The sequence below is a fragment of the Xiphophorus hellerii genome, chromosome 19 (assembly GCF_003331165.1).
Source record: "Xiphophorus hellerii strain 12219 chromosome 19, Xiphophorus_hellerii-4.1, whole genome shotgun sequence".
NCBI lineage: Eukaryota > Metazoa > Chordata > Actinopteri > Cyprinodontiformes > Poeciliidae > Xiphophorus > Xiphophorus hellerii.
Window position 1 is genome coordinate 10,390,417 of NC_045690.1, and position 112,540 is coordinate 10,502,956.

A 112,540-nucleotide genomic window follows, 5' to 3' on the forward strand; every position below is an offset into this window, starting at 1 on the left:
CACAACTTGGCTTTTGATTGTAGTGTGTGCCATCCAGTGACATTAGTAGCCCCCATTTGGTCACCCCTCACAAAACTTCCTGGAGACGCCCCTGTGCGCAATGGCAATAAATCATGAAGACAGAGTAAATCCGCCCCTCCAACTGCAACCAAAGATAAAGAACCGAGGTCTGTTTGCCTTAAAGTGATAGGGGCGCGGTTTTTAAAAGGAAGCATGACCCGTTCAGAGCAAGCAGAAGGCGCTTTTTGTCAAAGAAAGAGAGAGAGAAAAACAAGTCTTATTTGAGGTTGATCTGGACAACCACTTTGCCTCGGTGCCGCCTTGCTTTTTCCAAATAACCCATTGTTGGTGGGCACAATATAAGCCAGAGACAGGGCAGGGTGGGGCTGTCCTTACCGGAGGAATCAGAGCGAGACTCTGAGCCAGACGACGCCGGCTTTCTGCAGCTGCTGGCGGGGAAGGTAAGAACGGCGGCGGGGTCCACGCAGTCTATAGCCGCTGAGATGAGACCACCCGTTGAGGCGCACTGAGTCTTCGTGGCCCGGACTGAGATCTGTTGGGGAGCCGGGGTCTGTGCCGCAGCCGCCGACACTTTCTCAGAACTACTCCACATGCAGTCCTGGATGATGTGCGCGCTAAGGTTATCAAAAAGCTCCGTGGGGTCGGGCGTGAACGCACCCTCACACACCTCATCCGTCCCCAGCACCTTGGTCAGCCAGTTTAACTTGTCCCCCGGAGAGAAGTGCAAGGCAGAGTCACACAGAGTCCTGTGGGGGGACATGGGAGGGGTGGGCAGCAGCTCGAACTTTTTCCAGATATCCTCACTGGGCGCAGTGGACTTATAAAAATCCTCCTCGGTGTCGAAATCGTGGAAAAAATAAGACTGGAAACAATCAAACTCCATGTTTAGGCTGATAAAATCCACGTTAATCCCAGAAATGAGGGAGATCCTGTGAAGTCCAGAGAAAGATATCATTAATCACGTTACATCTAAAAGTTTCTCCCGTCAGACTGATCAAATAACCATCTAATGGGACATCATTCCGGGAACAACTGACTTCCAACAAATGGGACCACATTAATTATTAATCCCATCTTGCGGATGCGCTCTTTGCAGTGATGGATACAGGCTTTTACTGAATAAGGTTACTGCATATAATAACACACACACATTGTATCTCACGTTATCTTATGTTTAAATTCAAGTCACGGTTAATTTAGTGAATAAAGAATAGCTTTGAGAAATCTCAAAGCCAAAGTGAAGCATTTCCTGAAATGCAGTTAGAGGTTTGTTCGGTACTAAAGCACTAAAGGAAAGAAAAGTGAGCAGAGACCGGGTTAAAACACATCAAAGGAGCTTCATTTCCTCACCAGAAACTCAGCGTGTAAGAATTAAAAGTACTCACCGGATCTCTGCAGGTTCCAAAAGCGCAATTCAGCACATTAAAATCCGCCTGTTTCAGCGGATGAAGTCACAAGAAGCTGACACCATCGATTGTAAAGCGGCGGAGAAAAGGGACGCTGTCTGGAAATCTGTTTCAGTTTACTATTAAAGAAATACGACTTTAAATTAAAAGCAGAGAAAACACCACCGGGGCTCAGACAACAAACGCAAGACCCGCCCGCCTCACAATAGAGAGCCCCACAGTGCGTTTTTCGCGCCAGTGAGATATCCTGTTATATGGCGATAAAAGCGCAGGGAGGAGCCGCAGCCGCAGCAATGTCTGCTGCGGTAGATCCGGGTAAAGCCCCTTTATTTGCATCAGAGACGTGGGGGAGGCGCGCAGAACCCCGCCCCGGTATGCAGCACCAGTCATGGCCACAATAACAGATTTACTATAACTGTTTCACTCCTATTAAGGGTGATAATGACAATGTCAGGGTAGAATTGTAAATTAAATATAAGGTAAATTTATTCTCGTCGCAAAAATGTGTGTTTGTAAAAACGTAATATACCTTTACAATTCAGTAAAGTGGAACATGATTCAGGAACGTAATTTTTTAAAAAATCAGTTCAGTTGAAAAATTAGAGGTTCATGACGCACAGTGTGGTAACATCGAGGATTTTTTTTTCTTTTAATTATGGCTTACAGTTGTAAAAACCTACAACTTAATTTACCAAATAATCCAAATACAACATGAGACTAGCAGCAGCAACAACAAAAAAACTTTAATCCATAAAAGTTGAGTCATAGCTTATATGAGCTTAGGGAAGACAGTAGTCTACCAGACAGTCCTTTACAGCTAGGATAAGTGACAAAAGGTCTTGGCTAAACAGTCTGGTTCCATAGAGTGCTGCTGCCAAGCTTTTGATTGGAAAATTAGGTGGAGGGAAAAAGTGTGCTTATGCAATCGCATCATTGAGAGGATTGCGAAGTTAAACCCATTATAGAGTCTGTGGGGAATTCACAAGGTGTGAACCGTGGCTGGCCTCAGTGCTTCAGTGGATCAGGCACAGCTCTCCACTGGTTTTGGCCCGCTGTGTTTCATCAAGGTTTCCTGGAGCTGCTCTTGCCACCTGACAAGGTTGTGGGCATTTTTTGTTTTACCATTTGCAACATTTATTGCAAACATTTTCTTTCACATTTATATCATTGTTATTTATTTACATTTTTCAGGAGGATCTCCAAATTCCCCAACTTTGGAAAATGCAATCTTGCTTCGTATGTAGTTCATGGGGTTCATGTCACTTTTTTTAAAACTGTGTGCACACTGTTGGCCAAACCTCATGTCTTGTATTATTAGTTTATTTCTGTTGTTGATCCTCCATGCGTATCTTACAAAAGAGAAACCAACAGTTCTTATAAATATAGATAACTGATTTCAGGTTATTTTTGGCCAAAGTTACTTAGTATCACTCTAGAATTACTTCATATCAGCAGGAATGATACATGGTTATTTAAGCATAATTTTGTACAATAAAAAAAAACATTACTGAAACATATAACTTCACACCTCTTGGCTTTACACAAAGTAACTCTTTTTATTTATCTGCATTATACATTTTGATAACTTTTGCAGTCAGTAAAGCCATTAAGGCTAGCAGTTTGCTACATCCTGTTCAGGTTGACCTCAGTGTTGCATGTCTTTGAACAGGGGAAGGAAATAAGAGCTAAGAAAAGCAATCGCTGTGCAGAAAATGTAGACAGAAAGGTCACTTTACCACTTTACCAGGCTTGGCAATTAGACTTATCCCTATATGTTTTCTGATAATTATATAGAAAAGCTTAAACTATTTTTGAACTGTTTGAACCAAAATTGAGAGCAATGTTACAAATTTCACTAGAAATGCTTTTTCTAGTTCATTTTATTTTTTACATCTCTAGATATTTGACTCTCCGCTACTTGAATGAGGTTTTGTTACATGCTGCCCTACCCTAATTATCTATCTATTATCTAATTACCAGCACTGAAATGAAAGATTACTTACTAACATATCACAGTGCATGCAAGATGATGGGGTCAGCATTTATGACAGGGGTCACACCCAGGCTAGTTTGATGTCTTCCTTTTTTCTGACTGCAATTCTCAGACGTAAAGGCGACATGTGTCGACCTCGACGCCAAAGATTACTTGAAAGATTAACCTACTTTCCCCTAATCTCGTTAAAATTAGCAGAATTAAGAAATAATCTGCAACTTGGGTTACGTAAGGGCTTCTTTTCATTAATGTCAGTGAGATCAGACCAGTTTTAAACTAACTAGAACTTTTTTTTGACGCTCCATCGGTGTGAAAATGTTTGAATTTGGAGATGTGGTTTGTAAATTGTGCTACAAAGAATCTGAATCAAATTAAAATTGGTTTCACACCCAGATAGAGACAAGACAACTAGGCTCGCTAATAGATGTTTATATTCCAAACTGTGAAGCCATTCTCACATTGTTGGGTGGAGTGCACAACTTTAAATGGTTTGCATTTCGACACAAAGGAGCACAATGAATGCCGTGTCGGGACTCGGCTGCTGAAGACTTCAGTAAGTGCCTGTAAAGAGAGTAATCTTCTTTAAGGAGCAAGCTTCAACAGCTGCAAACAAGTTCATGTCCTAAAACAAACATAACTTTATTTGCTCTTAAAATCTCTTTTTACATGGCAAAGGAAGACCACGCCTGAAAAACAGATGCTCTTGTCAGCGACCTGAAGCATTGGATTAATGGTGTTGAATCAAGCGGTGATTAAACAGGGAGCTGATTTGTCCATTTAATGTCTGGTGTAATTAAACGCTCTGTGCTGACGAGCGAGCAGGAGGTTAGAGTTTACCAACGTCCGGTGATCGGAGAGCAGCAGGTCAGGATCATCCACCACCCCGTGTCTTTTGCCCCCTGCTAATATATTGATCCACTTTGCCTTTGCCTTGGCGTGGGTTTCTTTGTACTTAATTAATTGTGCATACACTCAAAACAAAACCTTTAACATCGAGGCACTGATTCGTGATGGGCATCTGTCGTCATTGAGTGTCTTAGCATATCTCTTAGCTGTTTTTTAAAGCTACAAACCAAACTTACTTTAAATATATTTTTGTTGTCTTGACAGAAACATGTCATTGTCATATGTTCAGGGAGCTTTTCCTGTTTTGTTTTTACACCTTATTTAACTGAGCTAAAAAAACAAGCATCCAGACAGATACATCTGGTGACATAACTGACCAGAGGACTTTTTCTTCTTTTGTCATCTGTTTTTAATCAAATTACAGCAGAAATCCAAGCTCTCTTATACTGTCAGTGTACATTTGGTTGTAAAATATACATTAATGGACAATAAAATAAGAAAATTCAAATGTGCAAGATATCAGTTCTTTCTTGACAACACGTATGGCCAGTTAGGACTAACTGCTTCCTGCAGCAGACAAGTAAAATGTGTTGTTTTGAATTTCACAGTTTGACCAGTTTTTTTGTCCCCTGATCTGAAACATTTAGTTGTATCTTAATATTTTCATCTTACGCATTATTTCAGCATTTGTTTGTGAGTTCATGTGATCACACCAAAGACGCATTGCTTTGAAACTAAGAGTTTGATCTTCAGAGGAGTGGACAGCATTCACTAAAAAAGGGTTTTAGAGGTTTAATATCTAGTTTTGGATCAAATCAGACATTTTTGTTTTTCTGAATCCAAAATGAAACTTTGAATTGTTTTTTTCGCATCACTTCAGAAGCTGAAGTGAAATTTGTCTTCATGGCAGAATCATATATAGATGTTTTTTCAAAATCCAAAGTTAAATGTAACATTTCTATTTTGCTGAATCTAAAATTAAAGTTTTGCTTCTTTGCATCCAGACACTAGAACTTGTACTCTTATTTTCGCATGTCTAAAAGATTACCTAAATGCATTGGTGAACATATTTGTTCTGTCTGCCATTTTACATGTTCACTATTTTTCTCTAACATTGGTGTAGTAGTTAACATGGCAACAAACCCAAATTCTTCTCTCAAACGATATTTTGGATAACTTTCCTTTAGAGTTCATTTAAAGACAGTTAAGGAATGATTTTCAAATGCACTTTTAGTGGGACAAACAGATCAAGACTATTTTAAGTTCTTGCATTTGTTGCAATAAATCTGCAATGTTATTTTGGTAAAAATCTTCTGAGACAATGAATGGTCTCACACTGGAAAATCCACATTATGTCAGTCTAAAGACCATAAAAGTTTTCTTTGAAGCATAAATACATAGTTTTTATTCATTTAAAAGTGTTTCTACATTATTCTTGAGTTTTTCACAGATTAGAGATCTCAGTGCTTATATCCCTTCAAATTTCCACAGTTGCACTAACACTTAGTTTTCTATGCTTAGGATATTCCATTTACCCCAAACAGAAATATTCAAGACTATAATCTGCTTCTCTCAACTCCTTTTTCTTTTCCGTCCCTTTAAAGTTTGCGATATTCTCCTCTGTAGGGGAAACCCTGCTTAATACCAACAAAAGCATTCCCCTCAAGTCATTTCACAGCTTAACTTCAAGTAGCCTCTATTGTTCTTTCTAGTTAAAGCAGCATATGTGTGGGGATGCTAAAAAAAAAAAAAAAGGTTTAAGGGTTTGGGATCCACTCGGCTGAGTAACAGTGTGGTCTGTAACTCCCAGTCAGCCTCCTGGAGAACATTAAGCCCACCGCAGTCCAGGAATTTGGAGGGTTTTTCAGAGATTCTTTAAAGCATTGCCCACATGTGCAAGAGGGTGTACCCGCTTTCCCCACGACCTCCATGACATCCCTGGCCCTGACCTGTGACCCTTCCCTCCCAGCTGAGAAAATACGATTTGTAGTTGGTTCCAAAATGGGACAAGTCATTCAAAAAAAAGGAAAAAAAAGAAAAGAAAAGACATGCAGGAAAGAAAACAAAATAAGTCACACAAATGTTATTGCACCCCTGGGACGTTAAAAAAAAAAAAAAACACACATTCTGGTGCTCTTCCATCCGCAGCATGTTGCAAAACAGAGTTTAACTGGGTTCCAGTTTTACCTGCTTGCAGCTTTCACATACCGCAGATCTCTATCTGTCAACATTGTGCAGCATTACATCAGGCTTTTACTATGGGCTGTAATTTCCTCAGTATAGTACTGCAGCAGTAAAAGGTGGTAAGATTGCAGTGAACTGAACAAAGCAACACATTATAAATAGTCACCAATAAAAGACAGAATCCTGCCTGTGATTAGAATGAGGACAATTCGAAGTTTATTCTTACCGTGTGAAATGTGCTTCACAAACAAAGTTTTTAAAATCATAACTGTGTGAGTTAAAGGAAATATCCAAGAGTAGCTATGATGAATAAACGTTTGCTTTGATTGATTTCAACTGCTGCCTCGTTGCTGCAAATTTTGACTGACTTATGCTGCCACCTGGTGTTTGAAAGGTGTAAATGATCAAAAACTACTGCGTTCCGCCTCTTAAATATAGTGAGGAATCCCCTAACACAGACTAAATAAAGGTAAAAGAATATGTTTATTTCAATAAAAATATATACAGCATAAATGTAGCTAAATGTTTTATGATTAAAAAACAGTTCTAAAATTTGACTGGCTAAATAAATATTGGAGAACAAGCAGCACCATGAAGACCAAGGAAACAATATTTGTAGTCTCTATATGCAAAAGTGGTAGGAAGCATTGGTAATTCAATATAATTGAATATAAATGCATGTCACAATTTTAGACCGTTTTTAAAAAATCCTAAAATACACGAGAACCTGTGAAAGATTTCAAGATGCATTCATATGTTTGCAAGGGACTAGCAGTAACAGTTGATGATCAAATGAATAAATAATGAAACTAATAGATATTCACAAAAAATATTTGACATTTATTATATTGTGTTTTAAGTTTCATGACAAAAATTATGGCATTGACATCTATGACCAAAAGATGACGACATCACTAAAGTTATGAACACATTGCTGAGGATTCACTCTGCAGAGGTGTATTACACACATTTTCTCCCATTCTGTTATTAAATTTGAACTTAAACCATTTTAAGTTTATGGGATGCCTTATTACATATTAATATCTTATTTCTTCTATTAAAGCAGTAAGATTTCCTTGATCACTTTTTTGGCACACTGACAGTAAACAAAATATGCCACAGAATTAAATATATGCTAAAGCAATGGTCCCCAACCCCCGGGCCGCGGACCGGTACCGGGGCGTGGACCAATTGGTACCGGGCCGCGCAAGACATAATTAAATATTTTCGTTTTATGTATTATTTGAGTCTGGAGGGTCTTTTTAAAAAAAAATCTTTTAACCGGACTCTCTCAGTTACGTCTTGCGCGCCAACATTGAGCCCACAAGCAACAAAATGAGTAAGAAACAGATCAGATGTCTTTGGAAAGTTTCTTTGCGAAGGGGAAAAGGCCCAGAGAAGAGACAGGAGAATGGATTTATCCCGTTAGGTGATTCCCACATTCCAAGCCCGCTCTGTGACAAGCTCCTTAAGGAGGCAATGAAGTTTCAAACTGCTTCGTTACATAGAGACCAAGCACCCTGTGCATAAGCAACACTTCGGGTGTCATTGTCTCTCATCACTCCCAGATGGGACCGTCTCGTTGCAGAGAAATAAGCTCAGGGCTCCCATTAGTCGTTATCGTGAGTTAAAATTTTCACGAAAGTAAAATGTTCGTTTTTGTGGCGCATCTGTATCTTATTTTGAAGGAATATGTAAACATTACCATAGCGACCAGAGTCAGAGAGCGTTAGGGCAGTGGTCCAGACGAGATGAGAGGAGTAGAGCTTGTGGTTCACACGGCGATTTTCCAGACCTCTGTGACCACACACCACACGAGCCAATAAAAGTACAACAGGTTCGATCGGTTCGTGTGTCCAGCCACATTGCAGAAGCAACACACCACAGACGAACCAATTCCACTCACGAACATCCCGATTCCAGAAGAAAATCCAGTAAAACCCCCCAACATACCATACGTGAATTTAGAATAATCAAACACGGATGACGCTGTAGAAGCAGACAAGAAAGCATTAAGCCTATTTACATGAATTTAGCAGCACATGAAGGATTTTTCCTGACGCTGCGCAGCTCATGGGGCGGCAGACTAATTTTCTGACTTTTCAGCTCTGCCCTTTTTTCAGGGGAGGATTTGAAAGGAAATATTGAAGCAACATAATGTAGTTTGGTCTAGGTCAGGGGTGCTCAAAGTTGGTCCTAGAGGGCCGGCATCCTGCACGTTTTAGTTCTCTCCCTGGTGGTAGTAACAACCGTTTCAGCATGTCAATGTTCTTCTTAGGCCTTCTAATGAGCCATCATTGAATCCAGGTGCATTAAACCAGGGAGAGAACTAAAACGTGCAAGTTGCCGGCCCTCAAGGACCGACTTTGGGCACCCCTGGTCTAGGTTGTACTAACCAGTCATCAAGCACCACAGAGGGTTAAAATGGCTTATAGATGTCACAGAGCAAGTTCAGGTTCTGGGGCAAAAACTCAGACGGTTAACATAAAGGTCTAACTGTGATCAGGCCTCACTCTCCAAAACAAATGCAAATTGCAAAACGATTTCCAAAGGTTTGCTTGAGCTTTTGCAACTGAACCTGCCTGGGATGTTCTTACTTTACCTCTGCTTTACAGCTATTGCAGTAGTAACATTATCTTTTATGACCCACTTAATGGGAGCTTAATGTTAATGGCAGCGACTGTGTCACAAAGGGATGATCATAAAACACCTTGAAAAAAATTGAATAGTCCACCAAAAGAGATAGATTTAAACTAACGTACCATGGATTTCCTAGAAGGCCTGCAACTTCATTGTGAGAAATATTGAACATTGGCAGGTAAGTTGTGAAGGTTGAGTTATAAGTTGAAGGAAAATAGTCTCAGAACTCATTTTTAGTTCCACTTTTCACTCCTCAGAAATAGCATTTCACCCACATGTCCTTTAAAAGTACATAAAATAAAATGGAGCTCTGGAAGGTTGTATTTTTCCCATCAGTAAGTAAAGTCATCTTTTTAAACACTTTCTTGTCTTTTGGATTTGCTCATATTGTCTAATATTAAAAATGGATTATCTATGTGACAAAAAAATCAAAAAAGGGTGGAAAGCCTTCTCCGTGTGGGGGATGAGGCTCTGCCCCAAGTGGAGGAACCATAGAAACCCGAAAGAGGGAACAACTACAGCACTGCATATTCTAGTGGCAATGTAATATTAAAGGATGATAACATTCAGATTAGAAATTGCTGTGAAATGTTTTTACTAAAAGGTTAAAAGAAATTAATAGTACTTTATATTGGGAATGGTGGACAAACTTCTACTGCAAAAAAGCTATTGCAAAAAGAAAGAAAGAAATTGTGAATGCAATTTTATATGTTCCAAAGCTAAGTTCTCAAACTCATGATAAAAAAGTGACACGAGAAGCAACAATCCCTGATTTACATAAACAGAATAGCTTATTCTTATAGATTTTTGCTTCCCTGCAAAAATCTCAGTAGGATTTAAATGTTTATCTAACATCTAAATTCCTGTGGCCAGCTGCTTACACCTAACACGTTTTCTTAGTTTCGCTTTAGGTCAGCATTTCGTGAGAAAAAAAAAACTTGAGCATGATATATGAGAAACCACAACCGTTTTACAAACGTACTGCAAATAGAGGTTACAAGTTCAGAGCTGAATTTTCAATTCAAGATCCAAAAATATATTTGATTATGAACTCTTACTATCATTTAAGGCTTCTGTTGGTAATATCAGCCATTTCATCTGAGTATGTTTTGTCAATTAAAATTTTATATATTTTTAAAAAATAGTTGTCTTATATTTTATTGTATGTTTAGCATGATCATGATAATTCAGTCTCTATAGAACAGCAGTAATTTGTCACAGATTACATTAGCTTTGCAATTAAGTAGGCATTGGGAAAATGGACTGTAAAACATTCTGTGAGCAGTAGCAGCTTAGGCACCATCAGATGTGTCAGGCAGGGGGCATGCACTGCAGCAAGACTACATGCAAAGTACTGAATACTCACAAGCCATGCAAAGTGCTTTCTCAGAAAATATGGAAATAAAAAATATACCATTCCAAACAGTCCAATGAAAATCTTTTCTTGAATGTCTGTTTTGTTTTGTAATGCATTGTTGGCTCTTACGAAGAACTTAGGGCCATATAAATAAAGTTTTTACTTATATCAACTTACTGCATATTATTTAAAGTGGGTAGAGGTCATTTTGCCCTTTTGCCGATTTGTACCTGACTTTGTAAGAAATATACATATGGAATTCCCTAGTTACTTCAAAATGCTGAACTGACTGTAAAGGAAAATCTGTTTCAAGTTTTGGACGGTAGTAAGCACAGAGGAAAAGAAAGACTGAAACAAAACACAGCCTACAGTAAGATAATGGTGGAGGGCAGGCTCAGTAATGCTCCGGGGATACATCATTTCTTTTGGTACTGGAAGTCCACAGTTAGTGGAGATAGATATGTTGATGTTAGAGGAATTCCCGGGAAAGGAAACTGAGTGTTGGGTGGATGTTTAAACTGAACAGTTATCCTGATATCTCAAAGACCGACTGCGCAGTGGTGCAGTTGGCAGCGCTGTTCTCTTGCAGAAACAAGGTACTGGGTTTAAATCCTGGCTCTCTAAGAGCTTCCTCCAGCAGTCCAAAAACATGTCTCTTAAGTTATGTTTCTCTTTAAGTTGTCATTAGGGCTGAGTTTATGCCTGCATTGTCTTCTGTCTACACTCTATTTTCGCCTCTCGCCCAGTGACCTTTTGAGGTAGGCACCAGCTCCCATGCAAGGTTAAGTGAGCATAGACAATGGTTGGATGGGCGAATATCGCCAAGACTAACAAGGATTGGTTTCTGAAGCTGCCAGATGCAAACTCTATTGAAACTCTTAAGATTAATTGGAAAAAAGTGGTTGCAGAATATAAGCATCAAATGTTAATGAATTGGAATCCTTTTTTCATGTCAGCAAAAGGTCATGAAGAGGTTGAAATGTTTTAGGTACAGCTGTTAAAGAAATGGTATATTAACAAACATGCCTTCTACATTTTAGGTGCTTAACATTTTGTAGCCCTCATTTCTCACATCTTTAATACGTTTCGTGTTTTTCATAAACTCGCAAATTGTGGACAAAAATTGCGTATTTGACCTTCACATGTTATCTCTAGTGTAAGGCATGTGAAACTTACATTTAGTGACCTGCATTTGCAGAGAAACAGAGCTGATACCATAACGATTCTCTCTTAACTGTAGAAATTAACTGTAATTTCTACGGCTTGGCAGCTCTGACCTTTAAGAAGTAAAAAATATATATATGTGCATATCAGGAAGTTACACTATTCAGTTATTCACCTGTAGTCGAAATGTTTGTGTGTGTGTAGGGGTGGGGGTGTGGGTGTGTGTGTGTGTGGAATGATTATGTGGTATAAGGTGTTGCCATACCATGAACATTCGATCCCTCTGACGTCTTGACGTGGCGTAGTAGAATGAATGAGCTGGCCAGATACAGCACGAGAGTTGAGTCATACAAATTTTGAAGAAGAGAAGAGTTCAACATACTGCTGCTGTGAGGAGCTGTAATTTTAAATATAACACTACATATTCATATCACACTGGACCAAAATTAACCAGTTTATCGAAACAAGATGGCCCGAGGAGAAGGCGCCGAGCAGTACACCGCAACTTTACTCGCAGCGACAGTCAAACCTATGAAGACAGAAATCAAGGCGGTCAAGGTAGGATGGATTTTCCTGTCTAAATTTAGTTTTTATATTTAAAATAAACGCGGACAATTTCTCACAACTTTCATCCAGGTTCGGGAAAAGGCGCCTAGTTTTGAAGTAGCGTTTTAAACGCTGTGGGCGTTTATTTTCTGTCGCTTTCACGCAGCTCGGCGTATCGTGTCCTTCTCTGCCCTCGGGATTTGAATTTCACCCGGTGTTTTACCTTCCACCTGTTCCCCCGCTTATAAGCTTATTTGCGGAATGAGTTTTAAATGAACGTCTATTCAAACAAATTTCCAAACAGTTTTTTTTTTTTTTTTTTTTTTTTTTTTTTTTTGTCGGTCCTGTGCAGAGGACGTAGGACACAGTACTTCTCATTCCCACAGCTCGGTCAGACACGATCTGCAAGCTATTTTATTTGAATGGGCGGAAATAAGGAAAAATGAACTTTAATTGTTGCAAATTTCCTTTGAAGTGATAATAAGGACTCTATTTGATGTTATGTGCGTAAAACTTGCCACAATATTCGTCATATTATTATATTAACGATACTTTCTAGTCTTGTAAACTTTTCATTAGCAAGCATACTCTGGTATTAAACCACAGCTGGGTAATAAAGTATGGATGTTCACTGCAAGATTATACATAATACAAAGCTTTTAAGTAACTGGGCTAAATAAATAACCCCACGGATTCTTGGTCAGATGACTTCACAGGAGGTAAAAAAAAAAACTGAATGCAGCATTTTTTGTTTATTTGTTTTGACAGTCAAATGATTGCTACAGACTTATAGAAGACAAGTAAACATTTCTGATTATAAGCACGTAAATAAAGAGGGAAGGAGTGGGGGAGAAAAATTACAAAAAGAATTCCTCTGTCTTATGCGATGTCACCAAAGGCTTTTGCATGCTGAATCTTGTATTTGGGATTTGGCTTTTAAGGTATGTTTTACATTAAAATAACAAAACTTACGTAAACAAAATGACGCCTATTTATCTAGTTGTCAAATTAGATTTTTAGCAATTTTGGTTGCGTTATATACAAAACTGTGTTAGGTTTAAAAAGTAATACCTTGCTCAAATATACTTCATTTTTTTCAGCTTTAGCATGTTTTGTTAAATTTGATATAGTGTAGCATGGAAGTTTGTTTAAACATAATTTATGGTTATTGCATTGTAAAAGGCTGCCAATCCAATTCTGATTAAAAAAAAATTAATAAAAATAAACTGCCTGTTAGCATTTATTTATAATTTGATATGGTTTCTTTTCATCTGGAGAGATGATATGAATTTTGATAATATAGATTTACAGCGGTTGTGGCTTTCCCCTCTTTTACATACTCTTGAAGGTGATTGGCTGAAACCAAAAGGTATGTAATGTGCAGGCCTTGTAGAAAAATGTCATACAACCTACAACATCCCATCTCAGGAGCCAATGGCTGAGCTCGGCTGATGCGATGATGCCGCCTGAGCACATGTGCACTAAGGTAACCTCAGCCTCTGATTCAGACAGGATCTAACCGATCAGCTAGAGAGCGTGATGACTGAGACTGTGTGAAGCAGAGAACCAGAGGGTTAAAAAAAGAGCCATTCATGAGTCCCCAGGGAGTTTTTACAGTCAGAAGCATGAACTGTTTTAACGTCACGTCGATTCCATTATGCATCTCTCTCTCCCTGATGTTTCTCTTCCAGCCAAAAGAACAGAGGAGGGACACACAGAAACTATCTGTGTGGAGTAAACTGTGCTATGCCTTCGGAGGAGCTCCCTACCAGATAACAGGCAGCGCTCTGGGCTTCTTTCTCCAGATCTACCTGCTCGATGTGGCTCAGGTGATTAAGATATGCTTCCTTAAAAAGGGGAAGTTGAACAAAATCAACAACAAGGCTGCAGAATATTGCTCCTGTATTTGCTGGCAGATTTACAAGCAGTTATCTATGTTTCTTTTCAGTAGCAGCTTACACTGATTAGCTTGGAGAGCAAGGTTTGTGTTGGCTCAGTTTAACAGTATCCGTTGTGCTTTATTCAGTCAGCCGAATGAACTTGGGCTCCTGCTGTCGGCTTTGTTGCCGAATTAATCTTTTCCACTGTTCACAGTGGGAACTTAAGTTAGGGCCGTGCAGCTCAAAGCATGACCTCATTGCATTCCATTCTGTTTGCAGCTGGATCCTTTCTACGCCTCCATCATCCTGTTTGTTGGTCGGGCCTGGGATGCCATCACAGACCCAACTGTGGGGTTCTTGGTGAGCCGGAGTAAATGGACTGGCATCGGCCGCATGATGCCCTGGTAGGTATAAGTTTGGTAAATGTAAATGTAAACGTGTAATTAATTTATTTTAGGCAACTACTTGAAAATCTTTATTATCAGAAATTTTTCACAGTAAGCGATGCAATAAATTCCTGCTCATTTGATTCCATCCATTCTTGCACATTCCATCCATTCACTGTCCATGCATCTATATGTCCATTCATCCTTCTTTTTAAGTCCCTTAACTAAAGTCTGGTCAGCGTAAAAAGAGTTGCTATAAAAAAAATGTGCAACTGAAAGGTCTCTATAAAATTGTTAAATGAGGACAGAAATCTCCAGAAGCTGGAATCTGAAAAAATTGAGAATTTGTACATAAAGAATGTGAAGAAACACTGTGATACGAAGATGAGGAGGTGAGCTGCAAGGGATTTAGAGAGAAGGGAGAAACTTGAGGCTGACAGAAAAGCGCCTGGTATCAGTAACCATGGCAGCAAGGTTGAAGAGGCTGAAAGAAAAGAGAAAATAGCTAGACTGAAAGATTGCACTGGGAGTATGAATATGTAAGAGAAAATGGGAGGAAACTTAAACTTTGTATATGTTCTTTACCCTTAAAACTGTTACATAAGAACATTTATTCCCCTCCATGTCTTCATATCTTATTTCTAATCAGTGTGTTTTACCTTGTCGAAGTATGGAGGAATTTTGCAGGGTTTTCTCAGAACGTCTGCTACATTCTCCCTACTTTTTAGTCCTTACATTCCCATCTGCTTAAAGAACCACTCCAAAGAAATGAGGGCTGACTTTAAACTTGCTCATAGCTGGATGTTACAGTAAATGTCAGCCGCACATGTGTCAGACTTGTGGATCTAGAACTGCCTCCTGTGTGCAGGTCTGTTCTTTATTACAACCAGCATATAAAGCTTAACAGAACAAAGAAAGGGCAGCAGAAATACAGGCTGTAAAATTTACATATTGTACTTTATAGCATCAAATGACCCCCAGCAGCCAAATATATATGGCTGAGCTCAATGAGGAAGTTGGGTTGTAAAAATAGGCAACGTTCATGTTTAATTTTTAGTGTGAGGCACATGAAGTTCTCTTGAGGTTACAAGAATATCTCTTGATCTCGCCTGTGATCTGAATGTGCAGATGAGCAGAGTAGTTGCTATAAATGATTCTTTCTCACTATAATTCATCAGTCTTGGCAGCTGTCAGGCCTTTTAAAAAGCCAGAAGTAAAACAAGCTGCCGGCTGTGCACAAGTTGCATGTTGTAGGAGGAGGGAAGAGGAAGTTTGTGGCTTCAGTTGTGATTGGTCCCACCCACAACACACCATCCGATCCAACCAATTAGAAAAGGAGAAACAATGAGCGCAAGGTGTAGGTTTGATTTTTTTTTTTATAATGGAGGGAAGCTTAGAGAAGCATACATTGTGTTTAAAGCCATATGTGTCCAAACAATAGTAATAAAAAAAACAAGTTTATTGTACAAACAAAAAAAAAAGGTAACAAATGCATGAAATATTAATTCTGTTTAGATTTAAAACTAAGTGTTAGAGGTTTGAGCAAGTTTAGGTTATTTCCCTTAACACTTACCTCCGCATGGGGTTAGGCCAGACGTGTTATTGTGAGAGACTGTTGGGTCTCGCTAACCTCTTTTACTGAAACCGAAGAGCAAATCAAGAATGTCTCAGCCATTGTTACAGGGCTGGGGGTGCAATTTCATATGAAAGTACAAGTTCACAAGCTTCTCTTCCAATAAAGAAACATCCTGGTGTGATTAGCGATACATCCCAGAGGGAGAGGCAGATTTTATTTCCTTTGCATGGCAGCTTGTAGACAAAGGTAAAAGCTGCAGTTAATATTTGTGATAATAGCTTTATTGTTGGTTGCTTGACAATATAATTTACCTCCAAACAGTTTATCAGGTTTTCATCCATCCCAGACAAAAAGAATTTTTACAATAATCGCGACAACGCCTTAAAAGTACTTTGATCTTTTTTCATATTTTCCTACATAAAAAGAAGCTCATATGTGTTTTTTAGCCTATTGTGCTATGAAAAGCTGAAATAAAATCCAGTGTGACCAACTGTCATCAGATTGTTGAAATAATGTAATACAATCTCAATCTAAACCCAGCTTTTCTATGGAGATCTCAAAAGTTTGTTAGAGAACATTAGTAAACAAACAGCATAATGAAAACCAAGGAACCCAGCAAGTTAGTAAACATGAGAGAAAACTGGGGGAGCTACAGAGATCCACTGCTCAGTTGTTATCCACATTTAAATCTGATCTCCTACAAAGGAGTGAACTGAAAAAATATTTCTTGAAAGAAAGTGAAAGTTTAGTTTCACACAAGTCATATCATATAGATGAAATCACAGTGGCAGAAAATAAAACTGCACTTCACCCTCAACATGCTCTCCCCAGAGTGAAACAAGGCGGTAGCAGCATCAAATAATCTGACTGAGATTAAGCCATTTGGCCAAGAAAAGCTTTTAGGAGTTTTATAGAAATGTTTGTAAGGTGGCATAATCTTGGCTCAGTTGTGAATTTTAAAAGCGGACTGCTGAGGTAAGAACAACCGACTCAGACTGGGAGCTGGAATCAGCTGGAGGTCTCACAGAGCTGAGGGAAGCAGTGGTACAGACTGAAGTGGGGTGGATCAGGGCCCCCTCATCACCTCATGCTGCCCTGCCTGAACCCTCTCTGCACGCTCCAGCTCTAACAAGGCAGGATTAGGAGGATTATTCACAAAGCAAAAAGAGAAGAAAAGCAGCGACTGTAAGGCAGACTCAAATAAGAAACTAAGCGGATATGTTACAGTAGCAGGAAGGATAATTCATTAAGCACATTCATTATGGTTTATTAACACTTTAAAGTTACTGCAAGTAATAATAAAGCTGAAACTTTAGTTGACATGTTCTGAACACTTCCCACTCATTTCTTTGCAGGGTCCTTTGCTCAACTCCGTTTGCAGTGCTGACTTACCTCCTGATCTGGTATGTGCCTCCATTTGAGGAAGGAAAAGTCATCTGGTACCTGGTGTTTTACTGCCTCTTTCAGTCAATGCAGACGGTTAGTTTGTACCTCATGGACGACTTCTCTTTTCCCCTCTCCATCACACCGCTCACTATATCTAATTGTTTGTTTCTGATTGCAGTGCTTCCATGTTCCATATTCAGCCCTCACCATGTTTATCAGCAGCGACCAGAAAGAGCGGGACTCTGCCACCGCCTATCGTACGTTAGGCGTTCTGCATAATGATTGTAAAGCATTGGTGTTTTATCAACCTTTAAACCTTCAATCCTTGGGGTCAATCAGGTATGACCGTGGAGGTGCTGGGAACTGTGCTGGGCACAGCGATTCAGGGACAGATAGTAGGTGGAGTCTCCAGTTGTCCCACTGAGCCTGAAAACTCCAACAGCACAAACATCACTATAAACACGACCATAGTTTCACTGGAAGATACAGTAAGTGTCCCTTCTTAGGTGAGATAAAAATTTGATATTTTATTTTGATCCAAACTGTTGAACGTATTTTACTTGGTTGTTTTAATCAAAATAAGTTTGTTTTATCATAACTGAAATCATCAGTTTGTTTTATTTTGTGTGTTTATCCGACGGAAAGTAACAGAATTGTAACGTTTAAGGAAAATGCTTCAATGGCCTTGCAATTGCCTAATCATTTAATTTGAGCGTGTGACAGAACGAAAATACCTAAAGTATGCAGAATAGTTGAGTTAAATGACAAAGGAAGATCTAAGTCATGACATCCATGTATATAAATTACTTCCTAAACCATTGAATGTCAACACAATCAAACTGATTTCTTTCCTTGTTTCCATTCCTTCAGAAACGAGCCTACCTGCTTGCTTCCGGGGTCATCTGCATCATCTACATCATTTGTGCTGCAGTTTTGTTTTTTGGTGTGAAGGAGCAAAAAGGTACAGAACCATTACATCTTTCTATGTGTCCTTTGCTTTGAGACTTTTAAACCTCAGTGTTGAATTTCAACATTTAGTTTCCTGACTCTCAATCATACATTTAAATAGAGAGATCTGTTCTGTACAGTACGAGTGACATGTAGTTCTGCAAGTGCAGTATACTGACACTGTTTAACTATAAGCTTTGTAAATTTGTAATTACTTTTGCAGCTTCAGTAAACAGTAACCTTGTTTTAAAAAGGCACATAAAGGTCACGCGCCATTTTAAATGGCACATTTTAAATGGCGCGTGACCATGTGTCATTTTAAAATACTTCGTTGGAAACAAACGTGTCAGTATTCTAAATTTTTGTTTTCACATTGTTCACAGATTAAAAGTTTCTATTAAAAAATGTGGCGGGCAAATATTTAGAGAGTTGGAGCTGTATTTATTTTTCCCTGTTGTCTTCCAGAGAGCGGTCGTAAAACCTCAACTCCGCCGCTCACCTTCCGTCAAGGCCTGTGGGTGATCATGAGTCACGGACCCTACGTCAAACTGGTCATCGGCTTCCTCTTCACATCGCTAGGCTTCATGGTAAAAGTTATTAATGCTTTCTTTATTTAGGAGTTTTAGGATTTCCGGTCAGCTTAATTTTCTGCTAAAGGAATCTGGTACTTGGTTTATAGTCTACATATGTAACCCTGTTTTATGATGTAATTTCACTTTTTTACAGTTGCTGGAAGGAAACTTTGCCCTTTTCATCACCCACGCTCTGGGCCACAGGAACGACTTCCAGAATATCTTGCTGGTCATTATGGTGAGTGTTTCTAATTTTTCCACTCAAGGACCCTTCCTGGAACGGCCTTCATCAGGGTTGAGCGTTTAGAGGACATAATTCCTGTCTGAAACCTTAATCTGGACCAATTCTGAGACATTTTTCGCACTAAGACGCTGTGCACTAAAAGACGACAGTTTTATGGGCGTTTAGGCTCATGGGGGGCCAGTCACCCACGTGCTTACTGTGCGTTTGCAAGAGTTAAAAGAAGAGATGACTTACAGTAGAGCTTCTGTTGCTAGGCAACCCTTCACAGTGCAGCTCTTGGCTGTCCACTCCTCTCCATCTTTTACGCATAGTTTTCTCCAACCTGCTATTCCTCATGATAAGAAGTTGAAGCTTTTTCCATGTTGTATGTTTGAGGAAAAGGTTTGAAAGTGGAAGGTTCTCCTACAAATTACTTTGCTTTTGAAAGTTCAAAAGTTGTTTCTTGCTAAAATCTTCCTAAGAGTGTTTTTTTCTAGTAGGGGAATGATTTTTCTCCAACTTGAAGGAGTTGGATAAACAAGAATTGGGTGCACAAGCTTTAGTTCGTTGTGGATTTTCTCTTATGCCCACAGCGTCAACATTGTGATTAATTACTGATAATATTTCATTGAATGTTCAATGTTAAGCTGCACCTTGACCACTGACTTTCTGTATTCACCAACAAGCTTTTCTCAGAATTATTAGTTGATTTGAATTGAATTGATTAGCTTCTATCCATTTAGTCCTTAATCTCTATTATTTCATTCACTTTGTGTGAGGTACTGGTACCACCAAGAGTATTGTCATCTGCTCCCAATTTTTGGTTAACTATTAATCATCGAAAGCCATAAAAGAAGACAATTTTACTGCCAATGATAAGTACTTGCCAACATCTGACTGCAGCTGCATTTTGAAAATAGGTTTTAACTCACCAGTGATGCTGAATAAAAACTGATTTTAGTCTTTAGTTTTTATCTTCGATGAAACAATTTTCAAAAACCTCAAAATGTCTAAAACTAGAGGACACTGTCTCGATGTTCTGATCGTCGCTTGTTCATATCACTGTGAGAAATGCAACATAATTATTCTTGACTTCAGATATGAAGATTTTCTCCCACATAGTTATGCAACTTCAGTATTTAGTTGGCAATAGATGGCCATCCTAAGAAAACAGTTTTTTTCTTAGAGATGCTTTTGACCAATTCACTACAAAAAATTTATTTTTAACCTCCAGGCTGTTTTTGTACATCTAACAATTAAATATATTTTTATTCCTGTATTCATAAGTCATGTGTTAGATTAGGTACACCTTTTTCTGATTATGTCTTTCGAAGGAACAGATTCTAAAAAGTATGATTTCACAAATTTTCACATTTCAACTTATGCAAAACCAACCAATTAGTTTTCCCTTGTCTGTTGTACTGTGCAAAAGTCTTGAGTCATCCCATTTACTTCATATCTGGCAGCCATACCATCTTAATCATAATTTTCATAATCAGTCATAATCTTAATCATCATAATTTTCAAGTTCTCCATGCTTTTTAATCTTGGCCCCTTTTCCTCTCATTTCCATTCCACTAACTAAAAATCTGGATACTTTAAAAGTTTCAAACAGAATTATACACTTTTAGTTTTTCTCCTCTGTAGTTTGATTTCTTTAGTTTACTACAACTTCAATTTTTGCCCTTTGTCCTCAGATTCAAAAGTGAATGTAACATTCTTGAAGTCAGTGGAAAGGAACAACAACATCTTAAATGAGGAATGTCTTGATCCAAACTCAGATGCTACTGCAAATTTAACATCATACATGACAGCAACTTGATTTTAAATAGCTCTAAAGTTTGTTGGGAGTGTAAATTACATCTCTGCAGTGTCAATTCTATAAAAATAACATTCTTAAACAATCTTGATTACATTGGTGCTTCTGCATCTCAGTGATTGGATCTTTGCACATCTATTTTTCTATCCTTTATTGATAAACTTGCTGTCATGATTCCACATTGGTTCTCAACCCAAACCGAGCACCAAACATTCCTCCTTTTTTTCCCCCAGCTATCTGGAACTTTAACCATCCCGTGGTGGCAGTGGTTCCTGACTAGGTTTGGGAAGAAGACGGCGACGTACTGCGGCATCTTGGTCTGTATTTTTACAGATTGGAAAAACTTCAGATTATGGTGCTAAATAAGGATAATAATCTGACTTCTTTCTGTCTCTTCCTGCAGTGGGCAGTACCCTTCATGATCCTGATCGTCTCCATCCAGAGCCACCTAGTCATTTCCTACTTGGTCTCCGTGGCAGCAGGTGTGAGTGTGGCAGCAGCGTTCCTCCTACCTTGGTGAGGACCCAGGTTTATCCACAGAATCTTTTCCTTCTGTTGGTTTTTATCATGAGCTAAATGCTGCTTGTCCCCTCAGGTCAATGCTTCCAGATGTTGTGGATGACTTCAAAGTTCAGAATCCCGATGTCCACGGTCATGAAGCCCTCTTCTATTCTTTTTATGTGTTCTTTATCAAGTTTGCATCTGGCTTGTCTCTCGGCATTTCCACTCTCAGTTTAAAGTAAGTCTGTTGTTATCTCCTGCATTATCCTTAGATAGATGATTATTTTCACCCTTGAAACTATTGCACTTTGCATGCACAAACATTCATACCCTTGGACCTTTTAAACTTGAACACATTTTGTGACGTTGCTACAAGAAACTTTAATGAGATTTTCACGTGGCTGATCAACGCAAAGTAGTACGTAGTTGTGAAGTTGGAAGAAAATAAGACGTAGCCTGAGTTAAAATACTGAAATCTAAAAAGTGTGATGTGTGTTTGTACTCAGCCCCACTCGCTCAATACTTTTTTGCACCATCTTTTTGCATCAAGTCTTTTTGGGTATGTCTCAACCAACTTGGTTGATCTACAAACTGTTTTGTTTTGTTTTGTCCATTCTTCAACATCAGTCAGACTGGGTAGAGAGTGTGTGATCAGGAGTTTTCAAGTTTTGAAGCATATTTTCAATTAAACTAAAGTGCAGGCCAGCGATCCTCAAATCCAGGTCTTAAGATCATTCCCATAGCATAATGCTGACATGACCGTCTCAGCGATGTTGATCTGTTAAGTGTTGTTTACCATAAAGATGGTAATTTACATGTAGGACAAAAAGTTGAATTTTGTTCTCATCTGACCAGAGCATCTTCCTCCACTTGCTGTATCTCTAACATGTTATGAGGCAACTTTAAACTGGACTTCTTATGGCTTCCTCTGTACAGTTGCTTTCTTCTTAACTACTTTTTTTTGAAAGTGTGTCTTAGACTGTTTTATAACCTAACCCTGCTTTAAACATGTACATAACTTTCTCCCTGACCTGTCTGCCGTGTTCCTTGATCTTCATGACACTCTTTGTTCACTAATGTTCTCCAACAAATCCCTAAGGCCTTCACATATCACACTGAGATGATATTACTCACAAATGGAATTTTATAGCAAATTTACTGAGTCCTGAACCCTGCTATTTACACTGGATTTTATTTTCGGGAAATTAAAAGGAGACAAATATTCATTTGAAAACCATGGATCAGTTTTCTTCTATTTCAAAGTTATCACATGCACTACTTTTGTCACATAAACCCCTTAAAATAGAAGATTTTAACTAACATAAGTTGAAATGTGAAAAAATGTGCAAAAAGTATGAATACTTTTGCAAAGAGCGCTGCAAACTCCAGCTCTGCTTCAGTCATGTGCTTGTCCAATCCTTCATGTATGCAAACTGTACACACATCAGCTCAAGTTTTCCACTGTCTTGCTGCATATTTTTGGCAGATTTGCTGGGTATGTGACTGGTGAGTGCTCCCAGCCTGAGGCGGTCAGCTTAACCCTCAAGGTCCTGGTCTCTCCTGTTCCCATCGTCCTCATCGTCATCGGAATTCTGGTGATTATGACCTACCCCATCAATGAGGAGAGGAGAAAAGGCAACCGCAAACTACTGGAGGATTTGTTGTAAGTGACATGCAGTACAATCTTTGTGCCTGCCTCATGTATTTGCATGTCTTTTTACGTTGTTTGCACATGTTTGTATTTTTGATTTGTTGTTGTTTTTCATCCTCCTAACAGGGACTCCGAATCGGAAACGTCAGAACTGGGAAGCAGTGTGTAGCAGCTGCATTGGACTCTTGTCAGGAGGGGTAGCATACAGCAGACCAACACAGCTGCCTTATCACCATCATCAACCTACTTTATACTATAAATCATGTGGGTTCATGGCGCCCTCTAGTGGCCAAAGTATTTTGTTTGTTGCCTTTTCAACCAGTTGGGACTGAATTCAACTGAAAGCAGCTTTAGTTTCATCACCATGAAGCCAAACTGACAACAAAGCCTTTATTTATTATCATCTATTGCTAAATAGGACACTATGATCTGCTCATATGTCAACCTCATGTTTTCCCTGAAATGTATTGTGTATTGAGATGATCCACTGTTTTTTTAGTTCTGTGTAAAGCCAAAATCCACCAGCTTTTCTAGTAACACTCCACATCCTCCTTCGTCTGCTATACCTCACCAAATCTTAGTTACAGACGTGATTTTTGTTTTTGTACCTTATGATATATTTATTTATTGGTTTGTAAGATCTGACTCTCTTGCTTGCAGAGGAGTGTGATGTTACTGTTGCTTTCGGCTATTTATTAGAATTTCTCAGTTCAGGGGTTTGTAAGCACTAAGTGAGCGTTGTTTACTTTCTTGGTTTTCTGAAGAACATTTCATGTTTGGTTTACTTGAAATTTCTGAAGGTGAAAATGTATTTTTGTACCAAATGAAGTAAAATCCATAGTTTAGCTCATTCACAGGCAGTTGCTTTTCTATTTATGCTTGAAGTTTTCATTTATCTGGTGAAGACTTTCTGATGATGCAAAGTAGCCTTTCAATTCCTTTGACTCTTTTCTCAATAAAGTGAGAATCAGTGAGTAAAAGAGGTAATGTTCTCACATAACAAAAGGGGAGGAAGGCTTTATTTAAATATTTAAGCAAGTTGTCTAAGGGAATATTATTCCCTCATGCAATCACAATGTTGTAATTTATTAACAGCAGAGCAAAAAAAAAAAAAAAAACTCAAATTCTTTAAAGTTAAACAAGCTGCTTTTATAATAATCTGATCATCCAATAAGATTGCTGGAAGGATTTGGGACTGTGTAGTATTTTCTTTAGGATTTTTGAAATGGCTCTAATTGGAGTGCATTGTGCCTCACAATGTTGATGTGGAATATACAAGCTGAACATCTATGAAGATTTTCTAGCATGTTGTACATTTATATATGTAAATTGTAAATATGACAACAATGAGCAATACTTGAATCATTAAAAATATGTTTTATGTAAAATTGTAAATCAATAAATAAAAATGGTTGAAACAGAGTGCTAGAGTATTTTTTGTTTAATTTGAAATGCCCCCAAAACACATCCAGACTGCAGAGCCTTGGAAATGTATCACCACCACAAACCCCATGTCTTTTAAATCCGTTATGTAATAGAGCAACACAAAATAAAGTGTAATTTTAAATTTGCAGTACAATTACTTGTCACATGTCGGTGTCAGACACTTAACCCCAAATTGCCTACTTGTCAGCATATCGGTGTATAAATGTAAATGCGAATGGGTGTGTGACTAGTGTAAAGCGCTTTGAGTGGTCAAAATGATTGGAAAATCGCTATATAAGTTATATTTACCATTTTTTGAAGTTATCAGAAATAATTTTCACCAATTTAGCCACATATTGAAGGTCCACGCTTACTACAAATCACTGAAACCTGTTCAAAATAGAGCCGAACGGAGAACTTCGTCTACGATGCTTTTCACAATGTGGACCTGTATGTTGAGAAACAATCTTTCTATTGTGATCTAATGCTGGAGATAAATTAAAATAGTTCATCTGGGTCTATATATTAAGATGATGCTGAAAATGGATAAATAAGACGAGAAATCAGACTCACATTTTTCTTTTTAAGCAACAGGAAGTTTAATCGCTGATAATTACTAGCAGCCGCGACTGAAGCGTTTTAACGCGCGGCTCGAAGGTGAAAGGCAGAAACAAGCGGTCTGTTGCGATGAAAACGAAGTGGCATCTTTTTATTATTTTGTTTATTTGTGTGTTATCACTTGGCTCTATCTGCTGTGCAGCGGATTCATATAAATCTTTATTTACCACACGGAGAAAAGAGTTTAAAGCCATTAAACCGTCTACCACAGAGGACAGAGGGGCCATCCAGAGGATTTCCAGACGTACGCCTCCTCTGTCTCAGCTCAGGTCGGTTCATTCCTACACGCTGGTGACCCCCTCTCTGCTTCCTGGGGAGCCAGAGGCTTGGATAAAGGCGGACTTGGCGTACGCACCGGACGTTTCTGTCACCTGCTCCCCTTCGGACTTTGTGGTGCGGGTCAAGCCAACTTTCTATGGTCTGGGCGCAGAGGCGCAGGAGCTGACGCTGGGCAGCGACTGTAGAAGCAACGGCATCTCCAGGCCGCACGGTGACCTACTCTTCACATATCCACTGACTGCGTGCGATGGAGTGCGGGAGGTAAGCATGTAGCCATGTGCGGCATTTTTTTTTTAGGTTAAAGAGCCATTTTTAACTGTCTTACGCACAGCTGCAGCACGATTATCTGGTCTACAAATACGTGCTACACTATGAACCGTCTCCCAAACGGTTTCCGAGCAGAGCGCACCAAATCGATGTCAACATTAAATGTCATTATCAAAGGTTAGATTTGCTTCTCTTCATTTTAATGCATACAGTAGTGAGTGTGAAAGTGCAAACGAGTTCCATATTCCTTGTCTTTCAGACACCATGCCGTCTACCAATTGGCGGTGCAGCCCACATGGCAAACTGTTGTTCTGCGCAAAAAACTGAAGGGAAGTCCTATGGAGTTCCAGATCAATTTAATGGATGGTAAAATTATTATTTTGAACAGTTTTCCTATTAAGCCCCACATTCATAGTGGACGGCTCAATCAATTTAAATGTTGAAAAAAATTTTTTTTTACAAACTCTGGAGCTTATTCTTTTCACAAAGTGCGATATTTCACTTGACGTGGTTCAACAAATCTTCAACGTGGAAAACTTGCACTGAACCTCAAGCAATTTGGACCTGGTCTTCCCACTTAGCCTCCAGACTCTGGGCCTTTAGGACTTCTTCTAAATAGTGTAGTTAAGATTGTCTTGATGATTTCTCTGGTTAAGAAGTGGCTTAACATAATGACTGGGACAGTTTTAGTCCCTGTCCTGAAGTCCGTTTGACTTATGAATCTAACCCAAATTCATGGGTTAACTTTGCTTCACAATTATCCCTGTTGCTTTAGAAAATTTTTTGTTCTTACAAATTTTCAATTCACATGCTTGGATAAAGGCACTGTAGGAACAACCGGCTGTGGGCTTTTGTGACTTATCCACATTTTGAAGGGTGTTGGTGATTGTTTGCTGGACAAATGCCAAGCAACCGGAAATGTAAAGTCAACAACACGCCCATAACAAAAGGGTTAAAAATAAATAAATAAATAAAAACTTGAGTGTGCATATATAAAATATTTTTTGAAATACATACAGCATCAACCCCAAGAAGTAGAAATCTTGCTAGGTCACAGTTCCTGCATTAAAGGCCTAAGTGAATTGTTTTTAATAAATTCTGAATACTACTTTTATAACTGACTTTTTAAATGGCTCAGATTCGTGGAGAACACCAGCGAAGTCTCAGGTGTACCTGCTGGGACAAACTGTTAATATCCAAGTCTCTGCACCTCATCTTCCTCCTGGATTAAAGTTGTACACTAACAGCTGCTATGCAGCACCTTCTACTGGCTCCAAATCCTCCCTTAAATACACCTTAATAGACAACTTTGGGTATGTATTCAGGAAAATGGTAATTTAGGTGTTTTATGTGCATGTATGTAAATGGTTTTTTTCTGTTTTTCTTTTGAATCCACAGGTGTATGCTGGACAGCAAGCATGAACCTGGATCCTCGCAGTTTGTTTCTCGGACTGACAAGACCCTGAGGTTCTCCCTGAGGACATTCCAGTTTACAGTCGACCCTGACACTAAGGTGAGGATGGCAAATAATTGTGTTAAAGATTTTTTATTTTAAATATGCAAGTGATGAGAGTAATTTATCGTCCTCTTTAGGTCAGCATCTTTTGCAAGTTATTGGTTACATCAGGGGAACCTGGGCCTGCTCAAAAATCCTGCACCTACCAAGATCACAGGTAAGCAATGATTTCTTAGAGGCGTATCTATTTATCTGTTTACTGTTTCTTGATAAACTGTCAATTTTCTTTCACAGATGGCGAGCACTCACTGGTGAGGATTCAATATGCGAGTGCTGTGATTCAACATGTGTGACCTCTAAACCACGGAGGGCATTGGAAGGTTTGTCAGTCCTTAAGTCCATTTCTGCTCAGCTTTATAGGGCACTTGTACTCTTCAATGAAAATATTCTTGCACTCATTCCTCTTTATTACACATAACACATGCTTTAAAATGTAATGAATATTGACCAAAATATGTAGAAATGTCAAATGTAACTTTTGACATTTTTAACTGGATTGTTGGGGGGGAGATATTTCAATAGAAATTATAATCCATCTTCAAACATGGCTATTGACTATCATACCACAATCTAAGCCTGCTGTTGACAAGACCCAGTGATCTTAAGTGAACCAGCTATCATTTCAAATCTATTAAATTATCAGTAAATGCAATATTATGTATGCATCTTATTTCATGCTTTAAATTTTTAGTGTACCAAACACTTCTGGTCTTTTGTTCCAAAGGTTTTGCTGTCAGTAGACCATTACTGATCTCTGATCAGCCACACGCATCTGAGAATTGGTACCAAGAAATAATCCCATCTGCAGACAACGGGGGAAGAGAAGATGAAGACAAACTACATTACAAAGACCTAAATGATGATCAAAAACTTTGGGAGGATGCAGCTGGTGAAAAACACGAGAAGGAAAATGATAAATGGCTTGAAGAAAGTGAAACCATCCGTGGAGAAACAGTGGAACCAGAATTGGAAGAGTTGGCTGACAGTAAGGGGGTCTTGGAGCACAAGTGGAGTGAACCTAAATTATCAGATTTCAATGAGTTTGGGGAAGGTGAATCAAGATATGAAGAAGTCTTCGAGGCAAGTGAAGATGAAATCGCTGAGGTGAAAGATTTGCTTCTTCCAAGGGTACATTTGAAGGAGACATTTACTGATGTTGTCCGTGAGGGGAAACTGAAGCCCCCAAACCCGGAGGAAGGAAAAACGAAGAAACATGCATGTAGAGGGGATGAGGACAGGAGGATGATGCAAGGAAGGAATGAAGACGGTGAGGTGGATGAACGGGAGGAAACATGGTATTTCACGTGGACATAAACAAAACGATGACCCATCTGCTTGAGGATTGATCTGATTTTTGACTTGCTTATGCACAATAAATGACAGAAATCCAATGACTAAAGTGTCTTGTGATAACTTAAATTTAAAATCTTTACTCAATTAATCTATTTAAGAATAGGGAAAATATTCAGTAGCATAGTTTACCATTTTTTTCTGTTGTGCCACCTTAAAACTTTAATGGCCTAGTCTGCCTGTCCCTATGATCATTTGCTTAACCAAATGTGCATAAGATTTTTGCCATATCAGAACAAAAATTTGGACTTGACATTAAATGCTTAAGCAGTATTGTAGAAAAGTATTTGCCCCTTATGGATTTATAGTTTTGTTTTTTTGTTTTTTACATGTGGTGCAAATCAAACTTTATAATTGGAACCAATAAATTAAAGTTGGAGCTATTTTCAAATACTGAAAACATGGAAGCGTACTTAACCTCCAGTAGTGGTTTTCTTACCAAAAATACTGCATGAGTGAATCCCAGAACAATCAAGTACTGCATGCTCCAGTTGCTTCATTTCAGGTTGGTGATTATAATTAACAAGATGAGTTAAAAATGGCATCTATAGGAGAGCAACAATAAAAATAAAAATACTGCAGACCAAAAGCAAGAGCTCTGACTTTTCCCAAATGACCCAGATCATCCAAAACAGCAATTCAGAAAATGAACATACTTGCAGTTAAATAGGAGAACTGTGTACATATGATAGAAGTGGTTAATACCAAGGGTGGTACATCTAGTTAGGTTTGGAGAGCAGATGTATTTTGACATGGAGCCTGGTTGGATTGGTCCACCCACCTTAATCAGGTTAACTTTGTTAAATGTAGACACTAATTCTAGACACTAACGGGTACCATAGAATTGCACACAAAAAAATCCATGAGGGATGGTGGAGTCCCTGCTCGAAATTCCGTGAAAGAGGTGTACGGAGCCTTGTGCCAGAAGCCCATTAAAATGCTGTTTACATCGTTTTAAACGAGTGATTGTGAGCGTGAGTGGGAATAAAAATAGTAATAGGTATTTTGTTCCATATAACACAGTAGGAGTGCAACAGGTAAATCTTTTATGGATGCAAACTCGACTAAAAACCCACCTGTTTAGGATTGTATTTGAAATGTAATCAATTACAAATTTATTGGTGGAACCTGACTTAATGTCGTGTTTTGATTGTTGATTCTATGTTGCATTGTGTTTCTGTGTTTGATATGATGTAAAGCACTTTGAAATGCCTTGCTGCTGAAATGTGCTATACAAATAAAGTTTGATTGATTGATTGAAATGTACAGTATTTGTGAAATGGTGTGAAATGCAGAAAATCTGTAAAGGAGGCAATAGTTTCACAGCACTCATGGAGTAGAGAAATTAAAATCCCACAATTTGTTTCAGTGTTTAATTTTCATTATAAATGATTATATCCTCCATTTCAGCCTCTAAAACCAGTTTGAACAAAAATAAGTTGGAACTATGAGTGGAAAGCATCGCTCCCCACTGTCAGAAACGAAAAGCAGCATGAAATGGGCTTCATAATGACTTTCTGATTTGACTGCAAATTTAAACAATATACTTTGCATTGAGTGAAATCCTCTCTAGGTAAGTCAGATGAAACATCAGAAATAACTTAATATAGTTTTTTAAACAAATATAATTGGTGTGGAAACTCTTTTGGAAAATATACAGAACTCTGGAACACATCCATAATTATTAGATATGTTAAATAAACAAAAATGTTATATAAACACAAATCAGTTCCCAAAGATCCCATTGATACAAGCAAAGACTGAAGCTTTGATTCAGCAGGACATATTTTAAGTGGTGCAATCACTTGTTGACACTAGAGGGCAGCATATGCCCTCCACATCTTGAGTACCATGAACAAAAGTCCCTCTGGCAAGAAAAATATACATTACTTGCTTTCTCTAAAATGCAAAATGAAGGAATGAAAATTAAGACCCACACCATTAACATGAAATTCAAACTTTCTAATGCATAAATTCTGAAAATAAGAACCATATCAACTCAAATCCATTTGTTTCTCAAACAGTTGCATTAAAAAGAAGTCAGTGTTATTTAGTCCTTCCAAGGTCTCCTTCAGGCTTTGCATTCATGCTGATGATGTCCCGCTCTGAACAGTACCTGCTGTCCCGTTTATTTCCTCTGTGGTATCTGCAGATGAAAAGGGCAGACACAATTAGATTTGTAGCGTGTGAAAGGGGCTGGACTATAGCAGTGATGCTGATTTGAATGTCGGCTGTTAAAGCAGCGCAGCTCTGGGCATGACAAAAACTAAGTTAAATAGTGTTAAACAAAAAAAATTTTTTTTTTCAAAGCATATATCCATAAAACAAGTTAATCTCTTTATTCAAATTGCTCTTACCTTTGAGACCATCTAGCTGTGTTTCCTGTCCTGCAGTTTGCTCCACAGCGTCACTGGTCTCAGCCTCTTTACCCTTTGCTTTCGGTTTTTTTGCCACAGGTGGTGGCACTCTCCCTACTATCTTTGACTCTCCTTCACTCGTCACCTTAGTGGAATCTTCCTCGTTGTTTTGCACATTTTCCTTCTCTTCTTGCTTTTGCTTCGTCTCAATCACTACCTTCTTGTTGCTTTTGGAGAAGATAAAGCTTGCAGTACTTGTCGGCGATTTAAGGTAGTCTAGAGGGGACAAAGGTGAGAGCCGAGAAGAAGGACCCTGTTTTGATCTGGCAGCTGTCCTGAGGCGGATGGCCTCTTGCAGGTTCATGGAGCCAGAAGAGGTTGTGGCAGGAGGAGACTCTTTCATTGGAGCGACAACTGTTGGTGAAGTTGCAGTTGAAACTACAACAGACTGAGACAGAGTTGGTGTTGAGGTGATGGTGGCAGGTGGAGATGTGGAAGTGGGATAGGTCATGATCAGAGATTTTCTGATGGGCTTCTGAGGAGCCTCACTAGTGGAAGATGAGGTTGGGAGCTCTTTGTCAGGGAGCTGTTGGTTCACTGGGGTCTCAGGTTTTGGTTGCTCTTTAGCTTCCAGGGGTTCGGGACTGTTCTTTACGGACTCCTCGGTTGCATCCTTGACCTCTTCAGCGGGTTCAGGGCTGTTGTTAATAGCCTGCAGTTTGACTGTCTGCAGAGAAGATGGTGTAGCAACGGATAGTGATGATTCACTTGCATCCTTGCCGGCTTCCGGGGGTTCAGGGCTGTTGTTAATATCCTGAAGCATGACTGTCTGCAGAGAGGATGGGGTGGCACTGGACACTGATGCCTCGCCTGAATCCTTGGCAACTTCGGCTGGTTCAGGGCTGTTGTTGATGGACCGGAGCTTTACCTTTTGGAGAAAAGATGGTGTTGGTTCCTCTTTTACGCCTGTGGAACTTTCAGTGGGTTCAGGGCTGTTGTTCACAGACCGAAGTTTGATCATCTGTAGAAGTGATGATGTTATAGTAGAAGAAGGGTCCTTAAGGACACCTTTAGAAGAGGCCTGCTCTTGAGTTTCAAGGGGTTCCAGACTGTTTTCAACAGACCGAAGCTTGACCATTTTCAAGAGGGAAGGGGTGATAGCATTCGACTGTTCTCTATGTACATCAGATGCACAAGCTGTCGTTTGGTGTTGGTTTTCTATGCTCAGAGGACCATATTTATTTTTACTGTCCGCAGGAATCTGTGCTGGCAAAGGTGGAGGCAACGGAATGTTAATAGGTTGAGTAGAAGCAATTTCTTCTTCCTCTTTTAGTAAAGAAGCATTTCTGAACTCAGATGGTGGTAAAATTGGTGCCTCGTCAGTTCCTGAATGATCAGTTGAAGACTTGAGCAGAGGCTCTTTGGGAGGAGAGGGAGGAATACACTGATGAGGGATTAAAATACTGTTTGGTAATTCTTTAGTTTCAGGTTTTGGTGGGGCACTCTTGTCTGGAGGATCTATCTCCTGCTCTGACGGTTGGAGCTGTGTTGGTAGGGGTGGAATACTCTGAGGTGGAACATACTTTCTCAGAGGACCTGCCTGTTCAGTGGAGTAAGATGTTTCCTGGGTATGTTGAAGAGTAAAGTCTTTAGAAACCTCTACAGCTGTCGGAAGATGGACTTCTTTAACTGGTGAAGCAGATACTGAAGACTCTTTTGGTGGGACAGAGCCCTTTTCAGTCTCAGTGGTTGGTGGAAGGGGAGCAGTATAGGACGGGGGAGGCGGGATACCTGGTGATGGAGACACCTCAATACAATCTCCTTTCACATCTTGTCTACTAAACACAGCTCCAGGTGATGATTTGCAACCATAACTGTTCCCATTTGGTGGCACTTGAACAGGTGAAATCATTCCCTCCTCACTGAAGAATGGGGGTGGTGGAAGTGGGAAATCTAGCCCATCCGCTCCGTTGATGCTAACTTGAGCCATTGGTGGAGGAGGGGGAGGCCAGGATGATTCAGGCAAAACAACTTTTACAGATCTGGAAGCCTCAGTGGTCTGTATGGCGCTGAGTTGTAGAGGACCACTCACCGATGAAGAAATATTCACTGATGAAATGGTGGTTGATGTAGCCGTGTTCGTCATTCCCTCTGCAGCTTGGCTGGACGTTTTCTGACCTTTTCTTTCACGCTTTTCTATATCCTTCACTAATATCCCATTTAAAATGTCACATACGCTCTCTTTCTCTTTCTTAACGTTACCTTCCAAATCTTCATTCTGAGACAATCTTTCAATCTTCTCTTTGTGAATTTCTGCATTTAAAATCCCACTTTCTTGAACTTTCTTTGCCTCTAGCGATTCATTTATTGACTCTACTGTTACCGCCATGTCCTTGTGTTTTCTTTCTACTGCAAAGCTCTTTACAGATCCTTCTCTAGACACTGAGGGAGACTGTCTCTGTTGTCTCCTGTCCTTTGGATTCTTCTTTATGATGGCAATAGGGTTGTCAGGAGCAGGAGGTCCCAGGAGTAACTCAAATGTACGTTTACTGTGAGCCCATACCTCAGGGGGAGGCGGCGGTGGGGCATGGACTTTGGGTGGGGGAGGGATGTTGAAGAGTTCTCTCAGGGTCTGAACTGAGGGGCTGACGCTGACTGTGTCGTGTTTAGGTTCAGCAATCTCTGCCTGGGTCGAGACGCCTGGAGCCAAACTAGAAGAGTTCGGCCCAGAGAATAACTTTTGAAGCTTTGTAAAGAACCCCTTTTTGTGCTTTGGAGACGTGCTGGGTGGCTGTTGTGGGGATGTTCCATCTTGGCTGGAATAACCACTGGATGGAGACAATAATGTAGTGTGCTTGTTCTCTTGAAACTGCTCCTGCTTTTCTACTGAAGCATCCTTGCAATCTGTTGCTGCAGCCTTTTTCGAATCCTCCGTCTTTGGTGCCGGTAGCTGAGATTTCTTTAAAGCGAATAATGTGGAACCTGTAGAGTCATCTAGAGAGCTGGTATCTCCGTGATAACCAGGGCTGTCTACACATGAGGAGGGCAATGGGGATGATCCAGGTTTATGGTTTTCCTGTTCCTTGCTAGGGGCTGACGGTTCTATTGGAAGCTCCAACAGATCCTGTGATCGCCGTTTCATTTTGCTGTGAAGGGAATAGGAGCGACTTGGAGGAGGTGGAGCTCGTTTGGACTTAATGACAGAGAGACTACGCACAAACTGCCCATCTTTCTGCTCTCCCTTAATTAGGACCTTAGTGTTGAAGGTGCCATTAGAAGAATTGCTATTGACCGTATAATGCTTAGCAGACGTATCTACATTGTGAGGCATTTTTTGCCTGCTGTTGCTGGAGATGGTTGAGGAATCGGACACCAAGGTCTCTGAAGAATCTGAATTGCTGTAACAGGAAGTGTCAGACAGAGTAGGACCATTGTAGCGGGAGACAGAGGTGATATTGGAGGAAGTGGTTCTGGATGAAGAAGCCCTAGATGAAGCACGAGAGGGAGCTGGGCTGGACACCAACAGGCTGCTCTTGCTGACCATGCGGACACTGCTGCGACTTCGACTGCGGCTGATTTCCACTACGTCAACGGAGGGTGGTAGCACAGCATTAGGAATTATTTTAGACATGTATGCAGCCTGGGGTGACATGGTCATAACTGGGCTAGGGGGCTTTTGTTGGAGACTGGACGCAGTAGTCATCCATGGCACAGCCACGGACCGAGGTCTCCGCTCACCTTCAGAAAGAGGAGTGAAACGGTGCAGCAGTGCCAGGTCATCTGTATGAGCAGCATGGGCAGCATTCAGCTGCGCCACCTTCTCTTTACTAAGTGGATGGATGATGTTTGAGGTTTGAGGAATGGAACCAAGTTCTTCTGGTGATTCTGGCCCAACAGTCAAAGGGCTGTTATCAGTATCTCTGTTGAAAAGTTGTTCTTCATCCAGCCGCCGAGTTACCATCCATCCCACTCTATCCAAGCCTGATGAAAGTAAAAAAATAAAAAATTGTTTACAATCAAGCGACAAAGAAATGTTATGTTATGTTATTTAAAACATTAGCTGCATACCAAACTCTTTCTGAACATGTCGTGGAATCCCTGCAACACTCCTCCGTTGACGTTTTCGTGTTTTGCTTTTTTCTGACTTTTTACCAGAGTTCAGTGGTCTGAATGTTGATGCTGAAAAAGCATAGGAAATTAGTTAAATAATAAAAATGGTACTGAGTCATTTATACCCTTTGCCAATTCAGATGCACATTTCATTCCAACCTATTCCATTTCCCCCAAATCAATGTATTTACATTGCAGAACAGTTTTTTTCCCTCCTAGTTCAAGTTGTTTGATGAATGACTGGGATAAATAACCATTCAAATGCTCAAATTTCACTTACAAGTGAATTCAATTTTGCATTCTCTTAAGATTTTATATCATACCTCACTTAAAATCAGGTTGGTTGACCTGATTTTAAAATTGGACCCACTGAGTCTAACGAAATATGACAAGTTATCCTATAGTCCCTGATAGAATGAAACCTTTGAGCATCTTTAGTGGAAGATATTACCAAGTTGAGTCATATAACCACATTTTGTTGTGTTAGGCTATGACAATTTAGAGTACATTTTTAACCTTTGGTTAAAGTTTATACAAAAACAAACACTGAAAAGGAAAGAAAAAAAGGATAAAAGACTACAAATCCGAGTGTGAAACCTATAGAATGATGATAATTAGATAAATACTGTTTATATCACATTACCTTGCCTGGTGAGTCCAGAGCGGGACGATCTTGCGGACATTGATGACTGTCTTGAGATAACTGAGGATGTGTCAGGAATGGTGCTGTCTGTCACGAACCCTGCACTTTCCCCGTCTGTTTGGACCGTCACAGTCGACTAGGATAAAATGAAATGTAAAAATATATATTTAACGGATAATAAAAACATTTCATTTATATGTACATAAAATTGCGTGCCAAACTTACAACTGTGCTTTCATTATCTTGATACTCCACTCCATTACTGTTTTCTGGCAAAAAAAATAAAAATAAAACATGTTCAGACTCACTGCAAATTTGTATAAGTAACAACATCCCTTCATTTTAAATTAATCACATCAGCATACCTTCTTCCTGCATCATTTTCAGCCCCTCGAGGGCCTCGGTGTGGAGGTCCTCCATGTACTTGGACCTGCTGCTCTCGATAAAGACATTCTCCTGGAACTGTGGGGGAGCTGGAGTCTTGTCATCATCATTTAGCTTTGGGGCAGCTTGGTCGAAAGAAAAGCAAAAAAGGAAAACCGGATTAGCTCACATTAACTTGAAGCTTCTTTTGACCAAACACCAACAAAACAGAGAGACCAGAACAGTAAGAAATGAGACGCAGAAATTTTTATCCTGTTGGATGGAGCAGACCCCAGACCTGACAGGTCACAGAGAGTGCTGGAACCACACTGGAGAAACCCAACCGTGAGGAAAATGTGGATTTATTGCAACAAATATGCAAAGACATTGTCGTTTAGAGGTGGGAACATCATGGTGTGGGGCTGTTTTTCCAGCATATGGTTTTGGCAGACTTCATATAACTGAAGGAAGAATGACTAGACAAATTTCCTAAGACGTTCGTGACAAAAATCTGAACAAAATTCCAGGCACGCAACAAAGTAAATTTGATTTTAGAAAAAGAAAAGAAAATTGATAAGAAAGTTGGACGTTGATAAGAATCTGAACATTAAACAATAATTCCAAGCACACAAGCAAGAAAACTTTAAATTTGAGTTTAGAAAAAGAAAATAAATTTGTCAGAAAGACCAAGTCAATTAATTGACTTAAATCCCACCAAAATCTATGTAAAAAAAAAAAAAAGATCAGAGTGCATTACAGAGGCTACCAGAACCTCCAAGAGTTGAAGATAGCACGTGAGGAAAAATGAAACTACTTGGTTTGTAATGGCACCATCTTGTGTGAAATATTTGATTTTTACTAACACTTTGACCCCATTGAGATTCATTAGCAATAGGTGATCCATAATTCTACTGTATGTAGACTAATCCCAAATACATAAAAGTAAGCAATAACTAAAAGTAACAAATGTACTTTTATCTTGTACTTCAAAACATTGAAGACTCAGATCATCAACCTATCACAAGACCTTTATGTAATCGCCAGAACTGCTTTTTTTAGCCGTTCTACTTCTTTAATTAGACTGGAATTAGCTTAGTGGCTGCTGCCAGTTTTCACTTTCTTTTGCTGTAACAGCATTACAGTGGCTTCTGAGATGCAGAAAACAAAACTGTTTAGTTATTTACAGGTAGGCTTAATTTAAATTCCTTTTAGTTTCTTAAGTAACATTTTAAAGACACAGTTTTTTATTTCTTCAAAGGTGTTAAACGTCAACATATAACATTAGCATTCTTAGCAATGTCTCTTGATGTACATTTTGTTGTTTGAACATGAACAATAAAATACTTTAGATTTCCAGGGAGCAGCAACAAATATCAGACTACTTCAACAAGCAAATAAGGCTGTTTTCACTTACCCTTATTCTTCAAAACAGATGGAAAGCAGTTAAAATACAAGATAAAGTAATTAGTTGAAAGTACCACCATTGCTACTTCTTATTTCAATTAAAAAGTGATCCAAAAGTTTAGAGTAAAATACGCCAAAATTGTCTGGAAGGGCAAAAATATACTCTCAATAAATAGACCTTTGATCAACAAATGAGGAACATCTCAAAAACAGTCACGGTTGTTTTGATGACATTGATGTCATCAAAACAAGAGCGGCTGGACGGCCAATAGACAACAGAGTCCAGACAGTAATCCTCTTTAGCCTAATTCCTGACATAACACCCCTCCATTCACACTTAAACAGATATTCTGAATTTCATTGTTGTTCCTCATCTGCTCACCCCTGATTGGTCAGCCAGGAAGCAGATGCTGCTGATGTTGACCTCATAAACAATATCAGAAAGAGAAAAGCAGGAGCTGCCAAGGCTTAAAAGGTAGAGGGGCATCAAGGTTGCTTTGTGTTGCATCTTTCACTTTAAAATTTTTTTAAAACTACAGGTAAACTCTGTAAATTTGAATATTAGGAAAAAGGTCTATTTCTTTCATTAGTGCAATACAAATAGTGAAATTCACATATTATGTAGATCAAATAGATGCCAAATACGCTTTTACCTCTAGTAGTTATTATGGCTTACAACTAATGAAGAATCAATGTTAAAACATAATTGTAACAAACAATAATTAGCCCATAAACCCATAAACTATAACCATAAAATTACTATAAATAAATGTTTAAAATGCTTTATTTTGTATAGATTTATTAATATATATAATAACTTTAACTTTTAGAATTAGTCTCTTAATTTAGTTTAAGATATACTAAAAATCAGCATTTCCTGACTACACTGTTAACAGAACTTTGAACTTCTTTTCTTCCTTTGAGTTCATGTACAGAGATGTAAACTTAGCTGTTTTGCCACAAGATGGAGTCAGTGAACCGAAATTAGTCAAGCGAAGTAAACTTAAAAGCATGTTTTCAACAGAAGCCTGTAGCTCCAGAGAAACACTCAAACACATGAAAAATAACAGAATGTTTGTTTTTAATTTGAATTTTTTACTTGCACGATTTGGAGAGGCACCAAAATCTCAAGAAGCTGTAAAGGTGTTGTGACAGCACCCTCCTAATTCTGTTAATTTGTCATCTGTAAATTTTACATTGAGTGTGAAGGTTTTTCACTTCCTGGTGTGCTGAACAGGCATGACATGGAGGAATGTTTGACATCTGAGCAAATGGAAAACATTCCCATGGTTGTGATCCTAACAAATGAGTCAGACAAAAGCACTTTGCAAAGAAATGGACGAGTGGTACCGGTACTTTAAGACAAGAAAAACATAGCTCTAGTTTAACAGGATTGGCTGCTAAAAAGCCTTCTGTCCACATGTGTAAACAGAGAGCTGCTCAGCATGTACAAAGCTAAGTGAGTCTAGGAAAATCCCTATCTAGTTACCATGACAGGACACAGAGAACTAGAGACGCCTGCAGTGATGGGTGGGGCAGGCCTGCCCATCAACACAAGCCCCACACTGTCACTCGTCCATCACTCTGTAATCTTGTCCATATTAATGACACCATCTGTCACTGCTGGACTGTGAGAAACCTGCTGCTGATTATTTATGAACTCAATAAACTCGTGTTTACATCTCAGATTTGAATATTCATTCTGATGGATTTGACTGTGTGACTATTCCAGTCAAGTTTGGAAGCCAGGAGAAAAGTAGCAGCTTAGTTAGGATTTATTTGGCATGGAAATAGATAAATTAATTCAGATGAGATCACAACAAAATAACCAAACATCTGCTTAACTCTTTTTTTTTGTAATCTAAGAAACACTAAGGGATTAGAACATGTATTAGATGTGGTGAAATGAGGGAATCGGGGCATAATAACATCATAATAAAAAAAGAGTGAACTAAAACTAAAAATATAGAACTACTTAAAATTAAATAAAATGAGATTCAAATGAGCATAATGGGAACTGTCATGTTTTTATTAAACTAGCTGGCAAAAAATTTTTCCGGGCAAGAAATTTTACAAAGAGAGGTGGTGAGATGTTAAAAATCTGTAATGGGCTTTCTAACACATGAATATGACTGGATCTATGCTCTACAATCCTTAAAAACCCTAAAGGAATGGTTGCATTCACACTGAGATTAAATTACATGCAGGTGAGCTCTATTTACCAATCAGGTGTCTTCTGAAGGGAATTGACTCCAATGGATTTTACTTAGGGGTTTCAGAGTAAAGAGAGCTAAAGAGAAATGTATTTCATATTTTCAAAATAGAATAGCTAAAGTTCTCTTAAAATACTAAATTAAAAAAATATTCAGATGTGCAATAGTGATTCTTTGAGATTAGATGAATTTTTAAGACATAACCAAAGGCTTTCATGGGAGTACGTTACAACAGAAGAAACTCTTCCTGTTCCTTCTGGTTCTACAACACATCGGTCTTCTGCCAGCAGTGCGGGGGACTCTCTTGAGTTAGCGGTTGTTCCAAAGTCCTGGAACAACAGCTAAATGCAGCCAATCAGTTTCTCAACAGACCGAATCACAAGTTTTCAGTTTGTCTTGCTGCAGACAAACTGGTGTATTGATGTGGGAATGAAGCAAAGTCTCACACATGCACACACCTCCGGTCTCTGCCCTAACTTGCCCTTTTACCTTGTTTTGCAAAATCAGGAAGACAACCATGCGGAGATCTTCTTTGCAGCTCTGAGGGTGACATCTGCCAGGTGTTTAAGTCTCAATAATCGGTGCAAACTTAAATAAAGGGTATGTGATCACTGTGGGAAAGGACAGAAGGCGTACCGCTTTTGAAATCAAACTTTGGTAGACATGCGTGTTAATGCACCCAGGTCAAACCTTGGCCTTCTCCATCAACTCCTTTCGTGGTTTTCATTAAATCAAATTTAAAAGTCCCAGCTGGAAAGCATGAGTGTTGTGAGAAGAAAATGGATCCAGGTAACAGATATACCTGCATCGTGTGGCGTGTACAGTCACAAGCCATGATCAGAGTCAGATGACACAATTGATTCCCCAGGAAACCAGCATGTATCAGATTCCTCTCAAAATAAACAGTTTCCAAACGAACCCAACGCACAGGTCAATGGACGTGTTATCTTCTCAGGCCAATCCATCTGAAACCTCACAGCAAGGGGGTGAAAAATTATTCCTAACTTTAAAATAAAGTCTGAAAGGTTCTGAAAATAAATTAAATCATATTTGAAAATGGTGAGCAGAACAGAAAATATTCAGACCTGCTGGTGCCCGTTTAATGACAGATTAGTTTGCCAAAAGTCTCTACTATATGTGTGACAGACAATAAAACATGGTTATAAGTTATACTCAAAATACCACCTCAAGGGGTGTTTGTCTCTGCCAGCCAGGCAATGGCTGTCCAGACTCATACAATAAATGCATTGAAGAGCTGAAAACCTGTCAGAAAAAGTATTAAAAACTCTTTATAGGTGGTTACCGAAAGTGATTTTGGAAGAATGTATATAAAGCTGATCCAACAACAATCTTTAATGCTTTTTAGGTTTGGGTGCCAGTGCAGATTCTTAAATGAAGCTACATCACAAAAAGCTATAGCCTACTTTAACTTCTATTTTAGGTATGAAACCAGCATTTATACTGTATATTTTGAACTTCAGACCTGCTCTGAAAACTCCCAAATAACCAAAAATAATGGTATGGCCCAAACAACTCATGTTTTTTATGCTCCACTTTGACATAATGCTGCTTTCCATATATAAGCTTCCATATAAAACGCTCTGTATTTACCTCAAGGTAAATACAAAATGACATTTAAAAAATCACAAAATAGTCTATTTACGGGAGATGTATAATCTCCCACTGAAACATTTGTTGCAGTTTTTACCAGTGAGTGTTGAGGACCTTTTTAAGTTCTTGAACTTTGGTCAATCATTGCTAAGCCTTTTTGGCCATAGTATTGATTTAGCCATTTCTCAGACTGATAAGAGCAACTTTAGACAAAAATCTTGTTTTCTTGTAGCCATTTACTAAATTACTAAGATCAACTGACTATCTGCCTTTCTTGAAAGACAGGATTTTTTGTTTTTCTCATTTTGAGAAGTGGCAAAGAAAAAGTCAAACCATACATTTAAAATTGTTTACATTGATTTTGTATACATTTTTAGGGGGAACCACTAACATTTGATGTTATGTGAAATCAAATATTTAAAAGTTTTTCAGGCATTTGTGCCTCTTGAAGCTACTTTTACAGAAGAAAAATGCCATTGGAAAGCGGCAATAATATCAAACACTGACTTGAGTTGCTAAACTGGTGAAGTAAAATGAACAAAACTATCTTTAACAAGACTATCAGATGTCTGTTGTTCTGAAATTGAATAACCAAACCACACATTTCAAGAATGGTGGCTTGATAAATTTACAAAACAAGCCACATACTTATCAGAGTCCATGAAGAAGGACTCTGATAAGTAGTCCTTATATGGAAGGAAAATGTTTGTGCTGGCAAACATTTTCCCTTCTCTGACAATAACCTGTGCAGTTGGAGTAACACCACAGTCACACATCTGCATATCTTGACAATGAAACAATGTTTTCATTTCATAAATGATCCCTGTTGTTATTAGCTGGTTTCATTAACAATGAAACCAAGCACTAACCCAACAAAGAGAAAAAGGAACATGATGCAACAAAACCTTCTGGCACATTTAGTGGAAGTTCAGATGAATAGCTCCAACTTTTAGCAATCCTCATTATTAAAAGTGACCTAAATATGACTGCATCTCACATGTGGGTGTGGTGGCTCCTCAGCTATTGTTAGAAAATCCTACTAAACGGTCTGAAAACCCAGTTGCTGTTGTGAAGCTGTTGCGCAACTGTTTAGGTAACAGATAATCAAAGCCAAACATTTTTTGGGTGTCCACATCATTCTGTTTTTTAGTGTTGTCTTTTGCCTGTTTCTGGTTTTTCATGGAAAAAAATTATTTATAAAATGTATAGCCTTTAAAATAGTATTTTTGTTCCAAAATAAAAAAATAGTCACAGAGCTATGCCAGGAACTATTTCAGGGAATAATTTCCCTCAAAGTAACCGTTAAAGAGGCAGTTGATTACTTCCCGCCAAGAAACAGAGAGAGCGAAACTATCTCAAGTGAGATTTCTCAAACCTGTTCTCCTGCTCTTCTTTGTTTTTGTGCCATGTGGAACAACAAAGGTGCCTTCTGCTGTTGTATGTTTTGTCTCTGTCTAAGGCAGTGCAGTATTTCAGCCAACTGAACAATTCTATTTCAGCAAGTTTTTATAAAAAAACCCACATAAGAAGTCATGGAGTTGCAGCAGCAAATCCATCCAAGTGATGTTAAAACTGATCAGGATCTAACAGCTTTAAAAGGAAAAGCCTTAAGCTTTATGGAGTTTGAAACTTTTGTTGAATCCTGACAAGAAGTTTTAACTAAAGACAGAATTTGTTTGGAGCGCAATGTGTTATCAAAAAACGTCTATTCATAAAATAAGAAGTCATAGGGATGTTTCACTACATCTGTCTCAAAAGGTAAAGTTCAGATCTGAGAAGGAGTCCACAACCAAATTGAGCATAGCCAAACACCAAGTTTTAGCTACTTGCTTCAGTTTCTCTGATTGGATAAGCTCCATCTGTCATGTTTTTTATCACTTTGAAAAAGGTCAAATTCAGACTAAAGAGAGTCTGCTGCTACTTATAAAGATGATGCAACTGTTGCGAAGGTCAGCTGCGAAGGCAAAAAAATAACCAACTACAAAATGACCAAACCATTTAAAGTAGGAGTCCAGTCCTCAAAAGCCATTATCCTGTAACTATTAGATGCATTCCTTCTTAATACATATGGCATAAAAGATAAATGACTTGATAATACTTTCTCTTTACTTTCCTAATAAGTGATGTATGGAAATACATCAGCTTTCAAAAGCAGGAAGTGCACTGGGCTGTGGGTTGTAGATCTTATCATAAGATGGTACAACACAACTCATTTGTTTGATCATTTAAATGAGAACAAAAAAGTTGTATGAAAGCAAAACCAGATCCAAACACCATCCATGATCATAAAAACACAAGGCTATATGAATTTTACCTGGTTGCATCAACTATGGTATTCATTTTTTGTTCAAGACTTTCCTACATAAGTGAGAAAACAAGTAACAAATAGCTTTTTCCTAATATATTGCGGGTACAATCTTTTTCAAAGATAAAGATGGAATCTGTAACTTGTGTCTCCCAGTCATGGTAAACTCAGAGGAGTTGGTTTGATTTTTATCTCTAGGAAAATTTGGTTCCTTTCTCCATGTTTTTTCTCATATCTGCAAAACATAATCTGTAATTTCCTCCAAAAACTGCTGTGTAAAATTAAGCCTTTAAAGCAGCATAGTAGGCCTTATGTGAACTTCGATCTAGAGATAATTCAAGAGATGAACTGGTGACTGGAGTGTGATCCTGAAAACTTGCAAGTAAGAAAATATTTTTTTTTAATCTAATCTTTTTCAGATCAGTGAACATAACACATAAGTACCAGGTTGCTGTAATAACACTCTTCAGTATGTGTGCTGTTACTTAAAGAAGACAAAAAGGTAGACATTTTTGGTATCAGTGAGGTGTTTAGAGATCCTGATAGATTAACTATAGAAATGCAACAACACAAAGACACTATTTTCTATAGCATGTTGAGACATGTCCAAAGTCCATTCAGGCTGCAAGGGAATGAAAGAGAGCAAGAAATTCAGCAGATAATATAAAGGATGAACGAAGTACAATATAACTGAAGTACACTATAATCCCTGTTGAGCTTTCAACTTGTGATTGAACATGCTGGATTTGGATATGTTGTCAGATATCTCAGGTCAAAGCTTTACAAAAACAAGAGATTAGAAATTGTCCAAAAAAAATCTTTTCAGTAGATCTCTATTTTAATCTGAAATGGTGACGATTTCAGATTAAATCCCATATGCAGTTAAAAGCTTCTATTCGATGCCTATGTGCAATACTTCCCAAATATCTTACACAAGATTTAATCAGTCAACTGATATAAGATTCCACTTCTGGGAAGAAAAGTCTTTTACCAGATACTGAAAAAAAGGAAATCAAATTAGCAGGTTCAAAAGGCCTGATCGTGGCATGCAAGCTGTAAACAAACTCAATCAAACACAAAGGGCTCAGTTTTTCTGGTTTCCTCAAAGAAATATCTAAAAGATCAGGAATGTGAGGAATCTCAGGGAGTGTTTCGAGCAAACAGGTGACCTTCGAAACGTATCTAGCCAGGGCTGTTTGACCTAATCAGCCGTTAACCAGGGTGTTTTTCATTAAACTGAAGTCAATTTTTCTTGAAGCCAGCAATACGGAAAAGTCAGGAGAAGGAGGAGAAAAACCTCTTGTCTAGTTTTGAGTCAAATGACAGCATGATATGAGCAACAAACACATATAAACATTCAGTGAGTAACTAAAATGAAAAAGAAACTCCAAAGACAATTAATTTTGACTGTTTCAAGACACGATATGCAACAACATCAGATGAGACAAAGCAGAATCGATGGTTTAACAAAACTAAAGGCTTTAGAAGGTCAGAGTTTATCACAAGGCCTGCTTCTGTTCAGTTTCTCTGATTGGAGAAGCTCCAGTTGCCATGTTTACAGAAAAGCTCCACCATAGGAGCAAAGGGTAATATAAACCTACAAAGGGTTCGGATGAAACGGCAAACAAGGAACCCAGGTCAACCTGCTCAATCATGTCCAAGAGAAAATAAAAAATTAAAATATCTGATCGGCTGACATCACTTTGCTCGGTGTGCACGTTGAAGTTAAGATGAGATAAGATGATAAGATGAACTTTATTGTCCCAAAGAAAACTTGTCTTGGGTACAGATAGTTATTCCTACAGCTTGTACCAATACTTAAAGAAGAGCATTGCTAATACTACAGACTTATTACTTATTTTACTGTTCTGAGCATAATAAGCCTTAACTTGTTTTCGGTCACAATTTATGTGAAGCAGAATCTTCTTTGTCAGCTTAACTGCTACATATTTGCTGGTGGAGACTTTCTGGTTGACTCATATACATCATGTTTACATATCAGTCTCACACACAGCGTCTAAATAAGATGAACTTCCCTGAACAGACGATAACATGAAGGATATTTGGTCTGGGAACTTCTGCTGGTTGTATCTCATTTCTGTGTAACAATTTTGTTAATATTTTTATTGACCCCTTTGAGTTATAAATATCAATATGCATCATGTGAACTTGAGTGGCTAAGTAAAAATGTGCAAAAATGCCATATTTACCTAAGGAAACAGGAATTCATTAATTACCAAATAAAAAATGAATAAATTTAAAAACTGATTTACAGTTGGCTACAGATATTTTATAAGAATTATTGAATATGTGTTCTTAAATTAGTGTGAGATAAAGCTAATGCGGTAAAACCAAGTTTACCTTAAGACTTTTAACATACAAGTTTCAGTGTCAGGGACACTGAAACTTAAGGGCAAATTACACTAAGCTACTAACTCAGCTATTGAACTGGGTCTACAGTGCAAAACTGCTCACAGAACGTGAAGTAAATGGGAATTAAAAGAACATCGAGAAGAAACTGAAGAATGAGAAACTGCTTCAAAAAATGGAGGTGAAAATAATTTTTCTAAAGTAATTTGGCCGATGTGTCTCAGAGTCATAAACATCATAACACATTTCATCACAAAGTCAAAGCTGCAAATCCTTTAGTTACATCCTAGTTTCCCCATATGTGCACATGCCTCTTAAGTACAATTGTTACGGCTTCATATAAAATAGTTTCAGTTGACAGGTAAGCAAACCCAGAACCCTGGGTGCCTCCCCCTTCCTAACAATCCTGGCATGGCTTTTAATTAACTGGCACTTTGCCTGCCATACCAGGCTATTAGTGATTGGGAGGCCTTAGCTGGAGGGACTCACTTTTCTGGGCAAATGTTGCACTAAAGCATAACTCGCTTCTGTAATAAACTTGCTACTTTGTATTTTAGGAGTTCCTTTCCCCATCAACAGCATCTATTGTGCTATGCTTGTTGCCAGCGCTACTTCAGTGATCATTGCTAAGGGCTCAATCACAGACTACGTTACACATAAATCAAACATTCAAACTTCAAACTCTGTAGTAATAAGCAGCTTGGTTCCCTGAGGCCTGGTGCTTTAAGGTGTAAATGGTACATAATTTAAAAAGCATGTCCGTAGGTGCTGTTATACATATGCATAAATGTTTTTCACCTTTTTTGTTTTAGAAAATAAGATCCAAATGAGTGCATGAACTTAAAAGATTGTGAACTCGGATGGTGTAAGCCTCTAAAATAACTTTGGAAAAGAGGACAATAGGACCTTATCTCTTCTCAAAGTTTGCTTTCTCAAACTGATTTTTTCCCCCCCAAAAAAAACAAACAAAAAAAAGAACTGTGCAAAAGTTCTGCAACTGACTCCACAAATGTATGTCTGAGTCAGCTTTGATGTCAATGTTTTGCAAAAAGAGACGGTTAAACAAATCAAAATAGGAAAAAAAAGACTGTCTAGATTTTCCTGTGCTGTAGGTTTCATTTGGTGATATGAGACTGAATGAGTTTTGGATCACACGGAAATCCCCAACACCCTCCCCTCTTACGATCTGAACTTCCACTATGAGAACATGCAGCAAAATAAACGAGCAGAGGCTCCTCCGTCTGTAAAGCAGTGAGCCAGGATCATAAGTGCTGCCAGGCAAACACAAGTAAACAGTCCTGAGAAACTAAACACGGCCTCCAGTTTTGTTGTTTTTTCTAAGCACACTCAATAACAAGGGAAAGCTAGGTTTTTTTTTGTTTGAACATGAAGTGTTAGTGTTTCATGTCTTCTGCATTAAGGTGCAATTAATTTGCTACTAGAACTGTAGCTAGAACTGACAGTTCACATTGCAATGGACTCAAAGAAAATTGGTCTCACAAAGAGAAACTGTGCTGGCAAAGAAAAACTTGCTGATATACGAGTGTGGCTCTACAAGCTCCAACATGATCTGCAAAGAACAGCTCTGGGAAAAGTCAAATGTTGCTGCAACTTTCTTGGTAATTTATGAACACTTCTCTCTAAAACAGGCTCTCTCAAAGCAGGTTTCTACTCACTATTATTTAGAGACACCCAATTCTTGCAGTATGTTGTATCTAGAGGGTAAAGAATGAAGCACTCCTTAGTTAATTTGGCACCAACATTGCAGTAAAGTACACATCGACAAGATGTACATCTTGTCCTCGGCTTTTAAGGAACACTAAATTCAGGTGAGTAATTGAAGAACAGAGATATTTGCACATCAAACATGATGATTTGTCAGGCCAAAGAGGGAGTGGATGTCTGCATCCAAACATCCAAACAAACACAAATCTCTCTGGGAGACAGCAAAGACAATATTTGAACAGGTTTCCTCTTTTTCTCTTCTCATCTACAATCAAAGTCAAATCTGACTTATTTGGATATATGCAAGAGATTGGAAGGAAATAGTAGGAGTTTTTTCTTTCCAATTTATTGAATATATGAAGTCTAATTTTCAGTCTACAAACCCATCAACCCTGTGATGTCCTTTAAAAAATAACTCCTAAAATGTTATGGGGAAATCCTTCCTGCCACATGCCATCTCACTGTACAATAAAAGCTAAATCATTGTTCTGCACTAATCAGTCCGATTTTGCACAACTGCACTGTGGCACACTTGCTGTACATATATTTACATATACATATCTGCATTTTTTGAATCTTTGCCAGGACTGCTCTTAAGTTGCTTTTTATATTAACAGCATTTCATATTTTTACAATTTATAGCATTTTATATTTTATTTTTATTTTATCTACAACAACTACTCAGTAGTAGTTGTTATTGTGTCTTGTCTCTATGCTGTAACTGCGAAGTAATTTCCCTGCTGGGATGAATAAAGTACTTCTATTCTATTCTATTCTATTTCTTTTCTTTCATGTCTTATATCTGTAACTAATTTCTGTAATAGAAGCCAAGATAAAATGCCCAAAAGTGTGGGAAGTAGCCTAGTGCTAAACTTTAAACACAGCTGCTTTGCTGATGACCAGTAAGAATATCTAGCAATAAAATTTTAGAAGAAATTCCTGCTCCTCATCAAAAATTTTGTCATTTTCAAAAGGTTTAGTGTCAGTGATTGTACAATAAAAATATTAAGAAATGTAGGTGTGGACATGAGAAAACGATCATGCAATCATATAAAATGCTCAGAAGAATTAACAAGCAGAAATTCTTTCTTTAGAAGTGAAGAAATCCTCTTAAAAACTGAATGTGAAAGCAACATAAAGTGTTTCTTCAATAAATAAGATGTTTGATTTTAATGTTCAAATACAACACTTTAAAAAGAACCATCTTGCTTTCTGGCAGGCACATTGGTGGACTTGAGATGATAGGGAGATGATTTGTAGATAAAAGAACTGAGCATTTTGGAGGTATTAAGTCAAACAGACTCTTCTATACATTTAAGTATTTTAGATCAACTAAAGAGCAAGAGTTGACTAGAGCAACCTGCAAATGACAAATAGCAACATCCCTTCTCTAAAGCACAGCCCATCCTCAGAAGGACAACAGCAGCATGCGCTGCAAAAACTCAAACATCAGTTTTATCTTATCCAACTGCAGTGTGACTCCGGCAGGGTTCTCCTTTAGTAATTCTTACATGGAAAACAGAGATGGCTAAATGCCGCTGTGGTGTGTGATTACACACAAGAGGGCTGAATGGCAGAAAGGGCAGAGTGACAGCAGTGTTGTTGGTCAGAACTGTGATCTGAAACCCTCCATCTGTGAACCTACAAGTTCAGTTTAACCTCTACAGCAAGCTCTAACTTCAATAGTAGATCATTTATCCATACATTCCCTCTACCAGATTCTTGAATAGTAAATGGGGTTTATTAGTTAATATTAAAATGTTTACTCAGACACCTTAATTAGAGATCCACAGAAGAAGCTTTGCTAGATCTTCTGGTTTTCTTTGCTGTCTTGTCTGTAGATTCCAATTTTGCCCAAACCAGCTTCATGATGACGACAGTACTCACAAACTCAATTTATGTAAACTTTGTTTAAGTGGGATAACTAAATGAAACAACCATTGATCATATAATTAAAATTCAAAGCAGGGTTGGTAATGGAGGTAGTACACTTCAATCCAACAGAAAATGAAGCAATTCCAAAATTATCCCCATTTTTTAATCACAGTGTAGCTATGTGTCTGAACTTTAACAAAGTGGTGTTTGTTGATGCTTTTATAAACCAAAAAAGAGGGAATTTAGCTTTGATATATTTAATCTGGCTGTGCTTTACTAATCAACAAATAATTTGGCAAATGAAGATAAAAAGATAAAAACCTTTCCGTTATATTTAAAGGATGCACCAATCAGGGACTTTGTGACCAATTTCAGCAGAAACTGTAAAATTCTGACCCTCTGATGAAAAAAAAAAAAAAACAATAAGATACCTTTTGTCTCCTTTCTGAATAAATGTGGTGATTTGAAAATATGTTAGTAGAAAAACTAAAGTTTCAATGCCATTTCTCAGTACAAAACACTAAAACCTTTAAGTTATGGATGGAGGTATGTCTAAATAAAACATAAAATGTCCCATCACATGATATTCAACTTTTTCTCTGCCAACTGTGTCTTGAAACACTGACCAGTTAAATCGAACAATTCTTTCACACTAAAAAAGCCTGCATCTTGTGGGGTCTCACCATGACTGTTGCCATGTTGATGGGTCTGCTTCCCTGACTTCTGTCCTCCCTTGTGTCCACCATGATGACTGGAACGATGTCTATCAAGGTCCAGGTCCAGAGGGGGGCCCATACCGTGGTTCTGCCCATTATTGAAGTTGTTCTTCCTCTTCTTTCTCTTGAACCAGCTGAAAGCTCGACCGAAGGAGCGAGTGCGCTTCTTTCGGCCTCTTTTGCTGTGTTTTTCCTGGGCAAAAACATGGATCACGTCTTGGGGAAGCAGCTCCCCGACCCCCAGGGAATCACGATTTGACATGCCGCCTCACGATGGAGCTACGTCCTGAAGGAAAGATGAACATGGAATTGTTAAATATACATAAAAAGCAAAAAAAAATCTCATTTCTAACCTCACCCTCATTTTTAAATACATTTTTTAGTACAAATCTGTTATGATTAAGATCAAGTTACTCAAAAGCATGTTATCATTCATCAATTAAGTCAGGTGCAGTTTATCAGTTTGAAGATAACAATCTTAATCCAATAAATAATTGAGATGCATGTCTGAGGTAGTGCATGTCTCTGTGGGCAGTATTGTGGCCTGAACAGACCCCCACTCCTTCCTCTGAACCAAACTCCACCGTCCTACAAACAACGAACTGGCACCGCTCCCTTCATTCCATAACACAGAGTCATGATTCACAAGGCCGCACCCGTAAGCTCATTGCACTTTTACACACAGACTGGGAAGAGCTTTACAAAAAAATAAAGAAAGACAAATAAACATCATCGAACAGTTTGCAGATAAGCATTCCTATTGAAGTCTGTATTAAGATTTCTGTGGATTTTCTGTTTCTTGCTTCAATGAACTGTCGTTTAATGTTTTTTCATTACAAGTTCGGTGATCTCATCCAGCTCCCATTGCTTCCTTCCTCCACCCACCTCTTACCTTTTTATGTGCTCTCAGATGGATTTCCTAGCATTGCTTTAGGGGATCTTACACTTGGCTTGGCCAAGCTGTGCACTTTGTTTGACACTTGTCATCAAAATTACAGGCTAAATGAAGGAGCCAGGTATAAAGATGGTAGAAATCGGCATTTGCAAAGCAACAGATGGTGAAAGGTTGTGTCACAGTTATTAATTATAAGAGCTTATAAACGATTTCTGGGTGCTCTCATGCAGGAAAAAACACTTTCTAACTGATGTTTGTGAAATGTAATCAAACATATTGTAGTCTGTGGAATCACTTTGTCGCCACATGACGAGACATGACATCAAACCACAGAAACCTGGATCCTGTTCTCTGAATCAGTTCAGCATAGATACAGAGCTGAGATAACTTTGATGAAGGCATATTGTATGACTTTATCTGTATCCAGCTACGTCTTGTAGGTGAGCTCCCTCAATCTTCTCACCAGGAATAAAAAGTCTTAAATTCATCTAATATTGCAGCAGCTTAATTTGAAAAACGTAAACAGGTTAGACACTGCCAGAATGGGAAAGATGTTAAAACACGTGGTTAAAGAATTGGTGATCTACATAAGCCAAGTAATGAATGTGAGAAAAAAAAAGTTTTTTTGATAAAATTCTCCCATATCAATAGTTAGAGGAGTTATTAAAATCTTTAAAAACTGTAACTGTGACAAACAAGGCTAGACAAACAGCAATGTTTATTTAAATACAGTGACTATGAAGATAGAAATTAATTTAAAACATCTTCACAATCTTCAGCAAAAAGTCACCAACTGTTATGACATCTTCCTTATGCCGGCTGAGCTGCATGAGAAGCATGGTAGTCCTACCAACAGAAACGTAAACAACTAGAGGTCTTCTTTGTCTATGGGATCAAACCTAAGACGCTTTGCTTTAGTAAAATTAAGTTTGAATGGGTATTTTTTGACACAAAATACTATTTGGGTCTGGCAAAAAAGATAAATATGTGAAAAGGCATTTCATGTTGCCTGTTAGGAAAAGCAGAGGAGCTGTGACGCTGTGGGCCCATTTCCCTTCCAAAGGCCTTAAACTAGAGAGCAGTCACATGTACTCACTGATTGACCAATACATTTTAAATTAAAGTCTGGTGAACTAAAATGAGTCGCCGTCTGGTAATTTTGATGAATAATGATCAAAAGCAAATGGCAATCTGCAAAAAATTTACTTTTTTCTAAGGCGAGCTCAGTCATCAGATCATAATCCAAATCAAAGAGAGCAACAGAGAGGGCCCAGGAGTATGGATGACCTAGTGGTGTCCAAACCTTTTATCACAAAGTCCAAAACTGTTGAGTTAAAAGTACTCACAGGGGAAAAACACATTTTCTATTTATGAAAAAAGCAAAAACTATTTTTACAATTGTCCAATTCTTTTCACGTCATCAGCAATAAACTCATCTCATTTTGTTCTAATGAAACAAAGTAATCTATTTTTTATTGAAAGAGGTCTTTCAATAAAATCATTTTAGATCTTAAACTTAAAATGACTTTTTACATTTTATCTCTTTAAACATGATAGAACAAAAAACAGGATACAATGCTCATAAATTTTGCCATTAATATCTTCATCTACATATGTGTATATTCTCAGGAACAAGAACGTTACCTACTCGTACACAAACCCTTGCTTAATAAGATGAATACTTAATGTTGTCTACCTCACATTTTCCATTTTAAAATTTCAATTTGTTTCCATCTACTTGAAAAGCTCTGCATAAAATAAAAATTCTAACCAACATTTTTTAAATTAACCCTCTGAGCTGGTGAATCAAATTTGTGCCATCCGTGATATATGGGTCAGGGGCCGCTCCAAAACCTTCCTATGGATGCACTCCTGATCAAATCTGAAATGATTTAATATGGAAGAAGCATTTGCATTCCAATGAGTAACCCCACCAACAGCAAAATGACTCTATCTCCTCTGCGGAAAAGTAACATGCCTCTTTTTCACTGCGTGTTTCTCCTGCTCCAAATTACAGTCATTTAGGCATGACTAACATCCAGGCATCAGTATTTGCAACACCGGCCAATAATCAGACAGCTTTCTCAGGAGAAAATGGCCAAGTTTATTCTCTTATATCCCACAGGCGGCTGAAAGTCCAACAACTTCTTGTGTTACTAACAGAGGAATGAGATCAAGGAGAACTCTGGGTTGTGGCAGAGACCACCCAGAGAACCCCTATCCGTATAGTCTGGTCTTGAAGAGTTGAGTCATGCTACCAGTGTTGTGGTTACACAAAAATACCTGAAGATTCCAAGATTTTCAAACAGTCTACCAGGGCGAGGCACCGAGTTTAGACTTCTAAAAATATCTTTGTTTTTTTTTTGTTTTGTTTTCTTTTTTTTTTACAATTCGATTCAATAACGAGGTTCCAGACTTTCAATGTCATTGTTTTCATATTAGAAAATAAGCTCAAAATGGATTATTTTCTCAAAACCACGGCACCTCCATTCTAATTATAGAGCTACATGGTGGCACCAGACAGAACCTAACCCGACATTCTCAGTTTACAAAGGTTTACGGACAAACTACAAAATCTAAATGCATGATCTTTAAAACAAGCTTTCCTACAGCTAAATTTTTGCGGTTTTTGTAGGCTGGCCTCAGTTCTGCAGAGGCATACATATGTCCCAACCTGTTGTTTATTTAGACCTTACTCTTGGACAGACGATCCCATTCTAACCACACAAACCTCTAGTCTCTGTGTCAATAATACCTGCAACATTGACTCTGACGGCACACAAAGTAGACTTGTGTGCAGGAAAACGGTTTTCGAGACTCAGTGTACCCATGTATTGATCGAGCACGTCTGACAGCTATATGCTTTGCAGCTTGAGGACACAAATTCCAGAACACGTCTGCATCTTCGTTCCCCTTGGCAGAGACGTCAAGTAAAGTTGAAGAGATGTAAAGCAGCGACACCTGCTTTGCCTGAAGCGAGGCTCTGCTGTACTCATACATGAGTTAATTCAGGACTACATCGCACAGAGGCCTATGCACCACTGACAAAGGATTGTGGAAGGAATGAGAGAGAAGTCAGGGGAACAGATGTCTAAAATAACAGCACTGTATAGGTTTTCTAAACCGGCTGAATGGGGAGCTTTAATCTCTCCCAAACTCTGAATGGGCTTGGCTTTACAACCCTCTCAGACCTGTGTGTATTCCCATTGCTTGTGCAACTGTTCCAAGTGTTTTCTTCCATTCAACGTTCCCTTAATGCGCATAGATACAGCATTCTGTACAACCAGCCTCTTGAACAATGACCTTTTGTGGCTTCCTCTGGTTGTGAATGATGTTTGTTAAATTACTGTCAAGTCAGCAATCTTCACCATGAATGATCAGGCCGTCAGAAAACATTTCTGTAACTTGAAGGGCTATTAAAAGGGTTAGGCCTCTGTTTTCTGTCACATTTAGCTGTTTCAGATCAGACAAATTTAAATTCAAAACAGTTCTCAAAATATTTCATTTATTAAGAGAAGAGGCTGTCCAAGCCAAAGTTGCTATTATGAGAAAGTATTACTCCCCGTTGCTCCACCCATAGACATAACCACTGAACTTTAGCTTTGGAAGTAACTGTCAGTGAGACTTTGGGTGTTTGTCAGATTTAGATCTAGATTTTTACTAAGCCAATGCAAATATTCATTGTAGTTTTTCAAGGTCTTCAAAGGTAGGCTTGCTGATACTTGACCCAAGTGCACTTAAGCCTAAAGTTATGAACGGATCAAGGAATAGTCTCCTTCTGGACTTTCTGGTAGAGAGCAGATTTCATGGTTCCGTCTACGATGACAGTTCATTCCATTGCATTAAATCATCTCCAGACCGTGATGTTTGACCATCAATATGATGTTTATTTTACAAAATGTACTCAGAGTTTCTCATCTGTTATTGAATTTCTTAAGATCGGCCATGATGTGTTGCATTTTGAGATCTTTTAGGGGACAAAGAAAAAATAAACTTTAGCCAATAACTAAACGTCAGCTAACTAATTTTGTTAATCACAGTTATTTCATGATAACTGGCCAACACTGCAAAGAATAATCAGGCCTGCAGAGAGGATCACCAGAATGGATCTTCCCCAATCCAGCACTTGTACAGGTCTAGGATCAGGAGAAGGCTGGTTAAAATTTCTGCAGACCCCTCACATCCTGGACACAAAGCATTTAAGACTTTTACCTTTCAGGTTGGCACTACAGAGTGATATTTACATAGCCAGTGCTGAAACGATTTCATTCTCCAGGCTGTCACGTTGACGAATACCCAACAGTTAACGTGTGCAGATTGATACTAATTCAAATCATCTTCCCTCTTTTTTTCTGAAACAAGGTATATGTGTACTGAGACGGACTAACAACCTGTCAAGGGTGTACCCCGCCTCTCACCCGAAATGTCTCCCTGGAGACAGACACCAGCACCCCTCCTGATCCCACTAAGGACAAGGGTGTAAGAAAATGGACGGCCGGATGGATGTATATGCACATATTTACTTTTTCCCAGACATTTTTCATAAATGTTTTAACTAAAATTACAAGAGAAAGAGATCTTGTTTGTGTGCACAAATTCTGCAAATAAAGCCAATTCTGATTAACAAAGAGGGCAAGGGTTATTTCCAGGTAGAGCCAGGTTGATTTGGAAAGATTTCCTCTCAATAAGTAAAATATAAAAACTGCGTTCTGAATTTACCCACCTCATCTTTGTCTGATATTTAAATTTATACAATCTGTGATATTTTCCAGTATTTGTTGAACTTCATAAAGCTAACTCTGCACTCCAGTCAGCATGTATTGATTCTGTTGAGGCCCCTCAAAAGTTCAGGTTAGCTCACTCGCTGCTCAGTAATCTCTTTGGCTCTGGAGCCAAAGAGAAGAAATAAGAATCTCACAGGTAGTGAGTGGCCTGGGGGACAAAGGAGGGGGCTCCAGGAAATGTAAATGCAATCGCAGTGAGTCACACAGGGAAGCCGCCTGACTAGCAGACTGTGCTACCTCATGGGGATAAGGCAAGAGGGCGTGGCAGTGATACAGACAGCCACCTTTGTTTGTATTAGGACTGGCTCAGTTTATACATGGAGCCATTCACATCTACACCTCAGCTGCTGGTTTCACATGGCACGGCCTCCAGAATGACAGATCAGAAGATTAATATTTCCCTTATAGGAAGTCGAAAGGATGAAGTGGATAAACTCCAGTTTTCTTATTAAATCAACACCCGGAGTGGAAAATAACAGTTTTCAGCTTTTACAACTGTTGCTAAATCGCAAGTGTTGAGCAAAACTGGTGTTACAGTGAAGCACCTGGAGGCATCAGTCAGGGCGTTGGCAGTCTTCTCTGGGCTTTATCAAACAAAGACGAGCATTGGTGCTCAAGAACAAACTTAAGTAACCTCATCTGAACGGTGAGAGCTTGACATACAGGACCGGCACAGTGATTGTTGCTGTAAGAGGAAAGAAACTGGAAATGTTCTAAAGAAAGAAAAAGAAGCTTGTGAGATTGTTAACTTTTCTTTTTCTTTTATGAGCCAAACTTTGGCTCAAAAGTTTCCAGTCATTTGTTTTTCTTCCATGACATGCTTTGGCAAAAGAACTGAAAGATAATCTCATTCTGACATATTGTGGTCTCTTTGTTTGCTGAAAGGATAAGATTACAGAAAACAGCCATGTAGGTAACAAGAACAACAAAAAGCAAACAACAACAAGCGCTGCAGGAAAATAAAGGCACAACCCCTGCCTCCCCTCCCAAAAAAATAGTCTGGAAGGTTTTCTCAGATTGTACGCCCTCTGTGTGTGCATGTCGGAGGAGGAGAACCTGTGATAGAGGGGTAACGCAAGCTGGTGGAGCTTGTGAAGCTGTCGCAGCCATGCAGCGGCTTGTCTGGTAAGAGCGGCAGCAGCATTCCTGAGAGATTGATAATTACCGACTGAAGAACTCTTCTCTCAACTCTGCTTTTTCACTCTCCAACACACACACAGTGTGGGGTTGAGTCCTCAACCTCTCACTGTCACACGTCCCTCCTAAAGTCCTCCTTCCACAATTGGCCACATGGAAGAAAACAGATAATAGCTGGCACATGGAAGTCATTTAGAGATAATATAATATGCAGTTGCGTGTTTCCACTGAGAGAAATTTGGCATTCAACGAGGACAATGTTCTGCAACTTTTTCTAATGACTTATGCATTTAAAAAGGACTAACAATTTATCATCTAATCTGGTAATTGTGTTATTGATATTAAAGTGTGCCAGTGTTTTAAAAAACAGCTCATATTTCCAGTCTAACTCTTCCTAAGATTTAAAAGTCCTCGATTAGAGATGCCGGAGGAAGCACCAGAGGTGGGAGCATAGCTCATCACCGCCGGTCAATTCACAGGTGGCTGAAATCAGGCTTTTACATTTTTCCTCAGAAGAAAGACAAGTTAAAGGAATCCTCCTCAAAGCTCGTTCCTAACCCTCAAGCTTACATTTTGCTTATACTTCATTACTTCTGTTAAGTTTTTGCTCTGCTCAAACAAGAATAAATATAAGTTGCACAGTTAATAAACTGTAACATTTTTAAACAACTATATATCATATTCTACATTTTCTGCTACCTATATGCAATATATGATAAAAAAAAATCTGTTGCAGGGCTATTAACTGTTTACTCAACAAATGTAGGCATATTGAGTCATGCGTGACTAACTATTAAGAAATGCTGGCAACTCATTATGCAAGCTTCCTAAAGGTGTGCCCCAGTGCTCAGGGGAATAGGGGTATCCTTTAGAAACAGGATTCATGGTAAGGTAATGTTTTAAAAGTTGGAAAGGATATCTGTTGAGCAGTGACTTTAGGCTGCATGCAAGCAGAAACCCAGTCTAATTAACATGTTGATATCAGGTTTTTAGACTCTCAGAAATCCTCTAGCAAGCGATTCTCAATCCTGATCCTCAGGGCTCACAGTCCTTCATGTTTTAGATGCATCTCTTCGTCTATCCAGTGATTGCATTACCTACTCAGTATGCCATCAAGTTCTGCAGAAGCCTTTAAATCACCCATTTGTGTAAGATAGATGTGTGGCAGAAGGGAAACACAAAGACTGCGGGACAGGACCACACAAACAAAGGATGTAGAGGGTCTCATTAGCTTCGCTTCTAAGGGTTGCCAGGAATCCAAGTTAGGACTGCAGAGCTTATAGCCCCCTGCACTGCCTGGTCACTCTTGGAAAAAAAAAAAAAAGAAACTGTCGTGGAGCAGCACTGGCCAAGTCACTAAGAGGGCAAACACAGCTGGACAGCAAAGGGGTTTAAAAATACAACCTGGCATTGCTGAGTATCTGCTTGGACTCAGGGTTAAATTGAAGCTTTCTCAACCGAAGAGGCAGAAAAATGGAAAGAAGTCAAAGAAAAATGATTATAGTGAAGAAAATAAAGCATTTTGGCCCGAAAGACAAGTGTGGGAACAAGCTTGGTTGCATTTGCAGACCGCCTGGTGCTAGCCTCCTTACAATATGAACTCACTTGAATTTACATAAGTGCTGATGAAGGCTTACTGATAATTTACTCATCTCTTTGATTAACAGCACCCCGTTTCACACTCATGAGCCATCCGTTTCCATACTGACACACACAGATCACTCAGTCATGTGGCTGTTACAGTACTGATTGTTCTTCCTGTTGCCTTGTCTGGACAAGCGGCTTTGACCTTTCCTCCACTGAGCAACTCAGCCTAAGCCTGACGGTAGTTTCACAACAAAACAAAGCATCTTTTAGGTTTTCTGAAAGAGATGCACCAGCCAATGCAGGGATCGGATTCAGACTCTTTCCCTTGATTTTTTTCACCAATTGCTTTGGCCAAGTCAGACCAGAGGATATTCAACCAGTATTTCACAGGCTTCTCAAAATCTACTTATTTACCCATGTTTTTTTCAGCAGTGGAGTCTTGTGCAGTGAATGGGCATATAAATTGTGTGGTTGAGTGCATTCCTTATTGTTTTGTTTGAAACTACTGTACCTGGTCATTTCAGAAGAGAGATTTCAGCAGATTTCTTGCATTTATTGTGATTTTTGCAGTTTCTTTTCATCATGTTTTCATTACTTTGCTATGAACACATAGCAAAGTGTCCAGTTATCACAGTGCAAAGAGTCCATAGCAAAGTAATGTGTTAGAATGCTAATGGATTAGCATTCTACCATTAGCACATTTTGACTCAAATTATTGTCCTTCAAACACAGAAATTGGAATAAGCAGGTCAGACTGCAAAGAATTGGAGAACTTTGGTATCAAGAACATATGTGCATCTCTATTTTCTCATGTTATATCATCTATTTTAATGTCTATCTGGATCTACAGCTGAATCTTTGCTCTTTGCTACTGCTCACATACCACAACTGTAATTTCCTTTGGTGCAAGCCTTGGCATGGCAGACATGGTGGAGAAGGAACACCAGTAGATGACACACCCTTTCTAAACAAAAAATGGCTTCATCTTGGCCTCAACTTCTCAGTATGAAACCAAGAAATTGCAACTAAAAAAGAAACAGAACCCCAGCCCTCACTGATCTGCAAAAGAAAAGTTCAAGTCCAAATCTTTAATTTGTCCAAAGTTCAGGAGATGCAGCAGACCAGACAGAAAGGATGAGAATCCTTTGCCTCAGAGGTCCACTAACAAGCAGTGCAAATGCATGGGCAATAATCAAAACCAAGTGCGAGAGAATCATGTAGTAAGGAAGCATTTCCAGCTGGGTGAGAGGAAGGAAACAATAGGGTTTATTGTCAGAGGTCTTAAATTACCTCTGCTGGATTCTTCAAAGCACTACACTGTATTTGATTACAATGTAGAACATCGGGCTTAACAAGAACGTTTCTCTTTAATTAAAAAAAAATCCTAGAGCAGAAACGTTCAAAACTGGATAAAAGAAAACAGAAATTGTATTTTTAAAGTAAAGTTTATAGCGCAAATGTTTTCAAATAACTACAAATAAAAACATATTAGGGAGTTTTGCGTCAAAACGTAAAAAAAAAAAAAGAGAATCTCACCTTTTTAAAAACTTTTAGAGATCCGGTTAGGGTTTATTTACTCACTCTCCATATGAAGCGTCTCTCAGGGGCTTCATTTCTCTCCAGCTCCAAACTTTTTTAAAAAAATATTCTTACTGTCCGACAGAAAACTTCAGGTGAACCATTTCCGTGAAAGCTTCAGCGCGCTTCACGAAACGGCAGCATTTACTCGGCTCCACTCTGTCAAAGCAAAACAGAAGAGTTTGCCCAGCTGTCATGAGCTGTTTGTCTGTCTGTCTGTCTGTCTGCGTGCGGACGCTCCAATGAACCAAGGCAGATAGGAAGGGAGTGAAGAAAATACCACCGAGTTGGTAATCCCACCTGGAGGAGGCAGGGCTCAGGTAGGAGAGCGGCAGCGGTCGGTGAACTGAGGACATCTGGTGGCGAACGTGCAAAACTGCGACAAGCTATAACTTTAAAATAAAAAACAACCCAAAACAAATCCTCACATTTTACTGCTACAATGTTATTTTAGAGAAAAATAATTAATTTGAAAATTAAAAAATATTTATGTTTAATTATTTTTTTCTCACATGTCCATACGACAAAACTTTTTTTTTAAAGTTTTTTTTTAGTTAATTAGACTGTAAAATATTTTTAACTCATCCGTAATGTGGTCCAGATTTGCAAAATCCATTGAAATGTAAAAACAATAAATAAAAATACAACAAAAAAGAGCATAATAGCACTTTAAAAATTACAGCTAGTTCCATTTAACAAATGGGTTCAATTTTTACTTATTTATTCAGGAAATATTTCAAATTGGTTTATAATTTCCTAGTGCAGCACCTCGGAAACTATCCATACACCCTGAACCTTTCCACATTTTGTCATGCTGCAACCTGAAACTTCAATGTTTTTTTTTATTTGATAGCCTAACACAGTGTAGGTAGTAACTGTAACATGGAGAGAAAAGGATAGTTGCTTTTTAACTTAAAAAACAAAACATCCTCACATCATGATACTTCTGCTACCATGTTTTGTGTTGTGTTCAGGTCGAAGTATAGTTTTAGTTTTCTGTCACACAGAGTTTTGCATCTTGACCGAAAACATCAGTTTTGATCTTGTCTGATCAGAGCACCTGAGTCCCCTTCTGGTTTGTGGTAAATTGAGAAATCCAAAATGTGAAAAAGGGTGTAAAAGCACAAGTGCACAGTATAGTTTTGCAAGGCACCATAGTATTGGGGTTTCTAAGACTACAATATTCCTCTAATTCTGCTCATATCTTGATGAAATTCTTTTATGTGTCCCAGATTAGTGCTCATTTCCATTTTTCTGAGTGAGGCTTGATAGACCGTATGCAAAACTGCTGAAACAAATATGTTCATTAATCATGCAAATATTACATCCAGAGGAACTGGTTGCACTGCTCTTCTAATATTGCAACACTTTCCTGGATGATTTATGGTTAAAAGTTAATGAAAATAGTTGGTTTACACCACAATATTACTGGCAAACTAAGTGCACACATAAAAAACAAGCTGCTGATGTGTATAAATATAGACTTTGATGAAACATAAGCTGGTCAAGACACAGTCTGCCCCCCTGTCACTGACACAGATCGTGATTCCATGAGAGTCCTAGATAGAGTTTCCCCTCCATGCCTCCTGTGTTATTAATAAATACAAAGTGATCCTGTGTTTTCCTGGAGACATACGGAGAGCAAAGAACTACTTAGCGCTAAAGAACAAACTCCACTCAAAGGTTTTGAAACACTGGGGCTGGCATCTCCAAAACAGTGAGTAAAGTATACTTAATTTGTGTTGTTAATCATCTCCATGATTTGATCATGAGTAGAGAGAACAGCGGTTAGTCAGGATAATTAAGTATGTTAAACTGCCTATTTAAGAGGTGATTATTAAAACCGGTGACGTGATTTAAAGTTGATTATTTCTTGGTTGATGACTGTAAAGTTGTTTTGTGCTTCAGTTTGTCATGAGCAGAAAACAGCAAGTGGAGGATGGCAGCAACACAACATCCACTGAGGAATTACACAATGAGGATATTTCAAAACATGATGTACACATTGACTCTGAAACAGCCCTGTGTGAAACTACACGGCTCAACACACTAAAGATGAACCAGATGGGCATGAAAGCTCTGGGGGAACTTTTTGAGTACTGCATTCAGCAAGTGTTGGGTCTGGAGAGGCAGAGGGACGAGCTGATCCAGGAGCTTCTCGCTCTGAACGAACCTATGCTGCAGGTTGTGGAGCACCTCAGAGAAAAGCTGATGGCGGCAAGGAGGCTCCTCACTCTGGCTCAGCTGGATTATGTCTCCATGTACAAGGAAGTGGAGCAGGTGAAGAGGAAACTGTTCATCGCAGCCAGAGACTGCATCCAGAGTCAGGTGACGCTGGCTGGACAGGAGTACGAAGTGGCTCAGTCTGGTCTGACACAGGTCTGTGCACATCCTGTTCACTGTCCCTGAAATGTTTCTCTGATTCACAATTTTTAATCATTCTTCTTGTTGGAACTATTTATTCTTTATTTTTACTACTTTGAATTTTTTCACATTTATTCTCAGTTTACTTTGTTTTTCGATTATTTGCCGAATATAATTCCAGGTTAGTAATTGTTTATTTTATTATTATCTTTTGTTGTTTTTTTGATTTCTTTATTTCCTAAATAATGAAATCAAATTATTGCTAGATAGGGAGAACTGTGGGTGAACTTTCTATAAATATAGGGACTGGTATAGGAATAGTTTGATCTTTATTATTTGCTTGCCAACTGGGAAAAAAAATACAATCTAAAAAGCAAACGTAAAATTTTGGACATTGGCTTATGGATTGAACTTTTATGTGATGTTTTTTTTGACAAACAATTGCCACAACACTTGTTCTGTGCATAATCATGTCTGTCTTTGGGAGATAAAGTAATGTAATTATATATAATTTACATTACATTTTGTAAAATCTTCAACTAAAGTAGCAAATAAGTGAAGATTACTGTCATTTTGTTTAATTTTTAGCAAAGTAAACTCCTTGTGCTCACACGCTTTTTGATGCCATTGTCATATTGCTGGAATTAGACATTTTATTTTATTATATTTTATGTCCTGTTTTGGCCATAATAAATTTGTGCTCACCAGTTTACATTCGGCACCTTGCAAAAGTATCCAGTCACATTACAAGAACAGGTTTTATTGTAGACTTGTAAGTCATATAAATTTGTGGTCTTTATGTAGCCAAGTGTGAAACAAATTCAAGAGGTGTGAATATTTCTGTAAGGCACTATTTGTGCAAAAACTTACCGTATCTCTGCTCCTCATGCTCTGTTTATTGATAGGAGGAACTGAAGGCCAGTCTCCATGATCTGTCCCATGAGTTGCACCAGCTGCAGGATGACCACCAGAACCAGCTCACCTCCCTCAGAGATCAAGCCTCTAGACCGCGCCGGTCAAGGACCATGAGTGATGTCAGTCAGTGTCGGCAGGCTTCCATCAGGCTGCAGCGGAGGTTCAGCGGCAGCGTAACGGCACTGGAGGGCTGGTACGAGCCACGCATGGTAGCCCTGCTGAGGAGAAGGCAGGCTGGGGAGGAAGCTCTGAGAAACTGCAAGGAGCAGGCGATGGACCTGAGAGCCAGCCTGGCTCCTCTGAGAGAAGACATTCGGAGGCTGGAGGTGCAGAGATCCTGTCTGCTGAAACGGATCAATCTTATGGAGATAGAGAGGGAGGAGAGGACAGCACATCACAAGGTAGGACTTGTCTCTAGAGAAACATTGATGTTTAGAATGCAGTAATCTTGAAGGATATTTCCTGTATTGTTTGTACAGGAAATAGTGGAAGAACTACAAGAGACACTCAGAGAACTAAAATTGGAGTTTGAGATTCAAAAAACCTTCAGGACTGATTTGGAGCAGCTCACAGAGGGCCTGAAAACAGAGCTCACATTTTTAAGGTAAATCTACATGAATCTGTTTTGCTTTAATTGAGAATCTGTGTGACAAATGACTGAAAACTGTTTTGTCTCGCAGAGGGAACGATGAACTGCATAACATTTCTGAAGAGGAAGAACAGTTATCCATTTCCAGAGGCTGAAAGCAGATCAAACCCCAGAACAGCTTAAAAGTTTACATCATGGTCTTGCAGACCATGTTACTTTAAAGATGCATTTGAACCTTCCTGTGGACTGATCTACAAGAAACAACTTCAGTGGCTTTTAAAAGCAAAAACTGCTTCCACAACTTTGAACTTAAGCTGTTGCAGATTTTCTCCAATATAAGCAGTCAGAATTTTACCAGATTATGCTTCTCAGAATTGGACAAGTTTATGTAGTTTGAAGTTTGTATTTTTAACTTCAACACCATGAAAATTTAGCAAAAAACAAACACTAGTTTTTATTAAATTTTCTTTTGCAGCAGAAAAGAAAATGTTGTGCTGCAAAAATGCTGCAGTTTCTGCATTATGCTGACAGAAACTGCAGCATAATGCAAACATTAACATAATTCCCAATTTATAGAACACTAAGTCTTGCCTCTAAAAAAAACAGAAGTAAAATTCACAAATTTCTGTAAATATTTTTATTATGAATATTCTTAGATACACAAAAGCTCAGGTGCAGCACAGAAACAAAATGCAGAAGAAAACAAAACACAAACAAGTGACGACACAAGCTGGAAAATTCACCTACAAATATCAAGCAAATAAAACGGAAAACCCTACAGTATGTACAATTGTATTAAAAATGGATCATTGTGAAAATGTTTTCTGCACAGCTAATGACAAGAAATAAAACTGACGACAGCAGACTGGTCAGTGAGGGTTTATTTACAAACCACGGAGGATCTTGGAAAAACTAAATGGTATCTAGAAATCAGACTGAAACTGGTGTAATTTGAAATGCATCACAACACGTTAATGGTGCAGAAACTCTTTTAAACACTTTTCTCTGAGATGTATTTGAAAATGTTTTGCTGCTTACGGAAGCAGATCTGAGAAAGTGATCCATTTTTAACAAGCAGGTCAAAAGAAGCGAGTTCAGTACTGGACTCATGCCTGGACCTCTGAATCTGCAGCGCCCTCTGGGTCTTCATCGTTGTAGATGTTTTCAGCCTGTGCAAGACAATTCACAGATTTACTGTTTAGAATAAATGTAATAAGCTAAAATCTACTAGTTGAGACAATAATGTATTAAATTCCATTCTAAGTTTTACCATAGTCTCCACATCTACTCTTCATTTTAAACAAAGAAAAAAAAAACATGCAATAATATCACTTGTGATAAGTAAACCAATTACAGTGTTAATATGTTTCTGCTATAGTTTCATAGGAAACACCTCAGATAATAAGCCGTCTACCAAGCTATTGGATAAAAACTAGATGTTTTATTCCCACATCAACAAAAACATCTTATTGATAGTTTCTGCTGTTTCTGCATTGAAACAACTTTCTGTGCTGCAACCATCAAATCTCACCAAATGTATTACCGCCCAGGTGGTCCTGCATGATATTTTTATTGAGTACAGTGATAATAATATAATGTACAATATAATACAATATAATAATAAATGTGAAATGTATACTGTAGGAACTGGAAAACAGTTCCTACACGTTTTCCAGACTTCCTACACATTATCCATGCTTGATATTAGGAACAAGCATAGATGAACAAACAGATTGATGAAAATATACAAGAATTGACAGATGGATGGGTATAGATTTACAACTTAATGGATGCAAATGGAACAGGATGTTCTAAGTAAATAAAATCTGGAATTCAACTGCTTTTCCAGAGCTGTAAAATGTATAAATCTATTGCGCAGGAACCCTGAATAACTCAGGATGTGACGTATCCATCAGGCAGGGCTTACCATCTGCCACACTTGCATGATGTTGTCCTCTGACACCGAACAGATGACCCACGGCTCGTTGGGGTTCCAGGAAAAGTCTGAGATCTTAGCTGTGTGTCCGCCATGGATGAACTGGGAATGAGAGCAGGAGTGATTAGCACACCACCTACCATTCAACAAAAACCAGAATCTGTAAATGGCCGCTCACCAGCAACTCGGGAGGACCATCCTCAGCGTCCTCTGGCGACTGCTCCTCTCCGATCTTACTCAGGTCCCAGACGTTGAGCCGCCTGTCGGTGCCGCTGGAGGCCAGGATGGTCTCATTATGAGGAGACCACTGAACCTGTGAGTAGAAGACAGGAGAGTGGGGAAAAAAGCCTCTTAAAAATACAATATTTTCATAGTTGGACACAGATCACTCTACCACTGAGCCACACTGCGTACATGACGTTTAATATCACAAAACAGAAACTGTTTTGCTTTTTATTTTTAAATCTACAAAAAAAAAAAAATCACATTCCCTTACTCAGTGAGCATTTATTTAAAACACATTTGATGCTATTTGTTTTTTGAATTAACGCTAACGAATATTATTATGCATTTGCACATACATTCCTCATCCACAAAATAAGTTTAGAAATTCAGCACTACTGTGTTTTAAGATGTTTTCATTTCTTAAGAATTAAAAAAATAAATAAATAAAATAAGTGTAGATTTTACCTGAAAGATCTCATCCTTGTGAGACTCAAATGAATGGAGTTTCAGCTTCAGGTTCCTCAAGTCCCAAAGAGCCACAGTCTGCAAATATAAAAAACAGAACCAGAGCAAATTGATTAAATTGAAACAGAACTTAAAAGAACAAGATGCCATTTAAGAGTTCACTAGAATCTCATCCCACCTTGTCAGCAGAGCCAGTGGCCAAAATGAACTCACTGTAGGGATTAAAAGACAGGCAGTTGACTTCAGCAGTGTGAGCGTCCACTGCATGGCTCGGTTTGGAGGTGTTGTTTGACCGTGTGTCCCAGCTGTTCCAAAGAGAAAATGAACTGATGTTCAGATAAAAGCCCAGAATCGCTGATTTTGTTCTATGGTCACATACATCATGAGTTTCTGGTCGTCTGCCACAGATCCGAAGAGGGATTCGTGGAGAAGATGCCAGGAAACGTCCTCCACCACAGCAGTGTGGCCTGTGAAGATTGTTTTGGCATCTACGATCTTCCCCTCCTTTGGCACCGTGCTGATATCCCAGAGGCATATAGTCTAAAGAAGACAAAAAAAGTTAAACAGATTAAACAGATTAGTAAAGTTGCAAAGTCATTAGTCGAGTCTCTTACATGGTCATCAGAAGCACTGAGGAGGCATCCACTGAGGTTTGGGTTCCAGGAGAGGCCGTAGCCTTCCTTCTGGTGTCCCCTGAGTCGCAGGTCTGGGGTGCATTCTCCAGAAGGATCTATTATAGAAAATTAAACTAATGTTAAATAAATCTGTAAACTTTCAGAAGGAAACTGTGATACAAAACTCTAAATTGTTTCAGAAGGGCTCTTACCAGGTTTGGAGGGGTGCTTTGTGTAATCAAAGACCAGCACATCACTGGTGGGGGTTTTGGTGGCAATAATACAGGGATTCTGGGGCATATAGCGTGCTCTGTTCACTTCTCCCTCATGGTTGATCTTGATCTCAATCTCTATTTTTCCACTAACAGAGCCAAAGCCTCCAAACTCTGAAAGAAATAGCTTTATTTAAACTAACTTCAATTGGTGCAATAAGACTTTGTTATAACATAGTTTCACTGGATATTACTCACCTCCTTTCTCACTGTCATAGTGTGAAGCCTCAAATTGGGCATCATCATTTGGAAGTTGAACACTGGCAATAACAAGGTGATTCTGCTCGTCAGAGGTGTGTGTCCCCAAAACCAGTCTATGTACACTGTAGTCCTTTCCCTCAGGTCTGTGAAGAACATGACCGCAAAATAAACACAATTAAATAGGACTGGGCAATTTGGCTCAAAAATAAAAATTTTTCATACCAAATTGTATTTCCTATTTATTTGTTTTTTAAAATAAAATACAAATGACAGAAAACTTGCTTTGATTTCAGTTATCCCTTCTAGGATTTGACTTGAATTCAATCTCCAACTAAATACAAGCTGTAAAACAAGAAGGTTGGCCCTCAGCGTGGTGACATCACTCTGAACTGTGGAAGCCCAAGAGGCGCATTGGTGGAAATAAACTCCAAATTTTCCCAAAATTAGACCTTCATAAGCAGAAAAAGATTGATTTCTCGTCCAGCCCTACATAGTCATCTCAAATTTAATCAACAAAAGTCAGCAAGCAGATTTTTAGTTTTGATTCTCAAATGAAATTGATTATAATTTCAGTCATAATTCTAGATTTGCTGTATCATTTTCATTGTTTTCTCTTTTTTTCCACATCTGGAAATAGGGTAGTTGATGAAAACAATGACAAAACCTTTTGTCTATAACATTAGTGATAATTTCTAATAACTATACAATATTGTTTACTTACGTTGTACATTTGCCCTTATCTCTGTCTCTTATTCTTCAGTCTCCCAGCCTTACCATCTTATTTTGAGCATGCATGCTTCTATTTCCATTTAACTTGTTGATAGTGCACCTGAATTTCTTCATTGTGGGACAATAAGGAAAAGTCTATTCTAAACGAGCATGTGACTGATGCAGAGATACAGTAGCCTAGGGAAATCATTTTATTACTCTCAAGTTGCAAACAATATTTCACAAAGTGAGCTCTGTAATGGATCCAAATATAAATGATGTCGGAAATTAGTGGAGCTCAGAAATGGAAATTGGAAGCTCCTCTGAACAAATCCTGCTTAAGGCCCCATACAACTTTGGACCAGCTGTTTCTGTATTGATATTTGTGAAGGTGTAGCTCATCTCATGCTCACCTGGTGACATCTGGCAGCCACTGAGCGGTCAGGCTGGGCCACTCCAGGGCGTGAGTCATGACCAGATCATAGAGGAAAAGGGTGTTCTTCTTCCAGATCTTGTACTCCTCATTGATCACCCTTTCCTCCACGGCATCATCAAATGCAGCTGCAAAAACACATCCAATCCACAGTGCTGTTAGGAAACAACTACAAACCTCACAGTAGCTTAGCAAGCTAGAAGACATCTGAGAATAACCATGTGGCATTTAGACTGTCAACTACCTACTTGTCATTAATATACCAGAACTATGGTAATGATTTTAGGTTATTTTCTGTGTTGTATAAGACAATAACAACGGTAATTTATAGCAAGATAACTGTAGAAACACGTGTACGTAACACACAGTCCCACATCCACCAATACATGATATATATTATTTCATTAAAAGTCCCCTTGTTACCAGCGAGTTAGCAGCTAACACCTAGCATGCTGCTCCGTAACAATGAAAGGAGATGCTGGCTGACGCGCCAACAGCCGCCGGTCCGATAGCTCTCGGGCTTTAAATCATTAAAAGCTGTGAACATTCAAAAATAAACTGCTAGTCCTGAACCAGTGGCATTCTTACCGTCTTTATCGGCCATTTGGTCTTAACTACACAGACAAGTCAGGCGAAAATAAGTATTTTTCGGGAGAGCACACAGAAGACAGCACGGAGCTCCGCAATGGCGCCAACTCCACAGAACACCATCAGCCAATCAGCATGCAGCAAAGCCGACAGGAAGTCCTTATGACATTAGATCCGGAAGATCCAAAAATGCAACATGGAAACTCGGAAATTACAAAATCGTGTTTAGAAAAGCCACACATTGTCTAGTTTTTAAAGTGTTACCCATAATAAGTCTTCCAAGCATCACCATAAAGCGTAACTATACAACATCTAGAAGCAACAATGAACAGTAACCCAAATCTTTCGAAGTTCTATCTTTCCATAATCAACGAATTCTTAGGATTTTTCAGATAATGTGCTCTTTTTCTGCTTTTACTAAATCGTAATATGATTGTTATATTGGGATTAACAGCAGTCGGGTATATCTAATGATCATCGTTTGTTTTCTCCGATTTATTTTCAACTGTTATTTCGCTACATAAATTTACGAGACAAATGGTTCAGACATTGAATGCAACACTTTCTGCTTTAGCTCTTTTGACATGTTGTTGGCTAGAAATAATTATAATTTTTACGTTTAAATCAACTTCCAGCTTCAATGGATGACCGTCAGCTAGACCTGACAGAGGAACAGAAAGCTGTTAAATCAAAATACCCTCCCATCAACAAGAAATATGAATGTAAGTCAGGAATAATCACGGAAAATGTTGGTAGCTTAGCTTGTTCCATGAAGTAAATAAACCAATTTTTTTTTTTAGTAATTTACACTGGATTTAGATACAAAAATGTATGTTAAAACATCTTAAATTAAGCATGTTACCTTAACGAGGTATCAAACATACATCCCGTGAAATAACTGTCGCTACAACTGCTTACCCTGGTCAACTGCAGTTCATTAAACTCATATCTCATTTTTTATTTCAGATCTGGATCATACAGCAGATGTACAGTGAGTGTTTTGTCTCCTGTGTTAATAAATGATTGTCTGCCTTGTGTCCAGTGATCACTTTGATTGTTCAATGTATTTACATTTTTTCCAGAATTCACTCTTGGGGAGACTCCTTGGAGGAAGCTTTTGAGCAGTGTGCGATGGGAATGTTTGGCTATATGACGGACACAGAAACTGTGGAACCCATTGATACTGTTGAAGTGGAATCAGAAGGTGAGAAATCAGCAGAAAGCGTGTTGTTCCTTGAGTTTAATGTGGTATACCAACGCAAAATAGTGCGTTGGTAAATCATATTTCATAAAATAAATGTTTCATTGGGATGGAAATTGATATGTGCTATTCACTATTGTTTTGGTCATTCAAATTCAAAGGAGGGCTGCCTCTACTCCAGTGCTTCTGATTTAAATCTAATCAAACGTGTTGCCTTTAGAATTCACCAGTATCATCATGAATACAACTCACTGAAAATATGAGAAAAATAAAAAATGGTAGCCATTGCTATATATATCAAGCGGGAGTTGCCTATGGCTACTCAGATACATATTCTGTTTTCGGTTACAAAAATCTTAAAAGCTTGTGCAGTGTCATATTTTGCACCCATTCTGTCAAAAAACATTTGCCATCATATATTTCCTGCTAACCTCAAACAAAGTTGGAGATGCTTTCTGATGTTTTTTTAAATGCATGCAAATAGGTTTCAAAGCATCTGAGAGATCTTTTTTGGCCAAATTGTATTAGTCAGGAGATGGAAGAAGACTAAAAAGTATTAGACAATACCATGGAACATAGCAAGAAATTCATCATCAAATGGGGAAAATATGCAATAATTACCATACCAGTATAAAAGCAATAAAAGATAAATACAATATAAGAAGAAAGCTGGTTTCAAGATGCCTTCAGCAATGTTGAACAGTTGCACTGGGGCAGGGGAGCAAGATGGAAACCTTTTTAAAGAAAATCTTGGTAAAACCAATCCAACAAGCATATTGGAAATCGGATGATCTGGTCATAATTGTGGTTCTAACTTCTGTTTGGTGTAAAATAAAATAAAATAAACTACAAATAAATCACCCAACTATAGGGAGGCATAGTGGTGGCAGCATCATTTTTTGCCAGCTTTTTTCTTATTATCTGGAATTTGCTTTAGTCAAGGTGGCAGGAATTATTAATGGACACAAATATGAGTCAGTGATGGCACAAAATCTCCATTTTCAGCTGTCTAGTTGGCGATGAATACATTCAAATCAACATAATAACTGCCTTAATTGCTCAGTGACAGTCCATTCTGTGAAAGTGCTCTGTGCTTATTTGTATGTAAAATGGGTAACTGGTGATCAGATCAATCTGGATCTGATTGATCTGATGTGATCTGATTATGTGAGTGGTTGTTGTTGGGCTTGTCCGCTAACATTTAAATCAGCCATGCATGTTGATACTTAAAGTGAAGTTTCACACTTAAACAGGAAAAGAAACCAAAACCTTTCTTTTAGTCATGGTTTGTAGCTGGGCAAAGTCTTTTATCAGAAGACAAATATGGTTACTCTTTTTAAATCATAACGGCATCAGAAACTACCCATATTACACTGATCAGAAGTTTACATTATCCAATATTTAATACTGTGCATTGTTCCTTTAACATGAATGACAACTAGAAGGCTTCTCTAATAGTTTTGAATGAGGCATTTTATTCTGTAGCCAATCACAGGTCCACTTGGCCATGTGTCTCATATTGGAAAGTGTTTGTCTTATGAGCAGCCTACTGACTTGGTTCAAATGTTCCTCTATTCTTTCTGATAACATTTTGCATTCATCTTGCCATCAAGTTTGACCAAGTTTCCTGTGCCTTTGTAACTCACACATCTCCCAAAACACCAGTGGTCAACCTCTGTAGTTCACAATGACGGTGGTGTACACTTTATGATGGGCCTTGTTGCCTTTACCAGACTTTCTCCACTGTTTAAGAAGTTATGTTTTGTGTGTGTATTGTGTGCCTGTCAACATTGTAATTTGTCTTTTGGTTTTCACATTGTCTAATTTGTGTAATTTCACATTTTGTTTTATGTTACAACCCCCTGTCCTTCTCCATCAAAAGGCCTTAGCTTTTTCCAGGCCTCAGTTATAAATAGGAAATGTGTTTGGTTTTTTTTTGCACAGTTAAATTAAGGTATAATAATATGATTGGGACCATAAGATAAAATTTTGGTCCGTTTATTGTAAATAACTTTGTTTCAAAGGTTGAATTTTTGCGATAATGATTTTCTTGCCTTATTATTTTTTACATGGAGTCCTGTATGTCAGGTGAACTTTTTTGTGGGCTTTTCTGGCAGTTGTGGCAGAAAGTTGATGCCGGTGTATCTAACTGGAGCCCAGAAACTCTCTGACTAATTCTAATCAAACAGGTCATAGGTGAGGTTGATTAACATTAGGAGCCATAGAAACCCATGTATATAAAGCTGTGACTATAGTTTCTGCCCAAAACCTCCAGCTTATCTACACCTTTGACCGTGGTGGTTTTGGGCAGCATTTGTCGTCATTGACAATAAGTGGTTTCAGCCAATCTAATCCAATATGGAAGACAATATTATTTTATTTTAGTTCCATTTCTCTACAAAATGTCCTAACAACTAAAGTATGTTTGAAAAACATGATTTAAAGGATAAAACAAAGATATTAACTTCTGTTTTAATCAGCTTACGCATGATGTTTCGCAATCAGTAAAGCTAAACACTGTTTGTATTGTTCTTTTTCTAAAGGTGAAGACATGGAGTCTCTTCTCTTCCATTTCTTAGACGACTGGTTATACAAGTTTTGTGCAGATCTCTTCTTTGTCCCCAGGGTGGGTCAGCTTGCTACTTGTTGCTATTTGATTTATTACTGAAACTTAATTATTATTTTTTATTAACTCTTTTCTTTCCTTCAAATCATTCTTGGTGTTGATCAGTACACTTGTTAGAATATTTCTTTGATCCTGCTTAAGAAAATTGATAATGTCAGTAGCCATTTTTTGTGTTGTTTTGTGCTTAAATCTGTTGTGTCTGTTTATCAGGAAATCAAAGTTGTGTCCATTGACAGAATGCATTTTAAGATTCGATCCATTGGGTAAGTTTTGACTAAATTTGATTAAATTATGAGTCGTATTTTTGATACACTTGTTAGTTTTTCTCATAATTTTATGTCAGTTATTTTTTCATGAATCAATTTCAACTTAATGGTATTTTTTAAGAAGAGTCAGGTATTTTTTCTTGTTATTCATATAAAGACCATGTGTAATCGATGCAATAATTTCAAACAGAGCTTAGGTTTTACTGATTTTGGATGAAGACTACTGGGTACTGTGTGTTTGACTCGTATTGTTTCTAATGCTAATAAAAGGTGGGGTGAAGAATTTTCTCTGGCAAAACATCCACAGGTAGGACACAGAGGAGAGGAGATGTTTACATATTTATATATCACTTTCATGTATCCAGTAAAAGTTAGAATAAACCTAATTAATCCTGTTATGCTCTTTGTGTGTTTTTTTTTTTCAAGGGAACCGAAGTGAAAGCTATCACATACTCTGCAATGCAGATCCACGATAAAGTAAAACCAGAAATATTTGCCATCATTGATATTTGAAGATACCTCTGAGGACAGACAACACTCCTGGCTCATTGGGACTATTCAGTCTACATATGCACATAATCAAGATTTTTGTTTTATTTCATACACTGATCATTAACTAGCAAAATCAAGTTTACTGCTGTTGATGAACTGTTTACTAATTAGGCCTGTCGAAGATTCATTTAATTAAAGGATATTTTCTTGTGAAATATAATGTAGAACTTTACACTAAGAAAAAAGATATCTAGATAAACGAATTATGGGATATGGGTTATGACGAAAGTTGAAAATTATATTTTAATGCATTTGTTGGAAGTATCACAGTTCATCTCTTATTCCATAAACTGGAATAACAGATGAACTGCCTAAGTATCAATAAATGGTTTGTAGTTTGATGTAATGGTTATGGATGCCTTAAATTAAGTTATTACATTTTTTTTATTTTGGTTTCTAATTCTTTTATTGTAATATTCTTGCCAAAATATTTTAATCAGCAGCTTTATTAAAGACAAAGAGTTAAAAACGTATCTAATAAAAATAATTTGACTCCTATGTTAATCATTATCAGCAAATAAAATGTCAAGTAAAAAATGTTTATAAGTAAAAAGTATACATCAATCTTTCAAGAAATTGTTATATTTATAATATAAAAATAAACACACTATTACTCAATAATGGTTTGGGGAAGGGAAACCTTCAAAGTAAAATAATAAAAAACTAAAATAAAAATGAAGCGGGAACCAAGCGGATGTCCCTGGTTGACTATGACGTCCCTTCCTCCCTTTCCTCTCAAATGCTGCTGCGCCATCCCTCCTTTGTCTGCTGAGGAGAGACACCGGCCGGGGTCGCCGCTTCGCAGTCTGCTAATAATTTTCCTTACCAAGATCATTTTCAAAAACAAAATAAGCTAAATAAACGCACTTAATTGGGTAAAAAATAGCGAGTCAGTTTTGCTTCCAACGACTGCAAGAAAACCAAGCATCAGCGAGTCCGCCATAGTCGAGCCTTAGCAAAGAAAGAAAATCAAAATGGAAGACACTAAATACCTCCCTGAGCTCCTGGCCGAGAAGGACAGCCTGGATTCATCGTTTACACACGCCATGAAGCTCATCACTGCTGGTAATGCGATTATTTCATGTGTTATGCGACAGGGATTTTTGAAGAAATAAAGTGTTTTATGTCGTTATTTTGACATCAACTTGTCTTTCGCGGCCAGGCCTGAACAATGGCGCATTAAAACACGTGGTTGGTGGACATTTGGGTCAGACCCCTTCTCTGGATTGACATGTTTAACTTATTTCTACGAGCCATATGAGGTCTAATGAAACTTGATTACATAAAACATTTACATTTGTGTAACAATCGAAAGAATCGATTAGCTCATTGTAACTATCGCATCCCGATAAGATATGAGGTTTATGCTTATACATATGAGGTTTAGGTTATTTTGTATTTTAGATGTGGGGCTGCACAGTGGCGCAGTTGGTAGCGCTGTTTCCTTGCAGTAAGAAGGTCCTGGGTTCGATTCCCGGCCCGGGGTCTTTCTGCATGTTTGAAAGACCGTGTCTGCACGTTTATTTAATCAGTTTGCATTTTCTCCCTGTGCATGAGTGGGTTCTCTCCGGATATTCCGGCTTCCTCCCACAGTCCAAATACATGACTGTCAGGTTAATTGGTTAATTGGCATGGTTGTTGTGTTGCCCTGCGACAGACTGGCGACCTGTCCAGTTCGCCTCTAGCCAGATTAGCTGGAGATCCGGCACCAGCACCCCTCCTGACCCCACTAGGGACAAGGTTGTTAGAAAATGGATGTGTATGCATTTTAATTTATGCCTTAATAAACTCAAACATTTATTCTTTATTGCAGAGATTGAGAGGATCCAGAAAGGAGAAACCAAGAAGACACCAGAGAAGGAGACTTACCTGGACCTTTTTGCCACCAAAACTATGAAACTAAAGGAGCGAGTGCTCATCCCAACCAAGCAGTATCCCAGGGTATGCATCAGCTGCTGCTGCAGGATTTCTTTGCAAGGCCATACTATTGAGATGCTTAGCTTTAGGCATTTAAAAGTCTTCAATTTTCCAAAATTGATTGGATAAAAAAATAATTGTGTTTTGCTGAAACTGTTTTGTTGTATGTTGAGGTAATTGAAATAAAATGCACTAAGCATATATCATACAGTTGTCTAAAACCTGTTGTAACTATCATGATGCCAAGTGTAAGAATAATCTGAAGATGAGTAGCTTAAGTCTAAAAGTGCTGGTCTGGCATGTTATGCGACATGGTGAGAGGTCCAACAAATATGCAAAAAACATTTTTATAAACGTTACATCCTGCAGCTTTACTTGTTGTTTTAAATTTCCACACTGAAAAATCTACTGACAGAAAGGAGAAGCAGTGGGATCAAAAGTCTTGAGCATGTCTTTAAGTGTCCTGTCCTCTGTCTCATCTGAATCCTTCTGCTCTGCTTTTTTCATAACCTCTTCCACTGGATCTGCAGCTTCAGTGTTGCTGTCGTGCATGTCTTTGATTTCTGCATGAGCAGTTCTAAATAATGCTGTGTTAATGGAGAAAAAATGTACAGATTAATGTTCCATTGACATGCTGCTGAATGATGTGGTCGTTATTCTGCAGGTCAACTTTGTCGGGAAGCTTTTGGGGCCTCAGGGCAGCACAATCAAGAGACTCCAGGAAGAGACGGGGGCAAAGATCTCAGTTTTGGGGAAAGGCTCAATGAGAGACAAGAATAAGGTTTGTGCATAGAACTATTTTTTTTCTTCCTTTGCAGCTCAGTTCAGAGGATGTAATATATATATTTTTATAAACTATATGCATTATTTTTCAGGAGGAAGAGCTCAGGAAGGGCGGCGAGTCGAAATACGCTCACCTGGCCATGGAGCTGCATGTGTTCATCGAAGTTACAGCACCCATACCAGAAAACTATCTGCGCATGGCTCACGCCATGGATGAAGTCAAGAAGTTCCTCATCCCGGTTAGTGAATTCTTTTATTCCATTAACCTTAATCTGCTCTTAATGCACAATTGTGTAACCTCTTAAACTTTTCCAATGTAACTACAGGAGCCTGGTGAGCATGACCCCTACATGGACCCTCAATTCCTGAATGGATCCCAAGATGGTTCTGGAAGGGGACGAGGTGGCCTTGGACGGGGCAGAGGTGGACCACCTGGTGCAGGAGGACCAAGGTGAGTGGAAGTTTGAAAATTTATAGTTAAAGGATATTAATCAAATTTTTTATATATATAAAACAATTTTTTACAAAAATATATATCTATTTCCTAGGGGACGAGGGATGCCACGTGGAAATCTCAGAGGAGGGATGCGTGGAGGAACTCCCCGTGGCGGAATGTCTCGAGGAAACGCGCCCAGAGGGGCCCCGGCCGGTAGGGGCGGACCACCCTCTGCTGCAGCTAGAGGAGGGTCCTCTGGCCGCTCCAGGCCGCCTGCGAGCGGAGCGCAAAGGATGCTCCCCGCCGCAGCCCTGTCCCATCAAGCAGGACCTTCAGGGTCACAGCCCAAACCTGAACCTTACGATGAATATGTAAGTGTCAAAGTGAATAAAGACTTATTTTGATGGCCATGTCTCTTATTAAACATACAATTTTTTCCATTTAGGGTTCATATGAGGAGTCTTATGCTGAGCCTTCCTACGAGGGATATGATAGCTATTACAGTCAGCAGCCTGCTCCAGCGTAAGTCATATTTAAGAGTTTTTCACACTTTTTTTTTTCCTTGAATGTGTTTTCTCATTTCTTAATTTTTGCCTTCAGCGATACGGAATACTACGATTACGGACACGGTGAAGCCCAGGATCCATCATATGAGAGCTACGGTATGCTTCTCTGTACTTTTGAACCACTACAGTCAAAGTGGTCCTGTGTGCGACGCTGTGAAGGTTAATTGTGCTTTGGTGTGTGTCCTGTTTGTAGGTCAGGGTGAATGGGATAACTCGTGGTCCGGCTCCGGGGCCGGAGGCAAAGTTCCCCCGACGCGGCAGTCCAAGGGTTCATACAGGGAGCATCCATACGTCAGATACTGAACAACTACCGGTAGAGAGTTGCTATGGCAACTGTCTCCCGATTGTAACAGGCTTAACTTTTCAAAAAGTAATTTCCCTTCTTGTTTGTTCCCCCTTTTTTTACGGTTTATTTTATGTTTGTGCTTTTTTTAAACTTGGAGACATTTTGTTGGATGTACCAGAGTACCAGATAAGAAACACAAGGAGCAGAGGGTTTTTTTTTTCCATTGTTTATCTGTTTCCATTTAAATGTTTCAGTTGCGTAGTAAGGAATTAGTTACTTAAACTTAACAAATGGAAAAAGTGATATTTTAGTGATATTTGATGGCTTTTTCAGTTAATGATTAACTTTAAACTGTGATTGTGGCGATTAAACTCTTATATAGGCTGCATTTCTCAAAAGTCCTTCATGACTGGACATTAATTGCTCTTAATGCTTCAGTGTAATTTTATATATACCTAAAACAAATTTAAACACAGCCTTCAATATTTTGATCTGCATCAAAAGTCTCATTATTGTATACAACATTGCCAATCTAGTTTTCTCCTAAAATATAGAAATCCGTCTTTCTGCCACCTTTACAATTGGTATATTAAGCTATTCTATAACGTGCAAAATTATACTGATATAATTTCTTGTTAAGTTTGAAGGATACAAGGCTGCAGCCACCTCAATATTTTGTACATAACCTTAGGATAACTGTGTATGGTTTAAGTCGTGCCGTCTCCAAAATGCTCAATTCTTGTGTACCTTTTTGACTAAATAGGATACTAAACATATCCCAAAATGTTTTTCTGCAGTGCGTGTTTCAATAAAGTTTCTAGTTTCATTTTAATCAATCTAAACTTGGTATTTTTGCCTTTATTGTACCAAAGGATTATCTTCACTTTGTGAAAATGGTCCTCAATGGCTCCCCAATGCTGATTAAACTTGTATGTTTACACGTTTAACCTGACCACAATTTGAAAAATACAAAAAAAAAAGGGGCAGCGTTTGTTTTTTTCCCATCCAATGACTTTACCTTCGTCTGTTTATCCAAACTAAATGGCACTTGTAATGTCACCTTAAAAGAAAACACGTAATAAAGCTCATTACTTGAGATTATGTGCTGCCAAATTCATGTTTGACTTGACAATGATGCAGTGCTTTAACATGTATTGTCATTAATCTTTAGTTAGTGTATCTCTCAGAGCTCTCAAGAGCGCAATGTATCTCCAGCCACTTGAAAATGACTGAATTTCAACAGTATTCCCCAAATCAAGCTTGCAGGGATCTTACTTGACTTTGATGCAAAGTCATGCTGGCTGCTTTTTATAAAAGAAAAATATCGCAGAGGAGAGGATTCTAAAAGCCTAAAGGTCGCCACAAGAAGGTAAAACTAACCCCAACACTCATTTATTAGATTTGTTCTGTTTTTATTTTATTTTCTGTGCAAAACATGTTTAAGTAATGCAAGTCATCCAAAACATCAAAACCATTAAAGTACAAAATTATGCTGTGATATTCAGTAGTTTATTCCGAGCAAAATTAAGACGCACAAAACGTATCATGTGGTTGTGATGCAACTCTTGCTCAAATAAAACCAATAATTGTTTCATTCCACTCAATACTTATATCCATCTTGGTTATTTCTGTAGAATGTAGTTTAATGAAAATGAGTAGCTGCACTCAAAGCCTTAAAACATTCCATTAATGGGCAAAAACTCTTCAGCTCGAGTTGCATGATACTTTTTATTTAGTATAAAATTAGTTTTGCATGTTTTGTTGCTCACTTGGTGTATTTGGACATTTGTGTGTTCTGGATCTCATTTCTTTTTCTCCTTTTAGGTTATCAGAACTGTTGGTGCAGTTGATAGATTCAACTCCAGCAGCTCAGGCCTGTAAGGTCAGTTGGAAACGAACAAAATCAGGTTTTGATGATTTATGAAGTTTGCTGACTGTTGTTGCTGTGCTCTGCAGGTTCATTTGAAATTCCCTGCAAAGTGAGACCATGCAGGCTTCCTGTGAAGGGCTACTTGGACCAAATGCTGTCCAAGTGAATGAGTCTGGTTTGATGGCTGAATTTCACCTCTTCTATGAATGAGGTGCTTGAAGAAGTGTTGCTGAAGCTTGGAGTGGCTTTTTTTATTTTTATATTTGAATCCAAACTTTGGGGTACGACTCTAACTTTTTGAAATGTTTTACAACTCATTTAATCATGTTTTGTAGAAAAAAAATCTGAAAATAAACATTTTTTTATTTATCAGTTGTGTTTTCTTTAAAGTCTCTTTAGATGGCTAGATATTGTCAGTTGTGAGAGTATTTGCCTTTACTTTTTCTCCATTTTGTCCACAGAAATGCTTAGGAAGTGAAAACGTTTTAATATCAGGCGCATTATTGGATTTTCTAGCACAGTGGTGACCAAAGTTGGTCCTCGAGGGCCGGCATCCTGTATGCTTTAGTTCTCTCCCTGGTTTAACGCACCTGGATCCAATGATGGCTTGTTAGAAGGCCTAAGAAGAACATTGACATGCTGAGAAGGTTGTTTCTACCACCAGGTAGTGCAGGATGCCGGCCCTTGAGAACCGACTTTGGGCACCCCTGTTCTAGCAGCATAAACATGGAGTTCATATCAGCAGCAAGCTCACTTCTAGAGTGGTATAGTCAAAGTTCAGATTATTCTCTAATTTGAATACTAACTTTTTTTCATGCATAGAAACATAATAATGTGGCTGAAATTATTCTACAGTAATGTTTTTGACAACCATCACAAATACCTCCTGGTGGTTTCTGCAAAGGATGAGACAACTTGCAGTTGGTATATTTTCAGCACTGTGTCAAATTTGGTTGAATAGTGGTCTGATTTTGAAACTGTCAATTGAAAATTGCTCTATTCAGGGTATCTCAAGTATGAGAATCAAAAAGACATGTAAAGGAGTACATTTTCGCAGCTATGTGCACATACACCTTGGTGCGATTAGTTTTTAGAGGGTTCATAGGTCTTGAAAGTATTTTTCAGGTCTTGAGAAAAAATGGACAAATATGGAAGCATGGAGATTTTTAATTTCTAAACTGAATTCCTTGTCAGATTTTTATTCCTGAGTTTATTAAGCCAAACTGGTTGTGTTTATAAAAGCTGCAGTTGATTACAACAATGTCAACTTTTTCCTGATACCATGTGCATGTACTGATTGGAAAACTGTAAGCCAAATGCAGCATTATTTGAAACGTGCAGATAATTCAAGCCAACCAAGTTACTGATTTGTTCTCAAAATGTCAAGAACGTTGCAAAAACTGGTAAATGTAGAAACAATTCTACAAAGTATAAGAATTTGTTGGAAAACTGGATGGAAAGAATCCAAAAACTCAGCACTGAAAAGGCTCACTTCAGGGAACACAATATTTCCTGCTCTAGTGTTTCTAGCATGAAGGTGGAACGCACAGCAGCATAAAACAGAATTATTTCAAGTGGTATCTATAATTGTCCATTTATCTATGTATTACTGAAATAACTTATTTGATAATATTTGGTATTTTAATTGGTACATATTGGTGTCGCATTAAATTTCCAAGAGAGACAGATAAGTGTCTGAATGGCCCTTTAAATAACTCCTCCTCCCACATTTAATATCCGCGCCCCCACCCACCAGCGACTTGCTTCACATCAACAATGAGTGTCTTGGCTGGCTTCAGTGCAAAAACAGCCAGTGTTTTGATAAATCTGACAATTTAATCCGTTATCATTTAAACAGACGAGCTTCCTACTGACCACCCGCAGCGGTAAGCGCATATTTTCCTCCGTAGTCTGTTTACCTGAATGGTAGCCTGCTAGCCAGTTAGCTTTCTGTTAGCTTAGGCCTGAATCTTGATATTTAATCAAGCGTGGTTTTGGCGGAAAGACAGGGGGTCTCATTGTTGTGATCCATGTTGCTCCCCCCTCTTGTTCTAAGGATCTCAAATGCAAACGACCCGTGGTATATTTTCAAAGCAGAAAGACAGCAGTTGTAGCTGCGTTGCTAACTTGTAATGACAGCTTCCGCAAAAGCTGCAGCCAAATTTGGGACGCTATGCAGCTTGAATAAACTTGTTTTGCACCACCCACATGAGGCTCTATGCATGCTTATTTTGCATGAAATATTTCTTGTCATTTAGTTTTGTTGGATATTTTCAGGTGCTTATAATGGCAATTACCCCTTTTAGGTTGTAAGGTAGTGTTTGTTTTGGCTCTATTTGATGCAACCGCTGAGCAATGTTTTACAAGGAAATTATACATGAAATGATAGGATGTACGCACACAACTAAAAATAAATGTATGATTTAAAAAAAATGTATAAGCTGCATATTCTGCACGATTGATTCATTCCAGTGTACTGCCACTTACTCACTGCCTTAATGTAAACAGGTGCAAGAAAAGAGAGGGGGAGTCACGCAGCTAGACAGGAAGCATAAAGGTGAACAGTGGGTGTCTTTGCGATGGCCGGTGGAAGGAGAGGGACGAATCGGACCACCTACTGCAGACCTCCGTTAAGCAGTGATCCAGGCTCCGTCAGCAATGGCAACCACACCACCAGCTCTCCAGTCACGGGGGTGCGAAACCGTGCAAGGCAAGTCTCCTATTTTATCTTCTCACCTCATCTGTGCTGCACAGTTCAGTGCCTGCCAGCTGAAAAACTGCACACTACTTTGCAAAAGTGTTTATACATTACAAAAACAAAGCACTTTATTAGAATGTTACACGAACTCTGAGAAGCATATACTTTTAAAGTAAAGGATAATTTTTGGGAGTAGTGTGTCATGTGTATGTACTCTGATACCATTAAATAATTTTTAGTGTGCTTCGGATGTCACATATTAGAGAATATAGTTCACATTTACTCTCTCTGTAAATCCGGCTATTCGGTGAAGGACTCTGAAGTTTGGTTGCGAACTCTAGTAAACAAGCAGCATCATGCAGACCAAAGAGTTCAGGGATGAAGTTGTGGAGAAGTTTAAGGTAGGGATCAGATCTCAAGCTTTCAGTATCGCTTTTTAAAGTGATCATATTTAGATATGGAAAGACTGTGGCTCAACTTCAACTGTCCATGACACGACTTTCCAGCTTTTTTTTTTTTTCCTCCCATCCAGGGGGGCTTTTTGTGGGCTCTAGCGTCCCTTATATGAAAGTAGGCTGACAGGAAAGGGGGAAGAAGAGGGGGGAAGACATGCGGTAAATGTCGCCGGGTCCGGGAGTCGAACCCGCGACGGCCACGTCGAGGACCCAAGGCCTCCAAACGTGGGTTGCGCTATCCCCTACGCCACCACTGCATGCCCACGACTTTCCAGCTTGACAGACAAGTTTGGGGAAGGAGAATATTAATTAGAGCCAAAAGATCAATAATACATCTAAAGGAGCTACAGAGAACTACCACTCAGGTTGGAGAATTTGTTGTTAGGTTGACTACTAGTTGTTCACTTAACAAAAGTGGCAAGAAGAAATTGAAGGAAAGTCAATGGGAAGTCAGGTTTCCAGTTAGCTGCAATGCATGCAGGGATTACAGTAATCATTGTTTACTTATTTAAAGGCACAATCCACATTGATCCGTCCATTATGTCAAAACTACTTTATGCTCCTTCATCATCTTGAGAAAAAAAACATCTGCATACTTCAACATGGGGGTAGAAGCATTATGTTGCAGGGATCATATTCGCAGGAGTGACTCAGTAGTTGGTCAGAGTTGGTGGGAAGATGAACAGAGGTAAAAACATAGTAAACCTGTTAGAGGTTGCTAAAGATTTGAGACTGGGGAGGAGGTTCACCCTTCAGCCAGACCATGACCCTAAACACACAGCCAGATGTACTTAGAATGGCTTAGAATATTCACGTGCTAAAATGGCCCAGTCAAAGTCCAGATTTAAATCGTATTACGAATCTGAGGTACGCGTTTTCACAGACACTCCAGTATAATTACAGTTTTTGGTAGAGAAGAGAAAAGCCCTCAAATCTATAAAAGCAGTGAAAGCTGGTTCGATAAAACATTGACCGAGGGCTGCTGAATACAAATGCAGGATGCAGTCCAGGTGTTCAAGTGGTATGATTACTTTTTAAAGCTCAGGTTTTGCCTGCAGAAACGGTTCTGGGACCTGCATGTCCAGCCCCCCGCTCGCTGCTCAGACTGTAGTTCCCCTCAAGCACTGCAAGATCCCCGAGCTGTCCATGGATCGAAACGTGTTGTTTGAGCTTCACCTCTTCTTCTGCCATCTGATCGCCCTGTTTGTCCACTATGTCAACATCTACAAGACTGTGTGGTGGTATCCGCCGTCACACCCTCCCTCACACACATCTCTGGTCAGTACGCACAAATTACATTCTGCAGATCACAAACTTCTATTTTGTTTACTTGAAGAATTTCCATTTTGACTTGTGCAAGAAATGTATAACCTCAAAACTTAAAAATAAAATTGTAGATGTAAAAAGAAAACCCAAGTAGTTTAATGACAATAATTAATCAGTGTAATTAATCAGTGTTGCTATTTGCAGAATTTTCATCTTATTGATTATAACATGCTGGTGTTCACAATCATCATACTGGCAAGAAGGCTGATTGCAGCAATTGTAAAAGAGGTAAGTTTGTTGTTTGGTGGAGGCTGATAACAATGTCCATTTTTGGCATTTATGTGGTTAATAGCTGCTGTTGTACAAACATTATTTTCATCTGAGCATAACTCTGCTTATGTCTGACCATGGTTTCCTTTTCCTGCAGGCGTCACAGAGTGGGAAACTCTCCTTCCCCCACTCAATATTTTTAGTGATGGCCCGGTTTGCAGTACTAACATTGACAGGCTGGAGTCTTTGTCGGTCCCTCATTTATCTGTTCAGATCCTACTCTGTCCTCAGCCTACTTTTCCTTTGCTACCCGTAAGTATTCTTTAAAAAAAAACAAAAAAAAAACTTCAAATTTTAGACCTGTAGGACAGTTAGAGTCTAATATGAGTGAAGGCTATGACTTAACAGTTTCCCTGTGTTTCCTTGACCCTGTGTTCATCTGAAGCAATAAGTTGAGTTCTATGTTTTCCCAGTTGATGCTCCAGCTGCTGTTTCCTGTCATTACAAGTTTTAATCCACGTAACTATTAAGTAACTCTAGTTCACCCAAAATGTTTCCGGGTGATTTGAGGGGGCAAGTATTGGCTTTCAAGCTTTGTTTCCCTACAGTGTTGGCTATTATCTCCTAAGTATCATATTGAATTTCTTCATATAAATTATTGAAAAGAATGAGTTAAATATTAATAGTTTGATGAAGTTTGAAATAGATGCTGAATGATTTAACAGTTAGCTCCTTGCATTTTTGATGGATGTTTATTACTTTCGATTACCTTTTCAGTGTTTGGAAATATTTTCTGACATATTTAGCTTCTGGCCAGAATAGAGTTAATGTTGCTATAACAACAACCCAAATTGTCACTGGTTTAAATGTTGCTAAAAAGCAAATTAAACGGGAACAGAGAAGCAGAACTCAATATCAATGACTCGGTTTTTATCTATATTTAAGATGAGTGGAAATTATCTTAGGACTCCATACTTGATATGTTAATACATTTGATTTATTTGACAGTGGTGTTCATTGATGCATTGGTTGCTATTCATCTGTTGCTGTCTATTCATTTTTTTTCTGTGGTCTCATAATTATGATCACATTAATTTTTCTGAAAATGATTTCAGTAATAAATGACTAAATGATTTCAAAAGACTTTACCCGTAATAACTGCTTTACAAACAAACTTACTTCTGGCTCTACAAAATAAAGTAAACTTCCTGTTATGTTTATCAGAAATTCAACATTTTCTCTCATTTACAAGCTTTACTGGCTTGTTATTTAAGCATTTATAGCACATCTAGGCACATTTATGCTGTTTACGAAGGTTTTAAAGGTCCTTTCAAAAATAGTTAAGGTTTGTTAAAGTAAAGGAATTTACAATTTTGTTTAGATTAGATTAGGTAAGCTTTATTGTCACCAAGGAGCAATTTGTTTTGCAGACAGCAACAATTGCAGATAAATATATAAAAAAGTAAGAAGATAAACACATTAATAGTACACACCACAACCTCAATGTAGCACATGTTACAGTCATATATCACCATACTATGTTTCAACTTGTCTCTAATTATGCATGAGGTCAACACTAACAGTCATTAGTGCTGCATATGAATAAATTAGATATTAACATGTTACCTTTGTTAACATAAATGCACAAATGTGTTTCCAATGGGCTACAAAACACTTTTCCCCTCTTAAATCCCTTTTGATACCATTATCGCTGTAAAACTGTGAAACATTTCAAATATCTAACGGTAGGTGTTGGTTCCCACAGATTTGGAATGTATATCCCGTTCTTCCGACTGAGCTGTGATTTCCGGCGAGCGGGTTCTCTCTCGCCGATCGCGAGCATCGGCTCCAAAGAGGTCGGCAGCGTGAGCCGCGGCAGGGACTACTTCACCGTGCTGAAGGAGACGTGGAAGCAGCACACCAGCCAGCTGTACGGAGTCCAGGCCATGCCCACTCACGCCTGCTGTCTGTCACCTGACCTCATTCGAAAAGAGGTGGAGTTTCTGAAGATGGACTTCAACTGGAGGATGAAGGAAGTGCTGGTCAGCTCCATGCTCAGCGCGTACTATGTGGCGTTTGTACCCGTTTGGTTTGTAAAGGTAAGATTCTGTTCAATCTCGGTATATTTTTAAATACAGCTTCCTTGACGTGAGAATATTGATATAATTCTTCGTGTGTATGGTTCTCTAGAGCACTCAGTATGTAGACAAGCGGTGGTCCTGTGAGCTCTTCATACTGGTATCGGTCAGCACGTCAGTCATCCTCATGAGACACTTGTTGCCGCCTCGATATTGTGACCTCCTTCACAAAGCTGCCGCCCACCTGGGCTGCTGGCAGAAAGTTGACCCTTCTCTCTGCTCCAATGTCCTTCAGCACATGTTCGTACTCCTGTTTGTTTTTACCTCAATTCAGATTCATTTCTAGACTAATGAGTCATACTGTGTTTTGTTTTCCTTTTACAGATGGACTGAAGAGTACATGTGGCCACAGGGAGTCCTAGTAAAACATAATAAGAATGTCTATAAAGCCATGGGTCACTATAACGTTGCAGTCCCCTCAGATGTTTCCCACTATCGCTTCTATGTGAGTCTTGCTGGAGAAAGAGATTTTATATTGAATTAATTTTAGTTTTAAAAAGAAACCACGTTACCTTGCAAAAATATGCATACGCTCTATATCAGTGCCAGCAGGTCAAGAGACTGAATTTTTTTATTTTTCTTTTCACAAAATTGCTGAAGGTTAATTTAATTGGACAGTGTCTGAACAGCAACTTCTAAATCTTTTAACTGATTCTCAATTAGATTTAGGTATAGGTTTTGATTAGGCCATTCTAACATGAAAATGTAGGTCTGATTGTGTGTTGAGTCATTGTGTTGCTGGAAGTAGAACCTTTGCTGCTGTTCAAGCTCAAGTCTTCTGCAGCTTCTAACATGTTTCCCCCTTGTGATTACCCTCTGGCTATCTCCATCAATGTTTGTGTCAACTCTGACCTGCTTCCCTGTCCCTCACACATAAAAAAAATGTTGAAACCGTGCAGCATTTTCCTTTGATTTAACAATTATCTGCACCTTCCTGTTGGTGTATCATGTAAAACTGCCATAAAATACAGTATGTAGACGTTTGAGGCTAAATGTGACAAAATGTGAATTTACACATTTCAACACTAACCTGTCCCATTTTTTTCCCCCTAGTTTTTCTTCAACAAGCCTTTACGAATATTAAACATACTCATCATCCTTGAAGGTGCCATGATTTTTTACCAGCTCTACTCGCTCATTTGCTCGGAAAAGTGGCATCAGACGATATCGCTGGCCCTGATTCTCTTCAGCAACTACTACGCCTTCTTCAAGCTCCTCAGAGACAGAATAGTCCTAGGAAAGGCATACTCGTTCTCAAACAGCTCATCGGACCAGAAAGTCAGCTAAAACTCCAGTTGTCGTTGGTCACAAGATAAACATGCCTAAGAGTTCTGTATTTTTTCTACAAGCCAGATTTGTGTCAGTTTTGTTCTGAATTGCCATAAGAAAAATAAATATTTTTGTATTACTTTAAAAAGTGTTTCATATTTATTCATTCCTGACTTTAAAACCTTTTACAGAAAACTCTGATGTTCTTGAATTGTTCATAGGTTGTGCAGATTTGAACTTAAATCAGAAAAAGTTAACTGCAACACGGGTTCAATGCAACTATTGACAACGAATTTTCATAGCAGCATTGCGTTTTCAGACTGTTGGTATGCTGCACATTAATACTTCATGTCGGAAACATCCTCTTTTTCCTGGATGGTTAATGTAGCATGAAATTGTTGAAGAGTAGATTGAACAGCATTAAAGTTACAAAGTGGAGACAGAAGCAGATGAAGTTCCTCTGATTTTAAGGACATCGTTGAAGATCGTATGGGTTTATTAACAATTTTTACAGCCTGTTAGCACCTGAAAATTGAAAAGGTTACATTTTTGCTATGGTTTTCCTTACAAATGACTCTGAAAAATATCTGCATATTGAGGTGTGTCTCTACCAGCTTTATAGATTTTAAGAAAGACATCTTTGGGCCTGTTAGATTTTAGCAAATAATCCAAACTCAATCAGTCTGATTAGTCCTAAACAGAAGACCTGTGAACAGCAATTTTAAAATCATGTTGCAGATTCTAAACTGTAATATGTCTAAATTTTAGGCCATTCAAATACACGAATAAGCTTCAATCTAAGCCATGCTGTTATAGATCTGGTTATGTTTACTATCTTCCTCCTAGAAGATGAATCTCTATCCCAGCCTCAAGTATTTTGCATGATCTAGCAGGTTTTCTTCCATGTTTAACTCCATCCATTCTCCCATCAACTTTGACTAGCTCTGATCTGCTGAAGAAAAACAGTCCAACATCATGATACTACAACCACCGTGACTCATTTTGGAGATTGTCTGTACAAGGGAAGTATTCTATAAGTTGCAGATTTTTGTTTATATGACAATAAGCTCAGTTTGGTTTAATTTGAACAGAGTGCCCATAGTGTTCTAGAAAATGCCTGAAGCCTATAAACAAACAGAGTGATTATTTCTCAAGTAGCTGAATTTTTTTAATTGGTTGCCCTGGATTTCATTTATGGTTTTCTCAGCAAAAGTGGGTTAACATACTGTACGGAATTGTACAGTTTTAAAATCTTATTGACATTTTTATTTTGCTTCGTTTGTATAAAATGTGTCTTCACTTTACAGTTTTTGCTTCTTTTTTTCAGTCATCACATAAAATCCCAGTAGAATGTTTAAAGCTTCCGGTTGAAACGTCACAAAATATGCAAAACGTTTAAGCGTATGATCATTTTCCAAGGTACTGCGCGTCAGTGGAGTTGTGGGAACAGGTGAGAGAGAGAGAACAGCGCCCTCTTGAGTCACCTCATGAGACGGTCGCAGAATTCCGTGCCACACCGGGGCGTGCTGGCCCTTTAAGACGGATATAGACAACAGCTCCCCGGCTTCGCGTCGATGATGTCGCGCGTTACATCTCGTCGGTAATTTCACACTTCACAGCTGCTGGACAGATCATTTACCTCCATCGTGATTTCAAGAGGTTAATTAGTACAAAGTGTGCTTTGACGGTTTCGGTCGCAGAGGAGGAGAAATGCGACACCGAGCCCAGCCGGCAGGCTCTGTGGTGCGTAATTGATTCGGTAAGTCTTATTTGTGTCAGTCTGTGGATCATAAACCTGTTTACGCGTCTTCTGCCACACAGAACTTACCAGCATACAACTCACTTTGCTGTTCACACATTGTTTCTCATTTATTATTTTTCTAGTCCAGATGTACCGCATAGAAATGAGGATTTCAGCGCACAAAGTTGCCTTTGTTTATTACTAGTGGCCATCTTTGGAACGCACTTGAAGGCGACCTGACACTGTTATCATCCAGTGTGATTAGATACAGGGCGCGCAGTAAGGTCACAATCCCAGAAATGTAGTCCTGTTTACCATTTTAAAAAGCACGCTGTTTTGAACATTAATTAAATTAGAATATCATCTCAGACTTTAAGAAATAAATATTAGAAGTTACAACTATAATTTGAAGTCGGCCAAAGGCATAAGTGAGCAAAGCAGCTGTGTAGGGCTCCCCCACCAGCAGGGGGCCCCCAAAAGCCTAAGACTAACATGAGCATTGCTTTTTCTTAAAGAGCCCTCTGTTTGATAACTTTTAGCCTGTTGTCAGCCACTGTTAATATCCTAGCTCCAAAGGCCATAGGAAAATTCATATAAAACAAAACAAATGGGTTTATAATACCGGTTTTCTTTGAGTTCTGACATGGTGACTCAGATGTTTTTCCTGTGGAGAAAACATAAAACAAATAAGACGTTGTAGTCTTGAATCACATCTTTAATTAAACATCAACGCATATTTTTAAGTAGCACAGAGAAAACGTGTTGTGGTTTATTAATGGGAATAGTGGGAGTTCCTCATTTTTGATGGGGAAAAAAGTACTAATAAAAATGAAACTTTTTTTTTTCTCGGTAGTTGACCTGCCGATTTACAATCAGAGCCAGTCAGGGAAAAATTATTACGTTTCTGCTTTTAACACTTTTTAATCAAGATGAATTTGGAGCTGTGGCGAGCTTTGGTAGTTGGATTAACCTCACAATTAAAATCCATGTAGTCCACAAAATCTCAGCTTGTCTCTGTTCAGATAGAGTTTAACCTGTTTATCTAAAAAACACAAAGTGCTCTTATGCATCATCCACATCCTATTAAGGCTTATCTCTGTAGATCATGTTAGAGGCTCTTTAAAGTATCCAGTGCTGCAACCAGATGGTTGCATTAAAAAATTACTACTGCAGCAGTTTAGCTTTTAGAGATTTTGTCTTATTTTTTGCCATCTATTATGAAAGGATAAAAATTCTTGGAGGATTATTTTCTTTGTAAGTAAATAAATAAAAAAAATAGCATCAACAGAGCCTTTTACCTAAATGTGATTTGAGATTTGCTGGGATGCTTTACTCTTGGATAATTAAATCATCCCCTAATGCGCAGATGTAGATTCTTCTTCTGCAGTACTAATTTTGGCACAGTCCAAGTCCTTCCTAGAGGGAAGGGGGCAGGAGGACTGCTGCTCTTCAGCTTCCTACTTTTGTTTTTTCAGGACATCCTGCACACCAGCTGGGCTGTGTGTGTTACCTGCACTGGAACAACAAACATAAATGAGCTGTCATGGAAGACAAGCGTAAGAAACGCAGCCCAAAGGTGTCCCTCCCTCAGCCTCCTCCGCCACCCATCAACCCCCGCAAGCTCTCCGTCCTTCCTGCCAGCAAAAGTGCCACCTTCTCCCTCGGCCTGCCGCAGCCCCCCTCCCCCAAGAACAGGAGCAAGTTTAAGAGATCCATAGGAGCGCCAGGACAGCCAAAGGAGGCGTTCACGCCTGTAGTAGCCCCCCCAAAGACAACACGGTTTGCATCTTATTACTTAACCAGTTACACCCAACTTTGGAATCTGAGAAAATGACGTTTTTTTTTTGTCCATTAGACCACACAAGGAGAAACCCAAGGCTCCGCAGCCGGCAGGGCCCAGTAAAGTGGTCCAGTCTCCCCCCCTGCAGCACTCCTTCCTTACAGATGTCTCGGATGTGAGAGAGATGGAAGGAGGCCTCCTTAACCTCCTCAATGACTTCCACTCAGGCAAATTACAGGCGTTCGGTAAGATAACCTCCATGTGGGAGCCCTTTAGGGGAATATTCTGTTACAGGCTTAAAAATAACAGCTTTGTCACCTGAATCAGGCTGTAATCAAGAAGAAGCTGGGCGGCTACTTAAATAATCTGCCGTCATGGAAATACTTCTGACTTTGCTACAAATAAGAGGTCAAGCTGAGTTTCTGTCTCAATTTCTAGGAAAGGTTTGCTCCTTTGAGCAGCTGGAACATGTGCGGGAGATGCAGGAGAAGCTGGCACGGCTGCACTTCAGCCTCGACAGCCACGTGGAGGAGCTTTCCGAGGATCAGAGGAAGGGTGCTTCCGATCTCAACCTGGAACACCTGCTGTGCAACGTAAGCATGAGTCAAATCAGCAGAGAGTTTAGGAATTCAGTTTCAAACCGAAATGTGTGTGTAGAAAGCCGATTGAGCAAAACTTGAATTTGAAACACAAGGAGAACCGAGTTAGTTCAGTCAATTCTGATATTTTTCTCCCTTACAAATCAAACTCAGGAAATATAATCCACGACTTTTACTTTCGCTTCCTTCTGAACCCAGTCTCACACCAGCCCTGTGGAGTCTATTTTAGTAGATCTCTAGTCTATTTATCTAGAAAGTTTGTTTCATTTGAGAAGATGTGAATCTGCAGTCGAACTCTGATCCAAACTAATAAAAAGCAATCGCTGGCCAATCTAAAAACCTGGGTCTCTGTTCAATTAATATGAACTCGGATGCGGTTCAAATGCATATGAGGATGCAAACAAACCAGAGAACAGGAAGTGGACTGTAACGCAGGGCATTCTGGTTAAATGCAACCGAAGCAAACATTAGCAGGAGAAATGGATTGTAGTGTTTACCGAACACAAAAGAGAAATCCTACAAGTGCTTAAATCTGACGCTACTCCATTTTTGTTTGTATTTTGTGAAGAGGGAAGTTGCGCTCATGTATTATTTATTTATTTTTTTAAATGTTTTTGTTGTTTCCTTCAGTATTCCAGTATCTCAGTGCAGTCTGAAATCAAACGGCACCAGCTGAAAATGTAACAAATGTTGTAGTTTTGATCTCCAATCAAACCAAGTCTACTGGATTGTCAGCTCAGCAATAAACCAAATAAAAACTTGGAAGGGAACTGCGAAATCCACGTACTTTTGCTATGATTTTATTTGAACAACACAAAGTAAAGCATAATTGTGAAGCGCATTGAAACAGGTCTCTTAGAAAACATCAGTGAGCCAATGGCACCCTGAAGACCAAAGAACAGCAGACTGGTCGGGAGAAGTGTAAGGCAGGGTTCCTGTGTAGATTTGACCAAACAGTTCTCTCCATGCAAATAACAACGGAAACATCCAATACATACGCAGCCCAAAGGTGTTCCTCCCTCAGCCTCATCCATCACCTGTAAACGCATGAAAGCTCTCCGTGCCACCTTCTTCCTCTGCCTCCCGTATACAATTTTTGTATTTTATACTTGCTATTTAATTTACCTTCAACTTCATATTTAGGTATATTCTGTGTTATTTTTTGAAAATGTTGTTTGTTTGTCTTTTCCCTGTCCAAACTTTACTTTAACTGTAAAGAATTGAAATGAGGAATGTTTTTTAGTTGGCAAAAGTTGTGTTGAAATAAAAAATTTAAAAAAATTACTAAATTTGGATATTGAGTTCAAAAATACTTTATCCCAATTATCCCGAATTGCAAGGAAATCTTGGCCAAATCGTAGCAAAATCCTCCCGATGTCTGGACAGTGTCCCTTTTAGAGGCTCTGCCCGACACATATTCCCCAAAGTAAACAAATCATCACATGTACAGTACAGACCAAAAGTTTGGACACAACTGTGTGTCCAAACGTTTGGACACACAGTTTTCTGTGTGTTCTCATTGAATTCAATGAGAAGGTGTGTCCAAACTTTTGGTCTGAACTGAGTATAGACCAAAAGTTTGGACACACAGTTGTGTCCAAACTTTTGGACACACAGTTGGTGTGTCCAAACCAAAAGTTTGGACACACTTTCTCATTGAATTCAATGAGAAGGTGTGTCCAAACTTTTGGTCTGAACTGAGTATAGACCAAAAGTTTGGACACACAGTTGTGTCCAAACCTTTGGTCTGTACTGTATATATTTCACGTTCACGTCTTCTTTCAGGTCCTGGCATCGGATATACTTTTTTTTTTCAAGCTTAATGTCTTTTGACCCTTGACCTGACTGCATTTATAATTCTCCAGATAATTCTCCTATGTGGTCAGACACTACAATATCCAAAATGTACCATCTTGGAGATATTGTAAATTTTATTTTCTTTTTTCTGCTGAATAGATGTTTTTTTTTTAAGCTATACACAAGAAATTTTAGCTGGGGAAGAAGGCTGCTGTGGGCATCTGGAGCAGAAAGCTTATTACAAAGTGAGGGTAGGTCAAGTGGCTTTTCCATTTTGTAGAAGAAATTTACTTCTATGAAGCTTGTAATATGACAAATTGCCTTGGCTTAGAGGAGTATTTTTGGCAGGAGCTGATGGGCTGTTGAGTGGATTTGTGCTGATAAAGGAAGATGATCATATGCTTTTGTGAACGCTGATCAGGTAACAAGAGTTCAGTGGAAACATTGCCTTACAAAGCGCGGGCTGTTATGTAATTTGATCAGATTTAGAAAGGACGGCCCTGAACTACAATATAATGTTCTATTTTTAGCTGTTTTGATTTTTCAATACTCATCTATTTACTGCTTTGTTTCCACAGCTGGAGGAGCTCAGCACCTCAATGTATCCTTTTCCTTACTGAAAGCTTGTATATTAATGGCATCACCAGCACCCCCTTCATAGGAAAGTGTATTTTAATTATGTTTCCACTTCAAAGCGACTCTGTGTGAATCCTTAATGCATCTTTGCTCAGACAAAAGCTCCACTTGGCCGAGAATCAGGACCTGCCCAAGACATCTGGTCCCTGACGGAGCAAGGTGCTCAGAACGTTCATGGCGCGCTAATCTTTTCTGAACATCACAAAAAGATAAAAATATCAAAAAGAGCAGGTTACCATGGCATTAAACCAGTTGCCTTAGAAACGGGACCAGGAAGGTCCAAAGGAGAGGGAGGAGGCCATTTTTCCACTCAGTCAGTGGAGCTGAGAGGACATTCCAATGACTGGATGCAGCAGAGCATTAAATTAGAGCGCAACCAGAAAAAAAAAAAAAAAAAAATCAAACGCCTCATTCATAGCACAGAAACATGACCGCAAACTAGTCTGAACTGGAATGTTGAAAAAAAAAAATGCATTTAGGTTTTGAACATTTTCTTGGCAAAAGTGGGTTTGACTAAAAGAAAAAAAATAAATAAATAAAAATTTTCTGTGACAAAAGAAGCACATTCCATGAGCTGTGAATTTATACCGGCACTTGTATGCCATTCAGTGCATGTTGCTTTGTTTCAAACGGTGCATCTGTACCAGTGTTTAACTGGAAAACATATTTGACCCTTTAAACAGCAGCATGTTGATTGCAGCAGAGGTTTTACGGTAGCTTTGCTGTCAGTATCAACGTCTCTCTCAGTTTTATGATCTGATGATTAAACTGATGCGATTTAAGCTAAACTTTGGTGATCGACTGCACAAAATGTTTGTTTTTTATATATATTGCTAAGGTAATGTTTCAGAATGTAAAATTTGCTATTACTTTTCATTATTTATGAGTCAGACTTAGTTGAAGTTTCTGTTCTTGCTCCAAAAACTATAAAAATCTTTGTTTCTTACAAGAAAACCTCTATGGAAAGTATGTACTCTCTGTACAGTGCCATTTCAAAGTGGCAGCTACTTTAATTGTGCAAAACGTATTGAACATTGCAGGTGCATGTCAGTTAATTATAACATAATTGTTACATGAGCTTCACCTTTTCAATTCAACTATTACAGTTGAATTGAAAAGGTGAAGCTCATTTTTTAGATCTATTACATTGTGATAATTTGAGGATTTAAAACAGATTTTGAATCAATAAATGTTGGCCCAGTTAAAAGTATACTAATGTAGTGTACGAGTTGATGACTCGCCAATAAGTAACTCTTATGAGTTGCTTCACATTGCTTTCATCTGAACTATAAATTCATTGAGTTTGTTGGCCAATCAAGCACAGTGATACCAAACTTATTAAACAAGGTATCGGCACTGTTAACCATGTTGGTAAGTGCCAACTTCTGAAAAATGAAACCATGTCTGTGAAACTTGTAGGGTTGTTTCTGTTGCTTGTGCAGTTTTTTTTCCTTCCACTTACCTTTCCATTAGTAGGGTTTCATTCAGCACCCTGAATAGCCAACTTTAGCAATTATATGTTTTTTGTGGACAAAGAGGCATCCTTATTGTTCTTGTGAAGGATGACGATAACTGTGGACAGATGTCAAGTCAGTGTTCTTCCCTATGATTGTGTATCCCTTAGCTTATACTTGAAATATTTCCTTCTGTATACGAGTTTGCTTTTAATTGAATCAGTTTTTTTTAAACAGTATAACCAGGTGTCTCTTTATATTTTCTTTAATTGAAAGCTTGGACATGTTTTAATTTATTGCAACCCCTCTCTTACAAACTAATTTAAGGGCTGTGGGTCTCCAGTTGTCTTTTCCAACACAACTTTTAAGTTACTCAGATTATTCAATTAAGATGTTTGTCATTTTGCATTTAGGGGTCATAATTAAAATGTACAACGTGAAAATGTATACTGTAAAAAAAACCAACAAAAAAAACCAACATGGAACTCTCCAGCAACTGCATCCAGAATAAAGATGATTTAACTTTAAAATTTGTGTGTCTCCTGGTTATATTTAAATTCGCCATACCTGACTAACTGGAATTCAAAACAGCACTTATCTTTCTGACCTGAAACCAGAATGTTTCTTGACCTTTTTCTAAATATTAAGTCCCTGAAAGAAAAGGTGAAGTTTAGTATTAGGGAAATAAACCGTTTATTCGTATATCTCTTTTTTTTAGTTCACAAATCAGTTAAATATAAATCACCATTTCAGTTAAAAGGCTACTTGAAGACTGGCACGATACAGAGACGGAAACAGAGCCGACTTCTTGCTGTTTCTCAGGCAATCACAGGTGTAAAAACAACTTTTTCCAACCTTTTAGGTTTCTGTGTACACCCATCCCCCCCACAGAGATTATACAAGGTTGATTCTGTTTAAAAGTCTTGGTCATGCAAACAAAGAAAACAGAGTACAAACTCAACACATCATTAATGATTTTCAGACCATTATACATTAGATAAATTATAACCATCAATTTACACCATACTTAAACATTAAGCTAATACTGTGCAAATACACAACTGAGCTGTACAAAAGTATTTCATACCATTTTTTTAATCTCCCGCCACAAATCTTCAAATCATCTGCATGACATTTCAAAAAATATCACATCACACCTTTGATAAAACATCAAAAATATACACCTTTGGGCTCCCTGTCTTAACCTTGTGCATTTCGGTTTTACATTCTGTGATAGTGTCTCTGATTTGTCAACAGTGCGTAATGGAGGAAACTTTGATGATCAGCTACTTTTCAAAGTGCAGAGAGAGCAGGTTGAGAAGGAATAAGACCTGATATCAGTATGTTAACATTTCTGTACCGATGTAAATATCACTGATAAAACAATTGGAACAACCTAAGATGTTAGTTTTTTTATATTGATATAAAAGTGCAGGCACTATAAGAAACGTAGAACATTTCTTTTGTTTCAAGTAAGATCAGTCTTGATGTTCTTTTTCAACATTTGGATCTTGCTTTTCCTTTATTTTATGGTCTTCAGAAGCTCGTTTAAACCTTTCTGGACATTAGTAGGCTGGGAGGCAGCGCACTCGTTCAGGCTTGACCCCATTTGGGTGAGAAGGGCTTGGCACAGCTTGGCCGTTGCGGTCCGAACGCTGCCACTCCTGCCGTGGATGCTGCCGCTGTGGGTGGAGGTACCAAGCAGGTGCCACAGTAAGGGCAAGACTTTCTGCTCCACCATCTGAGGCTTGCGAGGATAGAGCTCCTTAACAAGACCTGGAATCAGAAAATATGTTGACAGTGAGTGAGACATTGCATCAATTAGCCTGTTTATAATACTGGTACAACTCTAAATTAGAAGATTTTAGTAATTCAACTATAGAGGTGGAACTCATACAATGCTCTTAAGTTTTTTTGATCAGCTCAAATAAAAATCTAAGAGTAAAAGTTTTGAAATTTCACAGTCAAAGCCTAGACTTTGACTAGGCCCTTCATACTTAAAAGCCGTCCATTGTGGCTATTAAAACATTTCTGCAAAAATTGGGCCAAACTTTCTCCACAAAGACTCATAGCTAGCTATTTAAAAATAACTTTTTCCATCAATGAATGAAATCTGTTTAATACACTTCTTTTTTGTATTTTCCTTAATGTTGAAATTTGCTTGATCTAAAACATTTGTGTGAACAATAAATAAATAAATAAATAAAATCAAAACAAAAAATCTTTAAGTGGGGAAAATACTTTTCATAGCCCATAAATTAATCATGCACAGGGTGAAAAAGCCTTCATCATCAAAAGCAATAGAACTATATATTTGAAATACAGTATATCATTCTGTCTGATTGTAATTTGTTGAGAGGTACATGTAATATTATGTCAAACATACCTGCAACCTTTTCGATGAGATCCATCTTAGCTTTGCCACTTAAAAACTGGGCCTTGGTGCAGAAAGGTTGAAGAAGAAGAATATTATCTGTGCAAGTAAAAGAAAAAACACTATAACAGAGCGCCACTTAATCAGAAATTACGCTGCAAATGTTTAAAAGAATTACCAAGATTAAAAATAAGTGCATTCAGAGCTCCGATAGCAGCAGAATAGATGGCGTTATTCTTGGAGTTGAGGTGATTGTCCACAATTGCTGGCACTAGGATGTTAACCACTTGGGACAAGCTGTCCTTCAGCAAATGGGTTATTTTCTGCAGAGACTCCAGGGCGTAAAGGTTAACCTTGCTGTTGGACTCCTGCAGTCTGGCTTTAAAGGCATCAAACACCTAAAATACAACAAAGCAAAAGGCAACAGTGAAACAGTTGCCTTTTGCCTTTCCCCTTACTAAACATTCACAGTGGCTTTAATTATAATAATCATTTTCACAGAGTGAAGAAATTATTTATTGCACCAACCGGAAATATACTATTGACAACCATGTTGGGATTGTGTTCGCAGTCAGCCACTAGCTGATCGATGCCTTTTATCCGCTCTCTGAAGTCCTTTGAACCCAGCAGACCTGAGATCTGCTTTATGTATTCGTTTTTGTCTGCAATACTCTGTGTCTGATGTTTACAGCCGTAATGGCTGTTCAACTCCCTGCAGTTAGAAAATACAAAGCTTAATTAAACATTGTTGGTAGTAAAATTTGTTCCGATGCATCTTCTGATGTTTGATATCTAGTACCTAGCAAAACTATTCACATCACTCAGATTACTCACGTAGCAACACAGACAAATTAAAACGATATGTCATAGGTTAGCACAGTTGCCAATAGCCACAAAGAAGACAAAGCAAACCAATGTGCTCTGACCTGTTGGTCTGGTTGAGTTGCTCTCCATTGAGCGATGAAGCCCTGACTGTTCCGCTACCTGGGAGCGAGCGTCTTCCTCTGGCTGACTGAGAGTCTTGGGGCATCTCACCGAGACCCTAAAACCAATCATAAGGTTAGGTGACATCCACCAAAGATTAGAATGTCAGTAAGAAAATAAAATGCATGCCTTTGTCCTGAGAGTCAAGACAGTGTCTCTGACAGTTTGCAGGTCTTTGGTAGGAATATATTTTTCCAAGTTCTTGTCAAAGTCAGGGTGAGATGACAGAAATAGCAGCATTCGACGACCAAAGTACCTGTGGGAAAAAAAACACAATAATTATACCATTTAAGATCTTGGGTGAGAAAAACACCAAAGTTACACTTGAACATGCTAATTTAAAATGTGACACGTTGGAACATTACAACTTTCTACATACCTGGCCTCCTGGGAGGAGTCTTGTGCAAGTTTGGTAATGGCAGGTAAAATTCTTTCAGTAAGATCTTTACCTCCAGACAGGAGGCGGGCAGCCCCAACCTTCTCTAACAGATTAGCCAAATGCTGAGCAGTGCACTTCCTCACCACTGGGTTAAGATGACTTTCAGAAAGAGAGAAAAACAAATTCAGCAATCAAAAATGTATAGACTTTATGTCAAATTAAATTTTACCCTGTTTTCATTCCAACCTGATTCCTCCAGTAAGCAAAGCACCAATGCAGCGGGTCGGAGTGCAGTGCTGCACCATGCAATCCAGCGCTGCGTCGACATCCTGCCTGATAAAAGTGTTACTCTCCCCGGCCTTCTGCAGCAGTGCTTTAACTGTCCCCTCAAGCTCTTGGTCCATTAGTCTCTGCAGGTGTGTGTACAGGTCGCCAAGGGCACACACTGCCACCCTGGAAACCCCTGAACGCAGGTTCTTCACCTGATTGGAGAAAACAGAAAGTAGTTTACTATAATCTCTGTCACTACATGTTCAAGATTTGCTAAATTGTCAGAGCAGTTTGATTTTTATCACCAACAGATGGCAGAAAAGCAGCAGCTAATAGTAATTTGTCAGGGATTGCTGCAAAAGTAATACATTCGTAGTCTGTAGCACTTTGAAAACAATGAAACAACCATCAAGCAATACTGTCACTCACAACACCACCAAATTGTGAATAAAGATGAGGCACATTTCCAACAAACAGTGGCTGAATGAGGTGCTGCTTTTGTTCTAATTCAGTTCATTTAGGCTGGAGGAATAAAATGTTTTTAATTTAAGACTCTAGTTTTTAATATTTGTTGGAGTAATGAGGAAAAGAAACAGGAAACCTGAATTTATTTGACTTTTTCTGTTAGCATTGGACATTTCCATTATGATAGAGTTAAATTTTAGAGATGCAAAATGTTGGCTTTGTCAATATCTGAATTAGCATATTAATGTAGCACCTTGCAAAAGTAACCACACCCAAGTTTCTATAAAATACAACAAAGTTTGTAGTTGTAATTCGACAAAGTATGAAAAGGTGCAAGAGGTTTGAATACTTTTCCCAAGCATTGTAATCTGCTGTGTGAGTGATTCAGTAAAAACATGGCTCAGTGGTTCTCAAATCCAGATCTCAGCTTTCAAATATTAATTTGTCAAATGGTTGAGCGTTGTTACCTCTTGGATGAGACACAGACAAACTTCATGAAGTTTGCCTTGAAGTGTGTCTGCATGGTTGTAAGCAAGAGAGCGCAGGAACATCAGACCCTCAATCTTCTTCTCCCTGAAAAATATTAAGGAATTGCAGTTTGTTTTTTTTGGACATTCTTCGTGATTCATCAAAGTAATAATACCTCTAAATGCTGACAATTAAAGTTTTCTCTCACCAGTCCTCTGAATTCAGGAGGTTGAAACTCTGAGTCAGCACCAGGTCGGGCTTTGAAAAGGGACAGAGCTCCGAAGGAGCGGACAGGTTTTTCTTGTGTCTTAAAGTGGCGTGGCACAACTCATCTAAAACGGTGCAAAGAAAAAACAAAACACAGACAGATTTGAACTCATTTTACAATTCCATAATCCTGGAAAAAAAAGTCATTTTGGGGATGTTGAACATCTAATGATCAACTTTATTTAGGAAAGTACTACTTTATTTATAAAGAAAGCTTCTGGGTGATGTTAAATAGGAATTGGCACCACAACAGATGAAAGTAAATAAAACAACTTCAATCTCCAATGACAAATGGTGTTTTTTTTATCCACTGACCTGAACTGTGGGACAGCGAAGGTCGGGTTCTGCTGAGGCTAGGTGCCCTTCTAAGGCGGGACACATTTTTTGAGTTGGGAGGTAATGTAGGGGGGCTGGGATGGTGGGGTGTGGTTGAGCTTTTTACTGGACTTTGAGGTTCTGGTGGACTGGCAGGACTGGTGGCACTGATGGAGGATTCATCAGAGAGAAGATCTGACTTGGTGGATATTAGCGTGTTGCCGTTCAAACGCCAATCTACAGAAGATTAATAAAAAGAAAAAATATCAGAATCACAGAACACAGAAGGAAAAAAAAGTAGACTACTATAATTATTCAAACCCCTTGGATTTTTTTATATTTTGCCACCTTTCAACAGATGTATTTTATTGGGATTTTTGTAGATCAAAACCTATTTAACCTATTCTAAAATGGTCCAATGTAACATAACTAAACCCAAATAAAAATTTGTAGCGGAGACTTGACAAGACTTGTTCTCCATCATATCTTGCTGATACAAATTTCAATATTTCCCGTCTAGATGTCCCCAGCTAATGGAGAAATATCCCAAACTGGGCTGAGGATAGTAACTGTAACAGCAGTGAAAGACGGCTGAATAGAAATTCCCCCCCACACTTTTCAGATCCTTATTTGTTAATAATTGTGAAAACGTTGGTGATTTGAAGTAGTATTATGTGAACATACCTAATGGGTATGAATACTTTAGAAGGCACTGTATCTTACCATTGATGATTAATTCTTCCTTTCCTTCTGTGGGTGAATCAGACAACATTTGTCGGACGCGATGGCGAATCTTGTCTCTTGTTTCGTCCCCTCTACCTGACAGTTCCTCAAATTGCTCCAGATTCTGCGCTCTTGTCTTGTCCCGACCCGTCCTGACCATTCTCATAATTTCCTGCACATTTTGTGGGTAGAAAGCACCCACGTCATAAATCACCTGGGAATGATTGATGCACTACGAATCAACGCCGAAAAAGAGTGAGACTAACTTTGGGCTCTTCGGGATGTGAGCTGTCATCGCCATCTAGTTGACGGCTGTAGATGCCTGCTAAAGGATCAGTGGGAGGTTTGGCAGCCAAATCCCCCTGCTCTAGTAACAGCGTGGCTCCTGGATGGTTGGAGGATACTGTAGTGCCACACATGCCTTAAAAGCATGAGGGAAAGCCATTAGCATTGCTCAACACTGAGATAACACATTTACAGCTGGAAGGATGGAGATATTTTCAAAATAAATAAAATGATATCATTTTTGGTTGACGTAAAGGAAGCATAATGTGTTTATGTTATATGTTTTTGCATAAAAAGTACATTTTCTCAAAAAAAAGAGAGAGAAAAAGATATCACCAAAACTGAAACTAAGACTGTTGTCTTACAAAAATAGCTAGAGATAGGAAAATCCTGAATCAAACATTAAGAGGACAAAATCTTGTTTTAAAGCCTGAATGGTATAAAGTATCTGCAAGTTGTTACAAATAGCTGAACCTTAAAGATTTCCCATTCTTTTCAATGGGGAAAGTTTTACAAGAAGTTCTACATTTTAAAAATAATTAAAGTTATAATTAGCAGAAGCACACTCTACAACTCTTCAATGTTTTAGCAGCTGAATACCTGAAATGGCACAGATTATGCAAAGTAGTAATGTGACTAATAAGGATAAAAATGTGTCACACAATTCAGCCAATAAAATGTAATTGTATTGTTACACTAAATTAAATACTGACCTTTCCCTATCACTCCTTCAGGTACAGAAATCTCTGCACCAGGTGAATTCCTACAGCTGTTGGTTCTCTGTGACCCTATAAATTACAAGAAATAGTTTCACATCAAAAGAATATATAAAGCTTAGGTGAAGGCACAGTTGAAACCAGAAGTTTACATACACTGAATAAAAAGACACACTCAATAAAATATTTCTCTTGATCCCATCTATTTTAGGAAGTGTGCTAGTTCCTCCTGCAGTAATACTATCCCACAGCATGATGCTGCAACCCCAGGTATGTTACAGTTAGCGTCCTGGTTTTTCCTCCAATTGTTAGGATGGTCATTATGACCAAACCGTTCCAACTTAGTTTCATCAGACCACAGGATATGTCGCCATCTTCAAGCATCGGTAAATTGTTTCTAAAGATGAACCAGACTTGTGTATCTCCACAATTCTCTTCTTTGATAAGTTGGCTGATTTCTTTTTAACTTTATCATTGAGTCAAACAAAAAAGCAGTGACTCCAATTAACTGAAATATATCAGTAAACCTATCAGAAACCTCCAAAGCCATGACATCATCAGCTGGGCTTTCCCTCATTTTGAATGTAAACTATCTTTCCTCACTGTGTCATTTAGTAAATACTCTGAATTCTAAATACGGTAATCTAGAAAAACAAAAGACGTTTGGTCTGTAAATGTCTTTTTCTTCACTTTATGTAAACTTAGAGTTTCGACTGTATATCCAGGGAAAAAAAACAATTTATCACTGCTAGCTGACCTTTGACAATCTTCAAAGCTCTGACGGGTTTGCGGACTGCTGCTCTGACCAGCGGAGGAGACAGTGGCACTTTCTCTTCCTCAGTTTTCATTGTTCCGTTGCAATAATTAACTTCTTGTCCAACAACACCCACCTCAGATGACAGGTCATTTCTCCGGTACATTCCTTAAAAAGACGTAAACCAAAGTCAGAAAAAAGACAGAGGCAAAAAAGACTAAACATAAAACATTCATTGTTTTCCGTACCTTGAAAGCTACTGAAATCCATGGACACAGACGACCGTAGTTTTTCAGAAGGCACTCTTGGAATCCGTTGTTTCATTACAGAAGGGGCAGAGCTTCTGGGACTGCTGACAAATATGACAAGTCAGAGCTTATGCAGCGAAACTGCGTTGTGACATTTTCTTTCACTAAATTAGTAAGTACCAAGAACCTTCTCAACATTCCAGCATATGTATGTGTAAAAGTGTCAGCTTTCCAAAAACTTGGTTAATCACAGTCAAAACAATATTTACTAAGCGAGGCAATTAGTTTTTTACATAGGTAAGGGTTTGTTCTTTCGTTCAATAAATGAAATCAGCATTGGAAATGTTTGTGTTATTTTAACTGTGTTTAATGTCTAAAACCTTTAAATATGACAAAAAAAACCCTGAAAAAGACGAAATATTTATGGAAGCAAATACCGGTACTTTTTACAGCTGTCTAACAAGCTTTATTAAAAAAAAAAAGGAGATCCCTGACCTTGCTTTAATGTTGTTGAAGTTGGAGTTGGCAGCTGAACTCAGACTTGAGAGCCCGCTCTCGCTGGCTGAGCTGGTAAGCACTGGAGATGTTTGTAATGGTGAATCCAGCCTCGGGTCGACCTGCACAGCTGAGTCAGGGCTGTCAGGATCTGGACTGCCGAGGCTCACTTTGGCCCTCTTCTTGGCAGCACTGTTTCGCAAGGTGCGTAGAGAGTTCAGCATCTGTAAGTGGCAAACAACTTTAGCAAACCAACAAAACTACACAACACAACGGTTTACATTAAGACACTTTTTCTTACCTCCTGCATGTCCAGAGGCTCTTCTTCCTGAGGAACTTGCCAGGGGCTGATGCTATCAAAGTCCAGGTTAAGTTTACTGTCTGTCTGCTGGTTGGCTGGAGTGTTTGATCTCTGGTCGTCATGAGAATGGGCTTGCACCGGTGAGATGGTGAAGGTTGCCCTGGTGTTGCTCAGAGCTCGCCTGAACGATGAGGTGGAAGAGGAACTCACAAGGGAGGCTCGAAGAGGCCTAGGAGACTGCACACTGAAGAGGTCTCCTAAGACAGCAAGGGCAAAAAGCAAGTTAACCTAAAAAGAGACAAAAACAATATTTTCCATTTCACACACTAAAGCTATTTTACTAAATTACCCTTTGCTGTGTCTTCTTTCTCTCTCCGAGGGCTTGTTTCTTGCTGCTGAGGGCTGGTCTCTCTTTTGTTGGGCCAAGTGTTGGACATGGAGAGGGAAGAGTCTGCATGATGGCGGGACAGTGTTGGAGTTAGCATGCCCCCTGTGCATGTAGCCAGGGGGTAGGAAGGCAGAAGAAAGGAGCCGGGTGCGGAAGCATTGGAGGGAAGAGAGAAAGTTCGCTCGACACTGGGATTCCTCGAGAGCACACGTCCTTTGGGTGCCACTATGAGATATTGCATTAAAAAAATCAAACCAATTAATACTTGTAAACTGCTCGACAATTAGCATGGTGTGGATTGTTGTCAGCAACTCAATCATGTAAATTTATGCAATCATGTATTTTCACTTAACTATTGCTGGGAGACACCCTAGAAAATAACTGCTTACCAACATCTGGGTCAGAGATGTTTGTGCTTTTAAAGATATCTGTGTCCAAGTTGAGGCTCCCACTTCTTCTGAGACCTGCAGGGGTTTCCCTCCTTCTGGGAGACAGGGGCTTCTGTGGCTCAGCAGAACCTATCGAAGGTATATTTGACTTATTTTCAGTAAATAACCTCTAGCATTTAATAAATCAATTGGTATAAAAAGTGATCAGTGGAAACAGGTTGAAATAGAAAGTCTGAATCCCATTTTTCCATCCCTGCCCTTGACACTTAAAGCAGTGGTAAAATATCTCACAAAAACGGGAGCCTTCTTTTAGAAGTTTATAGATAATTGGGTTTCATTGTTGAAAATAAGCAAACATTTGAGTCCCAATATACCCATAAATGTCAACTTAACTTTTTCCTTAATTAGGGTTGCTAGACTGCTTTTCAGTCTCATTGAGGACTAACAGAAATATGAACCAAATGTAACTTTGGAACAAATATCTACTTCTAATAGTAAACACATCAAAATAAACATTACAGTATGTATTGTGCCATTAAAATATATAAACTTTTCTGATTGTGATGCTGGTTTTCATTGAGATAAATTTAAGGCTTTCTGATTTATTTTTTGAAAAATACTGTCATATTTGCAACTGAGTAATAAATAACTTTTTAACTTACTTTATTGCCAAAGAAAGGTAAATATAAGTATTCTTAAACTTCTCAAATTCAGGTCTGTCCTACAGTAACGGGTGTTTCCAAGCAACACCTTTTTTGCCTCTGTCTTTCTTCTGACTTTGGTTTACGTCTTTTTAAGGAATGTACCGGAGAAATGACCTGTCATCTGAGGTGGGTGTTGTTGGACAAGACGTGACATCACAAAAAGTGTCCACTGGCCATCTAGTGACTTTTTAGGGTCTAATATTATGATCATTTAATTTGCAATATTTCATGACTTTTTAGGACCAAGCAGTAACTCTGTTCAAAGCACAGCTGCTACCCCTTCATTTCTAAGTGTGCCCCTGAAAATCTATAAGAGCCACACAGCCATGTCTCTTAGTTCTCCCACTTCTCCACAAAATAACACTTCTAAATATAGGGTTGAGAACTGAGAATGAGGAGTGAAGGGGGAAAAACATACTCTTATGAATGAAGATCTGAGATTTATAGTTATTTATTTTAGTACAAAATGGAAGTAGGAAGGAACCAAATGGCAATGTGCAAGAATGAAATGGAGGCACGAAATAGTAAATGAGAATTTAGCCCAGAGTCTCTTCTGGCACCAAGCAGCTTGACACACTCACCCTAAAGCTCGATGACATATGGAACGGTGACTCCTTCCCAGTAAAACCTTCTCTATGAGCAATGCTGCAGCTGACCATGATGGAGGAGAAAATGTATTGGCACTTACTGAAACTTGGTATGTAGGTCTCTCCCTTCTTGGAAAGCGAGCTGGAGTCCCCCTTTAAAACCTATAGATGTGCAGAAATTTCATTATTTTGACAGCAGCAACAATACCAGATCGAGTTCAAGTAATTAGCTTAAAGGATCCTCAAACATAACAAAGGCCTTGGTGTAAATATATTCTCTAGACAAAATATATGTGTTGTTCAGGTAAGAGATGATATAATCTGTACAATTAATTTCTCTTGTCACGGAAAAGCTTTGTTCATGTACATAAGTTCATGAAGGTATGAAAAATAACCACAAATAATAGACTCTCTAACATTTTTATGAATTTGTACTTAACTCCACTATGTCTAAGTTATTCCCACTAAATACAATCTGAAAAACACTCACAGCAGAGCACTTGGCTGTGACAGGAATCAACTGCAGAAAATTAAACAAGCCATGTTTTACAAGCGTGACCCTGTGATATTACCAATTATGTTTCATGGTCCTGTCGATAAAGTATGCTGTGTGTTACAGGTGTTGCTTGGAAACCCGCGCCAGTGTAAACACAAGCTTTTTCCAAACGAGTCTAAGCTGGAACATTGCTGTCAAACACTAAATATGGCATACCACAGCAAACACGCATTTTTAGATGAGCTACAGTGGCAAATCAAGTTCTTTTGTTAGCTCCTGCAATATGATTACCTGTTTTAATAAAAAAAAAATGAGGAGGATTGACTGAGGCTTACTCTAAAAACTGTTTCTGCTCACCTTTAGAGAAACAGTGTCATGGTGCAACAAAATGAGTCATCTATTTCTACCTGATGTAGTGTCAGGGATTCTGCAAAGCTCCAACTGTTTATTTCTATTTATCCCAAATATTTGACGATACATTTCTATTGTTTTCGACAAATAAATAGCTTTATGGACATAGAGGCAATATTATGACTCATACCCAAAGAGGATGAACAAAATAAGATTCAGCCCTCCCTCGCTGCTGCTGCGCTCCATCCATACTGCACCATGACAAATAGCTGCTATATTTAGGAAAATTTTACCCTCAAACTGTCTCTGAGGAAAGTGCAACCACTAACACTTTATTGTTGCTTGTTTGGATTATTTGGATGTGAACGTCAGGAAAAGAATCTGAAAACAATATTTTCAAAAAGTTAAATGCAGGGAATCACATTTCAGCAAATCAACATTATATTTTCTCCAAAACAAAAGGCACCCACAGGTTTTCTGTTTAAACATCATATTTTATTTATTAACATGCAAACTAAAAGTGAAACGATGTCCACTTTCAAAATCACAGCAATTTTCTTTCATACTGTGACTATAGTTTAAAGTACTTTTAATGAAAAGAAAAGATAAAATTGCCATAGAGGAAAAAGAACAGACAGACTATCGGAGCAGATAGCCCTACTAACTAAAAAGCTACTATGCAAAAATAAAAAAACTGATGAAATTACTACCAATTATAATTTGTTCATTCTTTTGCTTATTTATATATGTGTCAAAGTTACAAATAAATGTTGTAGATGATTTCATTACAACTACAATTATCGTTTTGCTTTATTGTTTTGCCAAAAACAGCAGTTAGCTAGGTTGACATAGCTGAAAATATAAAACAGTGAGAAAAGAACGACAACGCTCACCTGTTCAAGGCTCTTCCCGTTAGGTGTGGTGCTTTGTTGCAGCTCGTTATCAGTAGACGTCTCCCAGGGTAGCTTGTTTTTCCCTTTGCCTGCGCTCACAATCCTCCTCTGAAACATTGGATCGTCAGTGAGGGAGCCTAAACTGCCATAGCCGGACAGTAGATCATTGTCATGCTCTGTCCTGTAGCTCCTGGCGCTGTTCGTCCGGCCCCCGTTTATCACCCAGTCCAGATCGGCCCCAGAAGTGTGCTGTCCTGTGGACCACTGTCCGGGTTTGGGCACCACCAGGCCATACTCCACAATTCCCTCTGAGGTCAGCTTTGGAAGGATGCGCCTCGCTCGTCTTGCTTGCACAGCTGCCATCAGACCTTCTGCGTCCTCATTAAGCTCAACCATGTCCAAAGCTTTCATTAATGGCTGCTTCTTTCCTGTGTCAAGGTAATGGTCAAAAACAGCGAATAACTCCAAAGCAGCGTGGCGGACCTTCTTTTTGTTGTCCACCAGATATGGTGCCACCTCGAAGCATAGCTTGGGAATATTAAAATCTTTCCTAGGATGAGTGAGCAAAGCTGCCATGACGATGTTCAGGACGTCTTCCCGGACCCTGGAGTTCTTGTGTTTCAAGTTGCCGATAATGAGGTCCAATACTTGTTGCGGTGGAGTAGTTTTCATCAGCTGCTGAAACACATTATGGTATTCATTTCTGGTGACAGCACGAGTGTCACCGAGGGCCTTCAGGGCAACGAAAACTATATGTTTCAAAAATCTGTCAACGCCAGTCTCCAGCTTCTGTATTAGCAGGTTTAAAACCTGTAAGGTGCCATGTAGCACCTTAAAATTACTGTCATCCAGAAGTCGGGGAAGAAAATTGATGAACTCCTCAACACTCCCAGGTGTGACTGATTTAATGTCCACTTCTGAGAGGATACATTTAAGCTTTTCCACCCCGTTTGTGCGATTCTGGTAATTCTTTGAGTCCAGAAGCTGGTCATGTATCTCCTGGGAGATTAATCCAGGTATCATTGTTGGCGGATTTATGGATTGTCAAATTTGAGAATCCAAAAAGGAAAACAGATTCCAGCGAGGACAATAATGTTCCTCCCCTTTACTCTGTGGTTTCATCTTGAGCAGCTGATGATGGAGAACTAAGGTCCTGTTGATCGGTCTATAAATGCAACACACAGGATTAAGAAAATTAAGAAAAGAAATGAACCACAAAGGTTGAAAAGAAGCAAAGCAACACAGTGGAAAACACCACAACAAAATCCTGACACTTATCTTGATGATTCAAAAAAGGCAAGAATATTATCAAAAGGTAGAGAATATTTTAAATTTCAATCACCATTGCAGTTGTATTGAATTGCTTGGATGCAATCATTGGTTGGATATTATATTTCAGATACAGTGTTTTCAAACTCTGCATGCCAATAATATCTGGTTAGTTTGAGGAACTCTAACTGCCCTTGTTCTCCACATCAGATGCACACCGCCTCAGAAACTAAAGCTTACAGGAAGGGCTGAGGACATTGTAGTAAAGAAGTCATATTTTTTCATGACTTGCCATTATTGGGGAAATAAATGACTAAGCATTTTTTTAAACACTGATGGACAAATATGTGCATATTATTGGAGTAACAAAGGGATGAAATTCTTTAATTAGTGTGTTTGCTTCTGTTATGTTACCGTATTGTCAATTAAACAGAGAAATAAATATAGAATAACCAGTTTCTAAAACAAATTATATAACATATAAGACAACAATTTATCTTACATACATTTAATGTTATTTATCAATGACCAATTTAGTATAAATTATTTTTACATTAATTATTATTTTTATTGTTTTATACATTCTTTAAAAAGATTGCATTATTTAACATCATCAACAACAAGAAAAGACAAAAAAGATTACATTTTAATTTAAAGAATCTTTAACACTATGTTGGGATTTCTTTTAAGAGTCTATGCTCTTGTTCTTTTTTAAACATTTCTTCTTAAATCAAGTTGTTTTAAGAAACCTTTTGTTTGGCTCGGTAAGTTTACATGACCATTTATGTAAAGAAAAATCAGATGTTTTCTTACTATTTCTTCTTCTTCTTATTATTATTATTATTTATTATTGTTGTTATTTTCCTCAAGATTTCTCAAAATCCTTTGTGTAACTTAGACGTTTTCTAAATTATTGTCATGTTTTAGGACAAATGTGTGTCTGATGTCGTTTTTAGCACCACAGAAACAATATAGGCTGTAACACATGGGAGAAGGCTTTAATCAAAAACCCACAATGTTGCCCCGTTAAGGCATGAAGGATCCTGCTACATTTTAAAAAATGAACACAACCACTTGTGGCTCTGGGTAGCTACGGAGCGCAGTGGTTGAAACAGTGTTTGCTGCAAATGTATTTAATTGCACATACCCAGTTTAACATTATGTACTTAAAAATGCCACTAGTGGAGCACTTACCCGCTTTATGCTAAGTAATAATTTTTTTATTACATGTTACCGTTACCCAGGGTCATCAGTTAGCACCGAACCAAAGAGTAGCTAACATGCCACTCCGCTTAATTTGACCGTGTTAGGTGAGGAGTATCTGGGCGAGCAAAGTTAGAAAGAAAACAGACCTTACATTTCTGCTGGCCCTCCGCCTCTTCGTTAACCCAACGCAAAACTATCTACTGCTCCGACGTCCAGCCTCTTCGTGTCATGCTGCAGCGGCGACAGTTCTGTTAGTAAATGTGGATATTTCCTCCGTTGGCTGAAGAGTTGAATGTTTGGAAGCTATGAAGGTATTCAGCCTTAGAGGAGCCCCCACACACACACAATCACACATACACACACCGAGGCAGCAAAATGGCGAATGCATGTCGCAAACTGAGTGCTTCCATGGTGACGCGAGTTGGAGTCCTGGCTCCTCCAGGCGGAAGCATCATCATCATCATCATCATCGTCATCGTCATCACCATAACAGAGCTACAGAAGAATGAAGATCTAAAGGAGCACAGTTAGGCAATGGAAACGAAACACTAGAGAGAGAAAAGGTTCTTATTTAGAAAATAAAAGAAAAATGCGGAAGTTGAAGCCTCAAATCTCTACGTTTTAACCGATAGACCTAATTATGAGTTAATTAAGTTTATCAGTTAATATAATGATAAACTTTTAATTGCACGTTTTCTGTCACTCTGGTTTGTTTTTCACATTAATTTCTTTTAGTTTACATATTTGGTCATAGCAAATATTCTACTACTAAACCAAATTCTGGAAGATTAAAATGTATGCGGGTGATGGGTGATAAAATACTTGCACTGCAACAAAAACAAAATTATTTTATTTTTTTAATTTGTTTGTGCCTATACAATTTTATCTTACTAACACAAATAGAAATTGTTTTTTAAATGTTAGTTTAGACCTGGTCGAGTTTTTCTTAAGCAATTAGATTGGAACCATCTTTAAATGGACTGACTCTGTCGACATGCATGCTTGCCATCATAACAGCCACATATTTAAATGTGTAATTTTAAAAAAGAGTACATATTTGTAGGACTGTG

At 38.6% G+C, this 112,540-nt stretch overlaps 11 protein-coding genes across 20 annotated transcripts in view; 7 read left to right on the top strand and 4 right to left on the bottom strand.

Moving 5' to 3' along the window:
* Positions 1-1,724, bottom strand: part of mycla (MYCL proto-oncogene, bHLH transcription factor a) — a 4,085-nt gene extending 2,361 nt beyond the window's left edge. The window contains exons 1-2 of the mRNA XM_032547812.1: positions 1,407-1,724; positions 397-950 (exon numbers count right to left, since the gene is read on the bottom strand). Of these exons, the coding sequence (XP_032403703.1) occupies positions 397-904 (508 nt within the window). The 5' untranslated portion in view covers positions 905-950; positions 1,407-1,724. The remainder of the gene's footprint in view (positions 1-396; positions 951-1,406) is intronic.
* Positions 1,725-11,898: 10,174 nt separating this feature from the next.
* Positions 11,899-24,521, top strand: LOC116709530 (sodium-dependent lysophosphatidylcholine symporter 1-B-like). 2 transcript variants are annotated; one of them, XM_032548129.1, is made up of 15 exons: positions 11,899-12,010; positions 12,080-12,169; positions 13,849-13,986; positions 14,317-14,441; positions 17,355-17,478; positions 17,564-17,642; positions 17,725-17,873; positions 18,256-18,346; positions 18,799-18,920; positions 19,060-19,143; positions 21,181-21,264; positions 21,351-21,463; positions 21,543-21,686; positions 22,935-23,111; positions 23,226-24,521. In XM_032548129.1, exons 2-15 carry the CDS (start codon positions 12,080-12,082, stop codon positions 23,266-23,268), a joined length of 1,563 nt encoding a protein of 520 aa, XP_032404020.1. In that variant the 5' UTR covers positions 11,899-12,010; the 3' UTR covers positions 23,269-24,521. The 2 variants fall into 2 exon arrangements, with proteins under 2 accessions (XP_032404020.1, XP_032404019.1); XM_032548128.1 differs by having other exon boundaries at positions 11,919-12,169.
* A 598-nt stretch (positions 24,522-25,119) lies between these two features.
* Positions 25,120-28,598, top strand: LOC116709529 (zona pellucida sperm-binding protein 3). Its single transcript, XM_032548127.1, has 8 exons — positions 25,120-25,682; positions 25,753-25,865; positions 25,948-26,054; positions 26,827-27,001; positions 27,087-27,201; positions 27,282-27,361; positions 27,439-27,524; positions 27,929-28,598. Exons 1-8 carry the CDS (start codon positions 25,212-25,214, stop codon positions 28,516-28,518), a joined length of 1,737 nt encoding a protein of 578 aa, XP_032404018.1. The 5' UTR covers positions 25,120-25,211; the 3' UTR covers positions 28,519-28,598.
* Positions 28,599-29,912: 1,314 nt separating this feature from the next.
* On the bottom strand, positions 29,913-60,483 carry LOC116708871 (uncharacterized protein KIAA1522 homolog). Its single transcript, XM_032546965.1, has 8 exons — positions 60,186-60,483; positions 50,214-50,532; positions 36,030-36,173; positions 35,890-35,933; positions 35,665-35,800; positions 34,980-35,090; positions 30,912-34,892; positions 29,913-30,700 (listed from the first exon to the last, which is right to left on the bottom strand). The coding sequence occupies exons 2-8, from the start codon at positions 50,506-50,508 to the stop codon at positions 30,639-30,641; spliced, it is 4,773 nt and encodes a 1,590-aa protein (XP_032402856.1). The 5' UTR covers positions 50,509-50,532; positions 60,186-60,483; the 3' UTR covers positions 29,913-30,638.
* Positions 60,484-61,738: 1,255 nt separating this feature from the next.
* LOC116709395 (syncoilin) lies at positions 61,739-64,931 on the top strand. The gene is made up of 5 exons (XM_032547896.1): positions 61,739-61,944; positions 62,136-62,606; positions 63,497-63,907; positions 63,986-64,110; positions 64,187-64,931. Exons 2-5 carry the CDS (start codon positions 62,142-62,144, stop codon positions 64,248-64,250), a joined length of 1,065 nt encoding a protein of 354 aa, XP_032403787.1. The 5' UTR covers positions 61,739-61,944; positions 62,136-62,141; the 3' UTR covers positions 64,251-64,931.
* On the bottom strand, positions 64,722-69,678 carry LOC116709394 (histone-binding protein RBBP4). The gene is made up of 11 exons (XM_032547895.1): positions 69,538-69,678; positions 68,930-69,077; positions 67,806-67,951; positions 67,548-67,721; positions 67,336-67,451; positions 67,101-67,261; positions 66,900-67,026; positions 66,722-66,799; positions 66,210-66,344; positions 66,023-66,133; positions 64,722-65,264 (listed from the first exon to the last, which is right to left on the bottom strand). The coding sequence occupies exons 1-11, from the start codon at positions 69,551-69,553 to the stop codon at positions 65,202-65,204; spliced, it is 1,275 nt and encodes a 424-aa protein (XP_032403786.1). The 5' UTR covers positions 69,554-69,678; the 3' UTR covers positions 64,722-65,201.
* Positions 69,679-70,067: 389 nt separating this feature from the next.
* zbtb8os (zinc finger and BTB domain containing 8 opposite strand) lies at positions 70,068-74,655 on the top strand. Its single transcript, XM_032547256.1, has 7 exons — positions 70,068-70,259; positions 70,504-70,528; positions 70,620-70,741; positions 73,282-73,364; positions 73,575-73,627; positions 73,901-73,937; positions 74,057-74,655. Exons 1-7 carry the CDS (start codon positions 70,178-70,180, stop codon positions 74,141-74,143), a joined length of 489 nt encoding a protein of 162 aa, XP_032403147.1. The 5' UTR covers positions 70,068-70,177; the 3' UTR covers positions 74,144-74,655.
* A 292-nt stretch (positions 74,656-74,947) lies between these two features.
* khdrbs1a (KH domain containing, RNA binding, signal transduction associated 1a) lies at positions 74,948-80,379 on the top strand. 2 transcript variants are annotated; one of them, XR_004336802.1, is made up of 11 exons: positions 74,948-75,247; positions 75,996-76,123; positions 76,764-76,880; positions 76,975-77,121; positions 77,209-77,333; positions 77,431-77,689; positions 77,764-77,840; positions 77,919-77,980; positions 78,078-78,254; positions 79,995-80,052; positions 80,127-80,379. XR_004336802.1 is itself a non-coding variant. In XM_032547250.1 (9 exons), exons 1-9 carry the CDS (start codon positions 75,157-75,159, stop codon positions 78,185-78,187), a joined length of 1,116 nt encoding a protein of 371 aa, XP_032403141.1. In that variant the 5' UTR covers positions 74,948-75,156; the 3' UTR covers positions 78,188-79,268. The 2 variants fall into 2 exon arrangements, 1 of the variants encoding a protein (XP_032403141.1); XM_032547250.1 differs by lacking the exons at positions 79,995-80,052; positions 80,127-80,379 and having other exon boundaries at positions 78,078-79,268.
* Positions 80,380-80,483: 104 nt separating this feature from the next.
* tmem39b (transmembrane protein 39B) lies at positions 80,484-88,284 on the top strand. The gene is made up of 9 exons (XM_032547249.1): positions 80,484-81,926; positions 82,549-82,750; positions 84,252-84,471; positions 84,664-84,747; positions 84,887-85,041; positions 86,495-86,828; positions 86,920-87,107; positions 87,192-87,312; positions 87,921-88,284. Exons 2-9 carry the CDS (start codon positions 82,620-82,622, stop codon positions 88,152-88,154), a joined length of 1,467 nt encoding a protein of 488 aa, XP_032403140.1. The 5' UTR covers positions 80,484-81,926; positions 82,549-82,619; the 3' UTR covers positions 88,155-88,284.
* Positions 88,285-89,632: 1,348 nt separating this feature from the next.
* Positions 89,633-96,220, top strand: ccdc28b (coiled-coil domain containing 28B). 4 transcript variants are annotated; one of them, XM_032547255.1, is made up of 6 exons: positions 89,633-89,736; positions 91,353-91,656; positions 91,733-91,902; positions 92,096-92,250; positions 94,632-94,654; positions 94,785-96,220. In XM_032547255.1, the coding sequence occupies exons 2-6, from the start codon at positions 91,421-91,423 to the stop codon at positions 94,837-94,839; spliced, it is 639 nt and encodes a 212-aa protein (XP_032403146.1). In that variant the 5' UTR covers positions 89,633-89,736; positions 91,353-91,420; the 3' UTR covers positions 94,840-96,220. The 4 variants fall into 4 exon arrangements, with proteins under 4 accessions (XP_032403146.1, XP_032403143.1, XP_032403142.1 ...); XM_032547252.1 differs by having other exon boundaries at positions 89,651-89,895; positions 90,021-91,656; XM_032547251.1 differs by having other exon boundaries at positions 89,652-89,895.
* Positions 96,221-96,817: 597 nt separating this feature from the next.
* Positions 96,818-111,893, bottom strand: togaram1 (TOG array regulator of axonemal microtubules 1). 5 transcript variants are annotated; one of them, XM_032547246.1, is made up of 23 exons: positions 111,622-111,890; positions 108,996-110,160; positions 107,357-107,417; positions 105,965-106,093; positions 105,537-105,800; positions 105,188-105,444; positions 104,887-105,110; positions 104,392-104,495; positions 104,147-104,311; positions 103,387-103,461; positions 102,655-102,809; positions 102,389-102,560; positions 101,666-101,902; positions 101,292-101,415; positions 101,083-101,188; positions 100,127-100,362; positions 99,881-100,039; positions 99,631-99,757; positions 99,444-99,559; positions 99,046-99,229; positions 98,696-98,915; positions 98,530-98,616; positions 96,818-97,919 (listed from the first exon to the last, which is right to left on the bottom strand). In XM_032547246.1, the coding sequence occupies exons 2-23, from the start codon at positions 110,016-110,018 to the stop codon at positions 97,666-97,668; spliced, it is 4,479 nt and encodes a 1,492-aa protein (XP_032403137.1). In that variant the 5' UTR covers positions 110,019-110,160; positions 111,622-111,890; the 3' UTR covers positions 96,818-97,665. The 5 variants fall into 5 exon arrangements, 4 of the variants coding, with proteins under 4 accessions (XP_032403137.1, XP_032403139.1, XP_032403138.1 ...); XM_032547248.1 differs by having other exon boundaries at positions 105,537-105,638; positions 111,617-111,890; XM_032547247.1 differs by having other exon boundaries at positions 104,392-104,492; positions 111,617-111,890.
* Between the last annotated feature and the right edge of the window lie 647 nt (positions 111,894-112,540).

What these genes read in the sequence shown, in the direction of transcription:
- LOC116709530 (XM_032548129.1), top strand. Translation starts at nt 12,080, where the DNA reads ATGGCCCGAGGAGAAGGCGCCGAGCAGTACACCGCAACTTTACTCGCA. An exon ending in ACCTGCTCGATGTGGCTCAG is followed by an intron (nt 13,987 to 14,316) that starts GTGATTAAGATA and finishes TTCTGTTTGCAG; the next exon opens with CTGGATCCTTTCTACGCCTC. An exon ending in ATCGGCCGCATGATGCCCTG is followed by an intron (nt 14,442 to 17,354) that starts GTAGGTATAAGT and finishes ATTTCTTTGCAG; the next exon opens with GGTCCTTTGCTCAACTCCGT.
- LOC116709529 (XM_032548127.1), top strand. Translation starts at nt 25,212, where the DNA reads ATGAAAACGAAGTGGCATCTTTTTATTATTTTGTTTATTTGTGTGTTA. An exon ending in CCAGATCAATTTAATGGATG is followed by an intron (nt 26,055 to 26,826) that starts GTAAAATTATTA and finishes TAAATGGCTCAG; the next exon opens with ATTCGTGGAGAACACCAGCG. An exon ending in ACCTTAATAGACAACTTTGG is followed by an intron (nt 27,002 to 27,086) that starts GTATGTATTCAG and finishes TTGAATCCACAG; the next exon opens with GTGTATGCTGGACAGCAAGC.
- LOC116708871 (XM_032546965.1), bottom strand. Translation starts at nt 50,508, where the DNA reads ATGTCAAATCGTGATTCCCTGGGGGTCGGGGAGCTGCTTCCCCAAGAC. An exon ending in GAAAATGATGCAGGAAGAAG is followed by an intron (nt 35,934 to 36,029) that starts GTATGCTGATGT and finishes TTTTTTTGCCAG; the next exon opens with AAAACAGTAATGGAGTGGAG. An exon ending in CTCTGGACTCACCAGGCAAG is followed by an intron (nt 35,091 to 35,664) that starts GTAATGTGATAT and finishes ATGCTTTTTCAG; the next exon opens with CATCAACATTCAGACCACTG.
- LOC116709395 (XM_032547896.1), top strand. Translation starts at nt 62,142, where the DNA reads ATGAGCAGAAAACAGCAAGTGGAGGATGGCAGCAACACAACATCCACT. An exon ending in AGAGGACAGCACATCACAAG is followed by an intron (nt 63,908 to 63,985) that starts GTAGGACTTGTC and finishes TTGTTTGTACAG; the next exon opens with GAAATAGTGGAAGAACTACA. An exon ending in ACAGAGCTCACATTTTTAAG is followed by an intron (nt 64,111 to 64,186) that starts GTAAATCTACAT and finishes TTTGTCTCGCAG; the next exon opens with AGGGAACGATGAACTGCATA.
- LOC116709394 (XM_032547895.1), bottom strand. An exon ending in TGGCTGCCAGATGTCACCAG is followed by an intron (nt 67,952 to 68,929) that starts GTGAGCATGAGA and finishes TGTTCTTCACAG; the next exon opens with ACCTGAGGGAAAGGACTACA. An exon ending in TCAGTGCTTCTGATGACCAT is followed by an intron (nt 67,262 to 67,335) that starts GTAAGAGACTCG and finishes TGTCTTCTTTAG; the next exon opens with ACTATATGCCTCTGGGATAT.
- zbtb8os (XM_032547256.1), top strand. Translation starts at nt 70,178, where the DNA reads ATGGATGACCGTCAGCTAGACCTGACAGAGGAACAGAAAGCTGTTAAA. An exon ending in TGTTGAAGTGGAATCAGAAG is followed by an intron (nt 70,742 to 73,281) that starts GTGAGAAATCAG and finishes CTTTTTCTAAAG; the next exon opens with GTGAAGACATGGAGTCTCTT. An exon ending in TTTAAGATTCGATCCATTGG is followed by an intron (nt 73,628 to 73,900) that starts GTAAGTTTTGAC and finishes TGCTAATAAAAG; the next exon opens with GTGGGGTGAAGAATTTTCTC.
- khdrbs1a (XM_032547250.1), top strand. Translation starts at nt 75,157, where the DNA reads ATGGAAGACACTAAATACCTCCCTGAGCTCCTGGCCGAGAAGGACAGC. An exon ending in TCAAGAAGTTCCTCATCCCG is followed by an intron (nt 77,122 to 77,208) that starts GTTAGTGAATTC and finishes ATGTAACTACAG; the next exon opens with GAGCCTGGTGAGCATGACCC. An exon ending in CCTGGTGCAGGAGGACCAAG is followed by an intron (nt 77,334 to 77,430) that starts GTGAGTGGAAGT and finishes TCTATTTCCTAG; the next exon opens with GGGACGAGGGATGCCACGTG.
- tmem39b (XM_032547249.1), top strand. Translation starts at nt 82,620, where the DNA reads ATGGCCGGTGGAAGGAGAGGGACGAATCGGACCACCTACTGCAGACCT. An exon ending in GGGGTGCGAAACCGTGCAAG is followed by an intron (nt 82,751 to 84,251) that starts GCAAGTCTCCTA and finishes TTTTGCCTGCAG; the next exon opens with AAACGGTTCTGGGACCTGCA. An exon ending in TACCCGTTTGGTTTGTAAAG is followed by an intron (nt 86,829 to 86,919) that starts GTAAGATTCTGT and finishes ATGGTTCTCTAG; the next exon opens with AGCACTCAGTATGTAGACAA.
- ccdc28b (XM_032547255.1), top strand. Translation starts at nt 91,421, where the DNA reads ATGGAAGACAAGCGTAAGAAACGCAGCCCAAAGGTGTCCCTCCCTCAG. An exon ending in GCCCCCCCAAAGACAACACG is followed by an intron (nt 91,657 to 91,732) that starts GTTTGCATCTTA and finishes TTTGTCCATTAG; the next exon opens with ACCACACAAGGAGAAACCCA. An exon ending in AGGCAAATTACAGGCGTTCG is followed by an intron (nt 91,903 to 92,095) that starts GTAAGATAACCT and finishes CTCAATTTCTAG; the next exon opens with GAAAGGTTTGCTCCTTTGAG.
- togaram1 (XM_032547246.1), bottom strand. Translation starts at nt 110,018, where the DNA reads ATGATACCTGGATTAATCTCCCAGGAGATACATGACCAGCTTCTGGAC. An exon ending in GTCTGTGTCTCATCCAAGAG is followed by an intron (nt 100,363 to 101,082) that starts GTAACAACGCTC and finishes TTCTCCAATCAG; the next exon opens with GTGAAGAACCTGCGTTCAGG. An exon ending in TTGTCAATAGTATATTTCCG is followed by an intron (nt 98,916 to 99,045) that starts GTTGGTGCAATA and finishes GTTGTATTTTAG; the next exon opens with GTGTTTGATGCCTTTAAAGC.